This window comes from Tricharina praecox, assembly GCF_024521635.1.
Source record: "Tricharina praecox strain CBS 144465 chromosome Unknown BZA05scaffold_11, whole genome shotgun sequence".
Lineage (NCBI taxonomy): Eukaryota > Fungi > Ascomycota > Pezizomycetes > Pezizales > Pyronemataceae > Tricharina > Tricharina praecox.
Window position 1 is genome coordinate 1,040,459 of NW_026250413.1, and position 129,232 is coordinate 1,169,690.

The 129,232-nt window shown below is 55.1% G+C and overlaps 37 protein-coding genes across 37 annotated transcripts in view; 18 read left to right on the top strand and 19 right to left on the bottom strand.

Moving 5' to 3' along the window:
• Positions 1-2,641: 2,641 nt before the first annotated feature.
• On the top strand, positions 2,642-5,185 carry BZA05DRAFT_42666 (Tubulin/FtsZ, GTPase domain-containing protein). Its single transcript, XM_051486025.1, has 8 exons — positions 2,642-2,899; positions 3,067-3,107; positions 3,173-3,199; positions 3,387-3,462; positions 3,586-3,795; positions 3,863-4,607; positions 4,664-4,824; positions 4,878-5,185. Exons 1-8 carry the CDS (start codon positions 2,875-2,877, stop codon positions 4,940-4,942), a joined length of 1,350 nt encoding a protein of 449 aa, XP_051339850.1. The 5' UTR covers positions 2,642-2,874; the 3' UTR covers positions 4,943-5,185.
• A 454-nt stretch (positions 5,186-5,639) lies between these two features.
• BZA05DRAFT_418636 (uncharacterized protein) lies at positions 5,640-6,897 on the bottom strand (the record flags this gene model as incomplete). Its single annotated transcript, XM_051485529.1, has 3 exons — positions 5,640-6,652; positions 6,714-6,786; positions 6,862-6,897. 3 exons carry the CDS (start codon positions 6,895-6,897, stop codon positions 5,640-5,642), a joined length of 1,122 nt encoding a protein of 373 aa, XP_051339851.1.
• Positions 6,898-9,330: 2,433 nt separating this feature from the next.
• Positions 9,331-10,328, top strand: BZA05DRAFT_452603 (uncharacterized protein; the record flags this gene model as incomplete). The annotated part of the gene is made up of 4 exons (XM_051487470.1): positions 9,331-9,488; positions 9,528-9,553; positions 9,593-9,834; positions 9,894-10,328. The coding sequence occupies 4 exons, from the start codon at positions 9,331-9,333 to the stop codon at positions 10,326-10,328; spliced, it is 861 nt and encodes a 286-aa protein (XP_051339852.1).
• Positions 10,329-18,130: 7,802 nt separating this feature from the next.
• Positions 18,131-18,620, bottom strand: BZA05DRAFT_444896 (uncharacterized protein; the record flags this gene model as incomplete). The annotated part of the gene is made up of 2 exons (XM_051486947.1): positions 18,131-18,460; positions 18,546-18,620. The coding sequence occupies 2 exons, from the start codon at positions 18,618-18,620 to the stop codon at positions 18,131-18,133; spliced, it is 405 nt and encodes a 134-aa protein (XP_051339853.1).
• Positions 18,621-20,235: 1,615 nt separating this feature from the next.
• BZA05DRAFT_444897 (uncharacterized protein) lies at positions 20,236-20,574 on the top strand (the record flags this gene model as incomplete). Its single annotated transcript, XM_051486948.1, has 1 exon — positions 20,236-20,574. One exon carries the CDS (start codon positions 20,236-20,238, stop codon positions 20,572-20,574), a length of 339 nt encoding a protein of 112 aa, XP_051339854.1.
• A 2,552-nt stretch (positions 20,575-23,126) lies between these two features.
• BZA05DRAFT_473900 (uncharacterized protein) lies at positions 23,127-25,138 on the top strand. Its single transcript, XM_051488091.1, has 4 exons — positions 23,127-23,374; positions 23,464-23,560; positions 23,615-23,986; positions 24,677-25,138. Exons 1-4 carry the CDS (start codon positions 23,363-23,365, stop codon positions 25,033-25,035), a joined length of 840 nt encoding a protein of 279 aa, XP_051339855.1. The 5' UTR covers positions 23,127-23,362; the 3' UTR covers positions 25,036-25,138.
• A 28-nt stretch (positions 25,139-25,166) lies between these two features.
• On the bottom strand, positions 25,167-27,946 carry BZA05DRAFT_42736 (RNA12 protein-domain-containing protein). The gene is made up of 2 exons (XM_051486052.1): positions 27,583-27,946; positions 25,167-27,517 (listed from the first exon to the last, which is right to left on the bottom strand). Exons 1-2 carry the CDS (start codon positions 27,767-27,769, stop codon positions 25,299-25,301), a joined length of 2,406 nt encoding a protein of 801 aa, XP_051339856.1. The 5' UTR covers positions 27,770-27,946; the 3' UTR covers positions 25,167-25,298.
• Positions 27,947-28,124: 178 nt separating this feature from the next.
• Positions 28,125-29,516, top strand: BZA05DRAFT_444900 (uncharacterized protein; the record flags this gene model as incomplete). Its single annotated transcript, XM_051486949.1, has 1 exon — positions 28,125-29,516. One exon carries the CDS (start codon positions 28,125-28,127, stop codon positions 29,514-29,516), a length of 1,392 nt encoding a protein of 463 aa, XP_051339857.1.
• A 422-nt stretch (positions 29,517-29,938) lies between these two features.
• BZA05DRAFT_418644 (uncharacterized protein) lies at positions 29,939-30,599 on the top strand (the record flags this gene model as incomplete). Its single annotated transcript, XM_051485530.1, has 3 exons — positions 29,939-30,346; positions 30,404-30,483; positions 30,545-30,599. The coding sequence occupies 3 exons, from the start codon at positions 29,939-29,941 to the stop codon at positions 30,597-30,599; spliced, it is 543 nt and encodes a 180-aa protein (XP_051339858.1).
• Positions 30,600-33,078: 2,479 nt separating this feature from the next.
• On the top strand, positions 33,079-34,504 carry BZA05DRAFT_418645 (uncharacterized protein; the record flags this gene model as incomplete). Its single annotated transcript, XM_051485531.1, has 2 exons — positions 33,079-33,112; positions 33,336-34,504. 2 exons carry the CDS (start codon positions 33,079-33,081, stop codon positions 34,502-34,504), a joined length of 1,203 nt encoding a protein of 400 aa, XP_051339859.1.
• Positions 34,505-43,936: 9,432 nt separating this feature from the next.
• BZA05DRAFT_397691 (thymidylate synthase/dCMP hydroxymethylase domain-containing protein) lies at positions 43,937-45,372 on the top strand. The gene is made up of 2 exons (XM_051483643.1): positions 43,937-44,312; positions 44,361-45,372. The coding sequence occupies exons 1-2, from the start codon at positions 44,158-44,160 to the stop codon at positions 45,172-45,174; spliced, it is 969 nt and encodes a 322-aa protein (XP_051339860.1). The 5' UTR covers positions 43,937-44,157; the 3' UTR covers positions 45,175-45,372.
• A 25-nt stretch (positions 45,373-45,397) lies between these two features.
• Positions 45,398-47,698, bottom strand: BZA05DRAFT_42824 (major facilitator superfamily domain-containing protein). Its single transcript, XM_051486093.1, has 4 exons — positions 47,250-47,698; positions 46,793-47,188; positions 46,295-46,737; positions 45,398-46,233 (listed from the first exon to the last, which is right to left on the bottom strand). The coding sequence occupies exons 1-4, from the start codon at positions 47,556-47,558 to the stop codon at positions 45,621-45,623; spliced, it is 1,761 nt and encodes a 586-aa protein (XP_051339861.1). The 5' UTR covers positions 47,559-47,698; the 3' UTR covers positions 45,398-45,620.
• Positions 47,699-53,799: 6,101 nt separating this feature from the next.
• On the bottom strand, positions 53,800-55,133 carry BZA05DRAFT_42857 (uncharacterized protein). The gene is made up of 3 exons (XM_051486097.1): positions 55,080-55,133; positions 54,116-54,879; positions 53,800-54,006 (listed from the first exon to the last, which is right to left on the bottom strand). The coding sequence occupies exons 2-3, from the start codon at positions 54,825-54,827 to the stop codon at positions 53,939-53,941; spliced, it is 780 nt and encodes a 259-aa protein (XP_051339862.1). The 5' UTR covers positions 54,828-54,879; positions 55,080-55,133; the 3' UTR covers positions 53,800-53,938.
• A 1,149-nt stretch (positions 55,134-56,282) lies between these two features.
• On the top strand, positions 56,283-57,551 carry BZA05DRAFT_418648 (uncharacterized protein; the record flags this gene model as incomplete). Its single annotated transcript, XM_051485532.1, has 2 exons — positions 56,283-56,957; positions 57,030-57,551. The coding sequence occupies 2 exons, from the start codon at positions 56,283-56,285 to the stop codon at positions 57,549-57,551; spliced, it is 1,197 nt and encodes a 398-aa protein (XP_051339863.1).
• A 2,086-nt stretch (positions 57,552-59,637) lies between these two features.
• Positions 59,638-60,235, bottom strand: BZA05DRAFT_397698 (uncharacterized protein). Its single transcript, XM_051483644.1, has one exon. It carries the CDS (start codon positions 60,202-60,204, stop codon positions 59,878-59,880), a length of 327 nt encoding a protein of 108 aa, XP_051339864.1. The 5' UTR covers positions 60,205-60,235; the 3' UTR covers positions 59,638-59,877.
• Positions 60,236-60,379: 144 nt separating this feature from the next.
• Positions 60,380-61,187, bottom strand: BZA05DRAFT_418649 (uncharacterized protein; the record flags this gene model as incomplete). Its single annotated transcript, XM_051485533.1, has 2 exons — positions 60,380-61,067; positions 61,123-61,187. 2 exons carry the CDS (start codon positions 61,185-61,187, stop codon positions 60,380-60,382), a joined length of 753 nt encoding a protein of 250 aa, XP_051339865.1.
• Positions 61,188-62,345: 1,158 nt separating this feature from the next.
• BZA05DRAFT_452612 (uncharacterized protein) lies at positions 62,346-63,461 on the bottom strand (the record flags this gene model as incomplete). Its single annotated transcript, XM_051487471.1, has 1 exon — positions 62,346-63,461. One exon carries the CDS (start codon positions 63,459-63,461, stop codon positions 62,346-62,348), a length of 1,116 nt encoding a protein of 371 aa, XP_051339866.1.
• A 2,007-nt stretch (positions 63,462-65,468) lies between these two features.
• On the top strand, positions 65,469-66,872 carry BZA05DRAFT_42889 (uncharacterized protein). The gene is made up of 7 exons (XM_051486112.1): positions 65,469-65,669; positions 65,749-65,755; positions 65,819-65,879; positions 65,978-66,210; positions 66,275-66,472; positions 66,572-66,708; positions 66,782-66,872. The coding sequence occupies exons 1-7, from the start codon at positions 65,586-65,588 to the stop codon at positions 66,815-66,817; spliced, it is 756 nt and encodes a 251-aa protein (XP_051339867.1). The 5' UTR covers positions 65,469-65,585; the 3' UTR covers positions 66,818-66,872.
• Positions 66,873-67,709: 837 nt separating this feature from the next.
• BZA05DRAFT_397706 (uncharacterized protein) lies at positions 67,710-68,129 on the top strand. The gene has a single exon (XM_051483645.1). The coding sequence runs from the start codon at positions 67,823-67,825 to the stop codon at positions 68,066-68,068; it is 246 nt and encodes an 81-aa protein (XP_051339868.1). The 5' UTR covers positions 67,710-67,822; the 3' UTR covers positions 68,069-68,129.
• BZA05DRAFT_397707 (glycoside hydrolase superfamily) lies at positions 68,130-70,004 on the top strand. Its single transcript, XM_051483646.1, has 6 exons — positions 68,130-68,256; positions 68,332-68,403; positions 68,461-68,760; positions 68,837-69,122; positions 69,188-69,354; positions 69,414-70,004. The coding sequence occupies exons 1-6, from the start codon at positions 68,143-68,145 to the stop codon at positions 69,879-69,881; spliced, it is 1,407 nt and encodes a 468-aa protein (XP_051339869.1). The 5' UTR covers positions 68,130-68,142; the 3' UTR covers positions 69,882-70,004.
• Positions 70,005-70,693: 689 nt separating this feature from the next.
• On the top strand, positions 70,694-72,728 carry BZA05DRAFT_397710 (uncharacterized protein). Its single transcript, XM_051483647.1, has 3 exons — positions 70,694-71,093; positions 71,147-71,867; positions 71,925-72,728. The coding sequence occupies exons 1-3, from the start codon at positions 71,008-71,010 to the stop codon at positions 72,408-72,410; spliced, it is 1,293 nt and encodes a 430-aa protein (XP_051339870.1). The 5' UTR covers positions 70,694-71,007; the 3' UTR covers positions 72,411-72,728.
• A 185-nt stretch (positions 72,729-72,913) lies between these two features.
• Positions 72,914-74,039, bottom strand: BZA05DRAFT_397711 (inorganic phosphate transporter Pho88). The gene is made up of 4 exons (XM_051483648.1): positions 73,860-74,039; positions 73,628-73,788; positions 73,366-73,557; positions 72,914-73,300 (listed from the first exon to the last, which is right to left on the bottom strand). Exons 1-4 carry the CDS (start codon positions 73,871-73,873, stop codon positions 73,095-73,097), a joined length of 573 nt encoding a protein of 190 aa, XP_051339871.1. The 5' UTR covers positions 73,874-74,039; the 3' UTR covers positions 72,914-73,094.
• A 440-nt stretch (positions 74,040-74,479) lies between these two features.
• BZA05DRAFT_444912 (uncharacterized protein) lies at positions 74,480-76,165 on the top strand (the record flags this gene model as incomplete). The annotated part of the gene is made up of 1 exon (XM_051486950.1): positions 74,480-76,165. One exon carries the CDS (start codon positions 74,480-74,482, stop codon positions 76,163-76,165), a length of 1,686 nt encoding a protein of 561 aa, XP_051339872.1.
• A 147-nt stretch (positions 76,166-76,312) lies between these two features.
• Positions 76,313-79,606, bottom strand: BZA05DRAFT_336984 (uncharacterized protein; the record flags this gene model as incomplete). Its single annotated transcript, XM_051480836.1, has 3 exons — positions 76,313-76,847; positions 76,897-77,844; positions 79,068-79,606. 3 exons carry the CDS (start codon positions 79,604-79,606, stop codon positions 76,313-76,315), a joined length of 2,022 nt encoding a protein of 673 aa, XP_051339873.1.
• An 8,388-nt stretch (positions 79,607-87,994) lies between these two features.
• Positions 87,995-90,622, bottom strand: BZA05DRAFT_397734 (uncharacterized protein). Its single transcript, XM_051483649.1, has 5 exons — positions 90,305-90,622; positions 90,002-90,087; positions 89,899-89,952; positions 88,764-89,841; positions 87,995-88,708 (listed from the first exon to the last, which is right to left on the bottom strand). Exons 1-5 carry the CDS (start codon positions 90,427-90,429, stop codon positions 88,201-88,203), a joined length of 1,851 nt encoding a protein of 616 aa, XP_051339874.1. The 5' UTR covers positions 90,430-90,622; the 3' UTR covers positions 87,995-88,200.
• A 3,287-nt stretch (positions 90,623-93,909) lies between these two features.
• BZA05DRAFT_425600 (uncharacterized protein) lies at positions 93,910-95,344 on the bottom strand (the record flags this gene model as incomplete). The annotated part of the gene is made up of 2 exons (XM_051485968.1): positions 93,910-94,851; positions 95,324-95,344. The coding sequence occupies 2 exons, from the start codon at positions 95,342-95,344 to the stop codon at positions 93,910-93,912; spliced, it is 963 nt and encodes a 320-aa protein (XP_051339875.1).
• Positions 95,345-95,639: 295 nt separating this feature from the next.
• Positions 95,640-97,149, top strand: BZA05DRAFT_353323 (SET domain-containing protein). Its single transcript, XM_051481339.1, has one exon. It carries the CDS (start codon positions 95,956-95,958, stop codon positions 97,114-97,116), a length of 1,161 nt encoding a protein of 386 aa, XP_051339876.1. The 5' UTR covers positions 95,640-95,955; the 3' UTR covers positions 97,117-97,149.
• An 89-nt stretch (positions 97,150-97,238) lies between these two features.
• BZA05DRAFT_397755 (uncharacterized protein) lies at positions 97,239-97,579 on the bottom strand. Its single transcript, XM_051483650.1, has one exon. It carries the CDS (start codon positions 97,554-97,556, stop codon positions 97,245-97,247), a length of 312 nt encoding a protein of 103 aa, XP_051339877.1. The 5' UTR covers positions 97,557-97,579; the 3' UTR covers positions 97,239-97,244.
• On the bottom strand, positions 97,572-99,299 carry BZA05DRAFT_397757 (uncharacterized protein). Its single transcript, XM_051483651.1, has 3 exons — positions 98,384-99,299; positions 98,213-98,326; positions 97,572-98,149 (listed from the first exon to the last, which is right to left on the bottom strand). Exons 1-3 carry the CDS (start codon positions 99,289-99,291, stop codon positions 97,657-97,659), a joined length of 1,515 nt encoding a protein of 504 aa, XP_051339878.1. The 5' UTR covers positions 99,292-99,299; the 3' UTR covers positions 97,572-97,656.
• A 1,700-nt stretch (positions 99,300-100,999) lies between these two features.
• Positions 101,000-102,188, bottom strand: BZA05DRAFT_353324 (extracellular metalloprotease). Its single transcript, XM_051481340.1, has 4 exons — positions 101,873-102,188; positions 101,577-101,785; positions 101,222-101,516; positions 101,000-101,167 (listed from the first exon to the last, which is right to left on the bottom strand). The coding sequence occupies exons 1-4, from the start codon at positions 102,143-102,145 to the stop codon at positions 101,057-101,059; spliced, it is 888 nt and encodes a 295-aa protein (XP_051339879.1). The 5' UTR covers positions 102,146-102,188; the 3' UTR covers positions 101,000-101,056.
• Positions 102,189-106,113: 3,925 nt separating this feature from the next.
• BZA05DRAFT_444919 (uncharacterized protein) lies at positions 106,114-106,758 on the top strand (the record flags this gene model as incomplete). Its single annotated transcript, XM_051486951.1, has 2 exons — positions 106,114-106,555; positions 106,628-106,758. The coding sequence occupies 2 exons, from the start codon at positions 106,114-106,116 to the stop codon at positions 106,756-106,758; spliced, it is 573 nt and encodes a 190-aa protein (XP_051339880.1).
• Positions 106,759-107,102: 344 nt separating this feature from the next.
• BZA05DRAFT_444920 (uncharacterized protein) lies at positions 107,103-108,050 on the bottom strand (the record flags this gene model as incomplete). Its single annotated transcript, XM_051486952.1, has 2 exons — positions 107,103-107,836; positions 107,909-108,050. The coding sequence occupies 2 exons, from the start codon at positions 108,048-108,050 to the stop codon at positions 107,103-107,105; spliced, it is 876 nt and encodes a 291-aa protein (XP_051339881.1).
• Positions 108,051-108,792: 742 nt separating this feature from the next.
• Positions 108,793-111,259, bottom strand: BZA05DRAFT_353325 (pyridoxal phosphate-dependent transferase). Its single transcript, XM_051481341.1, has 3 exons — positions 111,029-111,259; positions 110,601-110,954; positions 108,793-110,523 (listed from the first exon to the last, which is right to left on the bottom strand). Exons 2-3 carry the CDS (start codon positions 110,782-110,784, stop codon positions 108,944-108,946), a joined length of 1,764 nt encoding a protein of 587 aa, XP_051339882.1. The 5' UTR covers positions 110,785-110,954; positions 111,029-111,259; the 3' UTR covers positions 108,793-108,943.
• A 4,401-nt stretch (positions 111,260-115,660) lies between these two features.
• On the bottom strand, positions 115,661-117,469 carry BZA05DRAFT_452635 (uncharacterized protein; the record flags this gene model as incomplete). Its single annotated transcript, XM_051487472.1, has 8 exons — positions 117,110-117,469; positions 116,812-117,010; positions 116,539-116,741; positions 116,268-116,427; positions 116,096-116,200; positions 115,970-116,019; positions 115,858-115,893; positions 115,661-115,792 (listed from the first exon to the last, which is right to left on the bottom strand). Exons 1-8 carry the CDS (start codon positions 117,149-117,151, stop codon positions 115,661-115,663), a joined length of 927 nt encoding a protein of 308 aa, XP_051339883.1. The 5' UTR covers positions 117,152-117,469.
• A 150-nt stretch (positions 117,470-117,619) lies between these two features.
• Positions 117,620-119,028, top strand: BZA05DRAFT_444923 (uncharacterized protein; the record flags this gene model as incomplete). Its single annotated transcript, XM_051486953.1, has 4 exons — positions 117,620-117,721; positions 117,801-117,959; positions 118,150-118,307; positions 118,380-119,028. The coding sequence occupies 4 exons, from the start codon at positions 117,620-117,622 to the stop codon at positions 119,026-119,028; spliced, it is 1,068 nt and encodes a 355-aa protein (XP_051339884.1).
• Positions 119,029-124,092: 5,064 nt separating this feature from the next.
• On the top strand, positions 124,093-125,168 carry BZA05DRAFT_473922 (uncharacterized protein; the record flags this gene model as incomplete). The annotated part of the gene is made up of 2 exons (XM_051488092.1): positions 124,093-124,326; positions 124,392-125,168. The coding sequence occupies 2 exons, from the start codon at positions 124,093-124,095 to the stop codon at positions 125,166-125,168; spliced, it is 1,011 nt and encodes a 336-aa protein (XP_051339885.1).
• A 2,229-nt stretch (positions 125,169-127,397) lies between these two features.
• The window catches only part of BZA05DRAFT_444925 (uncharacterized protein), a gene marked incomplete at both ends in the record, with an annotated part of 2,034 nt that continues 199 nt past the window's right edge, over positions 127,398-129,232 (bottom strand). The window contains one exon of the mRNA XM_051486954.1: positions 127,398-129,232. This exon is cut by the window's right edge and continues 199 nt beyond it. Within this exon, the coding sequence (XP_051339886.1) occupies positions 127,398-129,232 (1,835 nt within the window).

Here is a 129,232-nt window from a genome sequence, read left to right on the forward strand (position 1 = left end):
CGAATCGATGTGGCTTTTTCTACCCTCCACCCTCCGTCGTGGACTTTCCCGAAGAAATCTATTCCCGAAGATATGATACATGTAGAGTAGAGTAGAGGGTACCAAGGAAATAGATAAAGCTGCCTAGGAAAACGAAATAGCCTTGTCCCCAGCCTCTGGAGTCTTCACCAGAGGATTCCATGAAGGAGGAGGGTGTGCACTGTGCACTGTGGGGAGGAACAGCCGGGGTAGTTGTGTAACCCCAGCTGCTCAAAGTCAACACCCACATCAGTGGTGGCGAGAAAGTACCTAAGTACAGAATGGTCGCAGACGTCACAGTCCTTGAAGCGATCCTTGCTCTTGCCCCTCCCCTCCCCGTCTCCAGTCGCACCTCTACCCACCTCTACTCACAGGATCTGCGGCTTGCTCTTCCGCTAGCTCTTCCGTCCAGAATCTGGGGCAGCACTTGGAACCGGTCTTGGAACCGGCCTTGGAAGGGTGGTGGCGTACAGTAGCACTGTAGCGAGGTGATTATTCGTGATGCTTGGAGAAGCAGGCATGGATGGTCACTCGTATTAATGGATTGCGTCTTCGAGACAGCGACGTTTTGCCCTCAGGATAACCAAGACTACCCTGCGGGTGTTTAGGTATTCGAGGTTAGAAGTAGCATCGTCACAATATCCACTGCAACGAACCGTATGCACGTGGAGTACCGATACTAGGCGGGAGCCCGTGTACCATAGCGGAGCACCGAAGCTCGCTCGCATACATACCTAGCCAAGCGGCGAAGAGTCATCGCACCGACCCGGACCTCAGTACTCCACATTCATCGCCGTCGTGCACGTGAGTCTTGAGTCTTAGTGGCGTGACCCCCATCAACACATCACGCAACGACACGCCGGATCACTCGTTTCGACGCTTTCGACGGAAGACTCCAGAACCTGCTGGAATCGCCCGCGACCCTAAAAACACGGGTGGCGAGAATGACTCACGCGGATGGTTGGGCCAGGTCTAGAGCCCACTTAAACGTCACGAGCTGAACTGGGCTGTAACTTGTTGGGAGTGAGTGGAATGAGGGGGGGTGGATGGCTGCCGTGAAACGGTGACGGGATCGGATGTGGGATGTGGGATGCTGGAAGGTTCGGGGTTTGACCTGCGCTGGTACTTGGGTGGCGGTATATGTGTTTAGATGTCGGTAGAGCAGAACCTGGGGAGGAACGGGTTTGAAGCGGAGGCGGTGGAGACATTGAGGCTCCACCTCTGAGCGGCGTGCGCTGGTAGCTACTCGATAGGTAGAGCTTTCTGGCGGTAATTGTCTGCACTGGGTTTTCTTACACGACAGTGAAGCTATTGCTAGGTAGTTGAGTGCACCTAGTAGTGGTTTTATCAGATTCGTGTTGATGAGGAACGAGCACCGAGCAACGAGTAGTTCGATTGCCACTGGAAAACCTGGTGATGTTGGTTTTAATTACTTTGTTTGCTTCCATAGACACTTGGAACTCGGCTCCGTCATTTGGCTCTAGGCTCAACGAGCGACAGGACATATGAAGGTTTATACGATGAGTACAGACAAACTCCAGTATTCCAAGCGCGGAAGCCGACTCTAAGCGCAATAAACGCGCGATCACAGGGGCTACCCGTCCAATACCCGCGCAAAACCCGAAATAGTGGACCAAATGCACGAAGCCACTCGCCCTGCCATCCCGAAGCCGGTATCCAGCCATTGGTGATCTGGATGCATTTCGCGATTTTCCGCTCCGAGTCACGCCTCGTGGAGCGGGCACTCAGTCGGGGAGGGTCCGGGGGTTTAGTGTGGGGGAGATAGCGCGGAAGCTTACCAACAATAACGACCACACTTGCCAACTCCCCAGTAAATATCCGATCGCAATTGGCCACTGTTTTATCTGACCACTGAGCTTTACCGGACGGGGGGTTGCCTTTCAAGCTGCCGGAACCTGTGTACCGTTTCGGGTTGGGGTCGAGCCGCCAAAGCGGGTGCGTTCTCTCCGTCCGTATTCGTTGGCCTGTATTTGGTTGGAGGCCCTCGTAAAACATAAGGCGAATATATGCCCAATATCTGTGTGGCTCGTCGCAGCCAACGACCCAGCTGGCTCGTGATATCGATCGGACTCGATTCGTTCGATTCCCGCCTTTACATAGGGGATATGTGGTGCTGGTGGTGTCATGGGTTCGCTTCTTTGACCCGATGGCCTTCCTTCCATCCCTCCGCCAGAGCTGCAAAGGGGCTTCTCGATCGTGCTGGCCTGCCGCTTCTTATCGTTCCTCCCTTTCTTCGTCCCGGCAACGCTTTGGGTGATGGTCTGTGCAGATATATGCATGCCTGGTGGGCCTGGCGGGCCTGCTTGTCTGCATCAGGTGGCAGAATGCGCGCTTTGCGTTAGACGTCGACGATGGAGATGTGCTCGGATGAGATGGAGACCCTTTTCCTCGCCGCCCGCAATTCGGATATTCGAATGACAAATTCGGAGCTCCCCCCAGCACTCGCCGCCCTGCCCCCCCCGATCGGGCAATCGTCTTCCCTGGTTGGCCCGCCCTCGCTGAGTCGTCCGCCCCCGCCAAGGCTTTCCTCTTTGGCGGTGCTGCCACTCCCGGTTAGCCCCCCTCGCACGGCCCACCCCCTGCGTGCTCTGACAAAGTAAATGTCTCTGGCGTCGTCGGCACCACGCAAAAAAAAACAACACACACCTACCCTACTTCTTTAAACCAAAGCGTCCCTTCCCGTTCTTCTTCCCTCCACGCGGTGGTTGCTTCTCCCTTTCTTCTCCCTTCTCTTCCACAACAACCCCCCCAACACTTCACGACAGTCAACGAGTCCATCCTCCATCTCCACACATCTTCTTATTACCATCCAACCATCACCTTACATCTTTAATCATGAGAGAAGTCATCTCCCTTAACGGTGCGTACCCACTCCAGCAGCAGCTGTTGCGGCAAAAACAACTTACCCCGCCGTTTCAACGACACCTACCCCTTATCCCCCAACACGCGTGATCCCAACACCAATCGATGCTTCATCCCGGAAACTTGCAGAGAGCTGCCCTTGCTGACCTACGTTCGCGATAATAGTCGGTCAGGCCGGTTGCCAAATTGCCAATTCTTGCTGGGAGGTGGGTTCATCGATTCCGAGCTCTATATAGTGGAACTCAGAATATGCTGACAACGGTTCTTTCAGTTGTACTGCCTTGAGCACGGTATCCAGGTACATTCATCTCCATCCATCCTCCGGGGTCAAACCGGTTCGCCACCTATAGTTGTCGACGCGATTTGCAAGACGGCGGCGGTGGTGGGACGGTGGTGGCTGCGGATGCGGTGGCGGCCTCGACGCCACCTCGCATATGCACGTTCATCGATGAGCATCGTAGCTAACGCGTGGTCTTTGTTTGTAGCCTGATGGTTACCTCACCGAGGAGCGTCGGCAGGGTCCTCAGGACCAGGGGTTCAGCACCTTCTTCTCCGAGACAGGTACGCGAAATTCTACCATCCCCCAACCTTCTCCCGCCATCATCGGCGGCGACCTTGCCGAGAGCTTGCCCGGGTCGGATGATGGTGGGTGGATTGCGAGAGAACAAAGCTGATGGAAAAAAGGTCAGGGAAAGTACGTTCCTAGGACAATCTACGTCGACTTGGAGCCCAATGTGGTCGACGAGGTGCGGACTGGTATCTACCGAAACCTGTTCCACCCCGAGCAGATGATTACAGGAAAGGAGGATGCTTCGAACAACTACGCCCGTGGTCACTACACCGTCGGAAAGGAGTTGATTGACCAGGTTCTCGACAAGATCCGCCGTGTTGCCGGTACGTTTAGCTATATATCCTGGCCACCGATGGTCATCCAAACGCGATTGCTAACGTTCTACTCCAGATAACTGCGGTGGTCTCCAAGGTTTCTTGGTCTTCCACTCCTTCGGTGGTGGAACCGGTTCCGGATTCGGAGCTCTGTTGATGGAGCGCCTGTCCGTTGATTACGGAAAGAAGTGCAAGCTCGAGTTCTCCGTCTACCCTGCTCCCCAGGTGTCGACTGCCGTCGTTGAGCCTTACAACTCCATCCTGACCACCCACACCACCCTCGAGCACTCCGACTGTTCGTTCATGGTCGACAACGAGGCCATCTACGACATCTGCCGCAGAAACTTGGACATCGAGCGCCCCAACTACGAGAACCTTAACAGGCTCATCGCCCAGGTCGTCTCTTCCATCACCGCGTCGCTCCGTTTCGATGGTTCCCTCAACGTCGATCTCAACGAGTTCCAGACCAACCTGGTGCCCTACCCCCGTATCCACTTTCCTCTCGTGTCGTACGCCCCCGTCATCTCGGCGGCCAAGGCCTCGCACGAGGCGAACTCGGTCCAAGAGATCTCCAACTCTTGCTTCGAGCCCCACAACCAGATGGTGAAGTGCGACCCCCGTAACGGAAAATACATGGCCACCTGTCTGTTGTATCGCGGGGACGTCGTGCCCAAGGAGGTTCACGCCGCCGTTGCCAGCATCAAGACCAAGAGGACCATCCAGTTCGTCGACTGGTGCCCGACCGGATTCAAGATCGGTATCTGTTACCAGCCTCCCCAGCTCGTTCCCAACGGTGACTTGGCTAAGGTTAACCGTGCTGTGTATGTTACCCTGCATTGTCCGTCATGTGTTTCCCCTGACTAATGATCGCGTTTAGATGCATGTTGTCGAACACCACCGCTATCGCCGAGGCATGGGGTGCTCTTAGCGCGAAGTTCGACCTTATGTACAGCAAGCGTGCCTTCGTGCACTGGTACGTTGGTGAGGGTATGGAGGAGGGAGAGTTCTCCGAGGCTCGTGAGGATTTGGCTGCTCTTGGTAAGATTCCTGTTCTTCTACCGACAATGAGCGTCACTAATGCTCCAGTGCAGAGCGGGATTACGAGGAGGTTGCCACCGACTCCGTCACCGACGATGTCGAGGAGGCCGAGTACTAAACGGCGGAATCACTTAATTGGGATGGGTAGCAGTTTGGGAGGGGGACGGCGATCGAGGCAGCGAACCAGACAAAAAAAAGCAGCGGGTTCCTTGTGATCAAGTGTGTTTGTTTTATTCGCTTCTCGCGCACCACACCACCACTTACCTTTGAATCGTACTATCCATATCCTTCGTTTTCGCTTGTCTTCGTCGTACCTGTAGTTCAGCCCTTCCTTTTTGTTACCTCAAGACTTCCTTTCTCATTTCTTTTTTTGTTCTCGGGTTTCTGCGCGTCGTACTTTCTTTTTAATTCATGTTTTGATCCGTGAATACGTCAGTGGACCGTGAACGTGACGAATTTTGGCCCAGTCATGAGTGCGCGGATGTGGAATGCTGCGACCGCGTTCTAGTGTCTGGATCGTGATTTCGGGTTCTTGGGTTCCGTGACTAGGAATCAATAGAGATGGGTGAGAGTGAGAGTTTTGTGTGTGACGGTCGGGATTAGTCACGGGACATGAGGTAGCACTCGGGTTTGTTCATGCGCGTAAATTCGTAATACAAGAGTCAAATGTCCATTGTCTTTACAACTACAAGTCCAGAAATACCAGTCCCGTCCATCCCATCCAATCTCATCCCATGGAATCCGAACCAAAGAAAACTAAAGTAAAAACTTCAACAGTCAAAGAACCAAAGAAAATTGATGTACCTGTTAGTTAGTTAATCCTCAGCCTCGATACACATAGTAATGAGCTCGGGCTCGGGGGTGAGCTCGATGACCATGTCCTCGGCGACGGCGTCGACGGAGTCATTGGTAATGTCCAGCTTGATGGCCGGTTCAGGCTCGATGTAGTTAAGGGAGCTGACGGCGGCGGCGGCGGCGTCGTCGGCGGGGAGGAGGTGCTGCTCGATCGTGTCTTGCTGCTCGTGTTCGATGTCTATCTGCTGCTCGATCTCGATCTCGACCTCGATCTCTGACTTGATGTTGACGGGCATGACGTCGAACTCTGGCTTGATGTTGACCTCCGCTGGCATGATGTCGAACTCTGGCTTGATGTCGACGTGCTGCTGGTGCGCGATGATCGGCGAGATGTCGGCCCCGCTATGCTGGACGGCGGGCTCGACGGCGATGGGCTCGGCGGCGATGGGCTCGTGGGCGATGGCGAAATCATTGCCCGGCTCGCAGGCGAGGTTGCCGATGGCTGCTGCCTGGCCGAGCCCAGCACCCACATGCGCCTGGAAAAACTCCTGTGCACCGCCTATCTCCTCCACGTGCGGCCCCGCCGCCGCCCCCGCTCCACCCAACACCAACCCGCCCATAACGCCCACCAAGCCCCCGCCCGTCCCAGCTCCGCCGCCCTCCCTCCCCCTCCCCCTCCACCTAATCCTCTCCAAAGCGCCCTTAATCATCGGCACCTCCTCCGCATCGACCTCCTCATCATCCTGCAGCCCCAGCCCCAGCCCCAGCTCCATCTTAACCCCGCCGTGCTCCATCTTGAACCGTGGCTCCTCGTCGTCAAAGAGCTTTGCACCCTTGCCCCCCTTTGCCACCCCACCTCCCCCGCTAGACCCAGACCAGCCCTTCTTGCGCTTTCCTCCTCCTCCAATAGGAGGCGACGCCGTCGCAATAGGCTCGTCGTCAGGGTCGAAGGCGTATGGATTATCTCGCCGGTATGCGTTCGCTTTGTCTTTGATCTTCGAGATCCGGTGTGATATCGCCTTTGGGGTTACGGCTGTGGGTGGGGTTAGCCGGGGGTCAGGGGGAGGGGGAGGGGAAGGGAAAGGAAGAGTTACTGTTGCCCATGGCCTTTGCCAGCGCGATGTAGTCCAGCTTGACGACGTGCAGCTTGAGGACGTTGGCGAAGAGCTGTTTCAGTTCACCGTTAGTCCCGTGCCCTTCGCCCGTGCGTGCAGAAAAAGGTAGGTAGGTAGGTAGCCATACCCGCGCATCGGCCTGATCATTCCACTGCATCGGCATCTTTGGCGGTCTTTTGCTGTCTCTGCTTTGCTGTCCAGTTGTCGTGTACTACGTATACACGAAAGAGAGGAATATCCGGCTTCTGCGGATAATGTGGGACGTTCGGTCTGGCGGCGAGGGAAGGGAATGGAAGGGGCGGTTTTGTGGCGGGGCCGTCCGCTGGCCGTGGAGGTGGGGCTGGGAAGGACCTGCCTGCGGGGGATTGTTTGCTTCTTTGCTCCGTTGGGCGGGCGGGCCTGCGGTGTTTGACGGGTGGCTCGCAGATGTTTGCCGGACCGCCACGCCTTTGATGATTTGATACGGTTGATTGACGGAAGCCCACGGAAAAGTGGAAAACAACAATGGATCGCGGACCGCGCTGCGGGGCCGCACCTGCCCGTATATGTGCGGGTGCGGGTGCGCCAGCGGACAAAAAAGGCCCAAATGGGCCAAATGGGTCGAGTGACAATCATTGCTCGCCTCAATGCCCGGGCGGTGGGGTTGACATCCGTGATAATGGGAAATTGCTGCGGACAGATGTGGGTAATCTGTATGTGCTGGCTGGCTGCGTGTGTGGGCGTGATGGAGGCGGGCGTGGAGGCGGGCATAGCGTTTGTGTATTTACATACGTAGAAAGCCCCCAGAAGCACGGCAAGTCATTTGGATTTTGTTCACTGGCCATCCACGACTGGTCTGGTCGGCCATAGACATGTCGCAGGATGTGTGGCGTACGCGTACAGGCGTGCTCATCACTCATAGGTGAGGATGGCCGATATATCTGTGGCGTTGCGGCGGGCTTGCACATCATATTGTGTTTGTGCTCGCAGAAAGCCACCCAATGTGGCGGTACATACACTGCGAATCATGCATTCTCATCCACGCTCGGGCATAGAGTACCTAAAGTTCATATGCATGGCCGTTTCTTCCCAGCCCACATATCCCAGCCCAATTGTCTACCAGCTCCGCCAACCCTCTGCGCCCCTTCCACGCTTCCATCAAACACCCCCATTGCGAAATGGGAACACGTGGGACGGGACGGGAGGACGGTGGGGTACCTACAGCAGAGGCCAGACTGCAGGGTATCATTGGCGGGCTTTGGCGGGAGCACCAGAGTATCACTCGGCTCGGAATTTCTAATCCCACGTAACTATGGGATATTCAGGCGATCCTACGGGGGCAGGCAGTGGAGAAGTGCACTTGTCCGTGACGAAGCATGATACCAGTGATTTTCGACGTGCAAAATATCCACGCTACGACGGGATGGTGATTCCAAAAAATGGAGCGGGAAGCCCGTTGGTGGCCAGGTTCTCGCGATACGCAGTCATCCGGAGGGGAATTGCACTTCTGAGCAAGAAAAGTGAGAAAGTGATGCATATGTTGTGGTAGTGTTTGCCTTTAGTGGACCGCGACTGACGACTAGGTAGTTGTGGCCAAAAGTTCGTCTTATGATTTATCCGATGCCGCCAGATTCCCGAATTCCGATCCACGGTGAACTTTGAAGCCCCGTGGCCGTAGCCGTGAAATCTGACTACTACTGGCACTTCCCCGAAGGTAGCGCGGCTTCGATACTCGCAAGGGCAGGATGCTAGTTTCGAGTTTCAAATGCTGAAGCTTTCGCGCATGCCATTTGTACATATTCGGGAATCGGCATCGGCGCTTCGAAACGTAAACGGTATGTAATTGTATTCGCCGTTCGGGCCACAGGGCCACAGGGCCACAATCCGGCTCGAAAAAGGTGCTGAAACGGGCTTGGTTAGAAGCTGTCGAAGTTCCAGAATATGAATTGGCCATGGCTTACCCATCCGATGTTGGAACTTGGGCTGAACAAAAACCTTAGGATCGGGAGGCAAGGAGACGGAGGTGGCTCGGTAGGCTGGACGGTGCACATCGCGTCACTCGACTTTCCATATCGACGGAAGCTGGCTTGCCTCCATGGCCCGTGAAAAGTGCAGGCTGGAGTGTGATGGCTACGGTGGCTGAAGCCGCAGGAGCCGTATCGATAGATATACCACTATGGAGGGACGATTTGATAACAGATCGTGTCTCAGCCTGTAGAAGATGCAATATCGACCGCGAGGAAGCAGCTCAGCTATGTTTCTACCCATATCGAGTCATGGACCGGTAATGCCCCCTCATACCCCGGTCCTTTTCACCGAACGTCTGAAACCGTCGGTGCCCGTTAATCCTCAGGTAGCCGGCAGAGAGGGCGGCGTTGACTCGTGGTACGACAAGGCCGGCAATTTCTCGTGCAGATGATGCCAAAGAATACACCAATATGTGACAATATAGATCTCAGGAGACGACTTCCTCTTGCACCTAGACGGAAATAATCTACCTATGCAATCACTGTCCCAAAAAAAAGCTTGCTGTTCACCGTGCGGCGGAGGCAAATCATAGATGCCGGAATCACTTCGGCCCCCCACCCGGCATGGAAGTGCAACTCCAGTCGCTTCGATGTCTCATGATACGGGCTCCTCTGGTCCAATGACAGAAGCCGAGCTCCCAATCGACAGTTTCTACCCTACATCCTACGTCCAGAAGATATTCGCCATTCTCACGGGAGGTTGCACACGGGCGAAACAGACAGACAGGACTGGTGGCCTCGCGGGCACGTGAGTATTCCTCGGGCAGTTTGCTATCTCAGGGCTGAGTGACCACATCCTGGCGGAGGGAGATGGTGTGTATGATACTATAGTACTTCCGCAGCCTTCCACAGCCCTTCGATTCTTCGAGCCATCTCCACGCATGGAAATCCACCGACCGACCTTCCTCATAAGCACCCGGGCCCCCATCCGCCCGCATCCTGTCCTGTCCGCCACCGACACCCCACGCGCAACAGGCATAGCTACAACCCGAACGATGTCCCGAAAGCAATCCCCCACATCAAGCCTCACGCCCGACGCACGGTTCATGCGTCTGTGCTGCGCCGTCCTCGAGAGCATGGTCAACACGCCCAAGGTACTTAGTTCCTTCTCCTCCATCCTCTCCACCAACCAACTAACCCTCCTCTCACACAGATCAACTACACCCTCCTCGCGCAGAAGATGGGATACGCGAACGCGCGGGTCGCACAAGACAGCTACTGCCGCTTCCGAGCTCGACTCCGCGGCGACGCGAACTACGCCAATCGTGGCGGCGGCAAGAGCAAGAGCAAGAGCAAGGAGAAGTACCTGGCGAAGGTTAGGGGGTTGGGGGATGGCGAGCCGCCGAAGCATTACGATGAGCCGGTTGACGATGATGAGGAGGAGGTGAAGGGGAAGGGGAAATGGCTGGTTGACGGGGAGGTGAAGGTGAAGGTCAAGGTGGAGAAGGAGGAGGAGGAGGAGGTGAAAGTGAAGGTGGAACAGAAGGTGGAGGTGGAAGAGAGAATGTATTGGGTGGTTAAGACGGAGCCTGATACCGAAGTGTGGGTCTGGGAGGGCGCGGATGTGAGTCATGAGCATCATGACTAGTATTATCCCTAGAGTACACGCAATGCGTCAAATACGCATTGCAGGCGAGTGATGCGTTTTGCAGTGCGTCTGCAATGCGTCTGCAATGCGTTTTGCAATGCATTTTGCGATGCGTTCTTTTAGGTAATTTGCAGTGTTATCAAATGCGTTGCATTAATCTATAGTACTAGATACATCTGTGCCTTGTCCTCCTATGCCTTCCTACAGTTGCCTCGCTGCATATCACACTCCCACCGCCGCGAATAGCAAACTCTCCCTGCCATGAATACCACACTCCATCCATCTCTGCGGATAGCACATTTCCGTCGCCGGTGCCATAGCCGTCCTCGTCGCCGTTGTTGTTGCTGTCCTGCGCTGGCTGTCAGCATTTGGTCTTCACACACTCATCCCTCCCCAGATACCACGGTTCCATCACTGTGGATGCCACACCCCACCCGCTGCCCTCGCTGTACTTGTTGTCCTTGCTGTCCTATGCCGGCTGCCAGCCAAGTTGGTCTTTCCACAGTGTCCACGCCGCGAATGGTAGCCCGCTGGCATTGTGGCGGAGTGATGGAGGAGCTGTCTGTGAGTGGAGCTATCAGCGAGAGGAAACGAATGTGGTAGTAGTGAGCATCAACTTTGGTGGGCATTGCGGGGTCGGCCGAATGAGGAGGGGGGGACTTAGGCTGGCACCCACAGGTTTTCTTCTTCTTTCTTGATCATCTATCGAATAGACGGTTAACCTCCCATCTCCGCTCTCTCCTCTGTGTGTGCTCCTATCCTCGCCATGCCGGTCGACCTGGAGAAGATTCGCAGTAAAGACAGTGTACGATGCAGAAGTAAAAGAGAGAGTGTACAAAAGGACACGTTGTGATACCGAGTTTAACTTCTTGGTGACGAGGCCACAAACCTAGGTGGCGAGGTCATAAACTTAGCCACGGTGGCCTACCGCCGCCGGTGCTTCACCAGAAGAGCTTCACAGGTGGTGGATGTGGTGATGATGATGGTGATGAGAGAGAGCGCAGAGCACGGCGGCAGTATACCTAGGCAGGAGTACTCCAACATCACATGATGCGCATCGCGAAGGCCAGCATCATCGCACTGTCGACATGAACTTCAATAGACTATCGAGGTCGGGTTTTTATTGGAGTCTCGCGGGTTTACTCAGTCATTCCTACTCGGTGACTGGAGTCATTCCTTTAACGACTAGAGTCATTCTCTAACTGTGTGGTTTGATTGAATCTTCCAAAGCTTCCCGGATGACATCTGTACGTAACAAAGACTAATACAACAACTTTCCCTCTCAAAGCTACTCCTCGTCTACCTTTAAAGTTTAGAGCATACCTCAGAGTAAAGCTTGGCAGAATTCGCGCATTTTTGGTAATAACGCAATTTTCACGGTGCGTATCTGTCACTAAAACTGTGCAACGCATTTTACGACAATTCGGGTGCAATAAACGCGTGATCAACGCATTGCCTGTACCCCAGGGATTAGGACTAGAGGATCGTAGGATCCCGGGTTTTAGTGTTTTGTAGGGACACTCAGGTGGATATGGATGGGAAGGCTTTGCGCGGTATGTGGTTGTGTACCTCGTCATAACGTTGGTCCTTCCGTTGGTCTATAATCAAGCACTTTTGTGGCCAGTGGTCGGCTTCGACACATGCTAGATCACTCGGCTTTTGGTTTGATATGAAGTCATCTAAAGTCGCTGTGTATAGTCTTTCACTCATAAGATCTATACCTCTGGTGGTAAGTAGTGAAGGCAAACAACAGCAGAATCTTGCTAGCCGGTTTGGCACAGATCACGAATCGTGGAGAGCAAGACGAGTGAGCAGTGAGATCTCAGAACATGATATGTAAATTACACCAAGTAGGTAGTGCTTACGGGCTCGGCTTGGATATCAACATGGCTACGGTCCACAGAGCCTAGGCAGAAACAACAAACGAGGTCAACAAAAGCGTGAGACCATAAGTACGGTAGCCATCTCTCGTCCGGTATCGCCAAACAGAAGAGATTCAGAAGCCGAGCGAATGGACTGAGAGAGCATCATTGCAGGATCAAACGCCTACTAATATGGCCAAACTATAAAACTACAGAAACAAATACAACCAAAGCCCTCTACACAGCCCGCCCCGCCCCGTGCCGTCCTACCGAACCCATCAAAAAGTTCCCTCAGAAAAACTCAAAGACATTCTCCGCCTTTGTATCAGGCGACAACGGACTGGGCGGTCTCTCCATCTCCCCGTAGGCCTTCTGCACCCCCCTTCTCACCTCCCCGTCATATCCGCCGCCTTCCTTTTCCCCGTCACCGCGGGGATATCATACAGCCCCTCATCGTCACTATCTAGCAAAAGCACCACGCCATTTTCATCAACATCCTCCAGCTTGATCTTCCGGCGTTCGCTGTTCCACTCAGGCTCGGGCTCGAGCTTAACCTTGACGTCCTCATCCTCATTCTCCTCGTCATCCTGCACGCCGCCCAGGGCGGGACTGAAGCCTTTCCCCTCCACCCCCTTTGGGCTCTTTACTTTGCGAGGCGTTGCGAACGGCGATGGCGATGCTGCATCGGCGCTGAGCCGCGCTTCGCGCCGGAGCTTGGTGAATTGCGCGCTGTGGGGGGCGTTAATGAGGGGTGAAACAGTGGAAGGAGGGCGGGAGGGGGAGGGGGGAGGGGGGAAGACTTGATGGCACATGCAGTGTACGCTTCTAGACGCCCGATCCGGCGGACTTTCGCCCAGGAGATGCCCTTGAAGCCGACTTCTTCGCAGATGGCGATGAGTAGGCGGAGGTTGTGCGCGTCGGTCCAGCGGTTCTTGGGCATGATTGCTGGGTGGGGCGGAAGAATATGCGGTCAGGTGCGCCGGAATAGAGGCCGAGGTGAATGTATTGAGCAGTTGGGGAAGTAGTCGTCGTAGGTCGCAGTGGAACAGGAGGGAAGAGCGGTAGTTTATGAATAAGTAGATATTCCATGCCCGCGCCGCGGACTATCCATATCTTTCCATGGATCATGGCTGAAACTCGGGGATCTATCTCCGCGGTGTCGGATGCCAGAGTGCCACACACACACCCGATGTTGCACTTGTACGTACGGGAGCACGGCGGACGACCACGCAAACACCGATTCCGGTAGAGCGGTACGGTAGCGTCCAGGGGCCTTCTAGAAGCCGTTTTGATTCTTGCTCGTTCCATCGGCAAATAGGTACCCAACAACCCAGTCTTCCGAATGTCAAAGGGCCGTGTCAGAATGGCTGTTTCTGCCAAAAGCTGTTTCTGGAGTATGTATGCGGAGGTGTTGCAATCTTGGAGTTGAAGTCACTGGGAGTGGTTTCTGGCAAGCAGTTGGGCGGACCGTGGACGGTGACAAGAGAATAGCCATACGGCCAGACGACGGTAATATCACGTTACTCGAGGTGATTGAATCTGTGGCGTAGGTGTGGTTCAATATGAGGCTGAGGAAAGCTCAAAGAGTGAAGCTTGCAATGTGGGCGGAGTGGGAAAAATAACTGTTGAGATTGTAAAAAATAGGTGTGGAGACTTCCAGTAGGAGCTGGAGCAAGTAGTCCGCCATGGCGGTGATGATAATGTGATAGCTGAAAGCCACACTTGAGCCACAGCTGTTCTTACTCCGAGTAACGTGACCTGATCTGGCCGTGTGAATAGTGGCTGTATGCCGAATGTCCCCGAATCGCCCAGCAACGACAACATGGAAAAAACAAGCATACCATTTATTACCCATAGACAAGCCAAAGCACCTGCCCCATATGACTACAAAATCAATCAAACAGACCAAAAACAAAAATACAAACAGACCTTAATCCCGATATAATGAAAGACAAACCACCGCCCGCTAAACCAAGCGTTAGGGCTTCTTCTTGACTCCCCAAAACGTATGAAGGCCTTCCTTCGGTCCACCATCCTTATCCCTCCGTGCTTCCCAGGACTTATCTCCCTTCCCATCTGCCACAGTCGCCGGATCGATCTCTGGTCTATCCTTCCTCCTCCCCGAGACGCCGGCTCGGGGAGGATCGAACTCGATCGGTTTTCTATCTGTTGGTTCTACCATTCCCACATCAGCAGTGGGCCCTATCTTACTCAAGAGCTAAAGAATATGTAAAGAAGGAGGAGGAGGAGAGGGGAAAGTACTGCGCTCTGTAGGCTGAAGCGGCGCAGCCGTAGTCATGCCGATGTCTTTGATCCCGCTAGGCTCGGCTATGAAGTGGTGGAACATTGTGGGCTGGTTTGAGCCGTTGGGGGGCACGTGTAAGTTCCGGAATACTGTGCCTGTCGGAGAGCAGGTGCTTGAGGGGGATTTGCGGTAGGAACCGCTAGAGGAGGAAGATCTTGCGGTGTCGGGAATGCTAGCGGCATAGTTGGCTGTGGGGGTAATTGCGTCAGTAATGGGGAATCCAGAAGTAGGAAGATGGGACTAACCGGGACGGGGAGGGGTGACTGGAGCTGAAGCTGAAGTAGGAGAAGAGGAAGGAGGAGGAGAAGGCGAAGGAGTGTCATGGTTTATAAGTGAACGGATATCCATTGGTGTTATGTGTGTGAGAACGAGTGCTTCGGGGTTTTCTGGTCTCTGGAAGCTTTTTGAAAACCGAAGCTCGTTAGCTGATGTGCATATCCAGGTGACAAGCAAACAAAAATGGAGTATGGATGATGGTGGGTGATACGACAGGCAGCAGTGGAACTAGCATGCGGATAATCGGATCCTTCACATACCACGCCGGCCGTGGGAGGAAGAAGCTTGGTATCATTAGGAAGGAGGAAGATGGATATGACACTTGGTACGCACCCCGATCGTCGCCTAGGTCTTTGACGTAGATGCCGTAAGTGACTTCGAAGATTAGCTCAGAGTTGCTACTTCGTCGATGGGCCGGAGCAAGCTGGAGGGACGAAAAAGGCTGGATGGTTCAAATCCTCGAATATGGGGTGATTCGGAGCATTCGAAGACGACGGACGAGGTTCCATTCTTAAACATATCCCCTCCGGCAGGATTGCTACCTCGAGGGGAGAGGTGGGCGAACTTTACCAATTGTGGCACGATAGGGCTAGTATACAAGAGTGTTCAATCGTCTATGGGCCTCTTTCACCTCACATTTTCACAATCAAACCGCGAGGAACGACAGCCCAGATCGTAAAAGGCGGTTCAGAATAGGGCTTGCTTATGGCGACTTAAAGAGCATTCTACTGCAGCCGCACATAGGTACATAGCAGAACTCTGGAAGCCGAGCTGTCGTAATTTCCTTCCGGACTGCTTCTATGCGGTCCAAATCCCGCACACCGTGCCTGTAGTGTCGAAAGTGCTTCATTACTCGTCACCAAGGTGCGCTAAACGGTAGTCTTAGAGGCTGAAATTTTGTCGACACTGCCAAATTCCCACGCAAACCAAACGCTCAAATGATAGCTTCCAGCCTCCGCGACCCTCGGCCATTTCTCCGAGCTGTCCAAAGCCTTTTCACCGCGTGCAAATCGTTATGGCTGATGTTTTCCCCTACGATCCGGGGGGTGGGGCGTTGGAAAACGGCGCCGGTGTATTGCATTGTGATGTCGATGTGGTCATCCCAGGCTCAATCTAGAATATCTCTTCTGACGCCGTCATGGTTTGTCCGGTCCAAATGGACAATATCCCGCCCATGCGTATCCAGAAGTTACCCAAATCCAGGCATTCGATTTCACCCATCCTCGTATCCATAACGGCTCGGGACAGGACAGAATCAGAGACACATACGCATCATCATCCATCCGGCACGTCAGTCCCAAGTCCCCCATATTCGACATCGCAGCACGACCGACAATAATGGGCTTAGCTCGGACGAAGATGATGAGTGCCTGCCCATAAGGCTCTGGGTGTTAAAGCCAAGGGTTCGAACCACTGGGACGGACTAATGTTGGCCCCCGAGAGTCCAGATTGTTGTTCATTTGGGGGAGGGGGGGGCAATCCAATATCGAGGCTGACAGGCAGCAAAGCTTGGGGGGGGGGGGATGTGTGGCGGGAATGTGCATGGGAGAGAACTTCCCGAGTTGCACTCGATAGAGTTCGATGAGGGGAGGGCTATATGCGATGAAAGACGTAGTCGCCCCGAGCGGGGGGCGTACGGGGCGTACGGGGGCGTACGGGCATGGCGGCGGCACGGGCAACGGCCGCAGTCGAAGCAGAAATCCCTGCCGATGCGTGGAAGCCCTCAGCATTTCTAGGAATCCAGATCGAGACGCGGAGTGTTCGGACATGATAGATGATCCGCAATCAGCCAGTGTCACGGTTGATTTATGATGGCCACGCGGGTAGCACGGTGGCTGTGGGACGAGGTCGAGAAAGTGTGAGTCGGACGCATGTGGTGGGCGGGTAGTGCTCAGCCTGATCATGTACCCGATCAACCAAAAACGATGCCGGCCATCTGCTTCGGGAACAAGGTGGTCGGGAAGGTACTCCGCCTTTTCTGCCGGTAGTCCCTAGAATCGGCAAACGGATAGTTGCTAGCGAGCCACGAAGTTGTCGGGAGATCGGGGGATTCGTGACTCGCCTTTGCCCGCAGAAGACTTGGGATGTAGAGTACATACATGGAAACATGTCCCCTGTTTCCACGTCGCCTAGAGTAGCTTTGGTTGGGCCCGCTGAGCGCTAGCATACCTATTGTGGTTGCGATGGCGCATGATACAAGCGCAAGCAACAGCGATGAGCACCGAGCAGGCGCCGCTTACCCTCGTCGAGTGCTGGCTGACTGGCTGGCTGGCATTCCAGTGAGCACGTATCTGAGAAATGAGCCATATGTATTGCCACGATTCCCGCGGAGATATGCACCGATGCTTTTTCCACCCCCTGCGGCGAGAGTGCGGCGGCCAAGGTTAGCGGCACAAATAAGCATATGAGACGCAGCTCGCAAACCACACAACTGCCCTTGGCGTGCGACGACGACGTACCTTGCCGCCACAAGCCACACACGGCCTCGTCCGTACATGACGCCTGTAGGACGGACGATGCGAGGGAGAGAGGGATGGATGTCTGCAGCCAGCAAACGGGAGTGGTTGACCGCTCTTCCCTGACGGCGAGAGGGTTTAAACCTTAGGCTGGCCGAATATCACCATATCGATCGTGTTTCGCTGGGATTGGGCAGCGGGTCGGCTAGGAACATTCGACCGGTCTTTTACTCGGAAAAAAAGTTAGGCCGGCCACCGTCCATCGGCCCACCGTCCATCGGCTTGGACTGGCCCGTGACAGCTGAAGTCTCTTTGCGTTCTGGTTATGTTTTATTGAAAGCACAATTGTCAGCTACGGTCATAGAACCATGAACACACGGCTTCCCGTCCGCTCAGCCCTAGTTAAGCATGGTATCGCCAGGTTAGTACTGCAGTGGGTGACCATGCGGGAATCCCTGGTACCGTAGTTTTTAACCTTTGTCTCTCGATGTCTGTCTGATCTTTTTGTTGTTCCCGAGCATTTTCATATTACTTGAGAGAGTACGAGGAAAAGGAGGAAAGGCGCAGGAGGCTATGTATCCAGCAGAAGACCTGCTGCTTCGAAATCACCTGCAATGACTCGCAGTGACTCTCGACTGCCAACTGTTGACTACCGACCATATATGACGCTATATTCCCTCGACCGCTGCTTATCCTTCTTTACAAAGAAAGCCTCCATCAAAGCACAAATGTATGGCCCGATGCAATTAAACCAATACGATAGAAAATAGACAAACTCAAATCACCATTCTCCGTTGGCCTGTTGAGTATACTGTATCGGCGAACAAAACACACCGAGTATCATCCGCCCAAATACGGACAAACAACTAATGAACGAAGAACTCAGGCCTTGCCAAAAAAAACCTACTCATCCCCATCCTCGGCTACCACTTCCTTCGCCTTAACCTTCTCTGCCATAAAATCCTCTCCCTCCTCCTCCCCCTCCTCCTCCTCCACCACAGGCTTCGGCTTCGGCTTTCGGACTCTCTTCTTGGACGCTGGCGTCGGCGAGACGCTACCTTCGTCGGAGCCTTTCCTCTTGACGGGCGTCTTCTTGGGCGTCTTCTTTGGCGTCGTGGCCGCCGGGGTGGTGGTGCCGGCGGGGTTCATAGCCGCCTTGTAACGCGTCCAACGCAGGCGCGCGGCGGCGGCCGTGGAAATGTTGTTCTCTGCGGCGATGAGATTCCAATCGAGCTAATAGGTATGGTGTTAGTTTGGGGGCATATATAGTATGATGGTTGATGGGTGAGCGAGCGGAGAAAAAGCGGTTGCTGCGTACTTTGGTCGTGTCCACCTGCGAGAGGATCATGTATAGGAAGCGTTCGGCTCCGGAGGCATCGCAGCGGGCTGGCATGGTTGCGTTTGGTCGATATAGGGATGCGGGGATGGGGGGATAGAAACAGGCTCGGTAGAAGTGCGGGGGCTATCTGGAGTGGGGATATTTTTTTCTTGTAGTGAGGGGTGTGTCGGGTGGAGATGAGATGGGGGAGGTGGAGCGGTGAGGTGGACTATTATATGTCCTTTATTCTCTGCACATCCCTTTTTTTGCTAAGGCGAAGTGATGTGTTACTCTGCGTAGCTTCTGGAACAAATTCATCTATTGGCATCCGGGTAGTGAGCTCCTGTGTCTTCGCTCAGCTCCAACGACTCGCCCCTAGAACGCATCCCTCGCAACACCCACTCCGCCAGATCCGCAGCACCTGGATTACCGGCAGCCACGGATGACGCAGAGATATTCAATTTTCGCCAGTTTGGAGATACTTTAGAGTAGGCAAGGAATGTTATCGAGGGGCTCACGACAATCTCCATGCACTTGCTGACATCTGTGAGGAGTATGGTGTCGGAACTACGGAGCGATGTCGAGATCAAGGGGCCGTCTGTTGACAGGACGGAAAGCAGGAATGTTACAGTTTTCTCGAGGCTGATGCAGCCCTTGGGAATGTAACTGGATCCGATCCATGTTTTGTGCCGCATAGCATCTGGCTCATTCCCTATCCGCTGGGGAGCCGGCATATTCCCAAAGAGCTCGAGGGCACCCTCGGCTGATCTGGTCGAGTATAATCTACACCTGAGGCTACGTTGGATACTAGCCCGAGTTGTAGCAAGATTGTGTTCTCTTTTCGTCCTTTCCCGTCAAACTGCCTTTCGTCATTTTTCCGAGGTGCCGGCCGCCGCACCATCTTCTCGACCGCACAAGAGCACATGCATGGTAACAAACAGCAATGAACCATTCAATATTTCCCCCTCGTACATACAGTGATGACACTGGGGATGCAATAAGATGTGGAGTCCTGGGGAAAGAACCGCCGCCGAAATGCCCTTTCCATGGCGGCACTGTCGCAAAATGTCACTCGAGTGTTTCGGCCATGGTGGGAAAACACGGGCCTTCACTGTTTTTCCTACAGTTTTGAGGCTAAAGCCTTCTTCCTCTGGACCAGACATACCTACAATACTGTGCGTTCACCGATTCCAACATCCTCTTAGTTTAGAAAGTCGAGTGACATAATATGAGGGGCTTCATCGCGTCGAGCTAGGTATATTTTCCTCGGATTGGTTAGATAACACTTAGTGCATTGGGCCGTGGATGTAATTTAAGGGAAGGGTAGGGAGGGGCGAGTAGAAGGAAAGCAAACATGCCCCAGACTCGCCATGGTTCTCGAAGTTCATGGTAGGTATCGATATAGGATATAGTCTCCCGGTAGTGCACGCTGGATCCAAGTTGCTCCAACCTGGAGGAATGCAGGTTACATAAAGCTCTGAATCCCCCAGCCCGCTTCGCACAGTACATCCCCCACCAACAGCTTCTTCTCTCTGGTGGACATTCCGGTCTCAAAATCTCCGAATCTATCCGCATCCCCGAACTCAACCCCAGACAAGTCAAGTTAAAGTAACCGCACCACCTTTCCCCCCCCCCCCCCCCCCCCTAACCTCCCTCACTAACCGCATCCTAGATTCAACAGCTCACCACGATGGTAACCTGGAACCACCAAGCCGACGCCCGCCTGTTGTGGTCGATCATCACCACCACCGGCGTGAAGCTCGACAACGCCTTGATTGCCGAAACCTTCGGCATGGGCGTCACACCGAAGGCAATCCAAAACCGGATCCACAAACTCAAGCAGATGGCCACCGTTTTGTTGACATCAGAGGCAGAGGGCGGTGAGGACGACTCGCCGCCACCAATTGTAAGGATGAAGGCACGGAAGGTTCTCAAGGGAGGGTCTAAGACGGACGGGGAAACCGGCAAGAAGGCTACCGAAGAGAGCTCGAACATTGGGACTCAGGAAGCTAGCGACGGGGAGGAATAGCGTGGAAATGGTATGGAATCTTGGAGCTTTGAATATGTGTTCATATGTGTGGGGTTTTCCGAAGAATGATATGCATATGTACGGTGGGATCGCGAAGAAAGGGTGTGGTGGGAAGAAGGATGCGAATTTGAAGACAGAGGACATGGTTTGGGTTCGGACGAGTATCCAAGTGCTTAGCCACCTCGACAGAGGCATTTTTACTGATGTTCAGTCTCAATATGGATGCATTTACATGTTTTTTGTTTTTGTGTGCAAGAATGGAAGTGCTAGTACTTTTGATCATGTACTTCTTACTTATCCACAAGCATAGTCTGGACAAACAGGTGTATTAGTCGATAGGATACATTTGTGTTTGTTAATCATTGATTGCATGCGACCTACTTAGCTAGATCCTGGAAATATACTCACATACTCCATTCCCACGCCGCTGTCCAACCCGACTTTCATCGAGCGGCCCGATGGGTTGATCGCGAGTGATATCTATGATTATGTGACGGTAAGTCTAAATGTCGTTCTGCCTGTTGCCCACGAACCTAAGGCCTTTGAATCAATACTGCTGGCCACACCCAAGGCCGCATCACATGGCTCACTACATTAGTCGTACACAGAGTGCCGTTTGCCGCCCACAAACGGGAGGTGAACTCTGTTCGGTCCAGTTTTCCGAGTTGCGCTACACATAAACCCTTGTTCCATCACGCGATAGGAGCGTCGAAGTTGGGTTTGTTCAGCAACTGGAAAAAACAGCGGGTGCAGTCCGCACATACTAGATCGATGCGTGGGTATTTGGACAGCCACCCTGTTAGTACCACTGTCTGCCAGAATACCCACGCAATCACCTAAGAAGCCAGCCTTGAGCTACATAATTTCCTTAAAGATTCGGGTATGTACAACGTGTGTCACGATGCTACAACGTGCAACAATTCAGCAAACGGCGGGTAGCACAACATGACAGCAAGCCGAGTGGCCCGAGTCATGGGAAGAAGACTCGGAATTTGGAAGCGTAAGGAGAATACCTAGGCCGGATGTGTGCCTGTGACTCTCTATGTGATGCCACGTTTTCCCAGCTTCCGAACAGTCTCGCGCCAGGAAACCACAGCTTCTCTCTCCTGCACATCTGTCACGACTCCGATTCAGTCTCCAACAGGCGGCTTGGTGAGCCCTGCGCTCTCGTGCCTAGGGGCTATTCCCGTCAGCTAGTTCTTAATAATCGCACGCGAAAGTGCAGAGGGCTATGAACATTCCAGGGGAGCTGGAGGGGTAGAGGGGCTCATGGCTTCTGGATGCTAACCGCATCATGAGGCTGACAGGAAGCATAAAGGGTACCATAGTTCGCTTTTCCCTCAAGGCTTCTAAGGGTTCTTTTGGGCACAAGACTACCGCTATCCTCAACAAACCGTATATATTCCATTACTCTGCTCCTTATTTAAGAATTCCCCAGGCTGACGATAATCTCAGGCAATCGAATCAACTACCCCCAAATTTTCAAACGCCTACCACTCACTTCTACTGCGTATGTTTCATTACTTCGCTCTACTCAGAGCTGGGCTGATAGCGCTCCCTGGATCCCCGGTACAGCCAATAGTTTTTGGTCGAGCAGTGAAACCTTCCGCTAAAGAGCTATTTCAACTGCATATTGTTCGCTCTCCATTTATCTACCCCCACTCCTTCTCACTTCTGATTAAAGATTCTGGGCTTAGTAAACTCTACCGAGATCAACATGGTTGCTCCCCCCACCTGGACGGCCGAAAGGCGTCAACGCCTTATCGCCGCCACCTTCGCCGCCCACCCCGAGTTCAAACCCGTAAATACCCTCCCCCCTTCTCGGCCCCTTACATCACTAGGTATCTACAAGCTCATCGAAATCACTCAGAACATTCCGAAGATTGCAGAGATATTTGGGGAAAACTTTACCCCAGGTTCCCTTCGACATCAGTTTTTCGCCATTAGATGTGCGGCTCGTGATCTTCTGAAGGAGGGTGAAGTCGCACCTAGCCCCCCCGAGACACCAAAGAGGAGGGGGGCGAGGAAGGCTGTGGACAGCCAGACCTCTACTCCGGTCAAGAAACGGACCGGAGTTCCCTCAACGCCTACTAGCATCGCGAAGAGGAAGAAAGTCGGCAATAAGAGGGACGTGGTTGATCAGGATGGCGAAGAGATGGAGGGTTATTGGTCGGCCAAGAGCACGCCTTCCGAGGAAGTGCTATCGAAGGTAAAGGAGGGTGCGATAGGAATTGAGAAGTTGGAGGGGAGCAAAGGGGAGTTGGAAAGAAGCGAAGGGGAGAGGGAGTTTACTGAGGATGTTGGGGAAAGTGAACGGGGAGAGTGAAGGCATATCCTGAGGAGTATCGTGAGAATATTGTAACCATGTGTGCCCACGGATTGTGCTATTAATATCATTTGTCATTGGTTCACCCGATCGTTTTCAATAGTCGACGAGCGAGCGTACGCATGTTCCGGAGTAAAGCGCATATATTCCGCGACAGTGTGCCGGACTTTAGGATTACTCCAGAAACAATGGCTGGAGTATCAATCACAGCCACGATATGGACACCTGCATGCATGTTCCCGTCCCCGCCGCAGGCCGCAATGATTGATTGTCTCCTTCCCGCCGTTTCCAAAGAACAAACAACCGCGCCGTGCCCGTTAAACATACACTTGGACCGCACCCCCAGATCTCTCCCACCAGCCCACACGCCACCATTCCCACCATCTACCTACCACCAACCTACGTTCAGAATCCGCACATATTCATCCCTCAACCTATTTCCGGACAATTCGAAACATCATCATGCCTAAAGTCGTAAGTATCTCCGACGCTCCCATGGAGGGAGGGAGGGAGGGGATGGGCGGACGAACTGGAGGGGGCTAATGGTGGACGGGGGGTGAAAGGTTTGGACTCCCGAGAACGACCGCAAACTCCTGATCCGCCTCATCGAGCGCTCAGCGAAGGCGTACGATACTGTGGAGCTGGCGAAACTGTTTGCTGGTATGGATTTGCGGGATATAAACCCGGCAAACTTGCTGACCGGGAATTCTACAGGTGCCACTCCCAAGGCTATCGAGGAACGCATCGCGAAGCTGAAGCGCGAGGCGAAGGCTGCCGATGGCGGCAGCGGCAGCGGCAATGGCGGCGGCGGCGGTGGCGGTAATGGTGTTGGTGTTGGTGGTGGTGGTGGTGGCGGCGGCGGCAACACGGGATCGGATACGGCTGCGGACTATTCCGCTTCTCCGAGTACCTTCCCCAGTGGAAGGAAGATTGCTGGGATGAAAAGGAAGCGCACGGACGGCGGAGGAAGTAGGGCAGCAAGAAAGAAGAAGGACAAGCTCATTAGCGTGGATGAGGAGGATGACGAGGAGACCAAGTGCGACATCACTTCTATGGGAATGTTGAAGATTGAAGACGGCACGTTGGGTGGCGCAAAGGGAAAGGGGGGGCTGTTGAATCAAGATATGAAGTGAAGCACCAGGGGCAGGGATGGATAGAATGGACGTTCTAGAAGAACGCCTGGAAGATTGAGGGCTATTTTTACTCTTGTTTGCTGAGTTTCATCTACCATTGGAGAGTTTGATGTGACGATTTTATTTCTCTATTCTGCACCCACTTCTTCCTTCCATAAGCCCTGCCGATTCGGAGATTGTTGCACTACATTCCTCCGTCGTATTCTTTGCATTCCACAGCCTTGCGGAATTGTCAACAATCAACCGTCCACTGAAGCTAAACCTGAACCATCCTCCATGATCGAAAGTCCGCGTCGGTTCATCCACGAAGGGAAACATTCCCGTGCACGTCCTTTCGAGTTGCCATCCGTCCACGTTCTATAAACTCTCTCCCGGCGGGTTTCCGGAGGAGGAGACCAACCATTCAGTTCACATCCCGTCGCCGCCGAGCCAGATGCAGAATCATCACCGCCGCGTAGGCCCCATATATCCCTCCTCTCCTGTCCAGTCGGCCGCTCCTCCTCTGCCCGATAAAGTCCCCCACCTCACCTACCAGGCAAGAGCATGTCCCTCCCAGAGCCCACAAAAATGAAGTGGGACGGTAACCCCCCACCCTCCACTCCTCCCTCCCCCCGTTCACGGGCATAGCTTACATCCGCCACAGCAACCGCCGACCAAAAGCTGCTTCTCGCGATCCTATCCGTGCACAAAGTGACGATCGACTACGCGTCGGTATCAGCGATCGTGGGGTGCACGCCGCGCGCGTGCGAAGAGCGCCTAAAAAAGCTCCGGAAGCTCTCCGGGACCGGGTCTCCAGCGGCAAAGAGGCAGGTGGTCGTCAAGGATGAGGAGGACCCCAGGAGGCGTGTGGCAAAGACCGAATTCTCAATGGCTCGCACCAGGGAGGGCGTCGAGATTCCGCTCGGCGTGCCGCTCGAGATCAGTCAGATGCCCGTGGTCAATGGATGGTTTGAGGAGGAGATTTTGGACCAGGAGAGATTGTGTGGGATTTGGGATGAGTGAGCGGGTTTGAAGGGGGACTATGCGTCGATTGGGTGGTGGGTTTACTCGCGGGTGGGTTGGTAATGGGGGATATGTACAAGATTTCTAGAGGCGGATTGGATTGGATTGTATTGGCTAGTATGTTCGAGTATGAATGTATGACGCTCTCGTCTCTTCACAGATCTTTACCTCTACTCGTACTAAAACATACACCGTGGGTGAATGAGAGAGGAAATATTTGCTATAAAACCACCGGAGAAATACCAAGGATACCCCCACACCGACTAAAATTGCGCCTGTAACACCTTCTTCAACGAGACCATCTGGGCCTCTGCATCCTCCACTTTCCTCTGGCTCTTGTCGATCTTGCCAACTAGCCAATCAACTCTCCGCCCACTCTTCTTCTCGCACGCAGCAAGAGCCTGAAGCTCCTCCTCACACTTTTTGATATCGACGGTCTCGGCCTTCACCACCGCCTTGAGACTGACCATATCCATTTTCGCCTTCAACACCTCATCCTTCAGCAGCCGTTCGAACGCCGCGCGGTACACCGGCTTGCCCGGCTTAATGGCGTAAGGCCGGCCGTGCTTGTTGATGATGCTGACCATTTCGGCCTGCTCGAGTGCCTGCACGGCGTCTTCTCCGCCCGAGGACTTGAAGAAGTCGTGGAGGAGGACTTCGTTGTAGCGGAGGGAGTCCTCCGAGGTGAGTCGCTTGACGAGATACCAGGCCTGCTCGGGTGTCCACTTCCGCTTCGCGACCTCGGAGCCGTCAAGGAAGTAGAGCTTCAGGATCTCGGAGGCGGAGTTGAGGATAATTTCGTGGACGGCTTGGTGCGGGGTTTCGCCGGCCTTGATCCGCCGGGAGAGGAATTCGAGGTCGGTCAGACGGCCGCCGAGCGCGACAATGCTTTCGTCAAGCTCCTTCATCAGTTTTTCATCCTTCTTTATGTGGTCACTTTGACCATCGAGGTGGTAGAGAACGTAGCGTTTCGCGCTTTCGGGTTTCGCATCGCCAAGGAAGACGGTGCGGAAGACGCGGTCGGGCAGAGATTTGGCAAGGGATTTCTGGAAGCCAATGTCGTTCGTGAGGAAGATCACATGTGCGACGTTGGAGGAGACAAGGAGTGCTGCCCAATCGGCAAGTTTGTCGTAGATCACGCTGTGGCCATCGTGATGGAGAAAGTTGTCGATTACGACGATTGGCCGGAGTTGCGGGTTTGCCGACAGATACTCGTCGTCGGACATGGCTTTGTCACGCTCGGTTTCATATTTGTGCGCCAGCGCGACGGTCTTGAGAGCTACACCTGTGTTCTGGAGGATCTTGTTGAATTGGTTCTCAAGGGTCTGGGAAAAGCCTGCGGTGGTTCCGATAGTTCCCTGGGCTGCGAGGTCTAGGAGGCTGCTGATAGTGTTGAGCCACGAGAACACCGGGCGATATCCAACCTGCAATGCTGCGGCGGCGATGGTGGCCGAGTCTCCATGTGCCTCGTTGATGGGTTCGCAGTCGATAAGCAGGACGTTCTTCCGGTCTCTCAGAATGCTGTCCATAATTAACTCGCGCTTTCCGGATCCACGAGGACCCTGAACGACGATGAAGGTCTCCTCCGACTCTTGTAGCCAGCCATTGATCCGCTCGACCGCGCCCTTCCGCTCCTCCCATAGCGCAGAGAGATCCTCCAACTCCTGTTCCCTCTTGAACACGAACCGGTCTACGGTATTCTTCTTTACCCATCCCCAGTACTCGTTCTCGGAGAAATGCAGCGAGCGAGTGATCTTCGCATGGATGAAGAACGTCCTGACCGGATCAAAAATCCAGACAGCGATGACACTGACGAGCGCCGCCAGAATCGGCAACACAATCCTAGGATGGTTCATCATCCAATCGCGGAAATAATGCGGCTTCATCCCGCGCTCATACAGGATCCTGAGCGTAACACCGCCCTCTTTCCCCGCAATCGCCGCAATCTCGGGTACCACAAACCCATGCAAACAATTCCTCGCACTGGTTGCGCCCCTCATGCGCAGGAACTGAATGATCGCAAACCTCGGTTCCTTGCCCCCGGGCGGGGTGATGGTGATGTCCGCGATCTTCCCATACCGCCGGAACAGCGCATACAGCGCTTCCTGGCTCAACTCCTTCCCCTCCACGAACTCCACTTTAAGCCGCGTGCTCGGGAAGCGATATAGATCCTCCAGCCAGGGCTTCCCGCGAACCAGGAAGGACCGCACGTTCGAAAGTGGCGCGAACCAAGGCTTCACCCGCGTCTCCTTCAAGAATGCTTGTACTACGTCTTCGATTCGCGCCGGGTCGGGCGAGATGAATTTGAGGAATGCTCCGCCGTCTTTCTTCCGCGGAATAACCCCCGTGATTTGGAAGTCTGGAGAATCCCACAGGTCCGCCGGAAGACATTGGCTCTTGATCCGCGAGTCGATTGACTTGCTGTCGTAGTGCATCGCCAGGTATCGGATATCGTAGAGCGCCGTCTTGAGTGGAAAGACATCTATGCGTGGGGAGGGCGTCGATTAGCGATGGGAAGTTCTGTTCTGGGCAGCGTGAGCTACTGACTGTCGAAATACAACAGCGATTCCTCGGGTGTTTTGTCGATGAAGCCCGTCTTGTCCGCGCCGACGGTGCTTGTGGGACGGCGGAACGGAGGTCGTGCGAACGCGAGCGGGGATGGTCGCAGAGCGTACGAGTGGAAGCGCATATGGGATGCCCCTGCGCATTGCGAGGCCTTGAGAAAACGATTCATGATGAAGATGATCTCTCCACGGAGGGAGCGGGGAAGAGATGGATTCTCTCTTTCGAAGTGTGCGTTGTTGCATCTACCTCCAGTTCTGCTTGATTGCCGCTGAAGACCCGCCAATGACGTCGGCCGCTAGCTAGCGAGCTGCCAAGAGTGTCAGGCAAGCCCCCCCATTCATCCTCGTACTCAACCGCGAGGAACATTTCTATGATCATCCCCAGTTACCTGTTCACCTTCACCGACCGTCTCACCACTCTCGAAACATCGATCGAACGAAACGAAATAACCTCCCCGCGAATTGCGCTAAAAAACGAGAATCCAGACCCTCCACACCGCACACGTACCAACCACATCACGCAACATGCCGCGCCCCAAGCGTCCCGCGCACCCGATATCCCACAGCGCCGACGCGCTGAACCGCTCTGGGGCTGGGCTCGCGCCCTCAAAGCGTCCCAAATTCGACGCGCGCAACCCCCACCTAGTAGCACCGGATGCGCCGGAGGACGAGACCGACATATTCCTCGAGGTGGACGAGGGGGCGATCGGCAAGCGGCGGGTGCACCGGAATGCAGTTGAGCTGGAGGGCTACGAGACGGATTCGTCCGAGGAGGGGTTCAATGCGACGCGGAAGGGGTGGGCGAAGGCTGAGGGGAAGAAGAAGGCCAATAAGGATGTGGATGATGAGGATGATGATATGTTTGGTGGGGATGGGGATGAGGACGAGAGCGATGAACTCGAGAAAGATGAGGACCGTGGAGGGATCGGAAAGAAGAACAAGAATGTCAAGTTTTTGGATCTGGACGATATCGAGGGACAGGAGGAGGAGGGCGTTACGGAGGCATTACCGGTGCCGCAGCGGTTTCCGGATATCTTCAAGGACGAGCGTCAGGATGAGTCCGAGTCCAGCGAGGACGAGGAGAAGCTCGCAGAGGAAGGGATAGACGAGGAGATTGGAGCCGGAGGACGAAAATCCCACGCGCCAAAGAGAGAGGCTTTCAACATGAAGAATGAAATGGAAGAGGGCCGTGTCGACACCACCGGAAATTTCATTCGCAAGGCAGCCGAGAAAGACGCGATTCACGATAGCTGGTTAGCGGGCATCAGTCGCAAGGATATGAAGAAGGCGAAAGAGGCTATGGAGAAGCGAGAAGTCGAGCGCAGGGAGCAGATGCGACGCGACGACGAGATAATGACAAGCGAGGTTCTCTCGCAACTGATCACTTACCTGGACCGCGGCGAAAGCATCCTGGAAGCACTGGCGCGACTCGGAGGAAAGAAGAAGCCCGACGCCAACAAAAACAAGAATCGGTGGCGGCAGAAGAAGAAGGAGGCAACAGCTATGGATGAGATGCAGATCGACAAGAAGAAAGGCAAAGAAGCAGAAGATCCGACGGAGGTGCGGAGGAAAGAGATGGTCGAGAAGATCACCGAGGCTGCAGATATACTTCTCACTCGCGGCCAGCCAGAAGTCTATGATGAAACAAGGGAGAGTCTCATGAGGCAGTACAAGCGGGAGACCGGGGACGACTGGGAAGACCCAAAGCCAGCGGAGGGGGAGGGTGGCGATGTGTTAGCGGATACGAGGCAGTGGGAGTACAGATGGACGGATGGAAGGGACGACGGCTCTACGTATGGACCGTACGGTAATGCGGAGATGAAGAGTTGGAACGAGCATGGCTTTTTTGGTGAAGGAGTCGAATTCAAGCTCGTGGACGGGATTGAGGGGTGGACCAGAGCGCCGGGCTTTATTTAGAGGCATTGACTACCTACACCAGTGTATCAGCTGGCGACGGTGAGAGATTTTTGTATCAATGGATGATTATTAGAGCAATGGGAAAGAGCCGTGCGGAGCCGTCCGTAATGGCACAAATTTTCTCCATATCGTACCATCATCCAACTACTCTTGAAATGAAACATACAGAAGGATACATGAGCAACGTGACCTCTACTGATTCCAGGTTCTAGGTGATCATCAACACCTCGGGGGGTACGTCTACCAATTGAATCAAGTCAATGGCTGAGCCACAGTATGAGAATTATCCAAATGTATCTTGGCGCCCATGTGCAGATCACCTGACACCAGATAGCATCAGTTTGAAGTAAACTCCCTTGTCGCGAGTCAACCGCGTCCCGAGCTTTGGTTCCTATCATACATATCACGACAATTCCACCACAATGACTACTGAATTAATTCCCATTCCCGAGAACGCTGCCTCTTGGTGCGATACTTTGTTCAATCTTTCCAAGCCCATAGTCATGACACCCGAAGAGTTTGACGTGTACTGGCCGTTGGTCAGCACTGTATACACGAAACTTGGCGGCAACCTGTCGCAACAGAACGGCGGCGTTGAAGTCCAAAAGTACGAGTGTCGATTGCGGAAGAGCAAGACGGGCAGCCGGAAATCGCCACTTAAAGACGGCGTCAAAAAACGACCAGGTACTAGAGTTCGCCCGCCGGGACTGTGTCAGGTTCGGATCAAGATTACGCGTACGGTGGTGGCACCGGTGGTTGTCACTATCGAACGGCTGGATGCAGAGGAACGTCGCCATGACTTGGCGCGGAGTAGGGAGCTTGCGCCGTCGGTCCTTGCTATTTAGCTGGCGGTAGTAGAGGCTGCGAAGGGATATACGGCTGCGCAGGTTATCGATAAGTTGAAAGGCGTCGGAACTCCCGAAGGTGCGACGCATCTGGAGATTATTGGCAGAGCTCATTTGAGACGGTAAGTTAAATTTATTGACATTGAGATTGGATGACGACTCATTGACGAATACATTATACAGAAGCCACGTCTATAATGCAACCCGAAAATTACCACGGCCCTCAACGGGAAGCTGACTTGTCATTCATTGCAGGTAAGAAAACCCCAACCTGTTGAAAAAGATACCTTAATTGAATTTAAGTGTCAAGCCACTTGAAAGATTTTTCTCGTCAATAACTTCTTCCTTGCCGTCGCAACTCCCATTTTCCATCTCGATGGAGAAACCAAAGCACTTACACCTGAACGGTAGATAGCAGATATAGGTTTCCTTGTTCGATGAATGTCGGTTTGAAGTTGATGAGAGAAAGAGAGAGCGAGGGAGGTGGATAGACAAACAGAAAGAAGAGCGATCATCGTTGCCGTCATGAGAATGTAACTTTATGGAGGCACAGGGAATACGCAGGTACGGCAAGGCTCAATTGGCCTTACCTATGGATGTTAATACACGAGTTTTCCAAGCCACAACAGAATGGTTAGTACGAGGCAGCGAGAAGGGTGTGAATGGCAGTTCGAAGGTTCATTGCATGTTGATTGGGAGACGGCCTATCTCCGACTATCCGGCTTGGAATAATGGCCTAAAAAAGATAAACGATAACGGGCTGTGCCCGACGCTTCGCACCAACGGCACACTGTCCCTTCTTTACCTCTTGAGCTCGCGCTCCCTTTAATAGAACGCCATTCTTCGTGCCGGTCGCTTGGAAATGCTAGAAAACATAGAGCTCGTATGTAGTGAACTTCTTTCTCTTCTGGAGTGGGACTTCCTCTGTGGCGGAGTGATTGAGGACCTGTGAGCGGGAGGAAACGAATGTGGTTAGTGGTGGGCATCAACGTTGGTGGGCGTGGCGGGGTCGACCACTGAATGAGGGGTGGGGAAGATTAAGCTAGAACACACGGATTTTCTTCTCCTTGGACTGCCTCTGTTCGGTTGAGGCCTCGCTAGGTGGCTTCTTCTCAATCCATTTTCCGGTTGGCCTTGGAACTAGGACCGTGAATGGGCTCGTCGAGAGTCCGATCCGCGCCCGCAATACCTACTGTATTCAGAGCATGCTTCGGTGATAACAATCACTTCTCGCTATCGCTTACGCTCGATCTCCCATGCACAGCCATTCTTGCCGTGTTCGAACATCACCAGCAAACATCCACCTCCTCGACGCTCTCTCCACACATTTCCTTCATGATCGGCGGGGTGGGGTGGTTGGTCTTGGCGACAGATTGGGTCTACCCTAGTTGGCCGGGCTCTTGGCGATCTCCCGTGCGGGTAGTTAACAATGGTAGTTATCCCAACTTTATCCCAACGTCCTGAGTCCTCCACGCGTGAACAAACCAAGCCGAACTTTACCAGAACCCATTCACGCTAGCGTTTTCCAAATCGCCGGTCCGGAAGCGAATATTGGGACTCGGGAGCTGAGTGCTGGAGGTTGATCACTGAATATCGGTAGGTAGGTCGAAGTCATCACCGAAACTCTCATAGGATGCGTACAGCGTAAAGTTCATGTACACTCGCCCAGGGGGTGGAAAGAGAGTCTCAATACTCTTGCGAAACTCTCCTCTGTACTCTACTCTAGTGTGATCGGATCGTATTACCACCGTGCCGGCCAACAAAAGGAATCAAAACAAGGCAGCAGAACAATCAAAACAAACGCATTACAACAGGGTAGCACAGGGGGTCCCAGCTGGTCCCGACATCTCGGCAGGAAGTCCGTCCAAGGTCCGCAGCCAAGAACCGAAAACTGTCGGCAAGACGTCAGTCCCAGCTGCGCCCCACAGTAGGAGAGTGATCGTGTGTGATACCTACTTCAAAGTTCACCGTCATAAAAATACACTCGCTCATAGGCAGTTTTGATCTGATCGAGCCCACCCTGGCAAGAGCGGAGAATGGTACTTATGAGTACACCATCGCAGTCGATAAGCCGATCTTGGGCATTAGGGACGGTTATCAGAAAGGACTGGGTACTTACCTGGCACACGCACCGCCGGATTGATGCTTCCATCCTTCTTCGACACTTCGAACCCCTTCCCTCACGCTCGTGGAAGCGGAGTCACACTCAAACTTCGACCATCTCCACAGTAAAAATTAGCTCTGTTGATGTCAAACGGTCGCGACCCACTGTTGGCGTCATATTCATCCTGCGTACACAAGTGGATTAGGATTAGGATCGGGGAATCAGTGGCTCGGTCGAACGTGGATGTAACTCACCTCTTTGGGCAAGGTTTTTGTTTTGGCCGACATCCCATAGAGCCCGCCCCTCCTCTCGCTTCCATTCTCCTTCACAGCTCTGCCCAACTTTGAAATCTCCTTCTACAAAACAAAAACCTCCCTCACACATCCCGCACCAAACCTCTCCACCTTACCGCTACAACCTATCGGTCCCTACCACCGCCTAAACTGACAACACCCACACAAAGGTACGCAGTGGAAACATTATCCCTCGTTCTCTTTTGCATGATGAGACTCACCATGTCCTGACAGCTGCAATTTCTCATTCCCTACCAAATCTACCCAAGTGTACGCATTCGCCTAGTGTCACCTCCTTCACTGTTGCTTTTGCTAATTCCATGGCAGTACAGATCGTCGATATGCAATACCAAGGTGAGTCGGCTGCTGCCATTCTCTGCCACTCAAATAACTTTCTACGTCAAACTTTCGCCGTTCTTGTCTCTGCTATTGCCCCCTTTGCATCAGCCTTTCCCGCGACGAACATTTCCTTGCCGCACTCGTGAGCCCTGCGAGATCTTCGCTGCTGCCCCACACTCTATTTATTGAACGTTCGATCAGTCGTCAAGAGCTTAGCACTAACTAGTATGGCCTCTAGCATCACCCGAAGTCGCCTCCCCGGGTGAGGAAAACCCTCGTTTTCGCGCCATTCGTGAAGCAATCGAGCACGCTGCAGCTGTGCAGAACACGAAGTATGAGTGTATCGACGGTTTCTCGTTAAGCTACGCAGACGATGATTCTGGTGCACGGGAAGACGTGGCTACATTCGAGCAGATGTGTCGTGAACTGGGCGCACGAATCATCAAGTCTCTCGTACTCACCGTGGGTATGACACCCTGTGCGATAGGCGTTTGGTGCGAATTGGAGATTACGAAGACGAGACCTAAGTCGAGGAACTTGGTCATTCTGCATTACGCGGGCCATGGTGAAGTCGACCCATCCAACGGCTCTCTCCGTCTATGCGCTCGTCAGGGGTCGGACCAGTCGTTTCCCTGGATGCTCTTTGTGAACCGATTCGTCGCCCCGCCCTACATTGTTCCAGACAGAATGGGCATGAAGCAAACGGATGTCCTCGTAATCCTGGACTGCTGTTATGCTGGCGCGTGCCCTCGTGGGCTCCCTGAGGCGTCGAGGACTGGGCATGTCATCGCTGCTACAGCTGAATACTCGACTACAAAGTGCAGAAACACAAACTTCAGCTTCACTCAGCAGGTTGCCGGTATGGTTCGGAGAATTGGAAGAGAGAAACTAGGTTCTCCGTTCGAGATTGGAGATGTGATGGCGCGAATAATCGGCGAAGACGTCATCTACGGTTTAAATATGCGCCCTGTACACGACGTTCTCGACGGCAGATCTCCCATTGTCCTTCATTATCCGGTATCGGACAACAGTGACACTTTCTCAGCCACCTACCAGTACGAGAACGTCCCCGCGGGACAGGTGTTAGATCTATCTCTTGCAACAACGAATGCTAGTCTGGAGGGGACGACTCCGAAGGTCGAAGTTCTGTGCGCCATCCAGTTCGACGGAGACATAACGGAAGAAAGCTTGAAGAAGTTTGCCACCTGGATCAACACGTTGGACAGCAGCTTCAATATCCAAGTGGAGTACGCGTACGCTGCTGACTCAACCTTTATGTGTGCCAGAGTTCCCGCCTCGATCTGGGCTAGGCTTGAAGGGCTCGACGGCTTCCAATTCCTTAGTTATAGCTTTGGCCCAGACCCCACTGCACTCTGTACGTGGTCCATTCTACTCCCCAAACACTGACTGACCTCCAATTAGGAGCGGTAATCATGAATAATGGACTAGAGTGCCTAGTTTTCCTTGTGTTTTGCTGTATCGCCGCCCGGATCTGGTTTTTTTGGTTTTTACTCCCAAGTGTACCATATTTGTCGTCTGTGGTTCCGAGCGGGTGCCATTTGTTCTCTCTCGTGGGTGTTGAGCTGTGGGGGCTGATCTGCGTGTCTTCCATTCCCTGTGTCTTTCTTCTATGGCTGTATTGTAATTTGTTGCTACTCGCGCGGTCGAGTTTTCATGATGAGGCATGTGATGCTTCGGCATTAGTGGCCCTCGCAGATACATTTGGTCTTTCCATTTGGTAGTAGTAATGGTGCCCCCGTATCCTCTGTTGCTGTTGTCGGGGGGAAAACGGGTCGTCGACGCTGTATAATAGTGGTAGTTGTGTCTATCTGTCTAGTAGTAGTCTACAAAGGAACAGAAACTCAGAGAGATCCACTATACAAGATGGCCAAAGCAAAGAACGAACGCCTCCGATGGCAGATGCTAGGAGTCAACCCACCGGTGGCATGCTAGGGCAACACCACCAGTACTCCGTGTCTCCAACATCCTCCTTCCTCTGTTTTTCTTTGCTGTCGATGGCGTTGTTTTCTCCCAGCTTCCGCAGGCTGTTGGGTCAGTGTTCTCTATCGTCCAATCCGTCCGTCCTGGGCCTCGGACGGCGTGTCTCCCGTCCGTCGACGGCCGTCCGCCCCAAGCCTTGATCAACAACCTGATTTCGAGCGTGTACCTTAAGTATCTAAGTCTGGATACTGTTCCTCTCATAGCAATAGCGTGCGGAAGGCTGGGTAATTTTGTGCGCTGTACTGGCCAAACGTACCTAGTTGATCACGACACATAGCATATCATCATATCTCACTCGCGTAGGTATCTGCAAACGGCTAACTAGCTAGTGTATGGCCTTATTGGGACGAGTAAGCGGAATATATCACGTGATATGGACGGTCGTCCTCTACCGTCAGGCGGGGACCGACCCGTCCGCCGTTTTGGTCGTCTGGACCGTGCGATAGGAAATACTGCTGTTGGTGGTATCATACCGACGCGATGCTGGTCGACCGTGCTCTAGTGTCTTGGTTTAGTTTGGTTACGGAAGTATGTACTCGAATTTACTCAGTTGTCCGGGACACTTTTTTTTTGTTCATTCATTGATTGCGTGTGACCTATCTAGATCATGGCAATATCTACAGTAGTAAGCAACTAGGGCTGATCGGCATGGAGGCAGTACCAGAGCCAGGCGGCAGTAGAATGATTGGAGGCAATCCAAAAACAGCGGAATCTTTACGGCTAAAAATAGTTATACTGAGAAAAGTAATGCACATTGCCACGTGGGTACCGATAGATGTGAATCATCCTGTTCTTTGATTTTGGTCGCTCTATGGCAGTATGCTGGCATTCAAATGAATGCGTCTTCGTACAAAGCTCAGAAACTTTCTAGACCGGTATGGCAGCATACCAGGATTCAAATGCCCACAACGCTCATAACCTTCCCGGATCGGTATGGCAGCATGCTGGCATTCAAATGAATGCGTCTTCGCACGACTCCCGTAACCTTACTCGACCAATACAGCATCAACTGGAATTTTTTACACGACAAAACACAGTATTACGTGCTATGCGCAGCCAGTGGATATGAGCATCATGAGCATCAGTTCAATCTCAGTATTTTATATGACTATAGTACCGGGGTGAATGCTGATTTTATATCACTACGGGCCGGTTTATATGCAGTAATCTAGTGTGTCTCGCATTGAACTTCTATCTAGTATTCTATCTACTTCCTTCACTATTTAATATCCTTTCTACTCCCGAGCTTTGGCCGCCTGTGCCACATGGATTTATTGCGCCGAGAGAAATGGAGGATAGAGTTGCTGCCAGAAAAGCTATGAGAGAGAAGCATCAGCGAGAGCAGCAGTGGTGGCGGGAGGGGGAATAGCAATTGTGGCGGGAGTGGGAATAGTAGTGGCGGCGAAGAGAGCTATAAGACGGAAGTGCTATTAGTGGCAGTAGTAGTTACGGGGGAGGGGGAGGGGGGGGGGGGAGTACCAATTGCGGCGGGAGTAGAGTGGGTCCAGCAGGACTAGAAGCACGGAAATTAGCAGGATTGGAAGCAATAGGGAGGGGAATATTCACAGCGCAGCCAGTACTGCTCCACAGCAGCGATAGGTGCATCTCCATGGTAGCAAGAGGGGCATCTCCAGGACGAATCCAGTGCTGTAACCACGGTAGCGAGAGGGCAATTCTTGCTACTTAGGCGAATACAGTGCTGCATCCGCAACGAGTATTAGCAGTAGGAAGGAGACGGTACTCACAGTGTAGCTAGCGCTCTATCCGCGGCGGGTCCAGCGGGACCTGAAGCACGGTAATTAGCAGGGCAAATAGCAACAGTAGAGAGGCACGGGGGGAAGAGGGAGGGGGTATTCACTGCCCAGTCAATGCTGCATCCGCGGCGGGTTGTGTCGGAGCTGTCAGCGAGAGGAGGAACTATCAGTGAGGAGGACTTGTCAGCGAAAGGAAGTAGAGGAGCTGTCTGTGAGGGGGGGGGGGGGGCGTGATGGAGGAGCTGTCTGTGAGATGGAGGAGTTGTCAGTGAGAGAAGGAGTTGTCAGCGAGAGAAGGAATTGTCAGCGAGAGGAGGAGTTGTCAGCGAGAGGAGGAGCTATCAGTGAGGAGGACTTGTCAGCGAAAGGAAGTAGAGGAGCTGTCTGTGAGGGGGGGCGTGATGGAGGAGCTGTCTGTGAGATGGAGGAGTTGTCAATGAGAGGAAGGTGAGGAAGGGGTGGTGTGAGAGGAGGAGTTGCCATCGTGAGGAAGTGATGGAGTAGCTGTCTGTGGCATGATCGGCGGTGACTCCTGTATGTAGCAGTAGGAGGAGATGGTATCCTAATTCTCTACAGCAGTTATCATACCCGAGCATTTGCCTTTATGTTGGTGATCGTCCAGAATGCTGCAACCATTCGTACGGTGCGGTACCTACTACGGCGGTCGAAAGTGAGCAAATGGCCACCTATTTTTTGCATTTAAAATTAATGCAACCCCCCCCCCCCCCCCCGACAAAAAAATAGAGAGCAAAAGAGAGAAAATTAAAAGACCGAAAAAGAGAGCGGCGACGAGCAAAAAATCAAGCGAAATTTGCGAGAGGATATATAGGTCAGAGCGAGGAGAGGAGTTTGGTGGGGGTGGAGATGGGTTAGGGTTGAGATGCAACAAAATCTAGGCCTCATGCGGTACAGAGGCCGATTAGGAATTCCTGGCGGAGAAGGGGTGAGTCAACAGAGCGGACGAGTTCTGGGAGCTGGCAGCGAGCCGGTGGAGCGGCCGCAACATGCCCAGTAGAATAAGCGGGCAGCGAGACGACAAGGCGGGTGTTGTCTCCTCCTAGTGATCGGGCTAGCCCTCCGAGAATCAGGCTACCGGTTGATATCATTATATATCACTCGGAATCCCGTGTATTGATACCAACTACTCCTGGGCTCCTTCCGGCTGAGATGGAGGTTAAAATTGAATGCTCAATGCAATAAACACACGAAAGCACTCGAGATCAGCATAGGTTGAAACATATCCAGAGTTTGTTGAAACCAAAATCCAATGTTCATCGGTTATTAAGATTAAGGAAACAAAGATGTTTAAACTCTTAAAGCACATATCCAACCAGACTTGCCTGCGCCAGCAGTTCTGCATATAGTTCGAACTTGGTATGCAATCACTCCCACTTTCTGTCCGCCTTCTTGCCTTGAGCTTGCTGCTCTGGAGCGGAACGTATCCAGACAAAGGGCTTCAGCGGCATAGTGGCGAAGGTAGCGGTGGAGGTAGTGGTGGTGATGGCACTGTTTTATCTACCGCATGAGGCCTAGATTTTGTTGCATCTCAACCCTAACCCATCTCCACCCCCACCAAACTCCTCTCCTCGCTCTGACCTATATCCTCTCGCAAATTTCGCTTGAGTTTTTGCTTGTCGCCGCTCTCTTTTTCGGTCTTTTAATTTTCTCTCTTTTGCTCTCTATTTTTTTGTCGGGGGGGGGGGGGGGGGGGGGGGGGGGGGTTGCATTAATTTTAAATGCAAAAAATAGGTGGCCATTTGCTCACTTTCGACCGCCGTACCTACTACCTAGACGTCGTGAAACCGGCATTCAAAAGAATGCTGCACGTAGTTTCGCTACCTAGTATTATGATAGCTATCGCACTACGGAGGATAACTGATAATTGATTACGTATTGAAGGCATCGGGAAAATTAAAAGAATGTTAAATACGATGAATGGCGGTACTGGCATCGCGCATCCGGCCTGCAAATGCAGCATTTAGATAGGCTCCCGTAGACATACGATTAAGCATTTATCACCAGCAATTCAGACAAATGTGCATTGTAAAACCGGTACAGAGTGTTACAATTACGGTAGCGCGACAGGATTTCGAGCATGACGCATTCATATGAATCTGCATTACATTGGGTACTAAATTCTATCACGGTACTGAAGCAACATGGAAATTGCACAATTGAAGTTGCACTCTGGTCCCGAACAGCCCATACTTTTTACTACTACACCCGTTAACCCCCCCGTTTCCCCGCCACTGTCCAACCCAACTTTCATCAGGCGGCCCGATGTGGTTTTCCCTGCCCCCGCCGTGGCCTGTCCCAGCGATGTATGAGCGCACTAAAGAAACGAGCAGTTGTCCGGGACTCGGGGGAATGTGGATCTCGTGAAGTTTGTTTGTTTGTTTGTTTGTTTGTTTGTCCGGGAATCAGGAGGTAGTTTTGGATGTGTCACAACCACTGGAGCAACGGTTATGTACATACTAGAATACAAAGTGTAGCTGCCCCAGTGCAGGCCCAAAGACCTAACTGACCTGACTCGGCTGACCTGACTAGCCGATGGAGATAGAAACATCGTGACATGCATGCACTGCATGCAAGCTGTCAATTCAGTATTCCTTCTCCTCTGCCTGCCCGCAATGAATTTGCATAATACCACCGGTTTAGAACTAAAACTAGAACTAGGTACACATTTGTCCGATGCCCGCCGTGTAAGTATAATGACCCCATAGCTCTCACGATGCTACTTCCCCAACCAAAGTACTTATTCTTCACTTCTCTTTTCATCTCGTCTCTTCCTAGACTAATTCTGGACCTTGGTCGACTATCAGGCACAGGAATGAGTATGTTACATGTATATAATTGGCATCCTTTGCTTAGCCAAGGACATAGCCGTAGGCTTATCGGACGAAACGGGCTTCTCAGGACCGAATGCGGCGCTGTGGGGAACGTGAGCCCTCTCGCCGGGAGCGGCTGGTTGGTCCGCCACGCTGCCTTCCAGCGGGTGGGCCTCGGCTCTCCCTTCGTCCTCGCTCGCGGGATGCTAGGCCCCTTATGCGGTAGCCTTCGGGGGAGCGCGGACGCTCAGAGGAACGCCGATGCTCCGGGGGATAGGGATACCGCGGGGGGAGAGTACGGAAGGTATAGTCGGGCGTGTAGCTGTCGGCGTGACTTCCCGCCCACTGACGGTCGTGGCCGTGGCTATCCCAGCCGAGTCCTGGTGGGGTTGGATCATGACGAAGTACCGTTCCGCCGTTGTTGCGGGTGTAGGGTGGACGCGAAGAGTCGGCTCTCGACTGCGGAACGGGGGAAGGCCGGGATTGGAGGGAGAGAGTCGTAAATGCGAGTGACGACGGGCCGGAAGATCTGCCTGGGCTGTGGCGTCTCCTGTACTGCGGATTCGCTGGTCCGCGGATAGGTGACGGGGAGCGGGAACGGTAGCGGTAGCGGTGAATGGATCTTTCTTCCGGAGAGGGAGATCTTGAGCGGCGGGGATAGGTATGTATTTGCTGCTGGCGTCCATTGCGCTGAAGATGGTTGTCGTCACGCTGAAGCCGAGTGAAGTCATGCAGCTGCGTACGAGAGTGGTTGGGGAAGTCTTCATACACTTGGGGAAGCTAGTCAGCGATTCCGAAGAGAGAGATCTTGAGCGGCGGGGCTCGGTACGTATTTGCTGCTGGCGTCCATTGCGCTGAAGATGGTTGTCGTCACGCCGAAGACGGCCGAAGTCTTCGGCGGGAGACCTGGATTGGAGGTCGCGAGTCGTAAATGCGAGTGACGACGGGCCGAACGATCTTCCTGGGCTGTGGCGTCTCCTGTACCGCGGAGACACTGGTCCGCGGATAGGTGACTGGGAGCGGGAAAGGTAGCGGTCGCGGAGAATGGATCTTGCTTCCGGAGAGGGGGATCTTGAGCGGCGGTGCTCGGTATGTATTTGCTGCCGGATTCTGTCACGCTGAAGATGACCGAAGTCTTCCAGTTGCGGACGAGCGTAGGTGACGAAGCCTTGATTCACTTAGGGAAGCTCGTTAGCGATTCCGAAGAGAGAGATCTTGAGCGGCGGGACGCGGTACGTATTTGCTGCTGGCGTCTGTCACGCTGAAGCCGGTTGTAGTCACGCCGAAAACGGCCAAAGTCTTCTAGCTGCGTATGAGCGTTATTGATGAAGTCTTGTTCCCGTTGGGGAGGTTAGCTAGTGATCTGGTGGAGCTGCGTGGGGGCATGCCGCTGCTCACGTTCGCCGCGATAGGGGCGGGGATATCTTCTGCCATTTGCCCCGTTCATTCGAGCGAAAGGAGGAGCGAAGGACGCGGAAGTGACGACGATTGGGTAGCAGCTATGAGGGAGACCCGAGACGTCAGGGAGAGACGAGGAGGCAAGAATGGGAGTGTCAAGAGGAGAACCTCTGAAGATGGTACGTAGCGGTGTTGCTACCAACTGTTAGGCACAGGAATGAAGATTAATGAGAAGGTGATGGTCTATTCTGACGTAATTCCGAAAGGAAGACGGTGAAAATGAGGGGTGATGAAGCAGTTGAGGTTGTATTCAACTTCGAAGAGCCATCTAATATGGCTCCTCCCTGCTGGCTACAACGTTGGTGCCACTCAATCCGGCTAGTCCGGCAGACACATCACTCTGATCGACCGGATCCGATAAATCTCTCCTCCTCCCCGGGTGGCGGACAACATATTCGCAGCGTCGACTCCAGGCTATAAAGTACCTGCCTGGCGCGCTTCTTGTTGAAAACATCGATGCAGAAAGTAAGAATATATTCGAACAATTATGATGTAAGAGATAGAGAGTTAGCTTGGTACGAAAAGAGAGTACTCTTATAGATGCCAAGATACATAACGCCTAGCTACAGTGTTTTTACAGTAAAACATGACAGTGAAACAAATACGGATAATCAGTGAAACGAGCGAGTGAGGAACAGTAGACAACCCACGTGATAATCACCACTTCTTATTTATTGTCACGTGTTTGTATCATTCATAGCTTCGTTTAGACGTGCGAGCCATCGAGACTCTCCGGTGGCTTCCGAACAAGCGGTATATTCTGCCTCAGTCGTACATAGTGCGATATGCTTCTGTTTCTTTGACTCCCATGAGACTAGTCCGTCCCATGCTCGGAAGGTTTTTTTGGTTTTTGTTTAATCATTGATTGCATGCGACCTATCTAGATCATGGCAATATCACCCCTTTCCCATGCTCGGAAGGCATACCGTATCTACTCGATCATTGTAACCGGCGCGCTAAGAGGTTAGAATGATCGAGTAGATACGGTATCCGCCTTGAGACTTTAGTGAAACAAACGAGTGATACCCATGAAGGATCAATGAAGTCAGAACATGAGAAATGAGCAATCCACAAGTCGGCCATGAGAAGAAACTAACAGGTGACAGACAGTGAAACAAACGTGGGACAAGGAAACCAGCAAACGAGTGATATCGGTGAAGGATGAATCAGACAAACATGAGACAATCAACACTTCTTATTTAATCTAGCCCGAGTGATCGGAATCACTCTGTGATCTTCCGGCATTGCTCCACCCTTCGCTATTGGCGTCGGGAAAGTGCACTGCACAGAGTAAATCCGTGCGGCCTTCCTGCTTGGCTAGGGTTATGGCATGTAGTCTTACAGCGACCGAAATATTTGGGATCTGTGTAAGAACTGGATGTTGCGTGCCACATAAAACCACAGCGACTATGGTGATCCTGAGTAAAACGATTACGAATATGGGGTTTGTAGTAAGCTCCGGAATTCTGTAAGCACTCTCTCCAGTGGATTCGGGTAGGGCCGTCAGGCCTCAAAATAGGGCGTCCATTTCATTGTTGGAATATTCCCCAACAAGACGGTATTGGCGGAATAGGGATAGGACGGGCAAGAGGTTTCGGGGTCTGCCGGAGTACGGCCCTGGAGTCAGATGGTTGGGAGGAATATGTACGCGTACACTCTGAGTGCGGCACCACTTTCGATATGCACCACGGGGTGATTTGAGAAAGACCGACCTCCCCTTGCTCTGCATCATGGCCGATTCGTGAGATAGATGGCTAGGTATTGCACCATTAGTCATACTCTAATGAAGATGGAAAGACCACGGGTGACCTCACCGAATCTCTATCTCTGGCGTGCCGCTAATAGCACCCTTGGTGTTTTCGATGCAGGCAGCCGTTGTCCGCTTGGTGCGGAGGATATGTCAGTGTCGCGGATGTAGGCAGCCAGGACACGAGAACAGGGAGTTGATTCGTTGAGGCTTGCGGAGAATGTAGATCTGTCGCTCCACAGGGTGCGCTGAGGGATTGGGTTCCAGCGGATTTCAGTCGACCGTTCAGTAGAAGCTCGCAAAGACTGGCTAACAGGAAATTGGAAGGTTTCAGGTTCATAGCCAGCAGCAAAGTTGAATGCTGTAGGCAGGGGTGGCTTTTATTCGACAAAGTCGAAGATGTAGAATAGTTCCAGGCGTAGGCTGAGATCGCGAAGGATGCAAATCCTTGCGAAAGAATATGCCGCCGAGGGCTGAGATGACAGGTTATTGTGGGATAGACAGAGAGAGCAATGGTTGCGTTTGTCATGTGGTCGTTGTTGGAAGGACTCGTGGAGGTGATCACTAGAGCGATTGAGATGGAGAGAAGTAAAGTGATATGTTCGTGTCTAGGAGCTATAGGTACAAGAGGGAGATTTATATATATACATATATATATATATATATAGAGAGAGAGAGAGAGAGAGAGAGAGAGAGAACAAATGTGGACCCGCTACCGCACCGAATATTCCAAGCACCGGATTGCGTTTGACGTGTGGCCGTGTGAATGGAATCATGGAACTCCATGGAATGTCGCCATACCATAGTGCACTACCTCCGATTGCTAGTAAGTACTGTATAGGAGGGGTTTGCCTGCTAATCCGCGATTGAGAGTCGCCTGCAATTCACGCTCACCGGTCTCCACCAGCGCTTACTGAAATTACACACTTGGCTTGGAACTTTCGACTTCAAGCCTTTGGAAGTTTGAAGTAACAGAGGCAACTCGCAGCAGAGTCATTCCTTCACGGACCCGTAAGCTTCAGAGTGAATGCACGGCGTAATGAGAATCAATGGGAAAGGAATAAAAGATCTTTCCTGTCTTGATTGAGGTCGTAACCGAGTGAGAGCATGAGATGTCTATGTTGAGCCTAGCTCGCACTAACCAACCACCTAGCTCATCACGGGACTCAATGGAACGCTACTATACGCGTTGTCCCGCGAACAAAATCGCGATCGTCCTCCTCTCCAGCACAAAGTCACCAAATTCTCTTCTCACCACCCGACTCCACAATCATGGCATCGCAACAATCCGAAGAAGCCAGTTCTGAGCAGTCGGTAGCTCCACCATCCATCCCCGCCTCTCTCTCCCCGTCAAAACGACACGAGGAATACCAGTACCTCGACCTGATCCGCCGGATTCTCGCCGAGGGCGAGACGCGTCCAGACCGGTATTTCCCCTCCCTAACCCGCTCTCCACTCCCACTGACCTCCGCAAGAACCGGTACAGGCACCATCGCGCTCTTCGCGCCGCCCTCCCTCCGCTTTAGCCTTGAAAACAACATCCTCCCGCTCCTAACCACGAAGCGCGTCTTCCTCCGCGCCGTTGTCGCCGAACTCCTCTGGTTCATCTCCGGCTCGACCTCCTCCATCCCGCTCTCCACCGCCGGAATCAAGATCTGGGACGGCAACGGCTCGCGGGCCAACCTCGACGCGCTCGGCTTCTCCTCGCGGGCCACGGGCGATCTCGGGCCCGTCTACGGCTTCCAATGGCGGCACTTCGGGGCCGCCTACCGCGGGTGCGACGCAGACTACACGGGGGAGGGCGTAGACCAGCTTAGCGAGGTTTTGCGGTGCCTGCAGCACGACCCGTACAACCGGCGCATCGTCCTTTCCGCCTGGAATCCCGCCGCGCTCAAGGAAATGGTCCTGCCGCCGTGCCACATGTTTGCGCAGTTCTATGTGTCGACCGATAGAAAGCTCAGCTGCTGTCTCTACCAGCGCTCGTGCGATATGGGGCTCGGCGTGCCGTTCAATATCGCGAGCTACGCGCTGCTGACACATATTCTTGCTCATGCGGCGGGGCTGAGGGCCGGCGAGTTTATCCATTGCATGGGTGATGCGCATGTCTATCGTGATCATGTCGAGGCGCTCAAGGTGCAGTTGGAGAGGGAGCCGAGGGAGTGGCCAACCGTGAGGTTTGGTACCCCCGGTGGCGGTGGGCTGAAGGAGGTCGAGGATATGAAAGTCGAGGATGTGGTTGTCGAGGGGTATAAGCCCCATGCCGGGATCAAGATGGAGATGAGCGTTTAGATATCTTGTTGGACTGCTGAATTGAACGGTTGATCATACTGTAGAACACCCAACCCTCTTCACAGCTGGGCTGCTGGGTTTTGGCTGCGGAGATGGTTGCTTGTTTTGGATGGTGGAGTGAGCAGGGAAAGTGAGGAGACCGCGACTTACACACGAACGAGCATCTCAAGATCGGCTTTCGGGAGGAGGGGAGACCATACGAATATTGACGAGACTTTCTCCCACGGAAATTAGCGCCGGAGACGAAGTCTTAAATACAGCCGTTCCATCATACATACATCCATCGTGACGTTTTAAACTTCAACCCAAATTCTACCTCTCCCAATGCAAACCCAAAATCAGATAAAAAAACCGGCGCCAGAACCCAAAAATACAAATTCCCCCAATGCAAGCCCACAGTAAAAACACCATCCCAAAAGAAACCTCCCCCCCTTTCATCTCCCTCTTCATCGCTCCTCCTTATCCCCATTCGGCTTCGCCGCGCCGACCTTCCCAATATTCCGCAGCCCAGCGATGACCGCCACCAGCGCGATCAGCGCCATACCCGTATTCAACCACTGGGCCGTCCTGAGTGCCGCAAGGATGGCCCACTTATCGTCGTGATGATCATCAAAGCGCTGCATGCCGGGGACGAGGTCTCCCAGGCGATTCCCGCCGTTCTTCTTTATGCCGACGTCGACGGCGGTAGCGAGGGCGAGACCCACCGCCCGTCCGATCTGTCCCACCGTGTTGAAGATCCCGCCCGCGAGCGCTTGGTCCTTCATCGGCATGCTGCCTGTGGTGTACAACGATAGGCATGGGTATACCGTGTCTGCGCCCACGACCGCGAGGATCATTGCTGGGAACCCCCATGCCCAGTAGGTCGTCTCGGGCGGGATCGGCGCCGCCATCAGCATGCACGATATCGCCGTGCAGATCACCCCGACGATTAGAATGTGTTGGCCCGATACCCGGCTGAGCAGGTAGCCCGACACGATGGTGATCAGGGCGCCTGCGACGCCCGTGGGCAGGAAGCGGAGCGTCGTTGCGATGGGCGAGAGGCCGAGGAAGTCTTGGTAGCTAACGGGGGGATTAGTATCCTGCTGCGGTCGTGATTTGGGGGAAGGGGGAGGGGGCTTACAAGAAGGTAGCGTAGACCATGTAGTTGTTGAAGGCCGCCCAGAAGAAGCCGGTAACCACCATGCTGACGGTGAACCCCCTGTTGCTCCAAATACTCATCCGCATCAACGGCTCGAGCTTGGTTTTGTTTTCCAGCCACCATTCCCATGCCACAAACGTCATGAACAGGATCACGAATACCAGCAGCAAGCTGGGGATGTACGGCTTGGTCCACCCGTCGTCGCCGGTGTTGCCCTGTGAGAGCGTGAAGATCAGGAGGACGAGACTGAGCGTGATCAGGAACGCGCCGAAGTAGTCGAGCATGGGTCGCTCCACCGGAGTGACCGAGTGGCTCTTCTTCGGAACCGGGATGACGAAGTAGGCGGCAGCGGTCACCACCGCGGACACGATGGCGACAAGGTAGAAGATCCATTGCCACGAGGCATACTCCGTCAATATACCACCCTTCGAGGAGTCAGTGCGGTTCGGAGACACAACGGGGGAGGAATCAGCAACGTACCACCAACGTCCCACACACAGCACCCAACGGCGCGCCGGCCGAATATATGGCGAAAGCGTAACTCTTCACCTTTCCGGGTGGAATACTAGTCCCCAGGATGCCCATGGCTGCAGGAACATTCGCCGCGGCGCCCAATCCCGACAACGCTCGCAGAATATCAAACACAATTTCCGACGGGGCGAAAGCGGTGGCCAGCGTGGTCACGGCCACCCAGACACCGCCGATAAGGAAGACCAGGCGCTTTCCGTAGATGTCTCCGATCTTCCCCCATAGCAGCAGGAAACAGCCGAAGGTCAACGCGTACGACGTGATGATCCATTGCTGCCGACTCTTGGGCATGTCGAACGCTTCTCCGATCGATGGCATCGCAATCACCATCGCTTGTACCGACAGTGTCTGTATGATGCTTAGCATTCGTCCGGCTTAACACAAGCGAGCATACACAGGGCACACATACATTCAAAAACGCCGCCGCCATGAGAGTACACGACAGCCCAGCAGCCCTGGCCATCGCCATCTCGGGGATCTGACTCATCTCCGTGGCCTGATCGTTGAGATTTGTCGTGCTCAGGTTCGATAATGGGGTATCATTGTGGCTCCTCAACTTCTCGCTGGCTCGCTCGAGGTCATCGCGGCCCAAGCCCTTGGGAGGCTTGTAGGCCCGAGGTGGAAACCGTGGTGTTGATGTTCCGCTAGTCGGACTGATCGGTGTTGTTGCACCACTGTCCGAGAAGTCCATCCATGATTCTATGCGTGGGTCCGGCATCGTGGGCTAGAGGTGTTGCGGTATCTCGACGATGGACGGAAGAGGTGGACGCAGGGAAGAAGGGGAGTATATCTAAGCCGTGTTAGTCCCGAGAAATGGCCGTCAGTGGCTGAAAACACTCACTGATGGGTAAATATGTATCTCCGCTACAAACAGAATAACCTGATGCGATGCCGAAGAAACCTGAAAAGAAAGAAAGAAGAACAATCAAGTAGAAGAAGAGACTCGACAGGAAAGAAGGCTCGGGAAATCCCAGACCCCGCCCCCGATCGAACCGGATTCATAGCTTGTATAGCCTGTTCATAGCCGAGCGTAGCCATTCCTGTATCTTAGGCGGACACCGCTCATCGAATGAAGCCAAAGTTCGGCCGAAAGATTTGGTGATAGTCGACTCACGTACACTAGTGCTAACATACTAGCGGTGGTGTTGACTGATGGTGACACACACACACACACATATAGAGTACACATGCGGACTTTGCTTTTTTCCGCTCTCGTGCGTTCCTGGATTTGTGCATGCGCACTGCTCTATTTTGAGTAGATCTCCGCGGCCCATGTCATGGTGCCACGCCTCGATCTGCGAGCGCCGTCTGCGTCATACAACGACGGAAACAGAACCTGCTCATTGCGCTCGCCGCTGCGGCCGCTGCGACCGCTGAGGAAACTGGCCGCAGGAACTTACTTTTGAATCGGCGGGGGAAAAATTTGGCCACTGTCCTAGAACCGGCTTTCCTAACCGTTTGCGAAGCAGGTCCGAGGCGGCCGCGTCTGATTGGCGCGAGTGTGCGGCTCTGAGGGCACTCCGCACGCACACTGGTCCGGCGATCGCGGTGAACATTCATCGACGGACGAATCAACCGCTCCTTATGGGTCGCCACGACTGGCTATTTGCTCGCCTGCACCCATTGCGTTCGTGCATGTGCTTACACCCGCGCCCGCGCATCCGATCTCTCGTCGTCCACCACTCGCCTGCCACTTCCCTATCAGCCCTGCATCCGTCGGGCAGTCGACCGTTCATTCCAGCAATCACCGCATGACTGCGAGGGAGAACCCCGCCTGGACCGGCCTACGAGGACCATACAACCATACAACCCATACAATGGGCACGTGGGATCGGGGCACACCAGCACCAGTGTGTGTGCTCCGCCGGACGATGGCAGACTCCTCGGACGGATAGAAACGTGGGAGTAAGCACTCTGCTGTTTTTATACCTGCGTGCTATTATTACTTCTTATTCTTCTGTTTATAACCCTGAAAATTACGAGCACGAAGTTCGGACCGCAAGGGCTTGCAACTTGGCGGGTTGAATCGAATCAGCGATGTTTAAAACGAAGCGGGCTGAGGTCGCACAAGCCTCGGTGCGCCCCCCGCGCCAGCCACACCTCTCGCGCGAGTCACCGTTCAGTATACAGCCTCCCTCCAGAAAATAACTAAACCTACCCCGCCCCTTCCAAGGAGCCTGGAAGTACCGCCCAGCCACCGGCTACGTTGCCGTGCCGAGAAATCGATATCAGGACGCGCCGTTGGCGTTGTGGGGCTTGCTCCGGTTTCTCGCCCGAGAGCGCAAGGCGACCAGTTGCCAGTGGCCACCAGACGGGCCCTCCACCGCCGTCGCCAGTCAGGTGCGTACATATATAGAAGAGATAAGACGGTGCCGTTTTTCCGCGCCGCCAGCATAGCCTGTAGTTGGAATTTGTCCCGAGCTCCGGATGAGTAGAGAAACGAGCGAGTGATAGCTCATGGGCTTGCTCAAAACTCCGCGCTCGTCCACTTGTCTGTCTGGCTGCCCTACCGCTCGGCCGTCCAATAGCCACAGACGTCGAAGGTACACCAAGCAATACAGCACGGAGTGTAGCACCGTGACACGGTCATTATAGGATCTCGGCCATACGATCCTCGCCTCATCACCACTCGCACCCAATCAATACGCCACATGGCGATATCATACACATATTCACGAAATCCAAGACATCATAACGACCAGCCATGCACGCTGCCGACTCTTCTTTTCGTCCGCCGCCGAGATGCCCGGTACCGTTCCCGACCAACGGATTTCTGCCTGCATATATATAAAAGGCCGGAGCGTAACACTACTTCCGGTGATGCGCCGAACGGGTTTTGCGATCAATACCGTGAAACCGCTGAATGTCAGCAGGATTCTAGAACGCCATCCGCACCTCAGAGATGGCAAATGAAATACTCATGTGCACAAAATCGCCAAGCCGCGTGCACTTTCAACGGGCGCGTTCTGGGCGGCGTGAAGTACGTAGAGTGCACACCGCACCAGCCGCACAAAGACCATACATGACAACCCCGCCGGCCACAATGATCCGTACTTGGATACATCACCGACGACGAGCACATCGATTTTGCTACCCCTCATCAGAGTGATGGTACACTTCGCCTCCTCCCCGAGGGAAGAAGTTTTTTTTAAAAAAAAAAATTAAAAAAAATTCAATACCTAGAACACTCTCGGCCCCGCACCAGTCTTCACTTCCCATCCACTCGTTAATTTAAGATGGGTTAGGTATGCTAGACGACGGATCCCATATATACATGTAGCGTACAGCTAGGTGCCCATATCTACTCGAACAGAAGACACACGCGCTTAGAGGTTCAAATCAACTTGGACAAGTGGCAACGAGTGGCACAAGTGTGGCGAATATTAGGTTTGTTCGGCTGTAAGTAAAAGGACTAGGTCAAAATTATCGCCAGGGGGCCGTTTTACACCAAAAATGGCCATTTTCACGCGACCAAAACCCACCCTTCGTCTGGCCGAAAAATATTGTGTCTTTCACAGACGCCGTAAAATCATAAGCCCTCTCATATATATAAAAGTCGACCGCTTTTAATCAACATTGATGGTTTTTAGTGGTGGTTTGTACATGACTTGAACAGTGATTTCGCATTTTGTATGGGGCTGCCATACAAAAAGTTGCACGACAACCAGCGAAAACCACAAACTTTTCTCCTGGGCCGCATTACTCTACCACAACTGCTTATATTTGCGAGCCAGTTTCTTATAAGATCGTCTACACTGTTAGAAAGTACCTCCAATTGTCCAATATTTTTTTAGAGTGTGTTTGAGATGCAGAATCTGTGGTTGAAAATGGATAGTCTTGAAACAATGGGACTTGGATTAGCCTCACAACTTCACATAAAATATTGATTTATTTTGGCTGGAAATTTTATCGAAGCTGGAAATGTATCTAGTCATCCTCTATACAAATTTATATTACTTTCTATTGTGTGGTTGTGGTGTTCGAGAGGTCTACATGTGTGGTGTGGTGGTCTCGTAAGGGCGAGTGGCGATAACTTTTGACCTGGTACTTTTAGGTATGGTGCTTTGTACAAACGATCATGCTCAAATGGCGACGAAAGTGGTAGCAGTTAGTTACATCCATTGTGTCTGTAATGCAGTTTCGGGCCTCGAGGAAGCAAATTGTACCCGGAAATAAGAGACATGTATAGTACAGATTCACAGGGGAGCATACGTACTTCATAGCCGGTCACTCAAGTCAAGCCCTGTGGCAAATCGCCGCCACATCTTGATTTCCCATTAGTTACACACCGGCTTTTTTTCTACAGAGGTTACAACGTTTACCATAAAACCACTGATTTTCAGTGGATTCCCATTGCTACTCGGCAAGTTCACTCGAACCTCTTAGCGCTTGTCTCTTTTGTTCGAGACTTTGAGTAGATACGAGTATATACCGTAGCTGTTCACTACATGGTTGGGATCCGTCGTCTGGATACCTAACCCAGTTTAAAGTAGGTAACGAATGGGTGGGAAGTGAAGACTGGTACAGGGCCGAGAGTGACGTATCTCCTCGTTCATAAGATACACGCGCTAGCAGGTTGGAATAAACTTGACGAGTGGTGACGAAAACCATAGCTTTGTGGCAAATATCCTCGCAACTTCAGTGGAAAAGTGGTTGTGTCATTATAAATCCAGAGATGAGTGCTGTCGCCACAGTCTTGGCAATGGTGGCAACGATTGTAAACTTGGATATATTGTGCATTCCGATCTCACAGAACACAGCAATTGTATCATATCATACTCTTGACCGAACACACGATTTCGAAGCCCCCCTCCACTCTCCAGCGACAACCTATGTGCGAGCTTTCCGCCATCCTCCAGCCACAACCCATCCTCCAGCCACAACCCACCCTCCAGCGGCAACCTCTCCGTGCTCTTTCCGCCTCACAACTCAATCCGCCCACATCCACCCCTCTCCCAATACCAGCCCATCATTCCCCACCCCCCACCGGGCCTATCCCACCCGGACCACCGCACAAAGAACCTGCGCGCACTTTAGACATCCAGCCCGCACCCAGCGTGCGCACCAGCAAGCGGCACAGCTACTCGCTACGGTACAAAGCGCGCGTGCTGGCACTCAAGGACACGCCATCGATCCGGTGCGGGCCTACGCAGTACCGATGTCCTACGTGGGAGGAGGTCAGTCGGGACACGAAGATCTCGCAGGGTACATTGAGACATTGGGGGACTGGGCAGATGCGTGATAAGATTCTTAATAATACAGCGAGGTTGAGGCGCGTGCCGGGGAAACGGAAGGAGGCAAGGGGGGGGGAGGATGCGAGGGGGGATGTGAAAGAAGAGTAGCCAGGGAACGGGGAGAAAATTTGAGCGTTGCTGGATTACGCTGGTTCAATTCGTAAACGCAGCAGCAGCTCGAAGCTCGGTTTGCGATGGTTATACCCGCTGAATCGCGATATACCTACTCAGACGAATTCTACTTTTCGGTCCCCGGCTGGTTTCTCCGATTTTTTATTCCGTATGCGTATCCTCCCCTACGGATAGAGTATTACGATCATTACTAACTTTGTCCGCCGTTTCAACCGTTGCGAATTCTACAGTCCTGATTTTCGTTCTTTCTTCCTTAATCCCACATGGGTCTCAAGACTGTTCAAACCATGTCGAAAACACGCGGGGGAATCCTCACAATTTCTCCGCCGATAGCAGGGAATCGGGGCAACCGCGGCTGGAAGTAAAGCAGTGTGCGACGTACCAGAGGTATCAGGTGATTGAAGGTAGAGGCACCTATCTACTTCACGAATTCCACCAATAGCGATACCTACCTACCTATTCCACGCAGTTTCCGATGAAAACCGTAAGAAACCGCGGAATGCCATGCGACAACGACGTTCAACGATTGTGGGATTATCAGATTACGAACGAGCGAGATAGGTACTCCAAAGAGCTGCGGGAGTCCTCGAATCTCGTGCACGATTATCGAAGCGAGTGCTACGCGGTGCGGTCCGGTGGAATTGTGGATCACGAGGTCTCACTCGCTATGGCACATGCAGCTGTGCTGGAAATTTGGAAACGGCGAAGATAATGGTGGAAGAGGCAAGGCGCGAGGCGGGGTGAAGGCGAGGGCGGTAGGGAGCGGAAGTTGTTTTCCCTTCTCTTGGTGTTTTCTCCTTGGTGCGCTCATATGTATATTGTCGGGACAGGCTGGCCGCTGGGGCGGAGGGCCTGAGTAGTAGGGGAAGCGGTATCGGGCCGCTCGATGAATCACAGGTATGTACCTTGTACATACCCAAGCCCGTGATAACTGCAGAGTACTTACCGAGTACGGTGCTGCATGGCCATAGCCTATCACTCGGGATGGCCCATCTTTTCTTTTCTTGTTTGCTTGCGTGAGCCCATTGAATCGTGCGTCTGTATTGGAGGCAGTGGGGAGGGGTCGGATTTGTAATCTGCCATGATCTACTGTGTAAGGTCCAATGCTAAAATGATTAAGCAAAGAAAAATTAGATCGTGCATTTACTATAGTGTCTACATCTATCTAAAGGCAAACTCTAAAGCTTGGGTAGGTATACGGTATCATAGCTGAAGTTCTCGCAGTCTCGGACCCACAATTTACAAATTACAAGTCCGATCTCGAGTGACCTCCGATGCGCACACGCACGGATCGACCGGGATGGTTACTACCTCACAACAGTGCGATCGGCCCGGCCCTCTACTCTAGCCCGCCGAGATCCCGCCAGGATCCATCAAGGTCCCGGCACTAGCCCGCCCCCCCCCCTGGCTCCCTGGTCGTGGCTTTCCTTCCCCACACACGCGACTCGCGAGCGCGGCGGGCCAATGGCCATGACTAAATCTGCACAGTCACCGTGCAGGACCTAGACCGGTGATGGACTTCCCCCCACGCGCGGAGCACGGAGCACGGAGCACGGAGGTGATGGGTTGGCGTAATTACTACTCTGGTAGATACTAGAGGTGTATTTAAGAATACATGTGGAATGCTCTGGGCGCATGGAGAGTGCAGTACAGTGCAGGTTGTGTAGAGTAGGTACATGGACATGTAGCATGATGCCAGTTGGCAGGTACTCTGCGTCTGGATACTTGTTGCTTACCCATAGTACCGTAGAGTACCGTAGAGTACCGTAGAGTACCGTAGAGTACCGTAGAGTGCAACGTCTTCTGCAAATTGCCAGTGTCGCAAACGGGCACCGGTCAGGTCAACACGCACCGGTCAGGCCAACACGCACCGGTCAGGCCAACACGCACCGGTCAGGTCAACACGCACCTCTCTCTCTCTCTCTTTCTCTCTCTCTCTCTCTCTCTCTCCCTCCCTCCCTCTCTCTCTCTCTCTCTCTCTCCCTCCCTCCCTCTCTCTCTCTCTCTCCCTCCCTCCCTCCCTCTCTCTCTCTCTCTCTCTCTCTCTCTCTCTCTCTCTCTTCCTCCCCCTCTCTGCCTATTGACCAGTCCGTCCCCAGCACCGCGCCGCACCGTACCGCACCCGCCCCCAAGACGCGGAGAGTGGTCCAAGTCGCTCGGAGATTCGACGACGCCGATGACGACATGGGTCGCAAGTAACCGAACGGGGAGGGACCACACACACTCGCACCACACAGGCACGCGTGGTCACTGGTCGCAAGCGGCCTGGCATGCAAATGCAGTCGGTAGTCATGTATGCATGGGGCGTATATATGTAACAGGTAGAGTACGTACGGTGTACGGTATGTGCATAGTAGTAGCTGGTAGTGCTGATGATTCGAGAACCCGGGTTTTTTTCTTGCTGGGTATCTACGGCATCCCGTTTGCAACGGCTGGGGCATTGGGCATTGGGCAAGCCAAATAGGCGGGCGGGCGACGGGGATCCGCGCGCGAGCGGGCTGGAAGGCTGGAAGGCTAGAAGGATGCCACATGGCGAGGGGGAGCGGAGATGCGGAGGACGAGTACCGTACCTGAGTGCCTACCGGTATTCGGTCGTATTGATGACGTACACGGGCACGCATGAGCACAGCTCGGCACTCGGGGGGAGGGAGGAAACGGACGGCGGACAAAGATCTGTTGCAGGCAGCCATTGTTAGCTGGCTGCCACTCTCGTCAACTCTGCTCATCCAAATTATGAAGCCTTCACGTGGGGGCTCTGGAGGGAAGCTCGGCGTGCATGCGCAGAGCTTCGTTAGTTCTGCACGGACGGCGCCTCCATCCATCTGCAACAAAAAAAAGAAAAAAAGCAAAGAAAAAAAACTCTGCGGTCAGACCGTTTCGACGTCGCACCGCATCGTCAGTTTGATTCGACGCGAGCAGATCGTGGCAGGCCGGCACTGTCCGACCGGCCGTTGACGGAGTCTTACTTATATAACGAGATCGAAGGCGACGGATGTCCCTTCCGCTTGTTCTTGTTCCTCTTGCTCGTCCTGCCTCCTGCCGAATCTTCAACTCACCGCAAGCCGCTTTCTGCCGATCGACGATTGTCCTGTCCGTGTCTCTGCTGCTCTGCTACTCTCCACAAAACGACATCTACTTGGCCACCTCTCCCCTCCGCTCGTCCCGTCGTTCAACCGCCCGCATTGTCCTCTTCTCATTCCCGTACCCTGTACCCCGTGCAATTGAAGCCGAAGCGACACATTCTGCTCGCCCGGGATACATAGACGTGCCGAAGTGAATCCCGTCCCGTGCATGTGTCTGTGTCTGTGTCTGTGTCTGTGTCTGTGGGGAAATACAAGCTTTGCCTGCAACCTTTCGTAGCCGCTAGTTACTCTAGACTTGCCGCCAGAATTCCGCGTCGTCGTCGCCCCCTCCATCCGACACGACACCTACATAGAAGCCATCCATCATCGATCCGTCACCTGCACCGAACCCACGAACCACCCACCAAACCCATCGTGGACGATCAACCGACATCGACGCCGACGGACCCCATCGCACCACCGCACTCGCAGCTCCAACTCGGCCTCGCTACTTTACTCTACTTAGTCAACGGCCGCTCACTAGCACTACCCTATTCAATAGTACTTAGTCAACGGAAGCTGTCGCGCCCATTGAAGACTGCCCCCCCAGCTCCATCGACCTCGGCCTCGACCTCGAACGACCACCACGCCCTCCCCCCTCCCTCATCCCTCCTTCTTGTCCAACATACATCTTCACATCGGTAGCTAGCACGCCGAAATATTTCTTCGACACATAGTTAATCGATCGACGATTCGAGAGCGTACGGCTGAAAAAACTCAGCTCTTATCACCAGCTCGAGCGCGTCCCTCTTCTCCAACTTCATACCTCCTCCTCCTCCAGCACCTTGCTGGTCGGTTGCATGTTGTTTGCGCCTGACCTCTACTTCGTAACATCACACCTACGGCCTCCTTAAGCCACTCTCATACGCATCACTCTCACCACCACCCCCCTCCCCCACTGCCCGCCACCACCACTACCACTACCACAGCTTCTCGCAACCTCAATCCGCACCCATGGCTTCGGATGCCATCGCGAGCACGTCGACACCCATGTCGACCACCACTACCACCACCATCCCCCGTAACCCCTCGATGGGCTCCCTCAGCTCCCTCGTCAGCTTCTCCTACCATCCGAACGGCGACAAGACGCACTCGCACTCGCTGATCACGGCCCCGTGCACCCGCTGCGGCCACGCCGAGCCCATCCGATCCCTCCTCGCGGTCGTCGAGAAGACGCTCATCCGCTGCTCGACCTGTACCACACCCGCCTCCGGCTCCATCGCGGGCGAGATCACGGCCATCCCCGCCCTCTCCACCATGTCGAGCGCATCCGAATCGCTGCAGCAAACCTTCATCGATCTACAGGCAACCCTGGCCCGCCACGGCGCCGGCCTCGAGAAGTTGGAGCTCCCGCAAGCCGCCGCGAACACCGCTGTAGGAAAGGTCCGCGAGCCCAGCAAACATCCGATCGTTCATGACCTTGAGGACCTGAGGCAGTTCACATCCGCCGTGACGAGGCTGATGCGGACACTGCACGAGAAGTCGTCGAGGCTGGATGCTGAGGAGAGGGCGTTGCGCGCTGAGAGGGAGGAGGTTGCCATTGAGCGCGCTGAGTTGGCGAGGCTCAGGGAGACCTTGGAAGACGATGTTGGTGGAGACGGGGCCGTGTCTAGGGGACGTATTTCAAAGGTAATTTCTATATATCCAAGCCACACTCGGGAAGGAAAACGAAGAGCTTGCTAACGAGATTGATGGACACAGAGCATCGACTTTTTAGACGACGTTCGAGATAAAGACGGAAAATCCATGGCCCTCTCCCGCACCATGTCCTTCGCCACGATCGATTACGACCCAGAGCTCATCTGGGACGACGAGAAGGAGCGGGAGCTTGCGGACCTGGAGCGGCGCCTCGTGCTCGCCAACCGGAACTGGAGTCCCAAGCAGGAGGACCTCCTCCCGCAGGTCGAGCAGCTGCGCGAAGAACGGCGCAAGGCGAAGAAACACGGCCGCTACCACGTCGGCGGCGCCAACGCCAACATGGAAAACTCCCCCTCGCGCACAACGTCGATCCGTACGCAGGACCGCCAGAAACGTAGTAGCTTCTCGGGCGCTTTCAGCCGCAGGATGGATGAGAAGGCGGCCGTCAAGAATCGCCGCGGCTCGGCGGGGGATGCGGCCGAGAAGGCGGGCGAGAAGGCACGCGTGGGGTCGGGCTCGGGCTCGGGCTCGGGCGCCGGGAATAGGCTTATGAGGTTCTTTTCCGGGTCTAAGAGATCGGAGTGACCGCGTGACGATGCAGATGGAGATGCGATGAGTAAAAAAAAATGCGTGCTGGGTAGAGTAGAGTTCATGGAGTGGTTATGGCATGGTTGAATGTCTCTTTTGCGTCCCTTTTACTGGCTAGGCTGCGAGTGGGCATGGGGAGACGCGGAGACGGAGAGACGGGAAATGCGGAGTTCTGCTTTTGTTTTATATCATTCAATCCAAGTTGGCATACTTACTTACACTTGATGTGCTGTGAGAGTGATGATTGCTCCTCTGGTTTTACGTGCTCGCATCCTTGTGAGGGGGGATGTGCATTGTGCATTATCAGGTAGACATTGCCTCCTATAGTACGTCATCATCACCTGCCGGCGAACATCCCATTACCGTAGATCTGAAAATCCGATGCTCGATCACATCCTTCTCGATCCCGAACCATCAAGGTGTTCTCTCGGGCCGAACGTGGAGTAACATTTTGCCTGCTGACTGCAGAACCGGAGCCGGGTCGACAGGCAGGGGGTCAACGGGCAAGGGGGCAGGGGGGCCGAGGAAATCGAGCAGCCGACTTTTCGGGCCGAGCGTCGAACTATTATGTACCAGGAACAGCCGATACGTCGTGCCTCACCGCCATTACGAATTATAAGCGCAAGATGAGGCACCACTTACCCTTAACTACACCCGAGTACTGTGGAATTCAGAGGCAAGGACGGCTTGGCGAAGCCAGAAGCCGGAGAAGGCTGCAGCTGTGGACCTGATTGCGACCTTGACTACAGGGTAATGCCAACGGGGTGATGTCAATGGGGGTTGACGGTTCGGATCGGACCTTAGCGGGCAGGGGCGGACTTTAGCGGACAGGGGCGGATGTCGGTGAGGTGATGGCGGACTTTACGGACTTTGAGGGGAGGGGTCGGACTTTGAGGGGAGGGGTCGGACTTTGAGGGGAGGGGTCGGACTTTGATGGGAGATACCGGTATCGGACTTAGATGGGAGGGGGCGGATTGTAAATTGCAATGGGAGCGAGGGATATGTACGATACTCCATTGTAGCAGGCTGCATGGTTAGACCAGGGTATATGGTGTGGGACACAGCGGAAACGGCGGGCATGGCAGATGCACGAGCGGTGAAATTTCGCCGACCTAGCTACCTAGACCAGATTCGGTGGGGTTAAACGTTCAAAGTGCTCAGGTTTATTTTGCCGGCGGGTCTATCTGTCTGTCTCATCGTCCATCATCATTGTTTTCATCATTGCTTTCATCGTCCGTTTTCTTTGCCGGTTACTCGATTTGTCTAGGGGGTTGTCTGGTCGCTTTCTACTCTAGTGTGTTCTTTGCTATCGGGCGTCTTGAACTTTACAGGAGGTCTTTCTTTATTCACGACTCATTTCTCTCTTCGTGACTTGTGCTTGACTTTCTTCACCCCCGTCACAACCTATCTCTATCAAAGTCGACTGAGTGCCCCTCCGGCTCCCAGTTCTTCAATGGCTGATCATGGCAGATTACATATCCTTTTCCACCCCCGCTATCACCGACCGCCGCTGACCGCGGGCACGATAGAGTACATACATGGTTCCCTGGGTATTGCTCTCCGCTTAATCTTCCTCGTGAGTCAACCTTCCCTGCTCCCACTCCGCTCAACTCTCTCTCCTTTCAAGTTTCAACACTGGCAAGAAAGACAGACAGACAGACGGAAAACCGTGGTCCAGCGTCTGGAGCAGTGTTCTCCATCGTCCGGTCCGCCCGTCCTGGGCCTCGGACGAGGACGGACGGCGTGCCTCCAGTCCGTCCGCGCCTAGGACGTGACGGCCAAGGTTTTTTCAGCGGACGGACGAGACAGATGGCGTAGGACAGTTGTCGATGGCCGTCCGCTAAGCCTTGGATAAAAACCTGATTTCGGGCGTCGAACTTGGGTGGCCGAGTGAGATACAGTGCTTAGAGCGCTGTGATAGGGGCCGGCATGGCGGAGTCGTCTTCGTCTTCGTCTTCTTCTCTTTCGATCATCATCTACTAAACACTTAGGTAAACGATCAACCTCCATCTCCTCTTTCTTCGGTGTGTGCTCTCCTCTCAACCTGACCCGCTGCCGGCCTGGAGGCTGGAGGGCTGTTTGCTGGAGAGGTGTTGGCAAAGGAGCCGTCTGCAACGGTGGGATCTCTTCGGGCGGTAAAGACATCCCGACATCCCGCAATCCCGACGGTTGCACGATCACGTAGCATCACGTGGCATCGCAGTTATCACTCGCAGCACCTCTTGAACAGGACGCTAGAAGAAAACATTTTTAGCATCTGCACGCAACAGACGCCTCTGGATGTACAGCTCATCATCCAACAACACTACTACTATCACCTTCGCTATCGCCAACGACACACTGCACCCCCCTCGAACCAGCATCCACCGACCCACACCCACATCCGCACATGGCCTGTGTGCGGAACTATCTGACTAGAGGTACGGATCGGAAACGCCAAAATGGAGAAGAAAACGCAGCAGCGAGAAGGACAATGGAAATACCGAATAAAAGAGTGAAAGAAAAAAAACAAAGGAAAGTATTGGACAGGACAGGAAGGGAGGAAGGGAGGAACGAGACGAGAGGAGAAGAGAAAGAGAAGCGACGAGTTGGAAGTAAGGAACGACAACAACAACAATGCGTTGCTAAAAGCAAAGGCCGGCCACCACATAAACTTGAACGAATCAACAGACACGGGGGGGGGGGGGGAATTGTATTGCATTGCATTCAGCGCGGAATTGAAGGTTGGGGGGTTTGGGGGAAAACGTCGCTCCTTGCACTCACTCACTCGCTCACTCGTTCACTCGCTCGCTCGCACATCCGTCGCCGCCGCCTAGACGCGCGCCCTAGACGCGGGCGGCGCGCTTGTTGCAGCGGTGTTGGTTGTGGCCACCACCATTGCAGTAGCCGCAGCCGCGCTGCTCGCGGTCGTTGTAGTTGTCGTTCAGGTTCAGGTTGTCGGTCTCGTTCTCCTGGATGTCGGTGAACTCTGCGTGGTCCTCGTTCATGACCTCAGCGAGGGCGGCAGACTCCTGCTCGGCCGAGTTCTCGTTGGCGTTGAAGTTGGCAACCTCCACGCCCAGCTCGTTCTTGTTCGCGTTGGCTACCTCGATGTTGTTCTCGTTGGCGAGCAGGTTGCGGTTGTCGCTCTCGATCGCGCCGAAGCCGAAGGCCTCGCCGCCCTTGGCCAGGTTCGCGTTCTCGTTCGCGTTCTCGGACTTGGCTCCAGCAAGGTTGTCGGTCGCCATGGCGTTCTCGTTCGCGTTCTGGTTGTCGGACGAGGCGTCGGTCTCCTCGTACTCGGCCGACTGGCGGTCGTAGGCGCGGTAGAAGGCGGGCTTGTTCAGGCTGGGGTGGTAGTCGTTGTACGGGTGGTAGTTGCTCGAGGGCTGGTAGCTCGGGCGGTAGTTGTTGTAGGGACGGTAGTAGTTGGTGGCCCTGTAGGGTGCGTTGTAGTTGGTCTCGTCGCAGTTCTCGACCTCCTGCTGCTCGGGGTGGAAGCGCTCGTAGCAGCCGTAGCCGGGGCCGGAAGGACTATCGGGCGGGTCAATATCGGGGCCATGTCACCGAGCAGGTGGGGGATACTCACGTGGGGGCCGCAGCCACACCGGCAACAATGGTTGCGAGGAAAAGAGCGATCTGGAAGGACTGCATGGTGACGATTTGAAGGATCGAAAAAAGAGTGAAAAGATCTGAAAGCTGAGAGAGAAGAGACTGTGATTGCTGTGCTGAGACAAGATGAGCTGATGATCGGAACCAGAGACTGCGGGATATCGACGGGTTATATAACTGCTCCCGTCGTGGAGGGAGAGCCATACTTTGGGTCCTATCTCGCTCCCACCTGCCGTAGTTGCTAGGGAGAAAGTGGGTTATGGGGGGATTCACAGCGAGCCAGAATGGATTTCGCCATGGACGACGCCAGGAGAGCCCGAAGCTGCCAGATTCTTCACGGAGTGCGTAAGATGAAAGCCAATCCGGCCAGCCGGTGGAGGTGGAGATGGAGGTTTGGGATATTCGGAGCGACGCTGAAACACTCGGAAGGAGAAAGTTCTTTGGAGAGCTATGGAAGACACGCAATCGGACTAATTCGAAATCGAGCGGTATCCTAGAGTTTATCGGGGAAACTCTGAGCCCTTCATAATGTAGCACTCGGTGCGAAAGTAATGCCCCTCAATCCTTGTTCTCGTTCAGGCAAGTATTTCGGGCATTCAGCGCGAAGAAGCAGACACTATTATTAGTAGGGGGTGCCTCGTAAGTGAGGTTCTATGTAGGTTATCCGATGGTTGAATACGAGATAATCGGAGAGCAAGGTTGCTGTGCACTGGTAGAATACAGGATGATTGGATAGCAAAGTTACTGTTCACCGATCTTGCCGTCGATACCTCTCCTCCGTCGGCGAATTCCGTCGGCTCCAAACGCAAAGCCGGGCTCCATGATTTTATATAGCAGGCTCTGGCTAACTGTAGTAGTGGCTACCCCCTTGCAGCGCTTACCACCGCGCAATCGTGAACCTACATAGCGGAAAGCTTTACCGCGGGGAGCGCTTGTATGTGGGGTAGTAGTAGCGAGATGGTTTGCCGCTACCAAACGTGGCACAAAAGTATAGCCCCTACCAAAGCCTGACTCCCGGATCGTCGCATGCGGATGACATTTTGTTCCGGTGGAACTTGCCGCATAAGATACAGACTTCACGACGTAGAATCGAGCTTCCCAGCACGGACTTCACTTTGGAGATTTGCGTGTAAAAAAATACGAAAGACTTCCATTACTATATTAGGACCAAAAACTACCTACATGAAGTATGTATCCCAGCTAATCATCGCCGAAAACGGAGAAAACATTCCCGCCGCTATTTCCCCCCTTCCTCCTGCGCCCACCAATCTTCGGCAACATCTTCTCGATAATATACTTCTGCGTCTCGGGGCTCATATCGTCTCCACTGTACTTCTTAGTGCCCTCATTAGTGAACACGTGAAAATTGCTCGGGCCGGTCTCATCGTCGGGACCCGTCTTGATGCCGCCCACATTGACCTTATACTTGAGCGGGTGCTCTGGATCCGCCGCATGCTCGACCGTGACCTCGGGCATCGCCTGCTTAACCTCCTCCTCCTCCTCCTCCTCCTCCTCCTCCTCCTTCGCTGCCTGCTTCTCCGCCGCAGTCTTCTCGCCGCCCCACCGGTTCCGGCGGTCCTCCCGCTCACTGCTGTGCTTGTACTTATGGTCGCCGCGGGCGGCATCAATCAGCGCGCCCTGTCCGGCGATTCCCCAGCGGCCGCCCATGAAATCGAACGGCCTGGGCGCCTTCTCCTTCTCCTCCTCCTTCTCCTCCCCCTTCTTCTTCTCCCCCTTCTTCTTCTCCGGCCTTCCCTCACCCTCAGCCGGCCCCTTCGCTTCGGACGCAGGCTTCTCCGAAGCTTTCGGCTTCGGCGCCGGTGGCGGCGGCAGCGCCGCCGCCAGCTCCTCCTTCGACGCGTTCATCAGGTCGATCGGCGGCGGCGGCGGCGGCGGCGGCTGCATGAAATCCCCCTGGCCGGCGGTGGGGTCGACGCCGATAACGTGGTACTTCTCGAAGGGGTCGGTGTTGGGGGCGTTGGGGAAGAGGGGAGGTGCGGGGGAGTAGTAGGCGGGCGAGGTGTAGGGATCGTAGAGGCCCGGGTAGGACTGGGGGGGCTCGTATAGATACGGCGGCACAGGTTGCGCGCCGTAGGAGTTGGGGACGCCGTAGTACGCGGGCGGGCCGTAGGGGGGCGGCGGGAGCGCGTGCGGGTTGTATGGTGCGGCGCGGGCCGGCCCGCGGGACTGCCGAGGGTCCCGCCCGAAGAACTCGCCCTCCCATGGGCCGATGCCGGCGAATTGCGGGAGGGGAGCCGGGAGCGGCGCCGCGAGGACGAGCGGGAGGATCAGTAGGAGGAGGCAGTGGGAATGCATCGCTAATGGAATAGTGACTGGGTGGGGAGGGGTGAGGGGGCGGGCGGGTGGGGGGGAAGGCGGGGTTTATATCCACCCCCCAGCAGGACGAGTGCGTGCGTGCGTGCGTGGTCTTTGCTGGAGAATGGAACGGATGGGCTGGGCGAAAAGCGTAAAAGTGTTAAAGTTGAAGACAGACTCACGGCCATTACGTTGGTGCGCACTGGTCCGCGGTGTTGATATCCACTGGTCGGTGGCTATTTCGGGTTATACTTCGGTTCCAGCTGGAGTGGCCAGCTCTGAACAGTGGATAGGTTAGGTAAGTACTTGGTGTGATCGAGTGGTGTCGACTCTTGACTACCATAGCGGAGGAGGTTTCACACGTTTGGCAGCAGAAATAACAGGCACTGATACCAAGAGCAGAAGAGCGCCCTCTACTACTAGTAGTAGACAGAGGTATCATCAGCAGCCATTCCACTATCCAGTGGTGAACATACGAGGTAGGTAGGGCGCCACCCGTCACACATTTGGTCAAACTTACATATCAAGCCCTATCTCAGCTTTTAGCTCCAGAAAGCCACCTTTCAACTTCCCGGGGCCGAACGCAAAGATAATGCAAAGATGATAATGCAATGCAATAGAAGCAGCCATGTACCTGTCCACCTTTCCATCTGCTACGGTACCTACTCAACATAGATCACACCCATAGGTAGTGGTCTACATCGTCCGGACGGGACGGACGGTTAAAACCCTGGATGGACGGTTGCAAAAGTTGTCCGTCAGATCCGAGGTGGTGCCGGACGGGTCGGTCCCCGTCCGACGGTGGACGACGGCCGTCCAAGTTACGTGAATATGATTCGGCTGATTGATCATTTCTTAGCATCGATATCGTACGCACAACCGCGTCGGTTCATTCCTCACCGCTCCACAAGTTGTGAAAAGTAGCAGTATTCTGACTCGGACGCCTAAGGTGCGGCGCCCGGCCCTTATCACAACGCTCTAGGCACTATATCTCACTCGAATACCCAAGATCCACGCCCGAAATCAGGTTTTTGTCCAAGGCTTGGCGGACGGCCGTCCGCTGAAATAACCTTGGCCGTCCGTCCTCGTCCCAGGACGGACGGACCGGAAGACGGGGGTGGGAAGTAACGGGAAGTAGGTAGGGCGGTACCCGCGAGAGAGAGGGTTTCCACTGCCGTGTGGAATGTGCCGTTACTGACATAATATATTCCCGTCGGCTTACTTGATCGTATACCTACAGCGCACGGTCGCTCAAGACCTTTTAAACACCGACTCACCGTCCCAGTCACCACCGCCTGCCACCCCAGAAATATCCCCTCTCGCTTCCCAGCTCCCAATTCCTCAAGTCCCCACAGTGCATGCATACCTACATGCATACCGCGTGCATAAAACGCCACCACTATCGGGCACCCGGCCCACCGGGCCATTTCCCCGAGTGACCTTTCATGATCCCCCATGACTCCCCATGACTCCCCATGACTCCCGGATATCCCATGCACCTCCCCCAGAGTGCTATAAAGTTATGAACAGCCGAGCCGGTCCGGGTACATTTATACCATACCACCACTACTTACCTGCCTGCCCTCCCTGCCCTGCCTGCCCTGCCTGCCCTGGCTGTCCGGCTTAATTACCCCCCATGCCAGCCAGCCCTTTCCGAGCTACCCAACCAGCGGCCCGATTATCCGACGGCCCCGATATTAATTGCGCATAACTTATGTATGTGGTATGTGCATACCGTTTTCAATATATCTGATTCCAGGGGCTGGGAGGCGGGGGGCGCTACCTACACAAGCTTTGCCACGCAGAGTAGGGGAAGTAAATGAGAGAGGGAGAGACAGCGGGAGATGGTTTGGTGTTCTGGTCCGGCGGCGGCGGCGGGATGGGATTTGAGGGACGAGGTGGACGGGGCTTCCGTCTCTCCAGAGTACCGTACCTACTCCATCTAAGCCGTCTAGAGTAGCGAAAGCGAAATACGCTACACGTGAGACGATGCGCTTCCACTGCGCGGAAAGTTTATATAAAATGCAGGCCGGCAGGAGATGGGTTTTGGCACGACTTTGCGAATTGCATGCCCCACTCACTCACTCATTTTAACACTCCTACATACGGTTTTTGTTTTTTACGATGGTCTCCTCCTCTACCGTGCTCGTCGCCCTGGCGGCAATGTTTGCGGTGGCAGTCAACGCCCAGAATGCAGCGTATCAGCAGGTTAGTAGATGGTCATGCTCCAACTTCCGTTTGATATGCCCGGGGTGCAATGGGCTAACCGCGGACTGGATCGCTGCAGTGTGGAGGTATATATTGTCGATCATGGATATATCCATCCAAAAGCAGGAATTAACATTTGCGGTAACTAGGCATGAACTGGGCTGGATCAGTCGCGTGCAGTACCGGCTATCACTGCGAGAAGCTCAACGAGTAAGTCCGTCCCTGCCCTGCCTAGCACTGCACTGCACTTTGTATCTTTCTGTTGTTGTTGCGGTTATCGTTGGGCGCAAAACACTGAATCCCCCCAGCTGGTATTCGCAATGTCTTCCGGGCGCGGGCTCCAGCACCACAGCGGCGGTGTCATCTAACACGGGCACCACCACTACCCGCAGCACGAGCAGCACCACCACCAGCACCGCCGGCGGCACGATCCCCACTGCTGGCGGCACCAGCCCCGGCTCGACGCTGCAGAAGGACTACCTCTGGATCCGGGCCGTCGCCGCGCCAAATTTCCACAAATACCTGCAGTCGCGGACAGCGCGTGAGCGCCCCCTCCCCTCCCGCTCCCCTACCGCCCGCACGCTGACCATTCCATTGCGTTCCAGGTACCGCCACGGACGCAATTATCGACTCGCCCACGACCGCGGGGCAGTTCAACGTAGTCGGCGGCCAGCTGGTGCAGCTAGTGGACACTGCGGGGACGCTGCTGTACGGGCACGTAGCTGCGCGGGTCGGGACCGAGACGCAGTTGAAGCTGACGTGGGAGGCGACGCCGGACACGTTCGGCACGTTTGCATTCCAGGGTTTGCCGCCCTCGCCCTCGCACAAAACGTGGATGTGGAAGGGAAGTGGAATTGGGAATTGATGGGCATTGGGTTAACGTATCAACCGCGTGTGTGGAGGCGATACTCTCACTTGGTCAGTGGCTAGCATCACTCGCCCGAATGTCGCCGCCTGGCTCGTCTGCGAGAATCAGACGCTGTATGTTAACCTCGGCGCGTATCTGTACCTGACGCCGGATGGGTGTGCGGACCAGACGGTGAGTGCTGGTGATGTGGTGGTGGTGACGCTGGAGAGGCGAAGCAAGGAACTGATGTATGTGGTGGGAGCAGATTCACTACTACAATGGGGCTACGGCGGATGCTTAGAGCGGTGGAGACGGGGTTACGTGGAAGACGGAAAGAAGGTGAGGGGAGGTGGGGCGTGGAAGAAGGAGGGGGAGGGAGGGGGAGGGGCAGATGGCCAGGAATCGAAATCGAGTGGTCGGAGATGTGCCGTTCCGTTGCCCGGTCCAGTATTTGGCAGATGGAGAGGAATCGAAGTCGAGTACTCGGAGATATGCCGTTTCGTCCGTGCGCCCAGCGACCACCATCTGTAGCCAGTCGTCAGGCAGGCACCTACCTACTACCTAGCTGCCCACATGAATCGTTGCCAATTCCCCGGCAGAAGTGAATCATATGTACCGTACTTTGTGGATAGTACAATGTATGTAAATACTAGGCAGTAATCCCCCCGGATCCTCAAGTACTTCCCGTCCGTTCCACCGTAGCACCCATAATCCATGGCAGCACGTTCCCCGCTTCCCCCCACCCCCCGCAATCCGGGATAACCGTCTATCAACTTAGGCAATCATTAACTAGGAAATCAGCAACTACATGGTACCTTGCATGATGCGAATCTCTTCCCCACTACGTTATAGGAACGCTTGACGGCTGAATATAAGCACTTTAAATACACGCATACATACCTCATACATACCTCATTCACACGAACACACATACAAACTTAGATACCAACCCACCGAGCTCATGCAGAATTCAGGCGGCATATCGACATGATATGTACGTAAATCGTCCGACTTTGCGGCGCGAGCACCTTACCTCAATATGGAAGAAATCAGTCTGGCGGAGGAATAGATGCTCTGCTAGGTATTGCAGCCTTCGCGGGGGACGATAATGATGATCGATTAATATCCATAGTAAGCGTGGCTGGCGGCATCCCGTACTTGCCGGCCCGCAATAACGAAACGAAACATGTGGAGTCTGCACACATGCACACATGCACATACATAATTACACGCGTACCTGCCTCTAGAGTGTCTAGTAAACAATGCAACTGGATATAATACTGTATACGGGCCTTCGTTATGCCTTATGCGTAGATCGTGCCTTATACGATCACAGCACCCGGGTATGCGACGCTTACTCACTCTCGCGGTAATTCATCCAGAAACCCCCGCGTGTTGTTTATTGCCGTCTGCAGATCGGGCAATCACCCAATCATCCAATCACTCCATCACTCAATCCGGAATGAGAAACAACAACAAGCACGAAGGCTGGGAAGCTTGGAGGCGGGGGGAGTGGGGAGATAGTGTGTGTGTGATTTGCAGGATAGGATAAACGAGGGGCAATGGGGGGTATAAACACCTCCCCACCGCCCCCTCCAAAGACCAGATTCCGCACCGACCTTCACAATGTCACTACGAACCCTCGCGCTCAGCACGCTGCTTGCCGCCACCACCACCGCGCTGGTGTCGCAGGACGGAAAAACTGGAAAGCTCCCAGCTTTGGGATTTAATTCCTGGAATGTATGTTCTCCCCTCGCCATGTAAAGGCTTGATTGTGGGGGGAGAAACGTGCTGATGATGTGCGGCGAGGGATAGGCGTTCAGATGCGATATCCACGAGAACAAGTTCCTGATCGCGGCGCAGGAAATGGTTGATCTCGGCCTGAAGGTTCTTCTTAGCTTGCCCCTCGAGGTCGAGGGGGAATGAGCGTGCTGACTCCCGCAGGACGCCGGCTACGAATACGTCAACATCGACGACTGCTGGTCGCTCAAGGAGCGCGACAACGTCACCCAGCGGATCATCCCGGACCCGGAGCGGTTTCCGGAGGGAATCGCTGGCACCGCCGAGAAGGTCCATGCCCTCGGCCTGAAGCTCGGGATCTACTCCGATGCCGGCACACTGACTTGTGCTGGCTACCCGGGCTCCCTCGGGTACGAGGCCGTTGATGCGCAGACGTGGGAGGAGTGGGGCGTTGATTATCTCAAGTACGATAATTGCAATGTTCCGGCTAACTGGACGGATGTGGTATGTTGTTGTTCCATTCGATGGATGGATGGGGGTGAGGTGGTGGGTGGCAAGAACTGATGTGGTGGGTGCGTAGTATCAATACTGGCCCGAATACTGGTACGGCACGTACGAGAACCAGACCGGCGGTACGCCCGCCCCCGCCGGCTACGACTTTAGCAAATCGCTGAGTGCCGAGCGCTACCACCGCATGCGCGATGCGCTCCGTGCCCACGAGGGTGAATCCTCGATCCTGTACTCGCTCTGCAACTGGGGCCACGCGCACGTCGAGCGCTGGGGCAATGAGACCGGGCAGAGCTGGAGGATGTGGGGCGACATCGTGCCGCAGTGGGATCAGCAACTGGATTGGTCGTGGGGATTTAGTGAGCGCTTCCTTCCTTCCTTCCTTCCTTCTTTCCGTGCAGTGAAACTGATGCGAATCGTGTAGTGCCTATTGTGAACCACGGCATCTTCTTCCTCGAGTGGAGCGGCTTCTGGGGCCACAACGACCTCGACATGCTCGAGGTCGGCAACGGCAACCTGACCGCGGAGGAGACACGCACGCACTTTGGCCTGTGGGCCGCGCTCAAGTCGCCACTGCTGATTGGCACTCCAGTACGCGCACTCCCTCCGCTCCCCCCCTTCGCGTCCGCTGCTAACAGACTCCCCACCAGCTCGACGCCATAACAGAGGCAGACCTCGCCGTGCTCAAGAACTGGGAGATCCTCGCGTTCAACCAGGACAATGCGTGGGGGGCGCCAGCGCTGCCCTACAAGTGGGGGATCAACCCGGCGTGGACGTGGAACCAGACGCACCCAGCCGAGTACTACTCCGGCGGGTCGACGCGCGGGATCCACGCGTTCATCGTGAACACGCTCGACCACACGGTTTCCAAGGCGGCGAACTTTGCCGAGATCCCCGGGCTCGACGCGAAGAAGACCTACGAGGTCAGAGATATGTGGACTCACAAGAAACTTGGGAGCTACAAGAAGAAGTTTGAGTTCAAGCTTAAGGCTCATGATACTGCCGCGCTGCTGTTCACTGAGAAGGGCGGGAAGCACCCGCATCCGGGAAATCTTCCGCTGCCGGATATTTACAAGGGGAAGCCGAAGAGGTGGGTGCAGCCCGAGTTGAAGAAATAGATGGCTGGATGATGAGAGACGAGGAAATGTGTATGTAAGTATGGTACTCTATGTAGTAATGTCAATCCAGGAACTACGAGGTCGAGGATCGATACAAACAAAATCATGACACCGTGCAGAAAGTGGCTGAACTGGGGCGGTGGGGCTGAGCCACAGGTCAGCGTAGCGTATGTAAGCCACAAGATTTTCCGCGGTGGCCGTGGCACCGTGTTCGTGCGAGCTGAACTCGAACAAGAAGGCAAGCATGAGACATCTGACGTTTTTGAAATCCGCACTCGTAAGCAGCGTCGGTTGCAGTGACTTTTCTTCTTTCTTTCCTTCCGACGCGGAAAATAACTATACATATCCGTAGAGCGGGCGGTCCGATGCGGGGGCGGGGCGGGGCCGGGGCTCGGCGGGGGTGCGCGCGCTTGAGCTTGAGCTTGCGACGATTCTTCAGTTACATAACTACGGGGAACAAGCTTTTCTGAACCTCACCACCGTGCTGCGATGATCCATTTCCTCCATCACTTAGCTTGGTACGAAGTTCCTCGATCTTCCATTTGCGAGGCTGCGTCTCACATACGCAGGACTCAGGAGGCAGGGGGATGATGGATGGATAAATGCGATGGGATGAGTACTACATATACGTACCTAGATGACAGCTGGCATCACCCATCAGGGTCGGTCGTCGAGTGGAGTATTTTGTCCATATGAGAGATTTAAAATCTTTGGTGAGGAAGAGGGCCTCGAGCCGGGTGCGGGCCCGTCCTGTTTGGCGTGCGTCCATTCACGCTCTTGCACCGCCTGAATATTTTTTCTTTTACCCGAAACTTAGTGTACGCGCAATAGGGTTCTATCTTCTGCCGCCCTTGATTTTGAATGGCGATGCTGCTGCTGCTGCTGTTGCTGCGCCCCCGGCTGCTGTGGCGCTAAGAGAATGGAAGGGAGGGGTGGGATGGATGGATCGATGGGATGGAGCTGGGTGGACCTGGATTAAAGAAAGCGCCCCTCCCTCCTCCTCCCTATTTCTTCCACACTCCTCCTCCTCCTCCTTCCCCTCCTCCTGTTCCTGTTCCTCCTCCTCCCACTCCTCACACGACTCCTCACCACCACCCCCTCGATAACCAAAACACGCTACACCACGATGTCGCACCCAACCCCACCGCAGCCTACCGGCTCCCCCAACGCCGGCGGCCCCAGCATCGCCCCACCCCCGCTTCCGACCGGCTGGTAACCCACCCCCATCCCCCACTCCCTCACCCAGCGCGCTAACACACACGCAGGATCCCGCAATGGGACCCCTCGACGCAGCGCTACTACTTCGTCCAGCCAGCGACCAACACGATCCAATGGGACGTTCCTACCGAGGGAACACCAGCGCCCGAGCACAGCCCGTACCCAGCGCCAGAGTACGGTCTCGCACAGCAGCAGCAGGGACAGCCGGGAGCGGGAGAACAGCAGACGCGCGGCGGGCTAGGCTCGATGGCGGGCGGGCTCGCGAACAGCTTCCTGGGCGGCGGAAAGAAGAACAGTCACGGCTCTAGCGGCGGCGCGGGCGGGCTGGTCGGGACGCTGGCGAGCGGCATCCTCGGCGGCGGGAAGCAGTCCTCGGGAGGTCATGGTGGTGGGCATGGTGGTAGTGGCGGGGGTGCCGGTGGCCTGGTGGGCAGTCTGGCTAGTGGGCTGTTGGGCGGCGGGAAGAACTCGGGCGGGAAGCACTCCGGCGGGCATAGCAGTGGTGGTCACGGCAGTGGTGGTCACGGCAGCGGCGGCCATGGTAGCAGCGGGCATGGTAGCAGTGGTGGCGGCGGCGGATTGCTCGGCCAGGCTTCTGGGCTGGCTTCTGGGCTGCTGGGAGGTGGTAAGAAGAGCAGTGGAGGATCGCACGGTAGCGGAGGCGGCGGCGGTCTCGGCGGTATGCTCGGCGGTGTTCTCGGCGGTGGTAGCAGCGCACAGCACGGTGGACAGCACGGTGGCTCTCACGGCGCGCAGCCGCATCAGCAGGTACGTTCCCATCCCTCCCCAGCGAATGATGCCTCCCATGACTAACGCGCAAAACAGCAGTACGGCGGATCCTCCCACGAGACTCCATCATACGGTGGTGGTGCCCACGGCGCTCACGGCTCGCCCGCTCACGGCTCCCCCTCGCACACGCCCTACCAGCAGACACCGCCCTACGGCGGGCAGGCGCAATACGGCGGCGCGCCCCCACCGCAGAACTACGGCGGCTACGGCAACGCATCGAACTACCCGCCGCAGCAGCAGCAGCAACATCAGCAGCAGCAACATCAGCAGCAGCACCAGCATCAGCAGCACCAGCAGCAGCACTTCGGCGGCGCGTCCACGCCTTCCTACGCCCCCCCTCCGAACCAGCAGCACTACGGAGGTGGCGCCCCACCAAACCAGCAGTACGGTGGCGGATACCCAGGCGGTGCGTACCAGTCCCAGCAGCCGGGCGGACAGCAGGGCGGCTACCACGGTACCCCGCCGCCGAATAGCTACCAGCCCGGTCCTGGCGGCTACGGTCCCCCGCCTGGCCAGCATTAGTCGGTTGATCGAGTGTGGTCGCGGCGTCGCTTTCTTTTGTCGGAGCAGCTGGTTAATACGGGCACGGGTACGGTAGGCGGGAAGTGGGTTTTTGTCTTTTCGCTTTTTCGCTTTTCGTTTGTCTGGGTTTCAAGTCTGTTCTGCTGTCTTTTTTGTTCGGCTGGCTGGGAGGATGGATGGGACGCGATTGGATTGGATTGAATGGGATGCGATATGATGAGAAATGATAAAATACTTGGATACCAATTTACTCTAATGATTACGCGCATTTGATGGAGTGGTGATGGTGACGAGAATGAAACTGTTGGTTGGCTCACGATGAGGTGCAAAGCGTTGAGTTCAGTTTCTCGTAGCTCTCGTTTTTTGTGGGGCGCAACAACCGACACGACAACCGAGATGCCGAGCGTCCAATAATCTTGTTTGACGACATCTCCTTTGTTTCGGTGGCAATATCATAACCAACGTTTCATCTCACATCAAACAAAAAAAAAGGTTCAGTTCAGTTGAGTTCAGTACCATCAATTCTATGTATCACATTCACATCCATGATACCACCCACCTCAACATTTTTTTACCCACCGCACGCCGCATTACCCAACCGTAGTCCGTATAGAGGATATCCCATAACGTGCCAAATAAAAAAGAAAAAAGAAAAAAGACCCCCCATTACATTTGTTTTTCTTTCTACTCGTCCTTGACACCGCCGCGTCCGCTCTTCTCGGCACTCTCGATGCGCTTCTTGTTGGGCGCCGGGGCGGCATCGCCTCCGGTCATGCCCTGCATCAGTCCGCCAGACTTCCATGGCCGCTTGAGGTCGCCGATAGCGGGCTTACCAAAGATGTAGACCTGCACCAGCTTGCTCTCGAGCGCGGACTTGACGGGGATGATGCCTGTTTTCTTTGTCAGCTCTCGCCCTCACAGTTTCATTCATTGGAAGGGGGGAGGGGTGGCGTACTCTGGATCAGCAGCGGGTTGGTGTAGTGGAAGTAGATGTGCATCACGCCCATCATGCCCACGCCCATCAGCACGCCCTTGAACGCCGCCTTGAGCTGCGAGTTGTCGTACTCGTTCACCGTCGTGGTTACGGGCTTGGCCTCCTCGCCCGACATGGGCGCCGCTGGCTCAAGGTACTTGAATGTCGTATGGTCTTTTCGCGCGTCAGCGCGCCATTCCTTCCTTCATTTCCTTTGTGCGTAAGACGGAGGGGGATAACGAACCGTTCTTCTTCTTGATCAGCGAGCCGACGTAGAGGTACAGGCCGAGGATGATGACGTTACTGAGGATGTACATTCCGCGGATGCCGTTGAGCCATGTGGGGTCTTCGAAGGGGATGCGTTTGGACACTTGCATCATCCCCAGGATGACGACGAGGTTGGTGCTGGAAGGAAGTTCATGTTAGTTTCGCGGCTGTGGGAGGGGGGGAGATGAGGTGGAGGCGAGGGAACGAACATTTGCGGGTTCATGGTGGCGATGGGGAGGGTGCGGTTGAAGGTGAAAAGACGGGGACGGCGGTGGTTGTGTGGTGCTGTGGGTGTGGGTGTGGGTGTGGGTGTTGTGCGTGAGGTGGAGCAGAAAGGAGGAGCGGAGGCTTATGAAGGAGAGTTTGATTTTGGTTGGGGCGACGGGATGTCGTAAAGGACAGGTGGTGGGTTGTGTGGCTGGGTACATAACTGTTTACTAGCTTAGCTAGTGGTGGCACGAAGTAAGTAACAAAAGGATTCTTCTGGAAGCAAAGCAAAAGAAAGTGGCTAACTAGCGGAAACGGGGAACGGTCAGATCCGACACGGAGATAGCGAGCCATCCGGAACTTGGAGCGTCTTATCGATTGATCTTCTTTGTGTGTGCGCAACTCTGTCTGTTCGCACGGACGGTGATGTGATGGTGCGGGCCAGTTGGGGGAACGTGTGGCACTGTGGCTGATGAACACTCACCGGCAAAGAAAACGAGAGATTCATCATAGACAGCTGGCATCTGCAGCTTATCCACCGACATAAGAAGGGGAGAGATTCGAGAGTTTACTCGACACCATATATTTCAATTGTCTCGGAAAGCAGATCTCGCCAGACAACATGTCCGATCCACCGCTCCTCACGCTCCCGAACGAACTCTTCCTCCACATCTTCAGCTATTTTAGCCCCGTAGACCTAGCTCCCATCTGCCTCGTGAACCGGCGACTCAACACGCTCACCACCCCGCAGCTGTACGCCTCGCACATCGCCGACCCAAACATCTTCTGCTCACTCCCGATCGCAACCAAAGTCCCGGCACGGCACACCGCACTCGTCAAGCACCTACACGTCTGGGGCCAGCACCCAACCTCCAGCACAGCGGCATTCTCGCAATGCGGGCACATCACCTCGATCCACTGGGACCTCGGGCCGGACCTGACTGACGCGCGGCACTTCAGCACCTCGCACCTGTCCTCGGCGTTCATGAGCCGGATCAGCACTTTGACCCTCGAGCTCACCACCTCCTTCCGCGGGATGATCCGGCGGACCTCGGGGGCGACCCGCACCTTCGCCTGGTTCGCGCAGTGCTTTGCGCGGTGCAGCCGGCTGCGCAAGCTAGTGCTCACGCCGACCTGGTACGAGCTGCCGCCGGTGGAGTTTATCCCGTACAGTGGGGGGCCCGTAGCGCGCGAGCAGGAGCTCATCGACGAGGTTGACGGGCTATTCGGCGCGACGCTCGAGCACCTAGTGTTCCGGTGGTGTCCGCCGCTGCGCTACGCGGCGCCGAACATGCTGCTGGACAGCCGGCTGAACGCCCCGGAGGCGGAGTCGTTCCCCGCGCTGCGCTTCCTCGAGGTCCCGTTCTCGTCCGGACTGTCCCCCGCGAGGAAACAGGATCCTGAGATCTTGCCGTCGTCGAAAATCCTCTTCCACGCGTACCAGATCTCGCTCCTCCGTCCGAACCTGAAGATCCTCTCCCACGCCACAGCACCAAACGACCAGCCAACACACTTCACCCCACCCCTCGCCGACCTCCTGCACCTCCCCGCACACGACCTCGCCGCCTACCATGCCTGGCTCCTCAGCACCTTCCCGCACTGGCGCGGCTCCTACCTCTACCCGGAATTCCACCCGGCAGCCCTCACCCCCTCCCTCTGCACCGCGCTCCAAACCCTGACCTTCTCCGGGCTCGCGCACGGACTAACGCACTACATCCCGCACCGCCTGATCGGCCCACCACACGCCCTCAGCTTCGGCGCAAGCTTTTCCGCGCTGATCACCGCGTCCGGTGCGGAACTGCGCTCGCTCACGCTCGAGACCCCGCCCGCAACCGATGGTGCTGCGCGCTGGGTGCGCGTGCACCTGCCGCTGCTGGAAGCGCTACGCGCGCTCACCGTCGTGTCGCATGGCGCGCCGGACGCGGAGACGGCGGGGATGCTGGCTGCGGTTAGGGAATTCTTGGGGCCGCTGCGGGTTAAAGAGTTGCGGCTGCATGTAAATGTTGAGGCCGAGGTGCTGGCGGAGGTACTGCGGGGTGTGCAGTTGGAGTGTTTGGAGGTTGTGGGGTTAGCGTTTAGGAATTGCGGGAGTCTATGCGGGTTTTGTGCGGTGCTGGAGGGGATGCCGGGGCTGCGGGAGGTTAGGATTGGCGGGTGGAGGGGAGGGATCAAGGGGTTGGTGGGGGAGGGGTGGGATGAGACACGGGATGTGGCGAGGAGCATGATTGGCGATGCCGTGCTGCAGGCTGTGCCGAGCGGGTGTAAAGTGTCGATTGATTTTCCAAGGCGGTATGGTGGTGGTAACTAGTGGTGGTAGTCATGGCCTCATACTCGGCAGCCAACACCATTCAGATTTCATACATTATCATCCGAAAGAAAAGGTATCTACAAAGTAAACAAGAACTCCAGCCATATAACCCACGACATCGCACATAACACATTCCACATAACGCAATCAGCTGCCATCCCACTCGACGCCGACGCCGACGGCCCACTCGCCCTCGACGCCCGCCCCCCAGTCCGCCACCTCCTCGTCCTCCAAGAACCGCAGCACCTCCTCCTCACTGACGATCCCCGCCTCGCCATCCCGCTCGAGTCTAAACACCTCACGCGCCACTCCCTTGACCTGTTCCAGCACCTCTGTCGCACCGCCCCACACACACCCCAGCGTTTTCAACGCCCCAACGCCGAGTCGTATGCGCTCCTTTGCCAGGAATCCTTCATCGCCGCTCAATAGCCAGGAGCATGCCGAGAGGTGCACGATGCAGGCAAGGGTTACGATGCAAGTCAGGAAGGGTGTGTGTTTTATTAGTGGCGTGGGAAGGGTAACCAGCTTTGCGATCGTGTTGGCGCTGGCGATGGTGCGTGCCGTGTGCAACGCCATGGGCTTGGTCGAGGGTGTCCATGAGGGCTGCGGCGTCACGCTGGTGTCGTCGGGGATCAATGGGAAGGCAAGGTGTGATTTTGGCCGGTTGAGGTAGATTATTGCGCTTGACAAGTGTCAGTGAGGAAGATGGATATGGGGTAAGCGGGACATACGCATTTATAACCATGTGCGCCTGAAACAACATCTCATCCACCCTTCTCTCACGGCCTTTGACGAGCTCTTTCTTGACCTCTGGCAGATGCAAGCCCCAATTGACCAAACTGGCATCGGCGGCATCAGCGCGCGTTTCATCCGGTGTGCCCATCATGCTAACACTCAGCACCTGTCCCAGGATCCTGACAGCCTCGACACGGTACGCAAAGCTGCTAAACACCGTATTCTCGGTAGCAAAGTATCGGTCGTCGAATTCCTGCAGCGAGTGCGGTTCCGGTATCCGTCCTGCCGCATAGTCCAGCTCTTCGCACGGGAGCGGGACAGTACACTCCACGCTCCAGAGTTTGAAGTTATCTCTCTGGTGCACACCGGCCATGAGGCCGTCGACGAAATAGAGCTCCCACCAGGTGCGCCGCCACGATTCTTCCAGCACCCGTCCCGGATCCCCACCGCCTACACCCCCGCCGGTCCCGTCGGAAAACTCCTTCTGGTTCATGCCGAGCTCGAGGGCTAGCTCGACGGCGAAATCCTTCACCTGTGCGGCACGTGCATGGTCACCTTCGCTGTGCAGGCCGATGGTGAACAGCAGTAGTGCTTGGACGGTGAAGGCGTCCTTCGCAGGAGGATGGGCGCTGCCAAACAATGCCATCTCGGCCTCGCGACAGAAATCCATCGTCGATGCGGCTTTGGCGAAGAAACTGGCAATGTACCTCATCACCGGAAGGAGGACGGTGAGCTGGTGGACGGGTGTTTTGATTAGGTATGCGGGAGGGAGACAGAATGGGTGCGAGGCGTGGAAGTAGGCGTAATATAGCTGCATCAGGTTTGCGGTTGCGGGCGGGTCATTGGGGAGCTCTTGTTGTGATGGGAAAAAGGTGGAATACTTGTGTTGGTTGCGCAGGGTCTCGAGGGGGTTCGTATGGGGACCGCCATTGACGGCCGACGGACTGAAGCCGCCCGTTGGTATCGGAGGTGGGGGCGTGTGATTCTTTTTGGGCTTCGCGGGGGATTGTGGTTGTGGTGGTTGCGATTGTGGTGGTGGTGGTGGTGGTGGTGGTGGTGGTGCTAATGGACGAGTCCACCGGTTAGTATTCGATAACGTCCATGACATTGGCGGTCTGCGCTGCTTGGATTTCAAGACGGCGGTGCGTCCGAGCTTTGCTATAGGAGCGGGCATGCATGTGGATGTGGATGAGGGCTTCTGCGGTCTGATCTCCAGAGAGGGCATGATGGCCGGCGGCGATATAAGAGACGAGACAGACGTTCGATATGCAGGGCAAGAAAAAGTAAAGCGGTTGCGGAGATGACGAGGTGAGGGAACGGTCGAGGTAGGTATATCAACAAGCACCAACTGAGGTAACGCAGACAATATACTGCATGCAATCCGGAAGTACAATGCCGTGCTCTTGCTTCTGGGTATTGGATTGCCTTGCGACATATACACATCTTATTGTGCGAGAAATATGACGTGAGGAACGCAGTTTTTATGTAACTATTTGCAGGGAGGAAGGGGGAATCCGCACTTTTACCTCCCTGGCAGCGCCGGTGGAGAAAAGGTTGCGCGCACGTGGGAGTGGGGAGAGGGAGGGAGATCGATGAAGCGAAGCGACGGGATAGGCGACAGACGAGACGCTTGGACCACGTCCACGTTGCCCAAAGATCAAAAAAGAAACATCGGTCGCCGATGAGCGAGAGGAGGCGTTACACGTCTTTTCCGCGGAGATGAGGCACCGTTGGGTAAAAGGCACCTCAACCCGTCCATTCATCCACCATCTCACTTCGACAACCCACGATCACCGTTGTCGGCGACAATGCGAGAGAGAAAGCGGAAGAGAAAGACAGGCATCCGCGAAGAATGCCCCAGAACGGCGAATGGCTCGTGGCGACAGCTTCGCTTGGATAGGCCGAAAGGAGGAGGAATAGAGGAAGAAAACGGAGGAAGGAGGGAGGGCCAGGGCATCGGCGTCTCAACGACGGCGACCGGCGCACGGCGGACGGCGGACGACGGACGGCTATGTTCTTCCGTGGAACCACGAGAAAGAGAAGGCAGACAAACACAACCAACGCAAGGCAAGGCAGGAAAGCGAGCAAAGCTCAAAGCGCAAAGCAGCACAAAAATAATAATCGGGGAGATGCGACGGAGAAAAAAAGCAGAAATAAAGTTTTCAACTTACCACTTGAGTATCCTCCATCCGGCCCTTCAGTATCGGTTCCGGACAGTAGCGTTGTTGACTGCTCCGTTGCATCACCATTTTTGATCTCATCGCCCTCCACCCCACCCCCACCGCCACCGCCACCAGCCTTCGTCGTCGCTGCCGCCTGCTGCTGAACTTTCTTCCGTCTTGTACCCTTCCACCCCCGCCGCGACTTGACGTAATTACACTCCCGCTTGTCGGCGAGGCACCGAGTGCACGCCGGCGTTCCGGCATCGCACTTGAGATGTCTTGACCGACACTCCGTGCACGCCAGTGCCACCGGCGGCGGTCCCACGAACCTCGCTATCCGCTGGTACTGCTGCTGTACCGTCGCACTGAGCCCTCCTCCGTCACCACCGCCGCTACCACCCTGTCCAGCAACGGACGACACCCCCGAGCTCCCCGGCGCTTGCTGTATCGATGTAGTATTCGCGATTCCGTTGTAGAGTTGCGCGGGCGGCGACTGCGACGAGGCATTGTATCGACGCTGGGCGTAGGCGGGTGCGCCGCCCATTCGCTGCGAGGGCCGGTAGCCGAAATCGAAGCTGTTGCTGGCCGCGCTCGAGTAGCCCGCTTCGTGGTCCGAGTAGTCCGTCAGGTTGTTGCTGGTGCCCTCGATGTCGGACGAAGACGAGTAGCCAGATAGCTGGCTGTTGGGCTGATTGTATATTCCGTAGGATGTGCCGGCATTGCCGGGCGCGGGAGGAGCGTACGACATGATTATGGCTGCGTGCCAGTTCGTGCGGCGGGGGCGTGCGAGAGAGGGTGTGGACGATGGCCGAGGAGGGAAAGAAAGAAAGAAAGAAAAAAGCGGGAGCTGAGGGGAGAGCTGTTTGTTTGTTTGTGTCCGCGGTCGTCGCCCTCGGTTCCCACAATCCCAACGATACAAGGTCGCAGATAGGATGGGTATCAGGTATGACCGATCGTCTGCAGGTGGTTCCACGCGTGGGGATGCGCTTGCAAGAACTACTTCCGGGATGCGCAGGAATAGGGTAAGTAAGTAGTTCGGTAGAGTAGGTGGAAGGGCGATGAGCTCCAGAGAAAGGGAAGGGTCCTCCAACGAAACAACCGTCGAGATATGTGGTAATGAAATGTGATTAGGGGTGTAGTAGTGGTGAAATTCTTCTTGAGCTGATCTTCGAATATCCCTTGTGAAACAGAACAGCAAAAGCAACCTTTCCACGTCCAGTGAGTCTCACTGCGACCTCTGGATCTGGGGAAGTATCGGCTTGTTTTTGTTTTTGTTTTTTTGGCTTCCGTAATCCCCTTTTTCCCCCTACTGGCCGACTGATAATCCTCCGTTGGCTAGATGGAGAGAGGGGAGAGATAGATAGTGGAAGCAGTAACTAGCAGTGGTGGTGGTAGTGTCGGTGGGCCAACAGCAATAGCAGCAGAGTGGTTAGTGGGAGGTACCTGGAGTAGGCGGCCTGGTAGCACGATGAGCACACGAGACTCGTCAACGATAAGATCGTCTCGCCTCACGGGCCCGTTCCCTCTCTCGGGATGGCGTGGGGCCTGTCCGAGTGGTGATTTTGAGGCGGGCGGCTTGAATGATTAACACGCCTCGACGAGTAACGAGTCGACGATCGATCGCGGCCGCCGTCGATATGATAGCCCGCACTCTCCCGTGCGTGCTTGCGTGGTAGCCGGCCGGGCTGGCTGTCCGGTTGATGCTGCACCACACTTGTCAATGACCATTACGAGATAAAAACCAACCGGGCCACACCACCGCGCCGCGCCGCGTCCAACGCTGCCGCCGTTCCGAGAAGCTCGGTCGTTGACAGCTGCAGGAGCGTGTCCCTGAAACCAGCCGCCCGGCGGACCTCTCGCCTGTTCAGGGACGGGGGGAGGGGCAGCGCGGCAAGCGTGTAAAGTGGTGGGGTATGTAATGCGGGCGATAGGGTGGGGAGTATGGAGTGGGTAAGAGAAAGCAGTAGTGGTAATAACAAGCAATAGCGGCAGTAGCAAAGCAGTGGTGATGAGTTACCGTAATTGGTAGTACCGGCGGGATGAAGGAGAAGATGACGATGACGATGCTGAAGGTTTAGAGTGCAATAATAACTAGTCCCCGATACCATGGGTCGGATAGGTGGATGGATGGATGGATGAATAGATGGATCGGTGATCAAAAAATTGCTACTCCTTCTTCGTCTTCTTCTTTCGCTTCTTCGGCTTCTTTCTGACTTCTTTCAGGCTTCTTCTTTTTCCTTCTTGCCCTTGTTCTTGCCTGTTGGTCTACAGTCGGCCTTAGTTACTCTCCTCTCCGCAAGCACGTGTGCGCGACGAGCGAAGCCGACCACGATAATGCTGCTGGGGCGGCGAAAGGCGTGGATGGACGGGGTGGGAACACGGCAATGGGGAGAGACTCGGAAGAACAATTCACTTCCACTGGAACTCCAGAAACAAAGTCAGCACGCCCGGATTTTCTTTCAGCTCAGCTCTGTAGATAATCTGCAGAGCTGCCTAACCTCCGACGTCAAGCAGAGCAGAGTAGAGCAGAGCAGATCGAGTCGAACCATCAGCGCCGTCATAGATTCGGAACGGACCTTTGTTTTCTACTTTTCGGGTTTCGCGGCTCGTGAAGCGAGAAGAAGGCTGGAAGCGACGCCACGAACCGGATGATCCGATTGGTATGTGGCCGGGACCTGTCTCGGGTTGCTGGGAATCTCGAGCGATGACGGCGGCTGGATGCGTAAGAAAACGTGACGAGCGTGTGTATAATGCGTGAGATGGTATGGGGGGAGGGGGGGATTGGTGGTGGTGGCGGAGAAGGAGATATGTGCTCGAGGTCGGCGTCTTTCTAGGATGCAGTTCGGCGACTAAGAGAGACAAGTGGGACGAATCCGGGGGGTAGGGACGAATGCGGGGCGGAAGGGGGGGGGATGGTACTGGTTGTGGCAGAACGGAGAGGCGGAGAGAGAGCCACACGCACACGATGGAATGGACTGTGGTGAGGAAATTCGACGAGCAGAGAGGATGGCGGGTTCGTCAGGTCGCCGAGCACACCGTTCACAGACAGGATCAGGGGTTGTCGGCGAAGAAGGGAGTTGGGGGGTGGGTGATTGTTGAATGGGGCGGTGGCAGCAGTACTATACTATAGTGCTGCTGCTGATGCTGCTGGCGGAGGTTCGGTAGAGTAGGGGATTTGGGTGGTGTAGCTGGCCAATCCGGGTGGTGGGGAAGATATGCGAAGCCTTTTCACTGAGGACCGCTTTTGATTTCTTCTTTCTGCGGATGCATTTGGCCACGGTTTGCGCGGGGGATTGATTAGGGGGGCCTTGGGGATTTCTGGGGGAGGGTGGGCGTGTCTGCCAGGCTGTCCGTCTGCGGCGGGGGTTGTGTTGTGGGAAGGCAGGTGTCAGTGAGGGGGCGGGGGGTGGAGGGGCATTGGGGCACTGGGGCAATAGGTACTCTACCGGTATCTATCTCGGCGGAGGTGGGACGACACGGTTGTTCGTCTCATGGCACTGGGCGTAGATGCTGTCTGCTGTACCCGGCTAGCGAACAGAATCAACGTTCAATGCACACCATTGCAGCACAACCTCGGTGGTGATGGTGGTGGGCGGACGGACAGACGATATCTTTGCTGCCGATTGCCTTCCCACCACCCCCCAATCAGATGCTGTCGATATCGCTGCTGCCGATTACCTCCCCCCCACCCCCAGCCAGATACCGTCGATTTCTCTGCTGGCGATTGTCTCCCCTCCCCCACCCCCACCCCCGGCCAGATGCCGTGGATATCGCCCTCCATCTGCGTGTGGGTGGTGTGCTCCGAAAACACTGGCCGGATAATTGGTATAAACTCGTGGAAATGTCCGTACGGTGCGAGAACGTTCGCGATGGCCACTTGCCCGCCGAGACCGTCCGGCGTGACTGTGGAATCGGCACAGTTTCGCATCGACGCCGGGAATGCGAAATGGATGGGAGGGGTTGAGTTGAGTTGAGTTGAGTTGAGTTGAGTTGAGTTGAGTTGAGTTGAGTTGAGTTGAGTTGAGTTGAGTTGAGTTGAGTTGAGTTGAGTTGAGTTGAGTTGAATTGAATTGACTCTTGAGGGCCAGCTAGGTCTTCTTCGAATGACGATCGGATGCGATGTGCGATAGCCACCGACCAACCGACCGACCGACCGGGACTCGAATCGAGTAGACAACTGGAAGACGCCCCCTCCAACCACACCGAGCACCGCAGCCCACCCATCCTCACCGTGGCCATGTCAGGACTCGAGACTCGAGGGTACGAAAGACACACCAGACATCGTCCCATCGCCCCAACGTCCCCGGCACGGAACTGCACCTGCGAAATTCCGACACTCGCTCAGGTACCTACATCATACCTCGTCTCGTCGGCCATTTTCCGTGCGCTGAGCGACTCGAGGCGACTGCGCATGCAGGGCTGATTTGACCCACGCGAATCACCGATATCAACCCCCCTCCACACTTCACACGACACACTGCAGTGCACACTTCACCCCCGCTCCTACTGCCGAACTGACAGACGCTCACCACCACCACCACCACCTGCCGCGACCAACGGATAAGAGCATCGTCATCCCGTCGAATTTCTTGGAGCCCCCCTCCCTTCGAATTTCCTGGAGCCCCCCTCCCTTCGAATTTCCTGGAGCCCCCCCCCCCCCCCCCCCCCCCAATTGAATTTCCTCCTCCTCCTCCTCCTCCTCCGGAACAGAACAAAGGCGCCGCTCGTCTCTAACTCTCGTCCCCCCACCACGTGATTTTCGGAAGACCAAACGAACTCAAACGGAAGTAAAGGAGTAACTCGGAAGCGAGGGCGCTTCTGCCTTCTGGGGAGGGGGGCCGGGGGTGGCTAACTACTGCACAATGGCGGGCATTTGGCCGGCTTATCGCATTCGCTATCAGTGATTCAGTGGTCGAGCGAACGCACGACGGAAAAAGAAAGAAAAAGAAAGAAAGGAAAAAAGAAAGAAAGAAAGAAAGAGAGAGAGAGAGAGAGAGAAAAAAAGAAAATACGATAATGACCCCCGCAGGGCGATATGTGGGGGGAACTGGAACTGAAACATTCGCTGCTCAGTGCTCATCCCACGTTCTGCGAGTGGCGACAACAGGAACAGTGATGAGTGGTACTTAGAGTAGCAACCCTTCCTTCCCTTCTCCCCGTCGTGGCCCGCAAACGAGACCTCGGCGCGAGTCCTGTGGAGTACCGGTAGGACAGCACCCTCCCTTCCGTCTCGTGTTCACTGGCCTTGGCAAGAACACAAATGCAGACATCGATATCAATATCAGCGGATCATCTACCGTACTATACTCTCACACGGTTGCTATCGGCATCAATCCATCGTCTACATATCATACCTACCGTATCCCCCACGGCCACCGATTTGCAATAACGATTGCGTTACCCCCATCCTGCGCACCCTAACATACTCTACCTACACCAAACCAACCAACCAACCAACCCACCCCGGCGGTGATCAGCGCGCGCCTTTGCCGGCGGCCGGCGGCCACTTTGGCCTTTGACGTTGGAATGATATTTTCCCTGGGGGTGGCCGGGCCAGCCGGCCTGCAGGCGAACCATAACCACAACCTCGAATCCACTGGTAACGACCTAGGTAGATAACTGCGTCAAAGATACACGCAGGGGGCGGACGCCGGACCTGGCAACAGATCTGCTCCCCACCAGGCATGGGTAACTCCCAATCGTGTGTAGAGTAGAATACAAAAACGTGACTTGGTGATTTCGCCACTCGCCGTGGGCTGGACGCGTCCGAGCTGGTTATCGGTCGTGGGGTTCGTGGAGCTCGCTCGGTGAACACTGAACAGTGGACACGAAGCACGTGCACAATGTCAGGTGCCAAGTGCCAAGACTGAGGCCGAAAGCGGGTGATGAGCTGTGAACTACAAAGTCGGACAGCGCCGTTGGTGAGACTGCTTCAAACTCCAAACCCCCACCGTCTTCCCCTGATGTCTTGCTATCCTCGTGCACCGAAATCCGCCTGGAGCGGTGGGATCGATGTCGAAACTGCCACGACTCGCGGGCTTCTCCGACGCACCTGGGTAGCCAAGTCATCGAATCGAGAATCGAGATCTCACCTGCCCACTCTAGTCTCCAGAGTAGACGCAGACGCAGACGCGTGAGTCCCATTCCATCCGACAGTCGACAGATCTTGCCATGCCATGGCCCATGGCTGAGTGCCAGTCAAGCAGCCGGGGCTGGGGCCGGTACCGACCGAGCGGTGCTCTGTACTTGGGTATGTGGCAGGATCGCGCGGCGGGAGATCTCCGCGCCTACTATGTAGAGTACCTAACAGTAGGGTGGCGATTCAAGCGCTCCGTGGGGGGAGTGGAGTGGGGGAGAGTGAGGAGTGGGGAGTGAGGAGTGGGGGGGGAGTGGGGTTCAACTTGCAGGTAGTACTCGCAGGTGTGTAACACTGGCAGTCCGTGTATGAAATGTCGCAACCGTTGATTCGGTTCGGTTCGGTGATCACGCCGACTACATACTGGGTTCTATCGCTGCCAACCAGAAGCGCCGACTAAAATGCAGCCGCGGTTCCCGTTCCCGTTGTTCGTTGTTCGTTGTTCGTCTGCCTACATAGCCTACCGGGATCGCCTGCGGCCTGCCTGGGTCTAGACTATGGACTACATACATGATCTTGTCAAAACATTTAACAGACCCCACCACCTGCAGGCTGCAGCGCGTCATGAGATTCCAAAGCACACCGCCAGCTGGTCCATACCTACCTGGTATTCGGTCGAGAAACGATTGTAGGTGGGTTGGTAGGTAGGTACTTGGGTAGCTTGCGGATCGGGGCTTGCTGGATCGAGGCTACCATACAGACGGTCGTCTGGGCATCATATCATGGGGTATCACTCATATCACTCGATTTCTAGTCTGCTGTAATATCGAGTAGTTCGCTCCTTAGGCGTCCGTTCCTCGGTCGTTCGTTGCGTGGTCATGACGACGGCGGGAGCACCCTCATCCTCGACCACATGAATCAACGACTCTGGTGCATCGCATCACATCACATGTTCAAGTTTCAATGGCTCTCGATCCACCTATGTCACCTACCATCGTCTCCCCCGGCCCATCCGCTCGACACCAAACCGGGTGACGAAACCTCCGTCCAAGCAACACATTCTGGAGAATTGACGGTTGAGATCCACCGTGTTGTACCCACCTTCCGATACTCCTTACTGTCTGTTGCTGAGTTCAACAATCCACACTACATAATGTCATAACCCCCTTCGGAAGCGATAAGTCGCTCATAATCGACCCGAATCGAAGATCCTTTCTAACATAGTATACCTACCTAGTCTAGTCAAGTTCAGCAGAGAGCAAAGAGCTGTACTTAGATACAACTTCCATCCTTGATACTGCCGGTATAGAATCAACACGGAGGGTTTTGGTTTTGCTACTCGCTCCAGGCGCACACGCTTGGAATAGCTTGAATGAACAAGGCAGCTTGCGGCGTGACGAGTGCGAGCCATCGTATGTACGGTTACGACTTGGAAGCACTGCAGCGTTCGCCGTTCGCGCAACGATGGATGACTGCTGCAGGTGTGTATGCACATGGTCACTCGGTGGACGAGTATTGCGCTGTGATTGGGATCTTGGTATAGATTACCTACGCTCAGCGATTGACGATTAACGATCAATAATCACTTAGGAACAAACCAAGTTGCCAAAGCAAACTAGATCTCGATGGAGGATCCAATAATGCCATAATCCCAGAATCCACTATGTAGTAGCCTCTCTGTTTAATCCTTGAGGCCGCAATCAGCTTGCAATGAACTTGCAACCGGCTTCAATTGGCTTGCAGGCGGCTCGGCTTGCAATTGGCTTGCAATCAACTCAGCTCTGGGGCAGCTTCCAGCTCAACGCCCGGTCTCCCAATTTCCCGTACTCCCGAGCCGCCGTGCTCCCATACTCCCGGTCTCCCATACTCCCGGACTCCCGTGCTGAAGAAACAAAGAAACAAAGAAGCAAAGAAACAAAGAAACAAAGAAACAAGAAATAAAGAGATAAACAATTCGAGTGATCGAGTGATCGAGTGATCTAGTGAGTGAGTGATAAGCCGTGATAAGCTTACCGCCCCGGCCCATACCGCTCCAGCGCTCCCCTCCTCTCCCCTCCGCTCCCCTCCTCTCTCTACTGTAAAGTCAACCTTTCACTCCCCACTCCAGCGACTTGCGAACCCCAAGCCCTATGGCTGCTGCAAACACCCATTCCCCCCACCATACGCACATGACCACTCCCATTGGAGAACCACCCATCACCAACCACCAACCACCATTTACCCACCACCAACCATCAACCACCATTCACCCATCACCAACCACCAACCACCATTCACCCATCACCACCCGTGACCAACCTCACCTCACCGTTGTCCTGCATGACCGTTCCCGCATGGCTGGCTAATGGCTGTCCATTGGCTGGTCAATGGATGCATTGGATGCATTGGCCCTTCATTTCATGTACTGTATAGTGAAGGGGTGGGTAAAAAAATACGCTTTTTTCCGTATCGGTACGGTCAAAAGCGTATTTTTTACCCCCCACCCCCCCCCCCCTTCACTATACAGTATGCAATCACTCGCCCAGGTCGCAACCACTCGCTTAGTCACCCATTCCAACCGCCGCGACTTACCACTCCCACCCACCGTAGCGCAGACCGTAGCACCATGCAGCCTCACGACTCACGAGATCAACCACACGAGACCGATCACACAAAGCACAAAGCACAAAGACCGAGAGAGAGAGAGAGAGAGAGAGAGAGAGAGAGAAAGAGAAAGAGAGAGAGCTCGTACGTAGAGTAGACATAAACGATATATTCCGTACACACATGAGCCACCTTTACGCTTCCCGTCCCCCTTCCCGCAATCCTCGTCCCGCCATTCCTCCTCCCCATCCCACTACCCATCCCACCAAACTTCCCATCCCATCCCACCAATCCCACCAAACCGACCAACAAACCAACAAACCAATCCTACAAGACCTCATAACCAAAACCTAGATGATAAATGACATGAATGCAAATCAACAACAAAAATCGCAATGTAAAATAAAACAACATGTAAAAAAAAAATAACAAACACCACCCACAAGCGCGCTGCCATGCTCCCCTACCTCGACGCGCACTTAACCGACGCTAGTACCGCCATCAACGACAATCTCCTGACCGTTCGTCCACTTGGCCATCTCACTAGCAAGCCAGACGGCAGGTCCGACCACGTCGCCGGGGACACCCAGACGTCCGAAGGGGTTCTTCTTCTCGAGGCGTCCGCGGACTTCCATGTCCTCGACGACCTCCTTGACCATCTTCGTCTGGACCAACCCGGGCGAGAGGGTGTTGCAGCGGACTCCGTACTTGGCGAGCCCCTGCGCGCAGTTCCGCATCAACTCGCGGATACCCGCTGCGGTGGGCGAGAAGTGGGCCTGCTTTCCGCCCGAGTCGCCGACGGACGTGGCCGAAACACAGATCACGCTGTAGTCGGGCCAGTCGGACTTGGGCGTGTCGACCGGGAGCTCGAGGAACTGGCGCTTGAACTGGCGCGCACAGGCTTGGACGAAGTAGAAGTTGCCGTTGAGGTTCACGTCGACGTGGCGGCGCAGGAGCTCAGGGGTCACATCGAGGAATTCACGGAGCCTGGTGGATCGTTAGTAAGAGTTGCCGATAAGGGGGGGTTCCATGCACGACTTACCAGCACATTCCCGCGTTACCGACAGCGATATCGAGGCGTCCATATGTCTCGACCGCGCGCCTCACAATGTTCTCACTCGTCCTGGGATCCGAGATGTCGCCAAAGACGATCGTACATCCCTGACCGAGCGAACGGATGTCGACACACAGCGAGACAATCTCCTCGTTGGCGGGATCGGACTTGGTGCCCCAGTAGTGAGCGATGATGTGCGCACCCTCCTTCGCGAAGCCCAGGGCGATGGCACGCCCGATACCCCGCGACGCACCGGTGATGGCGCAGACCTTGCCCTCGAGGAGGCGGGGCCGCAAGGGAGGCTCGCGGTTGGCGTCGGTCTCGGGTGGGGTAGGTGGTCGCACGGGTGACTCGGGTTTGTACAGGTCCATGCGATCCATCCGCTCGACGATGCCGCGGTTGTCGGGGGAGCCGTGGCGCAGCTCCAGTGCGCCGGGGGAGTTCGTGGGAGAGTTCAGTGGCGAGCCGTGGCGGTGCTCCATGTCACCCTGGCGAAGACCCTGGCCGAGACCCTGGCCAAGACCCCCGCCGAGACCCAGTCGTGGGTCGGCGTGGTCCATCCCGTGATGTCCTCCCATCCGTGAACTCCCTTCCTGGTGGTCGGGAGTGGCTTCGATGACGTGGACCGGGTGGCGCGGAGGCGCCTCGATCTGCTGCCTGTGGGGTGGCCGTGTCGGGGATGCGCTCCTGCTGTCGGGGCCGGGAGAGGACTCGTGCTGCTTGGTCTTGCGCTTCCCCCGCTGCTTGTTCTCCGAGATGGAGAGCACGATCTGACCGGTGCCGTGCTCGGCGTTGATCGAGATCTGGGTCTTTGTCTCCTGGAACTCGGAGACCGGCTCGTTCGGGGGTGTAGGTGCAGCCGGAGGAAGGTGCACTGCCGAGTGGGAGTGGGGGATCATGGCAGTGGGAGCGGTGGACTCTGTCTCGGAACCGGAATCGATGCTCTGGGGTGGCATGGAGTAGGATCGCGAGGGAGGACCGTGTCGGCGCGAGGCCCGGTCGTCGACTGCCCACCGGTCGATGAAGGCGTTCTTGAGGTGGTCGTAAGACATAGCGTCGGTTTTACCTGATGAGTTCTATTAGTGGGGGAGAACCTTTGACATGGGAGAAGCGGGGAACAAACAGTCATGGCAGTTGATATCGTCGCAGGCGGGGTTGTCTCTTATCCAGGCATCATCTACGGGATGTCAGAACATGTTGTATGCGGTGGAGCTGGAAGTACTTACTCAAATCAAGCAGCCATCGGTGAGGTGTGAACCTGTTTGGCCACGCATTGGGATCGTTGGAATCGATCGTTTTGACGAACAGCGACCTGAGAATGACTTGCGTCAGCAAGGCTGGTTGTACACATCACACATCTGCGAGGCTGCAACAAGCAGGCGGGCGGGCATGCGGGGAAAGCGGGCAGGCGGACAAGCCAGCCAACACTGGACCGTCCTCGTCACAGGTCCGACCTTGCGCAAAGCACAGCCACACACCCCGCAAGCCCGCAACCACACCCGCACAGACGCAACGCACAAGAAACTCACCATTTGCCAGCATCTGTAGCTCTCGGGTATGCGACACCGCACAGACGCTCGAATTTTCGCAGATGCTTCCAGGCATCGGACCGCGGGGTGAACTTTAAGTTCTGGAGTTCGGTAGCCGCATCCATGATGATGGCGGTGTGTGTATGTAGATGGATGGATGGAGATTGTGGTATATATATCGGTTGTGTTTGGCGGGTGATCACTCGTGCGACGTCACTTTTCTAGGGTTGGCGGGGAGGAGGAGGAGGTGGGTGTGTTTGTGTGTGTGTGTGTGTGTGTGTGTGTGTGTGTGTGTGTGTGTGTGTATGTGTATGTGTGATATACGCTCGACGATCCGGAGAACGACGTCTATAAGGGCAGCGGAGGTGAGTAAGGGAGATCTAGTTTGGCGGATGGTAATGGGAATCTATAGTGGAGAGGATGGAAGAAGGGCAGGAGGAAACAAGCCACCCGAACTTTATAGGGAGTTCGCGGTAGTGGGAGGGGGTGAGGTGAGGTTAGGAGGAGACGGAGGAGCGGGAGAGCACCGGATGAGATGAGGGAGGGGGGGGGGTGGGAGGAAATTAAATAAGAGAAGAAAAAAAACTGCACAGCGACAGCGATGCGTGGTCACTGGCTGACAGGCAGAGTCACTCACCCCGAGGGCAAACGAATGAGTGGGCCAGAAGCTCCAACGAAACGCTGGCGGAGGGCGGTGTAGCGGGTCGGCGGCGGTGGTTGACGAGGGAGAGGTGGTGGTTGGTGATGTGTTGTTGCTATGGGAGAGATTCCGAGCCTTGCGGGGTAGTAGGGAGCAGTATCCTTGCTGCGGGTCGAAACCTGTTACATGCGAAATGGGGCCCGCTCTACTCTAGTGGGACCCTTCGGCCCATGTACTGGCTGGGTGGGTGCGGACAGCGATGGCAGCGCGCACTCGGTCTGGCCTCAGGTGAGATCAGGACGAGGCGGAGAAGAATTTTAGAAACAGTGGCGAAGCAGGAGAAGGGGGCGGAGAGGATGATGGCAATGACGGAGGAGGGGGAGGGGTGAGGGGGCGAGAGGAGAGCGGGACCGCACCACGCCATTAAAAGAGGAGGGAGAGGAGAGCCACGGGCAAATCGATCAAAGCAATATCGGTCATCCGTCGACGTCAACCGGCGTGCAAAGTGAGACAGCCAGTCCCGGCAGGCAAGACCAGCCAGCCATGGCCAGCAGAGTGAGGAGATTCCGATCAGCCCCCGCAGCAAAGCAGAGCTGCTGTTGCGGCGGCAGCAGCTCCAAAGCGGTCCAGAGTGGTTAGAGTAGGTGAGTAAGTCCGGTACTTACTGCTGCGGGCGGGGGGAAAAAGCTCACGGTTTCGACATTAACAGATCGAGCAGATTTTTCGATTCGCCGCAGCCGGGCGATATTCCGCAACGGAAAAAGTTGATTTTCCAGCAGCAATTGCGAATCGAGCAGCCAGTCAAGTCGGCCAGCCAGCGAGCAGCCAAGCAAGCAAGTAGAAGCAGCAAGCAAGCAGCAAGCAAGCAGCAAGCAAGCAGCAAGCAAGCAGCAAGCAAGCAGCAGGAACGCAGCTAGCCGACTGGCGGTTAACACCTGCGACGTGTCAGTGGGGGACTAACTACGGTAGAGTGCGACCTGCATGGCCGGCGTTCCCTGTCGCGACCCACCCTCCGCCCACCCTCCGTTGGGAGTGGGCGTTGGGCTTCTCTTCCCGCCCAATTCCATCCCCAGCGGGAATCGTCTCGCCCTCGTCCATCCGCAGCGCATCGCCATCTGTTGTAAGCGGTTTCGTCCGTCCGGCGGGCGGCTTCGGCGCAGCGCGAAGCGGTCGGTCAGTGTCTGTGACGCCGTTCGCAGCCCGCAGTCCGCCGCCTCCCCAGCCACGCCGTGACGACGACGACGGACGACGGGCGTCCAACGTTGCGGAAAGGGAGAATCGTTGGGTGAGGCCTTTACTTTTTTCACTTTTGCTTTTGTTTTTGTTTTTGTGATTTCTATTTCTATTTGTGTTTTTTATTTTCTTCTTTTCCACCCACCTTCTCTTCCTTCTTCTCATCTGTGGGCGCGCGATATGTAACCCAGAGTGTCGGGGCACATCGTGCAATGACGATTGTCGTTGGAGGAGGGGGGAGCTCCGCGAAAAGCTTTGGCAGCAGCGCCGCCGCACTCGTGGCCACTGGGCATGGGCTGGTCTGAAGACTGTTGCGGCGAGCACGCTGCATATGCGGAGCACTCTAGCTACCTCTCGCTCGAGACACCTTGGAAGTGTCGTGTGTAAGTCCCCAAGCAAGAGGCATGAAGAATCTAGATACCGGACGGCATTTGAAGATCTCTGCTGCCCTGCCGCCCTGGAAATCATCACGTCCAGCGGCCAGCCAGACCTCCAGATACCAGGTAAGAAGTAGGTATCCGTCACGAAAGCCCGCTCTTCGGCAGACAGATAAAGGGCCCCCCCCTCCCTCCCTTCCTTCCTTCCCCTGTCCCTTTCCCTTTCCCGGCATCTTCCTACGGCCGCCAGCGCCGGCCCGTTCCCGATCAGGCTAGCCCCGGCAGGTTAGACCCGGCAGAGCCCCATCTCATCTCACATGCCCGACCAGGCCGACCTGCGACCACCAACCTGACCAGCCCAGCTAGTCTAGTCTGCACCCCTATCCCCGCGCCGCACCGCCGCTCATCTGACGAGCCCGCTCCACACCGCACTGCAGCGGATTACTCTCGACCGCAACCCGCCTCGTCCAGGCTGGACGGGCCAGGGCATAAATGCAAACGCCGAAGTCGCCACCTATGCAGCCGATGGTTCCCACCATGCACCTATTCTATCCCCGCTCGTGACTGAGACGGCCGGCCGTCGTGTGCTTGCGTGCGTGCGTGCGTGCGCGTGATGCGGCCTGCACCGTGCAACCGCCCGGTCGCCTCTCCCCGCCGGCGACCATCGCCCGCCCCCGCCCCCGCCACTTCACGACTTCGCGACTTCGCGACTTCTTCCCGCCTCACAATCCTATGTGTATGTACGGCTGTCAATTCCGCATCCGAATCGTGTGAGCGTGAATGTGAGTGTGGGTGTAAATGTGATTGTGGCTGTGAGTGCACGTTCGGTAAGGCAAGGTAAGATGAGGTAAGGGCTTCCGCTGTCTAAATCCGGACCGGCCGCGAGCGAAGAAGTGGCTTATATGCATCGAACGGTGCGTGGAAGCTTCCATTGCGGATGGGGCTGCCCAGAGCTCTGTTCTGCTGCATGTGTGGCGCGAGCTCGAAGATGCTTAACTATCGCCCGCGGACTACATATGGTAGACTCCCACACGACCACACGACCACCTCGTCGGAATAAGCTTCTCCGACAAGTCCAAGCGCAAGTTGACTTTGCACGCTCGGACTGGACGCAAAGCTATTGCTGAGCTTCCTCCGCCGGCTGGCCGCTTATGTACTATACATATAGTATACAGTCCGAGCTTTGGCAACGGTTTGGCAACAGTGTCTCTCCCTACTGCCCGCCTGCCTGCTACCGGTACTCTCAAGGTACTAGTAACGAGTCAATTCCACACCGTAGCTCATGGTGTTCAGATCACGGCAATCCGTATGTACGCTGTATGCCCTCTCCTCCCATGCCACCGCCTCCCTCCAATTCACGTGCACCACTCCCCCTCCCCCACCGCCGCGTCCCCCATCAAGATCCTCTCAAACACCTCCACCCCCTCCCTCCCCAGCGCCGTCGCCACTCCCACCGCGCCCGCGCCCACCGTCAGCATCCTAACCATCCCGTCCCTATCCCCCACGCCTCCCACACCTATCACCACCACGCCCCCCAACCCCCTCTCATCCAGGCCCCTCCTAAGACTGTCCACATTCCCAACAGCAAGCCAATGAATCGCCTCCCCGGCCAGCCCTCCCACTCCGGTCCCGGCGGGTGACGACAGCGTGGGCTGCCAGATCCTTTTCCCGCCATCGACGCTGAGCGACGGCGGCGCGGACAGGTGCAGCGCGCCGCCGAGCGAGTTCGTGGCGGTAATGAACGACAGCGCCGCCGGGTACCGCGCCACTACGTCGAGTACCGCGTCGAACTGCGCGGGGTATGTGAACGGCGGGAGCTTGATGCCCACTGGAACTCCCATCTGCTCCGGTAGTAGCTGCAGATACGACCCCAGCCCCTCGGCTGAGTACGCGGGCGGCGGGGCGCCCGGGATGTTAGGGCAGGAGAGGTTTATCTCCGCGAACAAGCGCAGGTTGTGGGTAGCGGCGAACGTGGCGATCTCGTGGACGCCGGCCGCTACCGCGTCTGCGCCGCCGGTGATAGAGACGATAAACGGCTTCGTCTGCGGTGCGCCAGTGCCGCGCACTATCTCGCGGATCCACGAGAGGTACGAGGTCAGTGGAGAGGGCGAGTAGCCGTATGTGTTCACGCTGCTGGTGGAGAAGAGGTGGTGCTGGTGGATTCGTGGGTCGTGCGGGAATGGTGTGGGGAGGAGGGAGGTGCGTGTTGTTACGCCGCCGGTGAAGGGCGAGAGGTAGAGGGAGAGAAGGTCCGCGGATGTGCTCGCCCAGGGGCTGGCGCTGTTTAGGAGGGCGGGCTGGAGGGTTATGCGCGGTGAGCGCGGCGGCGGTGAAGGCATGGGGGCTGCGTTTTCGTCGAGGTAGTGGGGATGTTTGCACGTGAAATCGTGAGGTCTAAGGTCGTGAGCTCCCTCGTTGTAAAATCAAAAACAGTGCGGGATACACGCCGGTTATAAACGATCTCGGATCAATCCAGCACAGCCCAAAACGTTGCATCGAGCGGAGCGGAGCTTCACCCGGAGACGAGATCGCATCTCGACTGCATCTCGACTGCCTATCCCATCCCAGGCCAGGCCAGCTAGACATCTCATGATCATAAGGTGAGCGCGCCCAGCGTTGTAGGTATCTTGGACCTTGGATCTTGTATCCTGGAAACGAGAAGGAGAACGAGAAGGAGAAGGAGGAGGAGAAGGTGAGCGATCGCGATAACGTTTGGTCTTGGTCATTGCTATCTAGAGTAGTATCTACCGATAAACCGATAAGGCCTACACCGCCTCCACGCCGCCTCATGTTTCATGACGTTGGCATTGGCATTCCACTGCCTGCGAAAAAAGCAAAGGATGTCTCACCGTGGATGATGATGATGACTGCCGGGAGGACGGTATGTACCAGGGCAAAACTTGGATTGATGGGGGCGAAGTGTATGCGGGATGCCGATGTCGCACGGACGGGAGTTGTCGTCTGCCACCAGAGATGAGCACATGACACATGTGGGATAGATGGAGGATCAGATAAGATATGCTGGAGGAGGAGGGGCTATCCGGACTAGCCAGATTGAGTGACACCTCACGTTGCACGTTGGCAGCGGAGGAGAGTCATACCGTACTCAATGGCTCTCGGAAGTTGAATACAACCTCACCTTCTCCCTCATCCCTCATTCGCCGCTCCCTCCAAGGCTACATACGCCACCATTGTCCAGCCACCAACGATGGGATAGTCAGGTACAGTCTTACAGGATTGCGTGCTCTGTCGTCTGGGTGGCCCCATCCCACCACTACCTAACAATTGTCGAACTGGGCGCTCGTTCGAGTCATACTGCCCGCGCTATCCCGGGACCGACCCTTACTCTATCTACATATAACCTCTCGGGCAGCGGCCGCCCACCTCCCTTATACTCAATCATGTCTTCCCCGCCCCCCACCCCTCCCGCGCCTCCCCCACAGCACGCGGCCTTCACAACCTGGGCCCGTACCGCCGGCGTAACGACTCACTCCATCGTCCCGACCCTCATCCCTGGCGCCGGCCTGGGCATCACCTCCACCACCCCAATCCCGTCGGGCACGGTGATCGCATTCTGCCCGCGCTCCCTCCTGCTAAACATCTCGACCGTCCCCCTCTTCTCGCCCACGCTCCCTCCCTTCCCGCCAGGCACACGTACACACGCGATCCTTGCGGCCGCCATCGCGCTTAGCCACGCCGATCCCAAGAACCCGTGGGCCGCGTGGATCCCCACGTTCCCGAGTCGGGAGGATCTGCGCGGCCTGCCGTTGTTCTGGGACAAGGCGAGGCGGGCGAGGCTGCCGGCTTCGGCGAGACGGTTGCTCAGCGCGATGGAGAAGAGGATGGAGGCGGATGAGGCCGCGGTGAGAGCAGTGTGCGGGGTGGGGGTGGGAAGGGAGGTGTATCAGTGGGCGTGGGCCGTGGTTAATACGCGCACGCTGTTTTATCCTGGCGCTGGGGGAAAGCGCGAGGATAAGCTCACGCTGTGTCCGTTCGTTGACTACTTCAACCACACGTCGCGGGCGGGCGCGTGTAGTGCGGTGTATGGGCCGCGGGGGTACACCGTTACCACCACGCGGGATGTGGCGGCGGGAGAGGAGCTGTGTGTTACCTACGGCCCGCACTCGGGGGATTTCCTGCTGGTCGAGTATGGTTTCGTCCCCGAGGAGAATGAGGCCGATGCGCTGCTGCTGGATCCGTGGTTGGAGCGCCTGCAGGGGGTAAACGAGGTTAGGGAGCGCTTGGAACTGGAGGGCTACTGGGGGAATTGGGTGCTTGATGGGAGGGGGTGGTGTTATCGCACTGAGGTGGCCATAAGGCTGGTCGTGGGCGATGAGGGGAGGTGGTATGCGTTTCTTGGGGGGGATGAGGGAGGCGCGGTCGAGGCGGCGAGGGTTAAGGGCGTGTTGAGGGGGGTGCTGAAGGGCGTGCTGGAGGAGGCGGATGAAGTCGAGGCGATGGGGGCGGAGGAGGAGGATGTGGATGCGGAGATCGAGGAGACTATCAGGAGGAGGTGGCGGCAGATACGAAGGATTGTAGGCGAGGTGCTGGAGAAGACATAGACATATCGAAAGCCAGTGTCATCGTGAGCAAGCATTCAACTTCAACATCGACGTGATGTATCGACACATTATATACTAGTAGTATAGTAGACTACATCCAACTGCAGAACTTTCTCTCTTCGCCCCATTCACCCCCATTCCCCTTTCCCCTCCCCGTTCACCTGCATCTCCCCTTCTCGCTCCTCCTTAGATCCATTGTGTACCTCCCTCGACCCCAAAAGCAACACGACCAGTCCAGTCCAAATCCCGCAAATGCGCCAAACTCCTACATACAAGAATACGTACATGAACAAACAACCCATCAATACAAGGAATGGATTAATCAAACGGAATAGGAAGAGGAAGAGAGCTAGAGCTAGATACAAATTTACGGGTATGCTCGGGGGGTTGTGGGAGAGGGGCGTAGCAGTCGTCGGACCGGGAAAACGGGGGCTGGCCATGTCGGGCCCTGGGCAGGGGGGGGGGGGGGGGGGGCAGCTCGACTAGCGAGGAGGGTGCAGCAAGAGCGGAACAATTGCGCCAGCTACTGTCGGTGGTGGTTCAAAAGAACATATCCTGATAGCCCGGAGGATCGAGATAGAGGCTATGATGGTGATGATTCTGCTGCTGCTCCGGGGAGGGGTGTCTCCTGTCCCTCTGTTGCTGTCCATGCTGCTGTCTTGGTTGCTGCTGCAGCTGGTTTTGCAGCTGGTTGCCGACGCAATTCTTCCTGTGATGCCTAGCGGAATGTTCCGTAGCGAAGAATCTCGGACAAGTCCTGCACGCATGTCCCTGTCCATGATGATCGGCCAGGTGGCGATCGAGCTTTGTCACGGCGCAGTCGCAGAAGTTGCAGTGCTCGCCGACGCCGTGCTCCTTGGCCATGTGCTTGCTTAGCGCGGTGAGCGTGCCGAAGGTGGTCGGGCAGTGGCCGCAGTGCCGGCCCACGCCGTGCTTGGATGCCTTGTGCCGCTGAAGGCTGTATTGGTTCGACAGGCACGCGCTGCACTCGTCGCACTTGATGCCGCCGGCGTGGTGCGCTTGGATGTGCGCTCTTGCAGCGGAGGGGTTAGTGGGGGATTTCTTGCTTGCAGACCACGACGACGGAGGGACTCACTTGAGGTCGCGCGGAAAGGGGAAGTGCCGGCTGCAGCTGTCGCAGGTTCGATCCTGCCCAGCCTGCGAGGAGGTCTCCGTTTCGTTGCCGTGCTCGGACGGTCCGGGTGCCCTGCTGCACGCATCACATCAGCTCGGTGTGGACCCGCTCCGGCACGGGGACGAAACGAACCTTGGCCCGCGGTTGCGGTCACCCCCGGCCTGCGACGACGTCTCCGTCTCGTTGATGGGCTCGGACGCGACCGTTTTCGTCCGCTTGCACTGTCTGTACCCGGGAGACTGCTGCGACAGCGACAGCGACGTGAACGACGACGGCGGGCCCATGTTCTTGCTGGTTGACGGCTCGATGGAGCGTGCATCCCCGGGTATGTATGGGTCGAAGTGTGTGCGGCTGGTGAGCTGCAGTTGCGGGTCAAGATTCGACTCGCTATTGGAGTAGTCGGCAGCGCTGTCCAGGTCCTCGCCGGGATCCCTGAGCCTTCTCGTTCCCCGCCGGAACGACTGTCGCTCGCCCAGCGTGAGGTCGTTCCCCTGCCCGCTGCCCGCCGGCCGACTAGCTCCGTCGATCGTGCCGACAATGTCCGCCAGGTGGCGCTCCAGCAGCGCCGGGTGCGACCGCTCGTACGCCACTAGCGGCCGCGCATACCCCGACTGTCCGCCCGAGTACTGCGACACGTCGACGGTGCCGTCGAACGTGTTCCCCGTCAAGGCCATCTGTATGATCTCGACCTGCTCCCGCTGCAGTATGTGCGGGTTGATCGTGCCTGGATAGCACTCCCCATCCACGCCCATCGCCGTCGTCGTGGTCGCCGTGTGCTGCCTAGCAACCGACTGTGCCAGCTGCGACTGCATGGCGGCCGGTCGCGCCAGCAGCTGCTCGTGGTACAGCTCGTCGGCCATGGCCTTCATGAGCTTGTACACCTCGCTCTTATCGGCGCCGGTGATGTGCGCCACGCGGTTGCCGACGTTGACCAGGAGCCGGCGCAGGAGGGACTCGGGGCCTTGTGATTCCGAATGCTGGCGGTCATTGAAGCCCGAGTCACCGACGCTCCAGCTGGTGGACGGGAGTAGCGACGCCATCGAGGCCATAACTATTCACGCGGCAGGCACGATCAGCAGGAACTGGCTATGGCTGGCTCCCGGAGTGGGTGCGGAGCGATCCGAGCTGGGGCTTTTCGGGGGCGCGGCGCGCGCGGATCACATACGAGGCTAGCCCCACGGGTAGTGGGGGAGGGTACTCAGTTACGTCGCCTCGGGCCGGGGGGAGTTACAGCGAGGAGCTAGGTGAAGCCAAAGAGCACGAACGGGCGGGGTGAGGAATGGTATTGCGGAGCTATATGCGTCGGGAGGGGGAGGGGGAGAGGTGATATATGACAGGAGATGCGTTGGGGGGAGGTGGGGGGTGAGAATGGCAGCCGGTAGTTACAGTTTAAGGTGTAAGCGATGAATTGAGGCTCGACGGAATGTCCACTTAGCAACCCTCGATGTGCGCACTCCCATCCAGAGACCGAGTAATTGTGCTCACTCATCGCTTGCAGAGCACATACGTGGCAGACAGCAGAGGAAGTGAGGGAGCGAGAGAAAGCGAGAGAGAAAGCGAGAGAGAGGGGCAATTGGGCATGCGATCCTCGTCCTCCTCCTTCATCCCCGATCGCGACGAAGGATTGGCCCCAGAAACCGTCACAAACGGAACGCGCTCCTCCTCATCCCCACCCTCCTCGTTGTTGGAGAGGTTTCGTCTCGCTTATCGCACAGCGCACGGCTCGGAATACCGGTGGGTAGGGTGGAGTGGCAGCCTGGTTATCGCTGGCCGGAAGGATTCCGCAGTGTTCTTCGTATTCCACAAGACTCGCAAGACGCGACTCGCAAGTCGCGGCTCGCATGTCGCGCGTGTCGACAGAGTACAATCGGGTGTTTCGCTGCGGAGTGGAGGAATGCTTGTCACGGGCTGTCCGCGTCGTGCTGCCCGGTTCGGACGCGCTGAGAGGGAAAGAGAGTGACTGCGGGGTAACTGGGCTAACTGGAAGCTAGAACCACGATGACGATGATGCAGGGTGACGAACATGGTCAGGGTGGCCATTCTACGTGACATCTACTCACCATACATAGCTCTGCGGTGGCAGAAGAAGTTTGATCTCGCTGGGGGTGGTATACCAGCACCCAACGATCTCTCTATGAGGAAGGTGGAGCCGTTCGCGATGTCTAGGTAACGCAGGAACATTCTCCAGCAGAGACAGATGCCACATACGCTTCGAATGCAGATGGCCCACGAGCCCGGTGACGCTCACGGAGTCGAAACCCCCGGTCGAACCATATGCGATATGCGATAACCAGAGGCCATTTGCGAGACTGCGACGGCGACGGCATTGGCTGGCCGATGTGGATATTGGTTACAGCGAAGTCGACTGCCATGTGGGAGTCCAATCACCAAACAAAGTTCTCGACGCACTCAGGTCGCATTCCGTCATCCGTTGACGAACTACCGCTTCGCTCGTGTTCGCAGTCCGCGCATAGCGCCTCCATCCCCTCATCCCTCCCCCGAATCATCGGCCGTTCGCTCGCTTCTTTGGAGACCCCCCACATCCGCCAAGCTCCGTCCATCGGCACCACCACCGGCCAGTAACATACCATGCGAGAATTAAACCGATTCATGCTACATGCGATGCCCTACATACGACGACCGAAACGAAACGAACGACCGAAACACCGCCCAATATACTAGCATGTATCATGCCAGTACTTCCGACCAAACCGTCTCGAACATACACCCCCCCCCCCTCCCCACCCCCCACATACACCCCCCATATACACCCCCCCTCCAACCCCCAGCCCTCCCCGCGCGCTCCTAGTACTGCGGGTAGTATCCGCCCCTCGCTGCGCCCCGCATCCTCGCAAACGCCTGGAACATCCGAGTTACTTGGCCGGGCGTGAATTCGTTCATGCATATATCGTCCGTCTTTGGGGATCATTAGCAACGCCGACTGATCGCTGTTCAGGAGGGTGGGCCTACATAGTCCATGAAATTATGAATCGGATCAACGCCGGGGAACCTCGCGCCGGTGCAGGTGTCTGGATTAGTCTTTGGGCAGCCATACGTGGGTCCGCGCTCCGCCGGCGTGTCCTCGACGCGATCGTTCGTCGCCGTGCACCCGCCCTGGAACGTGTGGTACAGCGAGTGCCAGTGGCCCAGCTCGTGCGTCAGCGTCCGCCCCAGGTTGTATGGCTTTATTCCGCCCGGCAGCGATTGCGATGCTACGACGCAGCCGTCGCGCGTGCGCATGTGCGCTGTCGGGTTCACTTCTGGGCTGGTGGGGGGTCAGTGGCGCTGCCTCGGAGGAGAGGGGGGAGAGGGGGAGGGGACGGACAATGTACACCAGCCCAGCACGCCACCCGATAGTCGCGCAAAATACACATTGATGTCCCGGTATGTGCCCCGTCGCAGCGACTTCTTCATGGCCATCTCCGCCGCGGACCCCATGGTCACCCCGTACCAAGCCGCGTTCACGGTCCGCGTGACGTTGCGAAGCGTGTACTTTATGCCCGCCGGGGCGTAGTCTTTGTTGATGACATTCAGCTGTTCCACCACCACGACCACCGGTGTGAATCCTCCGATCACAAAGGAAGGGGCGGAGAAGAGGGGGCGGCAGCAGTGCAAACCAACCTGATTCATGAGTGTACCGTTCCCGAGATTCCCCTCCGCCACCGACGGCCCCGTGCTGATGACGTGGAAGTATATGTCCAGCTCGAGCGTCGCGTTGCTGGCGTTGACGCGGACCATGGGGTGCAGTCGGGCGTCCTCCGCCATGCGCTCCATCTCGGCGATGTTGGACTCCGAGGGGTCGTCCTGTGCGCAGCGGCCGCGGCGCGGGGACGTTACATGGCCCAGCGCGGTGGTGGCGAGGGCCAGAAGGAGCGTGCGTGTGCTGAATAACATGTTTCAGCTACAGTGGGAGGTGGAGAGGGATAAAAAGGGAGGGAGGGAGGGAGAGGGAGGGAAAGAGGGACTGTGGGTCAATGAATGAATGAATGAATGAATGAAAGAAGGTGGTGATGAGCGCCGTCAACGAACGCGGCGAGGAATGTTGTGGCTGCACTGGCTTATATACATACGGAAATACATGCCACACTCCCTTCATCCCTTTATCCCTCCCTCGCCTGCTCCATTCCCTTCTGCTCTCTTTCACCACCACCTCATTCCGTCCCTCGGCCATGGGCGCTGGGGTGGGCTGCTCGGGTTACAGGTACATATCATATGTCCCAGATGTACCAGATGTACCAGCTGTCCACCCACCTGCGCCTATCCGGAACCTGCTGTACAGTACAGTACATTTTGCGTCGTTAGGGGGGTAAAAAGAATCCAGTAGATAGCTGAATGAATTCCCGCGCTGCCCTTTGCCTACTTACATACTTTTTCCAAGTACCTATCCATAGTGCCAGTGAATGACTGACTGAATGACTGAATGAATGAATGAGTGAATGCCAAGGCCCCCTTGATAGCTCCCGAGCTCGCCTTGCTTAACGAGTTACGAGAAACGTGATTGGATGCTGCAAAAAGTAGAATGATCGGAGACTATATGCTACAAGATTCTCCGCACGATAGGAATGTAGGATAGTTAGTTGGGTAGGTGCTCTATTTAAGGCTTCAAGTCAGCAGTAGGTACCGCAGTTTGTCCCGAGGCATGGTTCGGAGTCTGGCCTGGTTCGGAGTTTGGGGTTCTGAACGCTTGCACCTTGAAGGGTAGGGTAGAGTGGTATGGTGCTCGTGAATCCTCGCGGACTGTATGTGGTACATACGCACCCTGGAATTCTGGATTCTGGATTCTGGACTCTGGATTCCAACCTGCTTCCGAGCGGTCGCCGTTGGGTGCTGGATGTTTAGGATGCTTGGGATGGGATGCTTGGGACGCTCTGGATAGAGACGGAGGAGTCCGGGAGTCGTGAGTCGGCCATGACTCCGTGCTGACGATTCGGAGGGATGTCCAACGGCGCCAGTAGGTAGTAGTTAGGTGGGTAGGTAGGTTCGTTTCGAAAATCCCGTGCGATCCCTCCCGCTGTTATGCGTTCATTCCCACCCCGTCCTCTCCGGATCTTCAGTGCATAGCCCGCGGGCTATCCAGTACTTGATTGATTGATTGACTGATTGATGATTGATTGACCGATTGACCGATTGATTGATTCGGGATCTGTATAGCTATGATATAGCTATCATTACGATATAGCTATCATTACGATATAGTAGAGAGGGCCCAGCTTTCATTCACCTCCCAACAAGGTCCCTGGATGTATGATATCACTCGCGTGGCGTCTCCAACAAAACTTCCTTAATCGGTCGTACCCTGAGTGGCTGCTATGTAGATAGATATGATGATATTGTGATATGATCTGGGGATAGATACAGGTAGGCAGGTAGTTGGTATCTCTGCGATGGAAGTTGACATCCATCCATCCATCCATCCATCCCTCTATTATCTATCCACCATATCCATAATTGCCTCTTATGTGCCTATTTGCCATCCAGTTAGTTACCTACATAGTACTCTGCATACAAACATAGACTCTTCCCTACCGTCGGTCATTTTAGTTTCAGATAAACATCTGCAGGGGGGGAAGTGGTATACTTAGGGCTTGACACGAGACTTGGTGCGTTTCGACGGGTCAGGGCCCAGGGTGGGGAGACTCTGAAGACTGGAGATCGGGTACCTAGTAGAGACGCTGGCCGCTGGGATCTCTCTCTCTCCGGCAGTCGTTTTGGTTTGTCTGAGGTACCACTGGTCCTGAGTCTACAACGACCAAGGCAATTCCGGACCTAGGTATGAAAGTATGAGGTATGTTCATCGTTACCAAGCCCTACAGCCGAGACCACGAGACCACGAGATGAAGCCTTCCGCTATATGTACGCAAGTAAGAAGTACTTGGAAGTACTTCGTTATTCCGGAGTACCTACCCAGTTGCCGCGCCAACCCCCAATCAGCGCGCGGGATTCCAATTGAATTCAATGGCAGTTATAACTTGTGCTGCGTGTGCGCGTAGCCGAGTGGCAGCCGCACTCTTCGTCTTCGCGGACACTTTCTTTTCTTTTTTCTTTTTTCTTTTTTCTATCGATTTTTCGTCACTTAAATCGCCGAGCTCACCGCTCAAAATACCAGGGGACGCCAGAGATCGCCGGGATTGCCACACGGGTGACGGTGACGGTTGTACCTTGTGCCTGACAGGATTCAGGATTTAGGATTCAAGATACGGTATTCTGTGATACCTACTGTGATACTAGGTGCTTATGGCGCATTGCACAATGATAACGGGCGGGTTGTTTCGTGCTACATACCGTACACACATACATAGGTACATCTTATATACACACATATCATACATACCGGTAGAGCACGTAGAGCACATAGAGGTGCTTGGGGAACTTACTACCTACCGGCTCTGGGAGTCTGCGCATGCAGTTAGGCGCCGCGATATGTCATCTGCTCTCTGGTTTCTGGTTTCTGCTCTTTACGATGGCCAGGAACACGGAAGATAGACGCATGGAAGATGGAAGGAGGAGGATAGATGCATGCATGCTTGCAGCACCACAGATAGTGGACAGACGTTGTTGTCTCAAATCTTATGTTGTGGGCATGAATACGGGAAAGAGGGGGGGGGGGGGGGGGGGGCTTCCAGCTTTGTGTGGGTTGCGATGAGGTACCCGGGGATTTACACTTTCATTTTCACTTGTGGAGGAATGCGTTTTTTTCTGGTCAGTGTTCTATATTTGAGCGTCTAGTATGTACATAATATGTACTATGTACTGATAACTACCGACACGATCCTGTCATTGCGACATTGCGACATAGGTACGGGATATCCATGACACTGTACACATGTCCCGTACGGCGTAGGTAGGTGGTGTGTAGTACTCGACAGCTCCACCGAACGGCTAACGGTACCTAGCCGGCTCGCGAGGGCGGTCTCACTGTGCACTCTTCATCTCAATCTCCGCAAGAGTAGTTGTGGCAGGGGAATAATAAGGGAAATCCACATTCGAGTCACTTCCTCCTGGTCCAACATACCGGGCTCGTTCGTCTTTTCCTCTTGTTTCTCTTTTTCCTCAGCAATTCTTCAGCTTCCTCTCGTACCTCTTCGGCGTCTTCTAAGACTGGGCTAAACTTTCATCCACAAACGACTCAGATATCTAAACCCAAACATATAGTTTCTTCGTCCACTCCCAACCTCTGCCTACAATCGTCTCTGCTGCGGCCAAAACACCCTGCAGTCCTCGGAGAGTCATTCACGAGCTTGTTTGGCGTCTCCTCGCTCGCACCACTATCATACCGAGGAAAATGACCAGTAACCACACCTGAGACCGTTTTGGCGAGTGATATTACATGATTGGAAGATGCTCCATAACGCTGCTCAAGAAGCCGACAGCACTGTCTCTACGCCTTCCGACTGTCCCCTCACGCAGTTGGCGGAGTAGATCATTGCGCCGGAGCAAAAGACCGGGGGCTTGATCGGTGCGAAATACCATTTGACGGTCCCAGCTGGCCTGGACGGTGGAGGTGGGAATAGAGTTAGAGTTAGACTTCACCGGATCCCCCTGATCGGTGTGCGTCGTCACTGACATGGACATCTGGCTAGACCCCAACTGGATGGATCCATCTTGCCATATAACTGTCTTTCGCCCTCGATGGCGCAACGCAACCACGAATCCATCCCCCGGGATGGATGGTAACTCTCCTTCGCTCTTAATCCGACTAGGAGGCAGTGATGATTGCGCGTCCCAGGCCACAAAGCAAATGCAAAAGCAAACCTTGAGCTACCTGCACATCCGCCCAGTCCAGCCTGGGTCTATATAAACCCAGATCACCGTCTAAACGCACCGCTCTCCATCTGTATCCAACCCCCTAACCAGTCACAAAGATGCACATCAACATATGCCAGCTCCTGGGGCTCGTCCTCGTATTTCTCAATCTGGTCCTCGCGCGGCCCATCCCCAGCCCGATCCCGGCCAGGAGCATCCACGACATCGACGCGGTGCTCGATCCGCGGCCTAGCAACGCATACGAGAGCAAAGTCAACAACAATCCCGGCAACATTGACCCAGCGCAGCGCGCGCGCGAGGAATTCCGCGAGCAGCATGCGCTCGAGCACGGCGTGAAGCCGAAGGCCCAGGCGAAGGGCCGCCGCCCGCTCAGGGATATCACCAAGAAGCGCGTGCTCGAGGATAATAATAGGGCGAGGCATAAGCAGAACGATCGGTTGGCTACTATTGTCGAGGACGTTGAGGGCGAGAAAAAGGAGGAGGAGGAGGAGGAGGAGGACCTGTATCGGTGGGGGAGGCCGACGGTTGAGTTGGGGTTCGGTATGCTTTCCTTCTAACACCCCGAGAGGATACCGTGTGCGTGCGCGGCTGCTGATGGGTGTGCGGCTGTAGGGTATAACAAGGGCTCGAAGTATGACAATCGCTATGGACATCTGAGGGCTTACGATCGAACCATCGATATCGAAAAATTGGAGGAGTTTGCTGCCGGGTTGGCAGAAGATAGCGTGTTGCCGGAGAACTGATGTATGTGCTTGTAACGGAGGACATCTGGGTAGGCATCGGATGGGCGGATAAGGGATAATAGTGACTACTATACATGGACTATCACTCACTGGCATGGACTCACAGGAAACATTCCGAACTCGAAAGCAATTGCTAGGCGGTTTTTCAAGTGAAAGACTGTTCGATTACTATGGTTTTTTTCTGCTGTGGTGAAGGTTCATGAGAGCCGACAATGCAATCAAGTCTCCAGCCCACTACTCCACAGGCAGACGAAACCCAAAACCTACGCCTCCACTAAGTACAGTAGTTGGCAGGGCAATGATCAATGATACAATGTAGCACCGCTCCCATCCATCCCTTTCACCTAAACCATATTTAAGCCATCCAGGACCGCACGAACCATCTGCATCTCGCTCTCAACCACTCCCTTCTCAAGCCACCTTCCCTTGTTTCCCAACCACTCCACGGCATCTTCACTCACCCTAATCGCCTCCTCGAGCGCCAGGACCAGAATCGGCGTGCTCTCGCCGTCGTGGCCGAGAGCAAAGTATGCATCGACACTCTTCCGGACGACCTCGTACTCGTCGCGGATAGCGGATGGCAGCACGGCCGGGAGCGAACTGAGCGAGATGTTGACATTGGGCGGAGGCGGCGGCGGAGGCGGCGGATCAGCGGCGCTAGCGCGAGGATTGCGCTTGCGCACCGGCTTGGGAGGCGCCGTTTCCGCGGTGTCCGTGGTGCTAGTGGTGGCGGCGGACTGTCGACTGGCGCGGAGATTGCGCAGGGATCTGCGGTGTAGCGTCGAGCTGGCTGGTTCCGAGGGGCGCGGGGGTGAGGGTACGGGTGTGGGTGCGCATGGGGGTGGGAGTGGAGGTGGGGGGGTCAGTGCCCGGGTGCTGGGTGGTACTTGAGCTTGCTCTTGCCATTGCTCGCCGTAGTCGACACCTGGGACGGCGGGAAATGTGGGATCGTAACTAGCGGTTAAATACCAAGGGGCTGCGGTGGTTGCAGCCCAGTCTTGAACACCAGCACCAGCGACGGGGGCGGTGGCTGCAGCGTGCTCTTGGTTTCCACCAGCGGCGGGAAAGGCCAAGGCTTCTGTTGGAGCGGTCACAAGATTAGTTCCGCAGCGAGGAGGCAAACACTTTCCACTATCCGGGGAATATTTACCTGAAGCTCCCCAAGCATGCTCATCCATGAGCGGATCCACCGTCGCAGCGGCAAGCGACATGTCGTCGACTGGTGTCGCATTTTGGAGGGCCTGCGCTAGCCAGTTATCGTCGGGATTATTGAACGTCGGGAAAGAGTCCATGATGGTTAGTGCTGTGGTAGAGGGATGTAGGAGAAGGAAGCGGTGAAAGGAGGGATGACGAACGAGTGACCATGCGTGGATGCGTGTGGAAGTTGACAATTTTAAGGGTGAACACCGCCTACCATTCGTCTCGGCATTTTACTAGCCGATTGTATCCTACGGCGCATGAGTAGGAGATATCAAACCATTACAGGTGCATAGCGGCGCGGAGCCTGTTTGCTCGATCGAGCCACGGCGGGGGAGGCACGCACAAGTGCAATTCGATTGATGCCCCCTTCCACCCAATAGCGAGATCGGACGTTCGTGATCGCGCTTATTCGCCCGTCTTTCGCCGTCATGCCCGTCAGTAGAAATGGTGCTCCATGCTCATATTCCTTGGGTTCATCCCATCTTTTTCTGCCATCGGATAGCCGCCACTTACAAGCTTAGCTTCAGGATTTGGCCATGCACAACGGCTGTCAAATATTCCGTGCAAGAACCTGGTTGTGGACCCCTTACAGTAAATCTACGATACTGGGTGAAGCCAGAAAACGTGTGCGAACACTCGCTGGACTTTTACGAACGCAGTACCTTTAAATGTCACGAGTGATCGATCAAGATCCGTAGCTGGGTGAGCCTGATGAGACCACACACGAGCTGTTCTATCCAAGAACTCGCCAAAAGTCATTGACAGCAAAATTATCCCATGTGTTTCACTTGTGGGCCTTGTCGACTGGGAGGCGGGCGCTAGAATACTTAGTGGGTCGTGGTGAGCCAATGACAACGGTGCACAGATAATAAGAATAACCTGAACGACTAACTAACTTCTAGCCTTAATAATAACAACCAATCTGGAACCAAAAACAAACAAATAGTAAAAGATGCCGTCCGACTACACAATTCCAAGTATCCATTCAAAAGTCTTCAAACTTCACCTCGAACCGTCCTTTCCCACCTATCCACCCGCCCCACCCACCGTCCTGTCCCCTCTTGTTCGCACCCGTCCCAATAACGGACTCGGCCTCCCCAATCTTCTCGATCTCCCACGCCTTCAAGTGCCAAAACTTCTCTGTGCCCTGGACCCACCGGCTCGTGGCAGCTTTCACCTCCTCAAGCTCTATCGCCGCAAAGCAGAAGCGAAAGTAATCGTCCGCCTTATCGCGGCACTTCTCGCCGCCGGTAAACATTCCTCCCGGACAGGGAAGCGCCAACTGTGTCACGGCATTCCACTCCCACAATTTGGTGAGCATGTCCGCCTTGCTGTTCCCCCGGGAAATGAATGCTTTGTATGCGGGGTGCGATGACACGTCCATTCTGATCCATACGAACATGCCACCTTCGGGCTTGTTGAAGGAGTAGAGTTGTGTTCTCTCCACCACCTCAAGGTCGTCACGTGACGTGACGGTGATGATCTCCTTGCCCTCCTCCAGAATGGCGGTCATGGAGACCATACGCTCCTCGTAAACGTCGCGAAGCGACTCGAGCCACGCCACCCAGCCGTCCATCCCCCAAGCACGACACAGCAGCTCGGCAACCATACCCTGTACGAATCCAGACGGCTGTTGGGTGCTCGACTCCGTCGCCGCCACGATCGCAGCAATGATCGGCTTCTGTGCCGTGATCCATCCCATCCTGCAGCCTGGCGCGATGGTCTTCGAGAAGGTGTCCAGTCGGATCACGCGCCCGGACGTGTCGATGCTGAGGAAGCTGAGTTCCAGCGCGGCCAAGAATGGGTATTTCGTCTCCGTATCGCTGGGGAGATTGTGAGATTCCGGCGTGAACTGTAGATGCCAATACGGGTCGTCCTCGAGGATGAGCACATCGAACCTATCGCACAGCTCATAGATCTCCTTCCGTCGCTGGCGCTTCAGCGTGATGCCGGTTGGGTTCTGTCCGATGGTGACCGTGTACATCAAGTGTGGACGCCGCCCACTCTTCTCGACATTCCAGTTCTCGAGGACGTCCCTTAGTCCACCCGGGCCATCGACCATCATCCCGCCCTCGTCCATCCTGACCGGCGCGGTACTGATTCCGAACGGCGCAGCGGTCTGCAGCGCATTAGGATACGTAAACTCCTCGACGAGCATGGAGTCGCCCGCGGTGCCGAAGCATTGCACAATCTTCGAGAACCCATCGGTCGAACCACACGTGAGCACGATATCCGCTTGGTCCTCGGCATACGCGAGTTGCCCCTGCATCATGTGGGCGAACGTGAACTCGCGCACAAAGTCCGCGAGCGCGGGCAGGCCCGTGGCGCGCCCGTACTGCAGCGTCGTGGCGACGTCGATGCGCTTCTCGGCAGGCTGCGACGGCTCGAATTTCGGGATCGAAATGTGAGACGTCTTTGGGTCCTTTTCGCGTCGGCGGCGCGAGAAGAAGCTGGAGCTCGCCTTAGCGGGCGTGAGCCCGTGGAAGGCGATGTCGAGGAGACGCTCGGGTGACGCGACATCGGCACGCAGGGTGTCGTAGGGGAAGAAGCCGGGGTACGGAAGACCTGAGACACGATCGGATCAGTATCCCTTTCAGATTCGGCGGCGCGGCGGGCAATGGGATTGGATTGGATGGACAAACCGCCGGCGATGTTGGACATTCCCGGCACCATAAAGTACTTGTAGAGGCCCTTCATGACGCTGGGCTTCCGCGCGCGTGTGCTGGCGTTGAAGTGATGGGTGAGGTCCGCAGGCTTTCGCCCGGAATCGGCGCTTGAGCCGGTGGCATGGCCGGTATTGCAGGTAATTCGTGGGTGCTGCGGCATCGTGATGGAATCGTGTGAACGCAAAAGGGCTGGTATTCGCAGGCGACCTTGTGGTATTTGACTGCTGGAGATAAGAGAGCTAGGTACCTATCGCGGAGTTCAACTGTCCACGGCCGGCCTCGGCGCCGCCCGTGCCCTTTAGAGCCGGATGACAAATTCATGGTCAACGCCTGCAGACTCCAGAGGTCAGATCAAGCCACCCGCTAACTTTCGATAAGCCAAACTAAAGAAAGGGGTGAATCACAGTCGCTCACCCAAGGCGTCGTCGTCGTGAGTCTTGAAGTCCAACTCGTTACTGTTTTCGGACGAAACTGATGTTTCATTCGGTGTTCGCGTGGTACTACACATATGGAAAGGCGCCTGCAGAGGTGGCGAACGAGATCGCGACGATTGCGGAATTAATTAGGCCGCGTTATTGAGGTATCCCGGCAAAGGAAACGGCGAAAATGAAGAATGATGGAGAAGTTGAGGTTCTATGCAACTTCGAAGAGTCATCTTATGGCTCTCCTCTGCTGCTACAGACATGTACATACCTTTCGCCGCTCGGGGCCACCCGATCAGGCTAGTCCGGCTATCACCACCATTCGGATCCACTCGATCCGACTGGCCACTTCTCCTATCTTATCTCGCCCATCGCTCATGCTCTCAACCCCAATTTGTTCTAGGTATATGAAAATGGCCCTGCAGAAAGTCCAATTATTCGGTTTCAACATGATTTTATATGGGATGCTTTTATTGTACAACACCTGATATCGCATCCACGCGCATTCATTCAGTAGCATTACATCATCTGTTGTACACACATCTCATCACTGGCACCGGACACCCGTGATCTGTTGATATTGTACGTCTTATTGCCTGTTCCGGTGTCACTGCTATTTCTCTCTATACTCTGTCCCTTTGAATCATCGCATACGGCCTTGATAGCCTTCGTGGCTCCTTAGCATTGTCACTGGCTTTTCACCAGAATTTGCCTCTTTAGCTAAGCCTTCAAGCCCCCAGCCCGAGTCCGGCGACGGCTATCCTCGCATGCTCTGCTGAGGCCCGGCTTCGCCCAGTTGTTTTTACGAGCTCCGCTCCCTTTATAAGCAGTCTGCTTTCTCATCTTTCTCATCCTTTTCGTATCATTACATCAATCAAGTCAAGTTCTTCTCTCAGTTTCAACCTGATGTTTGAAATTGTGACTGGACAATGAAGTGTATGATTAAACGGGTAAAACAAAAAAAGGACAGTGAAGTGGAAACGTTTTGCATTGGCTAAAGGGGGAAGGCTGTAGCTTGGAGGGTGAACGAAAGGGATGAATATTCGTGCCTTCCACTCGAACAAGCAAGCGAGTTAGGTATTACAACAGACCCGTCATCCTGGTGGAGTACAGAGATTGATGATGCTGTTGCGTAACCAGATACGATAAGATCTCTGATTGGGGACGATTTGACTGACGGAGAAAATTTAACGGTGAGGACTGTGATGGATGTAGAGTGGGAGAGCATGTCGATTGAAGCTGTAAATAATAGGTAGGCGTGCAACCTTCAAACAAAAGCTGAAGCGTGTAGGCTGTAGCTACTGTATAATCAAAAGGGCAGGATTTACGCTATCGATATAATATTAGAAACGGTCGCATACTTCTTGGAGGAATACTTGACACTAGATACTTCGGTGACGCCCTCACCATTGCGACAAAAACGCGTATCCACCACGTAACAACAATCCATCACGCATGGATACTATATCAATGGCCTAAATTCTACCCCCTTGCTATCTAAAGTACTTGGTTGCATAAATAAAGTACGGCTGATAGCCCCTGATCACAGCTTTTACCACCTCGAGTAACGTGACGGCGTCATCTGTTGGCCGACTGTGTAGACAAAAGCCGCAAAACCTTGAGATGGTCTGTATGTCGCGATATTCATGTCGTAGTCCAAACATCAACTGCTAGGGTCCTGAGGCTTGAATTCTATTGCCACCAATACAGGACTAGCTGGACCGTGACAGGTGAATTTTGGGTGTAGAAAATCTTTTTCCCCGCATGGATTATCACTTGCGCTTGCCGCTCTCCGGCCGGTCCATTTTTTTTATTTAAAAAAAGACCCACGACCAGCTTGCACATTATGAAGTCGAGTCAAAGCTCAGTTAAATAACGACCAGCTTGAAGAATCCAAATGAAACCAACAGAAATGTGATGAAGCTTGTTGATCGGTTGAATACCGTCTGCGATTTAATTAAGCTCGGTCGTGGAAGAAAAGAGAAGCGCAAAAACCAATCCATCCTCTCGTGCCGAAACTGCCTATACCAATATTATACCAATGTAACCTACATAGCTTGCACACATCATCTAGCCCTGCGTCGCCGGATTCGATTGCTGTCGACCATCCCAACCATACCGGCTGTACTCCCTCGTCAATTCAGCGAAACTCCACGGTCACCTGTCTCCTCTGCCCCGCCCTTCTCCACTTTTCCCTCGTTCTAGATCTCCAATGGAAGCCTGAGTTTGTCGCCTGTAAGCCATTCGTCGTTCCGCCAGCCCGCACAGGACCGGGAATAATCACATGATCCAAAAGAACCTTTCGCAAGCGCAAAATTACATATGTGTGAATTTCGCCCAAGAACTCCTCGCCGTGCTGTAGATTTTGAATCACAGGTTGGGTCTTCCTTCCGCGCCGTGCACAAATCTCTCGTGGTTCTTTTCGGTGGTGCCGCAGTAAATCGGCAAATCGACGTCGAGGCTGCGCGCAGATAGAAGCCCCGTGTAACACAATGGGTGTTCCACCTATACCGTGTATCGACTCCATTGGGGAGTCGTGTAGTCGTATTCAGCCCCGAGAATCATCTTTGTGACTGTTGCGCTAAGCGTAACTGCGGCCTACAGAGGAGTTCCCGGAGGCAAATTTGGTTGGTAGGTGATCATTAAGGCTGTTAAGGGTGGCTATTTCATTCAGTAGGAGTCGGCGGAGAGCCACAGAAATCTGGGTCGCGGATTCCGATGGTAATTTCCTAGCTATTTCCTAGCAATTTCTCAACTAGCCCGACGCAGCTCTCCGATTCGGCCGAAGTTGTCAATTGAATCCCATCAATACTATCCGTCAAGAATGCGATAAAGCATGTCTTGCGCAAAACCCTCGGTCAAGCAACGTCTTCAACATCAGTAGTTGATCTTTGATCTAGTGGTTTAGGCCATGCAATCGGCGGGGGGAGTGAAGGGAAAGTTGCGGGTTCAACCCGGATAAAAGACGTTTGCACTCGGCTCTTGGGGGCTTCCAAGCCAACCAACGGGGGCAGTGACGTTTTTTGGTTTTGGTTTTGGCATGACGGAGGGAGCACTGGTTAGTTAAATATCACTCGGTTTTATCACGTGACACGCCTTTCGCTGCCGGCCGGAGGCGAGAGTCTAATTCCTATCAAACGCCCGCCGAACCGGCTTCGCCCATATGAAAATTGCAGCCTGTGCGCTACGCAGATTTACAAGCAGCCTGTAGAAGCCTGAATTACTACTGCAAATGCGTTGCACTTTTTGCTAATAGCCAGTTTAAATGCAGACTGGCATTACTTGAACGCGGCTTGCCGTATTCTTTGTAACCTATCGCCTATGTACTCATCTGGTGGTCGGTATTACCACCCGTTCTAAGCCCCTCCTGTTGATGTTTGCGCCCCGTGAAAGCGATAGGCGGATGACATCCTCACGAGTCACGACCGGCGGCAGCAGCGGCGTAATTAAGCGACCATTGTATTCACCAGCGAGTCCACTACCATGGCCTTGATACCAGGTCTTCCGGGCAATCATCAATCGGCATACCGGTAATCAGGTACATCCGAGATATTGAGCTCTGTGACCGCGCTCAGGCTTTCCCGGTGCAGTAGTTGTGCGGCGTATTCAAGGGGGGTGGGGGGTGAAGCCGGAACATCGGCTTCCCCCCTCGTGACCTAAGATCAATCGATTTTTTATCATCGCGCACACACCCGCGGTCTTTCGGGCGGTCTTCCGTGTCACCGCAGTAGCCTGCGCACGAATTAACGAGAAGCGAACGCCCCCACGCTTGCTAAGTGCTACTATAGAAAGCCGCGTTGATCCGTTTAATTGGCGCCGCACCACCAACGACCGCGCACAACACAAGTAAGCCTGGCCTTCTGCAGATTTCGGGAGAAGGACTCATTCTAACTATTGCTACCTTCCAGATATCAAGCTTCCACTCTTTGTCCACGCCATATCGGGTTCGTAAGGTTTCGAGGTTTTTGGGGAATCTGAGGCTGCGTCTGGATAAGGCTAGCCCCGTTCTGTTCCGCTTTCACCTCTCGCCGATTGTTGCTCTGTTGGAAACTGCACGGCGTACGTTCCAGAGTGACTCTACAAGTAGGTACAGAAGCGCTATAGCTTTAGCGTGTGAAGGAGGTAGGTAGGTATATATGTAGCCAAAGCACGCCCACACCGCTCAAATTACCTCTGGCTATCTAGAAACCACGCTATGTATCCCCAGAACTAATTACCAATCGAGAGGAGTGGGGGTAGCGGCTGCCGGCCGCTGGAATATAGTTGAGGGCCGTGCAAGGGCGAAGGGCAGGGAATATGGAAAGTGCATAGGTAAGTAAGTACTCTAAGTACTTCCTATGTGGAATCGCTGGAACCGAGTCATGACGTTACATAGCATCAATCACGCTATTATCTGGATCGGCAAGTGGGAGCTATGCATTCAGCGGGAAGTTATGTCTTTTCTTCACTGCAGGATGCTTTGGATTGACCAGTGAAGTGTACATAAAACCAAAAAATAAAACAAAATAAATAAATAAAGAAACTTGTATGGGGTTTAAGTGAATTAAATCCAAGCTCAGAAAAAGTCCTCATCGCCATCATCATCAACAGCACAATCCTCCTCCGTCTCCAAGCTCAGAAAAAGTCCTCATCGCCATCATCATCAACAGCACAATCCTCCTCCGTCTCCAAGCTCGTATCCCGTCCATTGAGTACTTCGTTTGATTCCGACTCGCTCTCGAATGCGATAGGAGTGTGTTCGTCCCACTATTTTGTCATTAGCCGTAAGTTCACGTTCGTCGGAATTCCTGCAGCAGATTGAGAGTACTAACGATGTCTAAGAGTGCGCCAAGGAAAAGTTTCGGAAGCTAGACGATGTCAGTGCCAACTGTATGGAATCTTAAATCAATCACATTGAGGGCGGACGGTGGTTCTTTACCTCACGATATTCCATTTATCGGCTGGCTCTTGCATCTTGTCGAGGCTTCCGCTGGCTGATGAAAGCTGGCGTTAACGATTGATAGCCGAAACGATGCCGTTCTAATCATATGGAAACGGGAGGGAACGTACGCATGCAATCGATATATTCGCCCAGTTCCTTATCGTCGTCGAGATTTTTGAGGAGCTCTATTGCTTTCGTATCTGTCCCGATCATAGCGAATTGGTACGCCACAGCTATACTCATCGACGACAGTGGTCAGTCAGCACGTCAGGGTGATCGAGGACGAAGCTTGCGGCTAACCTTGCGGTCCTTTGGGGCCATATTTTCCCCGTAGCTCCAGCGCCTTTTCCTTCATGACTTTGCGCAGAAGCCACTGTGGTTCGCCTTCGATCTGTAAGACCGTGCGCGACGGCATCAGCAGAGCCGTACCGACCACAGAGTTGTTAAGGAGAGGGTTAGTCTACCTCGCCGTCTGTCAGGATGATCACTAGCAGCAGCCTCTTCATTTCGCCCACGACGGCGTGGTTTCTCAGAACCTTGTCGCGTAATTCCGTTCCGATTTTCGTCAAACCTCGGAACTCGTTTTGGCGACGATTTCATCGACCTTTGTCGGTCCGACCTCTCTGAACGACAAGTTGGAGTTCAAAAACTTGACGGGGACTATCCTGCCGATCTGAGCGACCAGTCTGTACACCGAAGCGATGGACTTGAGAGTTTTCTTGAGCGTCTCAATCTGCTCGCCGTTGTCTTCAATCCGCATGCTGATAATATTGTCTGCAAAGCATCAGATAGATCCTGGAAAAAAACGGCATTTCCGCTGCGGCCAAGGGAAAGGCAAACGTACCGACCAACAGGACGACGTCGTACAGGGCCAGCAGCGACAACTGAATCGCAGTTTCCTTCATGCAACCATGTTGCATTATTTTCCCCACCATCTCAGCCGCTTTCACGGACGCCTCGGCGATTTTGGGATCTCCTTCGAGTTTGTCGGGGAAGAAGCGTGCGATTCCACTCTTTTCACCTTTCAAAAGGTCATCCCAACACTGTATGAGCATACCAGGTGTCAGAGGTTTCTGTCCCCCATCGGGCTTTTGCGAAGGCTTCACCGTCCCCGTCGCCGTTGCCGTTGTCTCTCACATCACCTTCGTGATTATTTCCTCCGGTGTGGGCAAAGAGAGAGGCATTTCGAGGCTGTTCGCGTCAAGCGGGAGATGTCGGGGCACTGAATCGTCGGAAACACTCGTTTTTCTAGGGAATGATTGAGAGCAGCTCAGTTATAACAAGAGACGGTCCACCGACCGCGCGGAGTTCCTCCTCCGGAAAATGAAGTGTTGTCGACTTGTAGTTTGAATCCGCGGCCTTCCGTTGGTGAAGTGATTGAATTCGAGGTGCAAGGAGGGAGAAGGAATCCGTCGCCTTGAAACACTTGTCTGTTGTTCTTTGGGTGGGAACTCTGTTGACCCCGCACCAGCTCTGTGAAAAGAGGGGGTCTGGTGCTGCACATGCTCGGTGACGAACCAAAGGGTGCTCTCGATCCAATACGCCGGTCGTGGGCACTGCCTTGAATGGAGGTTCTCAATTGAAGTTCGACTAAAAGGGGAAACCTGATTGAGATGCGTAGGCTCAGCAGGCGCAGAGATAATCCACCTCGTATGCATACCGCGCACACCAACCCGAAGGAGGCCCTTGTGCTTCTGGAAGCACAATGCAAGCTAGTAGATTCATCACAGAACTACAGTGTGCCAGTTATATACGTATGTGGTGGATACAGAGGTTCATAGGCAAATTCCTACCTGCTCCCTGTTGACACTCAGTGGCTGACCTTTCACACAGAACAAAACCGAAGAGCTTTCCCAAGCGGTCGAAGACCTAATTTTGGCCCAAAAGAAGCAGATGGGGGAGCTCAACGCGGAGTTGGCATCCCAGGGCAAGATGATGTCAATTTTCACCTACGTCACTTTGCTTTTCCTTCCACTTTCATTTATGGCCGAGGTTTGTAGGCAGAACCTTTCCATTGGTTCATAGTAGTATCCACGCCACTGACCTCGGCACCTATTATTTTGCTTTACCATTTGCGCAACTGAAGGATATGGACGTGAAGATATTCTGGCTCATCACCGGCATTGTCACGGTCCTAATTGGATTCGTGGCTGGATACAGCGTCTTGTTGAGCCGATACTAGTTCCGCGAGCTGGTGCGGGCTATTGAAGATATGCGTCGGCCGATGACCAGGCAAGATACGATTGCACTGCACCTCTATTCCAAGGGGCTTCCGAGGTACACGATCAGGGCGGTCGGCCGGGACGGCCAGGTTACTCCCTCCGCCTGCAACTATCTCAAGTGACCGGCCCTTGCGAAAGGAGTCCCAACAGAGTGGCACGTCGGCATCGAAAGCAACGCGCATCCCAAAAGTGCCGGTATATTTCGCTACGACCATGCTAGGGGCGTCCTTCTCCTCGATTACATCGACCCGTACGGATACATGTACTACGCCCATGTCGAGTGGGATTACCCCGAGGATGCGAATCGACTCGTGTGGAAGAAAACGCGGCTCCCGGCGGAAAAGGCCAGATACCGATACCAGACCCGCTTCGAAGTTACGAGTACGGACGAAAAAACGGAAAATCCACGCCTGCCGAAAAGGAAAAGGGAGTTTCTGGTCTGGAGGACGGCTTTAGCCCACAAGACGTGGCAAAGTCAACCACGGTGGGATATAGACCACGACAATACGGGAACCATGGAGACTTTCGAAATCTATGCCGGGGTCATGTCGATAGAAGACAGATCGAAAAGCCCGGCGGCACTCATTGCGGTGACCACATCATTACAACCGCGGTTATCCACGAATGTGCTGGGAGAAGACGAGCCGAAAAGCCCAGTGGCTCAGCCACCACCAAGTGCAGCGATGACAAAGATAGCAGCACGGCTATCCGGGATGGTTGAAGGCATCCAATGGAGGCGACGAATGCACGAACTGAAATTTCCGATAACACATGATCCAGCGAGTGCTGACGCACGAGAATACTTCAAATTGGAGTTACTGTCGGTGCGTGGGGGTTAAGGCAGCAAGTACATAACTATCTACCTAGTAGGGCTCAGGCAAGATCCTATTTCGTGTCGGAAAGGGTGCATCATTCGGCGATGGATGGCACCAAGAACCAACATAGGAAGGATGGCAGAGGTGAACCGTCAGGGATAACGCGTAACTAATGATATGCCATCAGCCTGGAGGGTGTTTGGAGGCGATATGGAAGGGGAATGTGTATCTGACTCAGACTGAGGGGGGGGAAATTGTTGGAACGTTTCCTTGACCAATGGGTTTTTTTCCTGAGTAATCAATGACGTTGTCTTGTTGATTCTTTACTTGTGCTTTGTCTTTTCGAACGTTCGTGTTTCATTCATTCCATCATACCTCTCCCGCTCTAGTTGTTTCTCCTTCCTGCTACGGCTTGGCTAACACTACGTGTGGGTCGGGCTTTTTCCTGCGCAATATTTTCCTTCAGTTTCATATGCTTTTCATAGCGATGGTGGAGGTTGAGCGACGTTATTTCGGGAGGGACGAGTTGTAAAAGGAGGGGGTTCGGAGGGGCACCGGACACGCTTCCTGTGTCGCTTTCTGGCGCATTGGTTTGGCACGTCTTGTCTATTTTCTTTTGCATCATACACCGATCGCGTGCGACCCATCCAGATCATGGCAGTACAGCCGCGGGGGCAGACGAGTGAGAAACGACCGCAGTACAGTGAGGGGTGGTGAGGTGTGCTGACTCTGCGGTAACCCGACGACGTGACTTCTTCCCCCCGACATGATTCCGCGGAGACCACCCGAATGGTTCGCTAGCCTGATCCTGCGGCCGGAAAGTTCTGGAAACTTTCACATGTCTGAGTTTGGGTGCACCGCAGTTTTTGTCAACGTCTTGGCACCAGCCATGCAGGTGTCGCTCAGAGTGTTATGGTCTGGTCGATCACAGATGACCGCATGTGAGCGCTGCGGTTGGTGTCACCGGCTCACGTGGGTACTGACCGCCGGCGGTGGCAGTCACTTGTTTCACTCGTCTGGAATGCCAAAGAACACTTGCTAGTTGTTTCCAGCTTCTCTCGAGTCTCGGCCATGACAAATTATTTTGGTACAGTGAGCGGTACATACCGGCATGTACCTACCATAATTGAGGCTCAGAGGAGCGCCCGGTTGAGCCTCGAAGATCGTGTACCTTGTATGGACGTGTTCCCCACAAGCGGAAATCGAAACTGTAGGCAACGATGTGTGCCGATTACGTTTTATTCGAAGTCTATGTAATTGTATGCAACAAGCTCGAGGACTAAAACCTTCGGCTCCTGCCGCTAAGTTAAAAAGGCTCACGTGCTAAAGTAGTTAAACCTCAACCTTATCCCAGCCGTAGCTTCGCCACAATATCTCCTGCGTGGCTTGGGGCGCCGTGGCTGTGCGGCCCGGCGGCTAGCGCACTGCCCTGGAGTAGGCATATGCATGCTAGTCCGGCGATGGCCGGGCCCAGACGCGCCAATAAATGCAGACTTCATACTCTACATGCATAAGTTGTTCGACAGCTGAATGCAGGACGGCTCATTGCCATCACGCCAGGTGTGATGGCGGTTCTGTATCTCCACGGGGACGCGTTCCAATTGACGAGGAGAATGGAAATCCGTGAGCGATGTGTGTGATGGCGAACAGGGAATATGGCTGGGACGGGGAGCGGAAACCTGGGCGTCGAGATATTGCCTACGGTACCGGTATGTACTTACCTAGGTCCACTACGTTGGGAATAAAGTGCTTATCTAGTATTTACCTACATATTTAAGAAAGAGATTATTGCCGCGCAGACTTCCAGAGTATCTTCGTAGACTACCGTATGAGGAGGAATCATATCGGAACACAATCTACAGTCAATCACACGCGTGTTGGCAATGACCACAACGCTTGTGGCTGCAGATCGAGCGTGGTCAGCCCAGATCTGATGGATCGCTAACGCAATGGCTTCGGTCCGTAGCGCCACGGAGGTCAGTGGACAATCAGTCGAAACTGACGACGATGACGAAGAGCCACCGGGCCACCCATGTTGAAGTTCAATTGTGATTGACCTGATCCGTCATTGGTCAATGAAGTTATTTCACTGAGGAAGCAGAAGAAGGAAGGAAGGCTTCATCGGACGCCCCTTCGAATCACACCTTCACCCGACAACGTTCATCTGATATTTAGCCGGGGAGAATCGTGCCGTTGCAATCGGCAAGGGCGGCTGACGGCCAGCTTATACTATTAAGCTTGAGGGAACTGGATAAAAGCGTGCCAGGACGACAGGCCGCGAGTTCAGATGCCGGCGATGAATAGCGACTCCAAGTGATGGATAGAGACAAGTAGACACCTGTGCGAGACAAGCTTTTAGCTCATGATTTGTTTTGACGCTGCGTCACTGAAGATACATATCGTGCCGATTCGGTGTGCGAACCCGAAACAATCCATGATTTGCCACTTTGCGGCTGTGATGCGATGCGGGCACTGGGAGTCTGGGAGTAACGTCGCTTAGTACGCACGGTCTGGGTGTTGCTGTGGGGTAGATAAGTGGTTAGCGTTCGTTTCCCTGTTGGTGCCGACACCCTACACCGCCCGTGCGTAGACCATGTCCCTGCCCGTGCGTTCGCTAAGCCACTGCCCATGCGGCCCATCCAGTCAGGGAACCATCGCGAGCGACCAGCCCCGCTTCACCATCCACACTCCACGCTTCCACCTCAATGGAAACGATACTGGTATTGTCCCTTCCGCTTTCGCTCTGTGTTTTCGAGCTCACCGTCTTCAGCTCGGAACACACCACTCAATTCGCTCGCTGCGCCCGCCGCGGGCTCTGAATATTCTTTGACGCCGTAAGCCACACCCCCCCTAATCGTCTCCGCGGGCAACCCGTTCCTCGCATACGTACTTACTTGCCCGAATTACCTATGCACTTCCGCGGCACACTTACCTCTCTCGGCGTCAGATTACATCCGTCTCTGCGTGCAATTGCCACTCACTGTTTCGGGGATGCCGTTGCCGGAGCCGTTTCGGGAAACGCTACTTGACGAATACCTTCCCACGGAGGCGACGACTCCCACTGCTTGGTCGCACGCGGTACACACGCACTTGGCATGGGTGGCCGAGGGCAGGGAATCTTCTGCATCGCTGGGCCTCGATTCATCGAACGTCACGATGTATACAAATAGTATCCCCAGTTATAGGGGAGCGAACAACAGAGCTTCCACGTGCTATGCAGCCAGGAGACACCCATCTTGGGCGAGCACCCATTCTCCCACTGCACGATGAAGTAGTGCACAGCGATGCTGCTGCAGAGGAAACTGCTGTATGCCCCTGCCTCCAGAGTATTCACCCCCCTGGGGGGCAGAGGAAGGGATGATGTGAGCTCATGAATGCACGGCCTGGCTCGTCCGGTGGTGGTGGTGGTAGTTATTATGTGGACAAGCAGAGGATCTAAGAAGCATGTACAATCCACAGCAAACCGCAGTCGGTCCCAAGGGGGACCTCCGTAAGGCCGAGGCTCCCACAACGAGTTCCCGAGCTGCTTTACGTTGAAATGATCTTCAATATGCTGACGTGTGTTCATTTCAGCTACAGAAGACGTTCGCCCTTGATACGCTGTTTGCTTAGCTCCACTCATGGCTCAGCCTGACACTCCGTGCAACTCGGTTTGCTTCGAACATCTGCGCAATCTGTCATACCGACGCTTCGCCCAGGACAACGCACCTGTCGGTGTGCAAGTGACGAACAGGAGGGCGTTGCCTTCCTGCCGTGAAGGATACGTGTTAAGAAGCATTGGAGAAGAAGAAGCAATGACTGCTGGCAATACGTACTGCATACCTCCGGCGCCGTTTGCAAGCTCGGCAGGAGGATGATATTGTCACCGCAGTATAGGTTCCGGGAGTCTTTCACGCACTCTAAGCTCGGATGGGGCTGTCGATCGGTGGGCTCTCCCGTGAGGCTTACTTCAGAGGTTGATATTCTTTCTCCAACGATTGGTGGCCGGTATTTACGTACGTCTACGTTTTAAGATACACCACACTCTTCCCAACACCCTTGGATGCGCTGCGACGACTGGGGGAGTATTATGACGGGGGTCCTCTTTGTGAAAGATGAGGAGGAGGACGAGGGGGCGGTAGAGGCGCCGAGAGGATAGATGAACCGGAGAGGTTGGACTTTTGACGTGCCTAACGGTCCACTTCCCTTCTACGTGGTATTCCGACTATGTATCTCGGCTGGGAGACGTTCTTTTAGGACATCGCAAACACCCAACGCAACGTATATCTCTAATTTCGATATCACCTATAACACAGACAACTGATCGCGCAGCTTCGTTTCTTGGTGTGGTCGCTTTGTAGCCGGTGGTGAAGTTCGGACGAAGAAGGCAGTTTGATGGGCCACGTTGGTGGTAGAGGCCGAGTGGGAGAAGATGTCAGTTGAGTCTAGTAGAACAATGGGTGTGAAAATTTGAAGCACAAGCTGGGTGATTTTGGTTCGCCATTGCCGTAACAATGAATTCTATTTCCAAGAGCCACACACTGGCATCGATCCTATCACATCGCGTAATGTGAGGGCGCGAACATTTGGCCAACTCAGTAGTTCCAGGCCTTGTTCCGAAGAGCCTGAGGTGTGGATGACCGTAGTACATACCGACTGAACCCGGCTGTGAGCCTCGACCACAAAATGAATCCATGGGCGCACATCTACCTGCGTCTACCAATGCGTTTTTAGTCTGTTTGCAGGAAAAAACTCAGGCGCATATCTACGAGGCTGGAGATCCTCTCCTGTTGTCCTCGCCCTTACCGCCCTGCCCCGCTAACACGTAGTTCGCATGGTCTGCGGTTGCCGTGTGGGTGGGTTGGCCAGGTTGGCCAGGTTCATCTGAGGTCTCGCCTTCAGACTCACGGCGAGGCTGCATCGAAACCCCGCGGAGACAGGACAAAGGAGGTATAGTCTTGCGTTGGAGGTTGGGCGGCGAGGCTAATTCATTGAGTGACAACACGCAGCAGCAGAGCTTTGACAGCCTCCAATACAGCTCGATGAGTGTTTAAAAAGGAACGCGGCTGGAAAATTCGCAAGTATTCACAATCAATCTAACACGCAACGATGTCGGCCCATTCATCAATCGTCTCTTACTTTGAGCAAAACGTTGAGTTCACCTACGCGGCGAGGCCGCGTGCGAACGGCACGGATGCGGATCCAGACACAACCATCCTCTTTCCGAAGGACACGCTCGAATGTTCCATCTCCAAAGATTCCTACCGTGGTTCTACATACGTGGAGGATAGAGAGAGATCTTCAATTTATTCCGCATGCAGCTTATCTAAACACGTGGATGAGGTATGTAGCAAGGAACTCCTACCATCGGCACAAGAGCGAGCTTCGGCAGCTGACCTCCCATGCAGAAAAAAACAGCCGAGCAGCATACCGTCGCGGCCGGGGCTGGGGCCGTCGGGCTAAATTTCGCGCGCGAGCTGATCCGCGCTATGCGCCGACCAATGACCGGACCGGACACTACCACGCAGCGCCTGTATCTCGGCAGCCTCCGGCAGTGCCGGATCCAGGCGATCCAGACGACACCCGATCCGGCAGGCTCGATCCCCGACCCGCGAGAAGTATTTCTCGCGGGGCCGTCCGAGTTCGTCAGCGGAGTCCCCACCGATGACCGGCCCTTCTTCGAGCGACTTCGGAATCCCGAAAATGGCAGTATATTCCGCTACGACGACGCCCGCGGCCTGCTACTCCTCGACCACATTGACCCCTGCGGGTACTTGTACTACGCGTGCATCCCGCACGGCCATCGCACGCACACGGACCGGCTGCAGTGGAAGCACACACGGCTGCCGACCGAGACGACCAAGCGCCACCAGGCCCGCTTCGACGTCGCGAGGATCGATGAAATCCCCCCCGGTCCGCACTCGGCGCGGGTGAATCGCGAGTACCTAGTGTGCAGGACCGCCTCGGAGCGGAAGGAATCGCGAACACTGCCCCGCTGGATTGTAGATCGAGAGGATACCGGTACTGGACTCGTTCGGGCATACTTCGTCATTCACGCGGTGGATGGACATGTCTCGGTAGAAAGAATCCCGGCAGCCACGGATGCGACGGCGCTGCCGGGTGTACCGCCGGAGACACCAGTTGGCTCGGCATTATTCAGATTGCAGCTGCTTGCGGTATGTTGAGCTGAGGAAGGGGACGGGGACTTTTGGCCGTCAGGGATATGTGATTCACGTGGGAGGGATGAGGGACTGTGGGATTTGGCTGTTGGTGATGGGTGGATGGAATGGGCTGGCACCAGGAGGAGGAGGAGGAAGTGCGGTGGAGCGGGGAACTTTGAAGCAAGTGGATTTGGCGCATGGAAGCGCATCTGGGGGAATATGGGATCGGTGACGGAAGGTTGGGCTGCGATGGGTGGTCTTGACGAAAATCCGCGTGGCTCGAACAGCGAAGGCGAAAGGTGAGAGGCGAAATGTCGGTAGGGAGAGGTAGCATATGCCTCCGCCCAGTGGGGACTTTTTTTTTGCTAGAGGCGTTCGTCTCGATGCCCCGATTGGTTTTGTCTTTCCTTCCCTTTGTCTAGGCTAGGGTGTGTTCGTTTGTTTGAATTTACTGTCTGTATACCTTACTGCGCGGTTTTCCTGATTGTTTTCTTGGAGTTTATATACTGTTTGACGGAAATCTTGGAGGTTCGGCGACACCACACAGGGCGGGGCAGGGGGGCGGGGGATGCTAATTTTATTTTCTCTGTTCCGATTCCATCAAGGAAGCTGTATTGACCAGCGCCCTTGAGCATTATTATTTCTTTTTTCTTGTCTTATATACCTCTTTTCTTGGCCGGTTGTGCTTAGGAGATGCATTGGGTTATGGGAATGTGTTTGTTGGAGTATAGGAATGATTCACTGCGCTTATCAGAGTATTTTTATGGAAAGAAACTATCAATCTATTTCAATTCCCACAAGATGAATAATACGCAGAAATGTCATAATCTCACGAACTTCCGCGTACCGCGTCACTTCCGCGGACTGAACTATGAACGATCACTCGCTATGTCGAGAAACTTGCGTTATCCGTTCTCACGGAGGTGGCGAGCGGGGCCTCTATCCGAGGCTCCCCCGAGCCTTCCTGTATATATGCCTTTCCTTCCGTCGTGTCTGATATACTGTACACTATCTCGCGATACCACTTTTCTTGACAAGAAAGCTGTTCACATCTGCGAGTGAGATATCATGCAACGCTGGTTAGTGGTGGCACATATCGATCACACGGTCCCTGTCCTACACCCACAAGGATCTGCAATTTTCGGGAGTCGAATGGCTGGTGGGAGGAAGCAGGAGGTAAGGAAAGAATGGGCGGTGATATTTTCTTGGTGCGATTTGATTTGTTGTTTGCTGGCAGCGGCGCCACATCGTGCTAGATGGTAACGGGGTCCTAACCCCCGGCCGGCCAGAGTGGGCAGGAAAGGAATGTGACGGTTCGCCATAGTCAAGATAGGCTGCATACGAAATAAAACAGAAAGATCTCTCTCACTCTCTCGGGAGTCGAATAGTTTCTAGGAACGACGGATGGGGGGAAGAAGGCTCCGCTAGACCTGGAGGAGGAGGATAAGGAGGAGGCAATCATCGCATCTGGGGCAGAGCAAGAGTGCCTAGCAGGGTACTGGGTCTGCGGACGATCGAGGAAGTCGGAGAGGAGGATATGCAGTGATAGGTTGTGGAGCGGAAGCGGAAGACGGTGGAGAGGGGCGAGGGGGCAGTAGGAAACGGAGTTCGTGAGTTCGCCATAGTCTAGATAGGCTGCATGCGAAATAAAACATGAGATCTCTCTCTCTATAACAACCAGCAGTTCTAACCTACGACAAACACGCGCCGAATGGTCCGAGGCGGATGGACAGGGGAAGTGAGGCGCCGCATCGGACTGGTCGGCACCGGGGCTTTCACCTTGACTGGCCAGGGCGTGCAGGAGACGGAGGTCGTGGGTTCGCCATATTCTAGGTAGGCTGCATGCGAAATAAAACAGGAAGATCTCTCTCTTCGGGAGTCGAAGAGCTTTCTCTCTACCTGGCGTAAACGACAGGAGAACAATCACGAAGGACGGCACGGTTTTTTACTTTTAAATGTTTTTTCTGGATTTCTATTAAAAAAAAAAAAGATGACAGATATTACACCCTTCCATAGTCTCCTCGTCCCACCATTAAAAACCTGGATCCGCCGGTTACCAGGAAAAGGTATGGACTCGACCGCAACTACACTCGAGTCTAGAAAGTACTCGAGGCAGAGGGGAAGGGGGGGAAAGGAATTATCGAGGAAGCAAGCAGAAAGCAACGCAGAAAGCAACGCAGAAAGCAACGCAGAAAGCAACGCAGAAAGCAACGCAGAAAGCAACGCAGAAACACAGGAAATCGAGAACCTACCTTACAAGGAGGCCATATAGACCTCCTCCAGCCGCTGCCTGACCTCTTGCAGCCACACACGCCCCTCTTCCAGCGTTGCCAGCATGTACACCTCCGCCTGGTGTCGCAGTTTCTCCAGCTGCTGCCATCGCTGCTCGCAGAGCCGGATGAAATTCACCCCGCCCAAACGAAGCAACTCAGGCTGCTGCTGAGCCTGCCAGACCAGCCTCTGGTACGTCTCCAGCAGGCTGGCCTCACTCTGTGTGCTGGCCACAGCTAGTACCTCTGACAGGTAGTCGTATTGAAAAGAGACAATACGCTCGTACTCACGCTCATGGAGCTGGTACTCCTGCAGAAGTTGCTGCCGCAGCGTCATTAGAGGGGCGCTGCTGGCTTCCGGCTGCTGCTGCGACTGCCGCTGCAGTTCTTCGTACCGTCGCAGCGCTTGGACCTGCCGCTCCTCGTAGATCCTCAGACCCGTCGCGAACTGCTGCTGCTGCTCGAACTGCTGCTGCTGCTCGCACTGCTGCTGCTGCTCGGTCTGGGCAACGATCGTCGGAGGCGCGGACAAGATCACTAGCCCCGGTACCGGCGACTGTTCCCTCTGAGATTCAGCCTTCGGCGGCTGTGGCTGGACGGGGGCAGAGGCTGGCCCGGAAGCAGAAGTAATCGGCGCAAATTGCACCGGAGTCTCAGCTTGGGCTTGCACCAAAGCCGAGACCTGGGCTGGAGCCTGGGCTTGGGCTTGCGCCTGAGCCTGGGCCAGAGCTTCGGCCTTCGCTTGCGCGATAGCCTCAGCTTTTGCCCGCTTCTTTGCTAGAAGCCGGGCCTTCTTCTGCTCCGCCTGGGCTCTGGCTTGCGCCTGAGCCAGAACGTCGGCATTTGCTTTCGCAATTGCCTCAGTTGTGGCGTTTGCCAGCCTCTGCTCGTTCGCATCACGGGCAGGTTCCCGTGCTTTGGCATCCGCTTCCGCTTGTGCTTGGGCCGAAGCCCTCACCTTCGCATCCGCTTCCGCCTGGGCTCGATCACGAGCCTCAGCTTCCGCCTGCGCCTGCTTCTGACGGGCCACCTCCTCAGCCTGTGCGCGAGCACGAGCCTCAGTGGCCGCCTGAGCCTTGGCTGCCGCCTCTTTCTGGAAGTCCATTTCACGGGCCCATGCCCGAGCCTTGGCCTCTGCTTTTGCTTGGGTTTGGGCCACAGCCCTCGCCCGCGCTTCCGCTTCACGGGCCCGCGCCAGAGCCTGCGCTTCCGCTTCGGCTTGGGCCTGAGCAAAAGCCCGAGCCCGCGCCTCCGCTTCCGCCTGTGCCCTAGCACGATTGGCCTCAATTTCCGCCATTGCCTGACGCTGGAGCTCAGCATCACGGGCCCGCGCCTGAGCCTGGGCCTCCGTTTCCACCAGGACTTGGCCAAAAGGCCCCGCCCTCGCATCCGCTTCCGCCTGCTGACTAGCACGAGCCTCAGCATCCGCCCTGCCCATGATCTCCGCTTCCGCGAAGTTTCTTGGCCTGGGCCTTGGATTGATCTCCCAAGTCAGAATCTGCCGGAAGGCTCCGAGGACTTTCGTCTTCGTCGGCTTTGATAGATCCGTCCGCGTATCGGCCATCTTCTTCATCTGCCGAATCTCATCTGCTAGCCGTGCAACAGCCACAGTGTTCCCCTTCTTCCAGCAATCTTGGGCGGCCACCACGAGCTCTTCAGCCCGCTTGACCAGGCCCCTGTCGCGTAACTCGGTCAAGGCCGCGGGATATGGGGCAGGGGCAGGGGCAGGGGCAGGGGGAGGGGGAGGGGGAGGGGGAGGTGGGGCAAACCCAGAGACCGGCCGACGCGAACTATCAGCGTGCGGCAACTTAGCACCGT

What these genes read in the sequence shown, in the direction of transcription:
- BZA05DRAFT_42666 (XM_051486025.1), top strand. Translation starts at nt 2,875, where the DNA reads ATGAGAGAAGTCATCTCCCTTAACG. An exon ending in AGAAGTCATCTCCCTTAACG is followed by an intron (nt 2,900 to 3,066) that starts GTGCGTACCCAC and finishes TCGCGATAATAG; the next exon opens with TCGGTCAGGCCGGTTGCCAA. An exon ending in CAAGATCCGCCGTGTTGCCG is followed by an intron (nt 3,796 to 3,862) that starts GTACGTTTAGCT and finishes GTTCTACTCCAG; the next exon opens with ATAACTGCGGTGGTCTCCAA.
- BZA05DRAFT_473900 (XM_051488091.1), top strand. An exon ending in GCTGGCGAAACTGTTTGCTG is followed by an intron (nt 23,561 to 23,614) that starts GTATGGATTTGC and finishes GGAATTCTACAG; the next exon opens with GTGCCACTCCCAAGGCTATC. An exon ending in GATTGAAGACGGCACGTTGG is followed by an intron (nt 23,987 to 24,676) that starts GTGGCGCAAAGG and finishes CATCCGCCACAG; the next exon opens with CAACCGCCGACCAAAAGCTG.
- BZA05DRAFT_42736 (XM_051486052.1), bottom strand. Translation starts at nt 27,769, where the DNA reads ATGAATCGTTTTCTCAAGGCCTCGCAATGCGCAGGGGCATCCCATATG. An exon ending in ATCGCTGTTGTATTTCGACA is followed by an intron (nt 27,518 to 27,582) that starts GTCAGTAGCTCA and finishes CCCCACGCATAG; the next exon opens with ATGTCTTTCCACTCAAGACG.
- BZA05DRAFT_397691 (XM_051483643.1), top strand. Translation starts at nt 44,158, where the DNA reads ATGGCATCGCAACAATCCGAAGAAGCCAGTTCTGAGCAGTCGGTAGCT. An exon ending in GGCGAGACGCGTCCAGACCG is followed by an intron (nt 44,313 to 44,360) that starts GTATTTCCCCTC and finishes GACCTCCGCAAG; the next exon opens with AACCGGTACAGGCACCATCG.
- BZA05DRAFT_42824 (XM_051486093.1), bottom strand. Translation starts at nt 47,558, where the DNA reads ATGCCGGACCCACGCATAGAATCATGGATGGACTTCTCGGACAGTGGT. An exon ending in CTGTGTGTGGGACGTTGGTG is followed by an intron (nt 46,738 to 46,792) that starts GTACGTTGCTGA and finishes GACTCCTCGAAG; the next exon opens with GGTGGTATATTGACGGAGTA. An exon ending in ATGGTCTACGCTACCTTCTT is followed by an intron (nt 46,234 to 46,294) that starts GTAAGCCCCCTC and finishes TCCCCCCGTTAG; the next exon opens with CTACCAAGACTTCCTCGGCC.
- BZA05DRAFT_42857 (XM_051486097.1), bottom strand. Translation starts at nt 54,827, where the DNA reads ATGCGTGCCCGTGTACGTCATCAATACGACCGAATACCGGTAGGCACT. An exon ending in AGAAAGAGAGAGAGAGAGAG is followed by an intron (nt 54,007 to 54,115) that starts GTGCGTGTTGAC and finishes AATTTGCAGAAG; the next exon opens with ACGTTGCACTCTACGGTACT.
- BZA05DRAFT_397698 (XM_051483644.1), bottom strand. Translation starts at nt 60,204, where the DNA reads ATGTGGTGGCCGGCCTTTGCTTTTAGCAACGCATTGTTGTTGTTGTCG.
- BZA05DRAFT_42889 (XM_051486112.1), top strand. Translation starts at nt 65,586, where the DNA reads ATGGTCTCCTCCTCTACCGTGCTCGTCGCCCTGGCGGCAATGTTTGCG. An exon ending in CGGCACGTTTGCATTCCAGG is followed by an intron (nt 66,473 to 66,571) that starts GTTTGCCGCCCT and finishes GCGTGTGTGGAG; the next exon opens with GCGATACTCTCACTTGGTCA. An exon ending in ATGGGTGTGCGGACCAGACG is followed by an intron (nt 66,709 to 66,781) that starts GTGAGTGCTGGT and finishes TGGTGGGAGCAG; the next exon opens with ATTCACTACTACAATGGGGC.
- BZA05DRAFT_397706 (XM_051483645.1), top strand. Translation starts at nt 67,823, where the DNA reads ATGCGTAGATCGTGCCTTATACGATCACAGCACCCGGGTATGCGACGC.
- BZA05DRAFT_397707 (XM_051483646.1), top strand. Translation starts at nt 68,143, where the DNA reads ATGTCACTACGAACCCTCGCGCTCAGCACGCTGCTTGCCGCCACCACC. An exon ending in TGGTTGATCTCGGCCTGAAG is followed by an intron (nt 68,404 to 68,460) that starts GTTCTTCTTAGC and finishes TGACTCCCGCAG; the next exon opens with GACGCCGGCTACGAATACGT. An exon ending in CGGCTAACTGGACGGATGTG is followed by an intron (nt 68,761 to 68,836) that starts GTATGTTGTTGT and finishes GTGGGTGCGTAG; the next exon opens with TATCAATACTGGCCCGAATA.
- BZA05DRAFT_397710 (XM_051483647.1), top strand. Translation starts at nt 71,008, where the DNA reads ATGTCGCACCCAACCCCACCGCAGCCTACCGGCTCCCCCAACGCCGGC. An exon ending in CCCCCGCTTCCGACCGGCTG is followed by an intron (nt 71,094 to 71,146) that starts GTAACCCACCCC and finishes ACACACACGCAG; the next exon opens with GATCCCGCAATGGGACCCCT. An exon ending in GCGCGCAGCCGCATCAGCAG is followed by an intron (nt 71,868 to 71,924) that starts GTACGTTCCCAT and finishes CGCGCAAAACAG; the next exon opens with CAGTACGGCGGATCCTCCCA.
- BZA05DRAFT_397711 (XM_051483648.1), bottom strand. An exon ending in GCTGATCAAGAAGAAGAACG is followed by an intron (nt 73,558 to 73,627) that starts GTTCGTTATCCC and finishes ACGCGCGAAAAG; the next exon opens with ACCATACGACATTCAAGTAC. An exon ending in CAACCCGCTGCTGATCCAGA is followed by an intron (nt 73,301 to 73,365) that starts GTACGCCACCCC and finishes CAAAGAAAACAG; the next exon opens with GCATCATCCCCGTCAAGTCC.
- BZA05DRAFT_397734 (XM_051483649.1), bottom strand. Translation starts at nt 90,429, where the DNA reads ATGGATGCGGCTACCGAACTCCAGAACTTAAAGTTCACCCCGCGGTCC. An exon ending in CCGATGGCTGCTTGATTTGA is followed by an intron (nt 89,953 to 90,001) that starts GTAAGTACTTCC and finishes GACATCCCGTAG; the next exon opens with ATGATGCCTGGATAAGAGAC. An exon ending in GGTAACGCGGGAATGTGCTG is followed by an intron (nt 88,709 to 88,763) that starts GTAAGTCGTGCA and finishes ACGATCCACCAG; the next exon opens with GCTCCGTGAATTCCTCGATG.
- BZA05DRAFT_353323 (XM_051481339.1), top strand. Translation starts at nt 95,956, where the DNA reads ATGTCTTCCCCGCCCCCCACCCCTCCCGCGCCTCCCCCACAGCACGCG.
- BZA05DRAFT_397755 (XM_051483650.1), bottom strand. Translation starts at nt 97,556, where the DNA reads ATGGCCAGCCCCCGTTTTCCCGGTCCGACGACTGCTACGCCCCTCTCC.
- BZA05DRAFT_397757 (XM_051483651.1), bottom strand. Translation starts at nt 99,291, where the DNA reads ATGGCGTCGCTACTCCCGTCCACCAGCTGGAGCGTCGGTGACTCGGGC. An exon ending in GACCGCAACCGCGGGCCAAG is followed by an intron (nt 98,327 to 98,383) that starts GTTCGTTTCGTC and finishes TGATGCGTGCAG; the next exon opens with CAGGGCACCCGGACCGTCCG. An exon ending in CCCTTTCCGCGCGACCTCAA is followed by an intron (nt 98,150 to 98,212) that starts GTGAGTCCCTCC and finishes CTCCGCTGCAAG; the next exon opens with AGCGCACATCCAAGCGCACC.
- BZA05DRAFT_353324 (XM_051481340.1), bottom strand. Translation starts at nt 102,145, where the DNA reads ATGTTATTCAGCACACGCACGCTCCTTCTGGCCCTCGCCACCACCGCG. An exon ending in GTGCTGGGCTGGTGTACATT is followed by an intron (nt 101,517 to 101,576) that starts GTCCGTCCCCTC and finishes ACCCCCCACCAG; the next exon opens with CCCAGAAGTGAACCCGACAG. An exon ending in TTCATAATTTCATGGACTAT is followed by an intron (nt 101,168 to 101,221) that starts GTAGGCCCACCC and finishes TGATCCCCAAAG; the next exon opens with ACGGACGATATATGCATGAA.
- BZA05DRAFT_353325 (XM_051481341.1), bottom strand. Translation starts at nt 110,784, where the DNA reads ATGCCGCAGCACCCACGAATTACCTGCAATACCGGCCATGCCACCGGC. An exon ending in AATGTCCAACATCGCCGGCG is followed by an intron (nt 110,524 to 110,600) that starts GTTTGTCCATCC and finishes ATCGTGTCTCAG; the next exon opens with GTCTTCCGTACCCCGGCTTC.